Source organism: Schistocerca nitens, chromosome 7, assembly GCF_023898315.1.
Source record: "Schistocerca nitens isolate TAMUIC-IGC-003100 chromosome 7, iqSchNite1.1, whole genome shotgun sequence".
Taxonomy (NCBI): Eukaryota; Metazoa; Arthropoda; class Insecta; order Orthoptera; family Acrididae; genus Schistocerca; species Schistocerca nitens.
In genome coordinates this window covers 238,599,116-238,743,294 of record NC_064620.1, presented here as the reverse complement: position 1 = coordinate 238,743,294, position 144,179 = coordinate 238,599,116, and the positions used below count along the sequence as shown (strand labels likewise).

The following is a 144,179-nucleotide window of genomic DNA, read 5'->3' as shown; positions in this document are numbered from 1 at the left end:
GCATGTATACCAGGAATGGAAATCAATGGAAATATCAATTGAATCTTTAACATAATTCATTTTACAGGCATGGGTGTCCACAGAAATTCATCCAGCAGAGGGAAAAATTCCAAAAGTTCCATTTTTATACAACTGATTGGTTGAGTTTGAGAGTGTCTTATACCCCTAGCAGTAAATTCGATAGGAAGTACACAAAAAAACTTATTGTATCTGAAACTTTGAAACTTTTCACAGAAAAATTACTGTTTTGCCTTAAAGGTAATCACATTTCATTAGTATATCAAAGCATATCTTTTTATATTATTAATATTAACAAAGATGTACAAAGCTTCAAAGCAACCATCAAATTGGTCAGTAGAACCAGCTCTTAACAGCCAGGACTTAAGCAAAATGGCCTTTGTCTTCTTGGTTTGGCATGTTATTGTGTAGACATGGCAACTCAATTACAGAACTCATAAGCTTGTTGCTGCACCCCATGTAGTTTAAGAACAATATAAGTAGTTTAAGAAGGTCTATACATCCTTTTGACCTAGATATCTTACAATTTTATCCTCTCATTGAGTACAGCAATTTTATTTTTTTCATATTTCAGCCCACAGATGAAGTACAAGTGAATACTTCTACAGTATAACAAGACTATGTTCTTCACACACTATTACAATCATTCAACCATCTGAAACTGAAACCCTGATGGGTCAAATGCAATCTTACTATTGAGATTAAGATGTGCTCAACTGAAGGAGCTGTTCTTGTGAGAAAAGGAGGTGGCTGCTGTTCAGATATAATGAGGCCATGTTCATACTGCACTGGGTTTTGGAGCTGTCCCTTTCTGTAGTTCATTGTGGGCTGTACAAGAAAGCAATGGAGAATAGATCTTGTACTTTATTTTGGTGATGCTCTTAAAAATTTTACATCCCCTAGACTGCAAAACAATGCCAAAACTGCCGACTTTACAAGAAAAAGGTAAAACTTCCTGTGAACAACCCAATAACCAAACAATGCAGCATTTACTAAGGCCACTGTGTTAACCCTTCTCTTTATAAGAGAAAGGTAAAATTTCCTGTGAACAAACCAACAACCAAACAATGCAGCATTTACTAAGGCCACTGTCTTAACCGTTGAATGCAGTTTAGTAGAATCAGAGACAATCTTTTCTATAAATACATGAGAAATTTCAAATTAATAATAAGTCTACCACAGAGTCCAGGAGGGGGTACCGTATTTACTCAAATCTAAGCCGCACTCGAATCTAAGCCGCACCTGAAAAATGAGACTCGAAATCAAGGAAAAAAAGTTTTCCCGAATCTAAGACGCACCTGAAATTTGAGACTCGAAATTCAAGGGGAGAGAAAAGTTTTAAGCCGCACCTCCAAATCGAAACAAAGGTGGTCCATTGAAATATGAGACAATTTAGGTCGAATGAATGACGATACAGCTATAGTAGTTTGGTTTGAGTCGTAAGCTTAGCAGTTAAGCTTTACCAGGTAGCCATTGCTTTGCGTCAGGTGCTCCGTCCTTATTTATACGGGTACCCTTCCTTTTTCACGTGCTTCGTCTGGTTTGAATTGATTGCTTATTTTCTTTGATCTGATAGAAATGGAAATGTCATGTGGCTAGGGCCTCCCGTTGGGTAGACCGTTCGCCTAGTGCAGGTCTTTCGATTTGACGCCACTTCGGCGACCTGCGCGTCGATGGGGATGAAATGATGATGATGGTTAGGACAACACAACACCCGGTCCCTGAGGGGAGAAAATTTCCGACCCAGCCGGGAATCGAACCTGGGCCCTTAGGATTAACAGTCTGTCACGTTGACCACTCAGCTACCGGGGGCGGACTTTGATCTGATAAGTGCCGTTCTCTTTGTTATAGGTGTTTACTTCACTTTAAGCTGAAAATGCATTACTGTACTGTGTCATCCATTGTTTGTCGCATCTGATAAGAGCATTTACGGCCTGTCGCCGCTCGCGGCATGGCTTGCTATTGCGCACGCTACAGCCGCTTACAATAAAAACAAGAAAGAGAGAGAGAGAGAGAGAGAGTCATCTCATTAGCGAAACAATGGCAAGAGACTGCTATTTGTTGCTACTTAACACTGCTGCCTTCTTTGATAATGATCAACAAGAACCAAATAATAGACTGCGTATAATAGAAGATGTTCTGAACGAGAGTTTAGCTAAAATTTTTCGCCGTTTCAAAATCTTTGCAGATGCCTCTTTAGTACATTACATTCTGCACAGAAATTAGAGGCATCTTAGATTTAAAATCTAGTCAATTGCCGTGCTTCATTTCTTACTGTATCACTATTAGGCATAAGAATAATACGAGTTTCATGACATGATATGTATATTCTTTCGCGTTTGCTGTTGTCTCACCCTAGTTTCATAGTTTATTAGACAGACAGGATTTAAATGAGATAGCAGCAAACATGAAAGAATACGTGGCAAAATGTTTATATTCGTATTATTCTTATGGTGAAGAGAATACTGCATGTGATTCACAATTCACGGAAGTTCCTATTAGCAACCATCTCTTCTCACAGGTAGGAAAAAATTCAGAACGTAAGAGTTAGCCATATTGACAAACATCCCAAACAGTCTTGCCAGTCGGATTTTCATAGTACATTGAAATGCTGCTACATTCGAAGGTGAACAATACAGAATTTGTATCTATTTCGTTGGATAATGTATGAAAATGCAGTGGTCGAAACTCGGGGCGGAGAATAAAGCTCGTCTTTTATTTTAAAAAAAATTTTTTTTAATTTATTTACTGACGCAGAGATTTGTGCCTGCAAAGCGTGCCTGTGTAGCGCTACATATATTCGACGCAGAACTTAGTTGTAGCGGCACCTACCAATATTTTTCAGAATTTCCACTTACTTTGCACTCGATTCTAATATGCAGCCAGTTTTTTGGATTACAAAAACCGGAAAAAGGTGCAGCTTAGATTCGAGTAAATACGGTATGTGCTGCCTTTTGCCCCCCTGTTGCAGATGCTTCTGTGTAAAGCCTTGGGCAAAAGGATGATAGTATGAAGTTTTTCCTCAATTTATCTAAGGAATTCAACAAACTGCCCAGATAGCTGTGCATGTTAAAGCACCACTTCTGGGATGGAGAGATGTACAAGCCTTGGATTGAATCTGCCTATGAGGCTTGGTGTGGATGCGGTTTTCAGGTGATTTCTCACATCCCACTGGGTGAACACTGGGCTAGTAGCTACATCCTGCCTCATTTACAAGATCTGAAAACATGAAAACATTTGGTCACTTTCACATGAATAACACTACAGGCATTTGGGGTAATGTATTGCTGTCCACTGGGGAAGGGGCGGGGGGGGGGGGGGGGGGGATAACAGAAAAGTAACCATGCCAAATTTATTAATAACCATGCTGACACTGCACTGAGGAAAGACAAAGGCACAAGAAAATGATGATCCGCTGCATCTAACACAATCATGCAGTCCTCGTAAAGAAACAAAAGAATACTGGTATTCATGGGCATTGAGAGAACGAAGGAAGGCAGATTAGTGTTTAAAGTCCTGTTGACAATGAGCTCATTAGGGATGGTGCACAACTTCATCTTAGGGAAAGATGGGGAAGTAAATCAGTCATGCCCTTTCAAAGGAACCATCCCGATTCATATATCAGGTCATTCATTACTTTGGAGATTCAGACAAATAAACTCTTTGAACACACAGTTAAACCATTTGGGAAAATCATTATGAACATGCAGCAGACTGAATAATATGATATCTCTCTAGCACGAGGCAGTATGAAACCATTGAAAATGTGTACATATCAGAAGTCCTAACCTTTAAAGATCTTTAATGGGATCTATCCTGTTTAATTTATTTGTAAATAATGTACAAACATGTGAAAATAAGATACTATATGCAGATGGTATGACTGTGCTAAATGTTGCAAACAATTCTGAGGCACTTGAGAAAAACACTTTCATATCAGCCAATAATACAGCACAGTGACTCATGGAAAATGAGCTAATTATTAATCTGGAAAAATCTGTGTACATGGTTTTCAACAAAAACCAAAAAGAGGAACACATGATTGTTATTTGAATGAAAAAGGGACCCGCAGAAGTAACTCAAATTAAGTTTTTAAGGATAACAATAGACACTGAGATAAATTGGAAACAACAGATAAACACTGTTTCTAATAAGCTAAGCTCACTGCTGTATGTAATGAAACAACTGGCTCAGTATGCAAATCAGGACCTCCTGTGCAATCTCTGTTGTGGAATTCTTAAGCCACATATACAATATGGAATTGTGACGATGTTGGCCTGCTTTCTTTATTTCATTTCTTCATTTTTGGTCCTCAGTGTTGATGTACTGAGTTGTGATACTGGCTGAAAACTGGAGTGTAGAAGCACAACACTGACTACTGTAAACAATGTAGCTGACAGGTTCACATTTGTATTTCACAGATGTTTCCTTTCACTTTTGACACCGCCACCCCCCAATAATATACAGGTTTATGTATGGCCAGTGCACTATTGTTTAAACTTTCCATTAGCCTCATTAACAGGTTGCAGGCAAATAACCACATACTGCTACAATAGTTTCCTGTTGTAGAAACAGTAAAAACTTAACCACAGATTTCACAGTTCTTGAAGAATAGAAAGGTATGTATGGAGCAGACACTGTCATTGTTTTAACACATGGCCTATTGGTGTAACACTTATTTCACTGTTAAGTTGATGCATTGTTATTGTTCTAACCAACACAGGTTCCTCATCTGAAACTTGGCTGTGGACTGACTGTCTCATGACCAAAAATCAGGGCCTTATATATCCTCACAATAACAGGTACTGAAACTACACATTGTTCAAAGTTAAATTTACAGAAATTAAAATTAAAACTTAATTCATTAAATTAACTGAATTAACTGGTTCTTTTTAACAGTTTCTTCTACTACAAGAGTTGGGTCTCATTACTTGTTTTCAAATGTATTTACACAAACAATAATTTTGACAAAACTGTCAATTACTTTGAAATTAATTAAGGGCTGCCTTTGCTAATGTGTTTTATAATAAAGCCAAATAGATACTTTAAGATTACTAGCATTTTGTCTTCCAAATTTTTACAGTTATTACAGAATTTATAATTGTTTATAAGTCAACAATAGAATTTAAGTTACAAAATGGTTACTGATTTCACCCTATAACAAAAGATACTAACTAGTAATAGTCACACTAAATTAGAAAATCAATTACATACATAAAACTAAACACAAAATCAGATCTGGTGTTATATTTTTCAAAACTGAGGGCCAACCTTTCTCTATAATGAAAATACAGATTATACTCGCATATGTTAATGGTAATCAGTTAAAATATAAAAAAAAAAAAAGAATTTTAAGGAGACAGATGGCAAAATGAGACAGGAAGGAAAAGCATCCCAGCTTGCTTCATCACATCACGGCCTCATTGGATTGACAAGATAGATATTACAAACAGCTAACTGGGTAATTCAATGACCACAAGTGACACCAGAAATTGGGTTGAAAATCTACATACAAAAAATATTACATAAGAAATCTGTAGTAATTGTTTCGTAACTTAAATTTTCTTGTTGACATATAAACAAATATAAATTCTGCACTGATTATAAACATTTGGAATATGAAATGATAGTAATCTTAAAGTATCTATTTGGCTATATTCAAAAACATGTTAGCAAAACCAGTCCTGAATTAATTCCAAAGTAATTAACAATTGCGTCAAAAGTATTGTTTGCATAACTATATTTGTTAATGTCATAATTTAAGCAAATAATTCGGCCTAACTTTTGCAGTAGAAGACACCACTAAAAAGAACCAATGTTTTGATGCATTCAGTTAATTTAATGAGTTAAGTTTTAATTGTAATTTCTTAAATTTAACTTTGATCAATTTGTAGTTTTAGCACCTATTATTGTGATGATATAGAAGGGCTCGATTTTTGATCATGAGACAGTCAGTCCACAGCCAAGTTTCAGATGAGTAACCTGTGCTGGTTACAACAACAACAATGCTTAAATTTAACAGTGTAATATGTATTAAACAATTAGGTCATGTGCTAAAACAGTGATATACATGATTGTTCTTCAAGAACTGTGAACTTTGTGGTTAGGTTTTACTGCTCGTAGATCTTCAACAAGAAACTATTGTAGCAGTATGTGGAGTTTTGCCTAATAACTATTAATGAGGCTTATCAAACGTTAAACAATAGTGCACTGTGTATTATTAGGGGGTTGTGAACAGTGAAATTAAAGTACTGTAAAATGTAACTGTGCATCTGTCAGTTATATCATTTAAAGTAGTCAGTGTCGGAACCCACAAACCCCATTTTTCAGCCAGTGTAGCAACGCACTTTGAAGACACTGAGGACAATCAACAAACATCAAACAAACAAAGAAATAAAAGCAGGAGGGACTGCCACAACTGCTTGTACTTTTCACATAGACTACAGATGTTTGAAACAGGGGCTCAGTACTCTTCTAAGAGAATTACAAAACCTCAAAATTGAGAAGGTTTTCCCTGGAACTCTACAAAATTCTAGCAGAGGAAGAATTCTATACTGTGGCTGAGTATATGAGCAGACAGCTAAAGTTCACCCTGCACCACATTAACAGAGAATAGTATTAGAAAGTGAACTATAAACAGCAATAAAAAAGATCCTGTTTGAATGCTGTACAGTCCAGAACTGGGGTGAAAATCAGGCAGAAACACTGTGAGCATTGAGGCAATCATCCCATCTATGCACCAGACTGAAGATATGTGTTTGGTGAACTCCACGTCTTGCTGTGTGAAGAAGTTTGTAACTGCCTGCTACATGTCCTCATTTGACTCCATGTCCTGCTGCATGAGGAAGTCTGTAACTGGCTACTACACATTTTCATTCGACATGAATCATTTTTTATAGGACTGAAGGTATGATAATCACATGACTAGTGGGTAGGTGCTCAAGAATCTCCCACCAGCTTCCATCATCTGCAACAATGCACTCAAAGAACATCTTGTGTCATATCACCAACAGCGTGGAACTTCGCATGTCATTCCACAATGGTGGTTTTTGATAGACATGTTGCCACATACACATACTTCATTCTCTGATGGATGTGTACTGGTGTTTGTCCTTTGGTTCTGTTTGGACACATTTGGTAATAACATGACCATAGTTTATGTTTCCTCATCTACGCATGCTAGTTTGAAAGAAAAAATGGCACACTAATCCCTTACCCCCCCACATGAACCATGGACCTTGCCGTTGGTGGGGAGGAATGTGTGCCTCAACGATACAGATAGCCGTACTGTAGGTGCAACCACAACGGAGGGGTATCTGTTGAGAGGCCAGACAAACGTGTGGTTCCTGAAGAGGGGCAGTAGGCTTTTCAGTAGTTGCAGGGGCAACAGTCTGGATGATTGACTGATCTGGCCTTGTAACATTACCCAAAACGGCCTTGCTGTTGTGGTACTGCGAACGGCTGAAAGCAAGGGGAAACTACAGCCGTAATTTTTCCCGAGAGCATGCAGCTTTACTGTATGGTTAAATGATGATGGTGTCCTCTTGGGAAAAATATTCCGGAGGTAAAATAGTCCCCCATTCGGATCTCCGGGTGGGGAACTACTCAGGAGGATGTCGTTATCAGGAGAAAGAAAACTGGCATTCTACAGATCGAAGCGTGGAATGTCAGATCCCTTAATCGGGCAGGTAGGTTAGAAAATTTAAAAAGGGAAATGGATAGGTTAAAGTTAGATATAGTGGGAATTAGTGAAGTTCGGTGGCAGGAGGAACAAGACTTATGGTCAGGTGAATACAGGGTTATAAATACAAAATCAAATAGGGGTAATGCAGGAGTAGGTTTGATAATGAATAAAAAATAGGAGTGCGGGTAAGCTACTACAAACAGCATATTGAACGTATTATAGTGGCCAAGATAGGCACGAAGCCCATGCCTACTACAGTAGTACAAGTTTATATGCCAACTAGCTCTGCAGATGACGAAGAAATTGAAGAAATGTATGATAAGATAAAAGAAATTATTGAAGTACTGGGTTCAAGAATCATAAAAGAAGGTTGTATACATGGAAAAATCCTGGAGATACTGACAGGTATCAGATAGATTATGTAATGGTTAGACAGAGATTTAGGAACCAGGTGTTAAATTGTAAGACATTTCCAGGGGCAGATGTGGACTCTGACCACAATCTATTAGTTATGAACTGTAGATTAAAACTGAAGATATCTTCTGGTGAAGAAACTGCAAAAAGGTGGGAATTTGAGGAGATGGGACCTGGGTAAACTGACTAAACCAGAGGTTGTACAGAGTTTCAGGGAGAGCATAAGGGAACAATTGACAGGAATGGGGGAAAGAAATACAGTAGAAGATGAATGGGTAGCTCTGAGGGATGAAATAGTGAAGGAAGCAGAGGATCAAATAGGTAAAAACATGAGGGCTAGTAGAAGCCCTTAGGTAACAGAAGAAATATTGAATTTAATTGACGAAAGGAGAAAATATAAAAATGCAGTAAGTGAAGTAGGCAAAAAGGAATCCAAACGTCTCAATAATGTGATCGACAGGAAGTGCAAAATGGCTAAGCAGGGATGGCTAGAGGACAAATGTAAGGATGTGGAGGCTTATCTCACTAGGGGTAAGATAGATACTGCCTACAGGAAAATTAAAGAGACCTTTGGAGAAAAGAGAGCCACTTGTATGAATATCAAGAGCTCAGATGGAAACCCAGTTCTAAGCATAGAGGGAAAAGCAGAAAGGTGGAAGGAGTATATAGAGGGTCTATACAAGGGCGATGTACTTGAGGACAATATTATGGAAATGGAAGAGGATGTAGATGAAGATAAAATGGGAGATACGGTACTGCATGAAGAGTTTGACAGAGCACTGAAAGACCTGAGTCGAAACAAGGCCCCGGAAGTAGACAACATTCCATTAGAACTGCTGAGGGCCTCGGGAGAGCCAGTCCTGACAAAATTCTACCATCTGGTGAGCAAGATGTATGAGACAGGCGAAATACCCTCAGACTTCAAGAAGAATGTAATAATTCCAATCCCAAAGAAAGCAGGTGCTGACAGATGTGAAAATTACCAAACTATCAGTTTAATAAGTCACAGCTGCAAAATACTAATGTGAATAATTTACAGACATATGGAAAATCTGGTAGAAGCCGACCTCAGCGAAGATCAGTTTGGATTCCGTAGAAATGTTGGAACACGTGAGGCAATACTGACCTTACGACTTATCTTAGAAGGAAGATTAAGGAAAGCCAAACTAACGTTTCTAGCATTTGTAGACTTAGAGAAAGCTTTTGACAATGTTGACTGGAATACTCTCTTTCAAATTCTAAAGGTGGCAGGGGTAAAATACAGGGAGCGAAAAGCTATTTACAATTTGTACAGAAACCAGATGGCAGTTATAAGAGTCGAGGGACATGAAAGGGAAGCAGTGGTTGGGAAGGGAGTGAGACAGGGTTGTAGCCTCTCCCCAATGCTATTCAATCTCTATATTGAGCAAGCAGTAAAGGAAACAAAAGAAAAATTTGGAGTAGGTATTAAAATCCATGGAGAAGAAATAAAAACTTTGAGGTTCACCGATTACATTGTAATTCTGTCAGAGACAGCAAAGGACTTGGAAGAGCAGCTGAACGGAATGGACAGTGTCTTGAAAGGAGGATATAAGATGAACATCAACAAAAGCAAAACGAGGGTAATGGAATGTAGTCGAATTAAGTCGGGTGATGCTGAGGGAATTAGATTAGGAAATGAGACACTTAAAGTAGTAAAGGAGTTTTGCTATTTGGGGAGCAAAATAACTGATGATGGTCGAAGTAGAGAGGATATAAAATGTAGACTGGCAATGGCAAGGAAAGCGTTTCTGAAGAAGAGAAATTTGTTAACATTGAGTATAGATTTAAGTGTCAGGAAGTCGTTTCTGAAAGTATTTGTATGGAGTGTAGCCATGTATGGAAGTGAAACATGGACAATAAATAGTTTGGACAAGAAGAGAATAGATGATTTTGAAATGTGGTGCTACAGAAGAATGTTGAAGATTAGGTGGGTAGATCACGTAACTAATGAGGAGGTATTGAATAGAATTGGGGAGAAGAGACGTTTGTGACACAACTTGACTAGAAGAAGGGATCGGTTGGTAGGACATGTCCTGAGGTATCAAGGGATCACAAATTTAGCATTGGAGGGCAGTGTGGAGGGTAAAAATTGTAGAAGGAGACCAAGAGATGAATACACTAAGCAGATTCAGAAGGATGTAGGTTGTAGTAGGTACTGGGAGATGAAGGAGCTTGCACAGGATAGATTAGCATGGAGAGCTGCATCAAACCAGTCTCATGACTGAAGACCACAACAACAACAATCCCTTACCCACATTTTGGTGCTTATAGACCCACATTGGAGTTGAGCCATGTTGCAGGCACACTGAGGCAACATCCTCATATGGAAACTTTTTGATCACCCCTTATAGAATTAGAAACACTCAGGCACAATCAAAAATAATATTATGTCACAGAAATGTATTTTTTAAACTCTGCTATTGCAAATCATTAAGTATTGGGTAACATTATGTATTCAAAATGACTATTATTAAGCAAATACTGTCTCAGATATTTAATGTATTTACTGTGTAAGCTGTTCTGTGTATACAAACGTTAATAATGTGATGGTGACACAAACTTTCAGCGATGATGGAGAAAGATGAATGTATCAATATGAGGTAAGGTAAGATTGGAAACAACTGAGTTGAAAGTTATAAGAGAAAACTGTTCTGATACCTGTGACAGTGAGATATGTGTAGCAGTACTGTTGTTGCTAAGGCAGTAGCCTCTGACCAAAGAACTCATGTTGCTGTGTCGAATATCTGGGAGGATCCCAAGGAAATCAGTTTTTGTTTAGAACCTGGTAATGTGCAGATGTTCAGTATGTGGTAGCACTGAATAGCGAAAGCTACCACACTGATGTCCTGCGACATCTGCATAATGTGTTGGGGATATTCTTTGTTCCATGTCGCAATAATACACAGTAACAGTACAGCTATCTTGCATTGGTTACACAACATCACCAGTCCCTCGAGACTGTGCCTCAAGGATTGTGCTAGTGTTGTTCATCATCAGTGTCCCAATGTAATAACTGTCAGCCCATGGTCCAGCCTGACACAACAATGGTCACCATCGAACAAACTACTGTTAGATTTTATGTAAGATTCAGCATCTGCATAGCCAACACATAAATACTGTGGACAATAAGATTCCATGTAGGGCTAAACTTCATTTGAATGCTGCATGCACTAAACCACTCCAATACACATTGAAAGCACATGACTGTGATGTCACCACCACCAACAAGGATGACAACCTGCAGGACACATATTACCACTTTTCTAGGCAGCAATGATGAACCAAGCACCATCATCGACTCAAGGTCACTGAATTGTTGGTATCGCACATCATTTGGTGACACCGCACAGAACTTCTGGCCTCCTTGCAGCTACTGCAAACTCCCAAACTCCAAACACACACTGCAATAGGTGCACCAGCCCATGCCAACTTGACAAGCCACCAATGCCAACAATGCATGGGACAAACTTCCTCAGCATTGCTTCCACCATTTGGATGAGGGTTCTGTGTATTTGGCTGATGTATGTGCAGGTACTTCCTCATTGATATGGGGTCAGACATCATTACAGTACTGAAGGACACAAATGCAGCACTATCTGGCATGACATTCCTACAGCTGCTCACCACAAATCACTCATGCATCACTGTGCACCGTACCACCAGCAGAACCTTGGAACTAAGCTCAGATCAGCAGTTTCCACAGCTCTTCTTTGTTATAAACATGAGTGAACCAGTGGTAAGAATTGACTTCTTATGACACTTTAGGCTTTCATCACATTTAAAAGAAGGAGTGCTACTACATCATGAGACCGGATGAGTTATCCCAGGTCTCTTTTCACTTGACCAATTGAAACTGCCTCATGCCCTGTTGGGCATCAGAACAATAATGACACATACTCTAATACACTAAAGGAGTGCATTGTGACACCGTTGTTGTTGTTATGGTCTTCAATCCTGAGACTGGTTTGCTGCAGCCCTCCATGCTACTCTATCCTGTGCAAGCTTCTTCATCTCTCAGTACCTACTGCAACCTACATCCTTTTGAATCTGCTTAGTGTATTCATCTCTTGGTCTCCTTCTACAATTTTTACACTCCACGCTGCCCTCCAATACTAAATTGGTGATCCCTTGATGCCTCAGAACATGTCCTACCAACCGATCCCTTCTTCTAGTCAAGTTGTGCCACAAACTCCTCTTCTCCCCAATTCTATTCAATAACTCCTCATTAGTTATGTGATCTACCCATCTAATCTTAAGCATTCTTCTGTAGCACCACATTTCAAAAGCTTCTATTCTCTTCTTGTCCAAACTATTTATCGTCCATGTTTCACTTCCATACGTGGCTACACTAAATACAAATACATTCAGAAACAACTTCCTGACACTTAAGTCTATACTTGATGTTAACAAATTTCTCTTCTTCAGAAATGCTTGCCTTGCCATTGCCAGTCTACATTTTATATCCTCTCTACTTCGACCATCATCAGTTATTTTGCTCCCCAAATAGCAAAACTCCTTTACTACTTTAAGTGTCTCATTTCCTAATCTAATTCCTTCAGCATCACCCGACTTAATTCAACTACATTCCATTACCCTTGTTTTGCTTTTGTTGATATTCATCTTATACCCTACTTTCAAGACACTGTCCATTCCGTTCAACTGCTCTTCCAAGTCCTTTGCTGTCTCTGACAGAATTACAATGTAATCGGCGAACCTCAAAGTTTTTATTTCTTCTCCATGGATTTTAATACCTACTCCAAATTTTTCTTTTGTTTCTTTTACTGCTTGCTCAATATAGAGATTGAATAGCATCGGGGAGAGGCTACAACCCTGTTTAACTCCCTTCCCAACCACTGCTTCCCTTGACTCTTATAACTGCCATCTCGTTTCTGTACAAATTATAAATAGCTTTTCGCTCCCTGTATTTTACCCCTGCCACCTTCAGAATTTGAAAGAGAGTATTCCAGTCAACATTGTCAAAAGCTTTCTCTAAGTCTACAAATGCTAGAAACGTAGGTTTGCCTTTCCTTAATCTAGCTTCAAAGATATTGCCTCACGTGTTCCAACATTTCTACTGAATCCAAATTGATCGTCCCCGAGGTCGGCTTCTACCAGTTTTTCCATTCATCTGTAAAGAATTCGCGTTAGTATTTTGCAGCTGTGGCTTATTAAACTGATAGTTCGGTAATTTTCACATCTATCAACACCTACTTTCTTTGGGATTGGAATTATTATATTCTTCTTGAAGTCTGAGGGAATTTCACCTGTCTCATACATCTTGCTCACCAGATGGTAGAGTTTTGTCAGGACTGGCTCTCCCAAGGCTGTCACTAGTTCTAATGCAATGTTGTCTACTCCTGGGGCCTTGTTTCGACTCAGGTCTTTAAGTGCTCTGTCAAACTCTTCGTGCAGTATCATACCTCCCATTTCATCTTCATCTACATCCTCTTCCATTTCCATAATATTGTCCTCAAGTACATCGCCCTTGTATAGACCCTCTATATACTCCTTCCACCTTTCTGCTTTCCCTTCTTTGCTTAGAACTGAGTTTCCATCTGAGCTCTTGATATTCGTACAAGTGGCTCTCTTTTCTCCAAAAGTCTCTTTAATTTTCCTTTAGGCAGTATCTATCTTACCCCTAGTGAGATAAGCCTCCACATCCTTACATTTGTCCTCCAGCCATTCCTGCTTAGCCATTTTGCACTTCCTGTTGATCTCATTTTTGAGATGTTTGTATTTGTTTTTGCCTGCTTCACTTACCGCATTTTTATATTTTCTCCTTTCATCAATTAAATTCAATATTTCTTCTGTTACCTAAGGGCTTCTACTAGCCCTCGTGTTTTTACCTATTTGATCCTCTGCTTCCTTCACTATTTCATCCCTCAGAGCTACCCATTCTTCTTCTACTGTATTTCTTTCCCCCATTCCTGTCAATTGTTCCCTTATGCTCTCCCTGAAACTCTGTACAACCTCTGGTTTAGTCAGTTTATCCAGGTCCCATCTCCTTAAATTCCCACCTTTTTGCATTTTCTTCAGTTTTAATCTACAGTTCATAACCAATAGATTGTGGTCAGAGTCCACATCTGCCCCAGGAAATGTCTTACAGTTTAACACCTGGTTCCTAAATCTCTGTTTTACCATTATATAATCTATCTGATATCTTTTAGTATCTCCAGGATTTTTCCATGTATACAACCTTCTTTTATGATTTTTGAACCAAGTGTTAGCTATGATTAAGTTGTGCTCTGTGCAAAATTCTACCAGACGGCTTTCTCTGTCATTTCTTAGCCCCAATCCATATTCACCTACTATGTTTCCTTCTCTCCCTTTTCCTACTGATGAATTCCAGTCACCCATGACTATTAAATTTTCGTCTCCCTTCAGTACTTCAATAATTTCTTTTATTTCATCATACATTTCTTCAATTTCTTCATCATCTGCAGAGCTAGTCGGCATATAAACTTGTACTACTGTGGTAGGCGTGGGCTTCATATCTATCTTGGCCACAATAATGCATTCACTATGCTGTTTGTAGTAGCTTACCCGCATTCCTATTTTCCTATTCATTATTAAACCTACTCCTGCATTACCCCTATTTGATTTTGTGTTTATAACTCTGTAGTCACCTGACCAGAAGTCTTGTTCCTCCTGCCATCGAACTTCACTAATTCCCACTATATCTAACTTTAACCTATCCATTTCCCTTTTTAAATTTTCTAACCTACCTGCCCGATTAAGGGATCTGCCATTCCACGCTCCGATCCGTAGAACGCCAGTTTTCTCTCTCCTGATAATGATATCCTCTTGAGTAGTCCCCGCCCGGAGATCTGAATGGGGGACTATTTTATCTCTGGAATATTTTACCGAAGAGGACGCCATCATCATTTAACCATACAGTAAAGCTGCATGACCTTGGGAAAAATTACGGCCGTAGTTTCCCCTTGCTTTCAGCCGTTCGCAGTACCAGCACAGCAAGGCCATTTTGGTTAGTGTTACAAGGCCAGATCAGTCAATCATCCAGACCGTTGCCCCTGCAACTACTGAAAAGGCTGCTGCCCTCTTCAGGAACCACACGTTTGTCTGGCCTCTCAACAGATACCCCTCCGTTGTGGTTGCACCTACGGTACGGCTATCTGTATCGCTGAGGCACGCAAGCCTCCCCACCAACGGCAAGGTCCATGGGTCATGGGGGAGATTGTAACACCAGAGAACCTAATGATGACACAACAGTTTTATCTGGCCACCCTCAAAGCTTTGGATGCACTTTGTTCTTACAACATAGTGCTTCATCAACACATGGCATGTCAGCCCACACTTGTGCTCAAGAAATGCAAGAGCCTTCCACTCATGCATCACACAGCTGATGTTGGCACTACCAACACCACACAAAGTCTGGTTGACCATGCTTTAACATCACTACTACCCATAGCTATGCAGCCAATGTCCCTGAGCACACTATATCAGCGCAGGTCAGTACAGTGCACCCGGTCTCTTTTCTCAGCACATTGAATGAGTATACCATTCCCTCACTCAGACAGTCACAACTGAAAAGTAAACATTGTTGCATCCTTAGCAGTAGAGTGCACTGAATTGTCACAATCCTCAGTTCACCAGTCTGCCACAAAGCATGACGGCTGGCATCAGCACACTAATAGGCCACAAAAGCAGCAATCAATGAACTGTTATAATCAGGGATAGTTCATCCTTTGGACAGCCCAATAAAACTTGTAAAGAAAAAGAGTGGTTCCATGAGACTCTGTTTCTATTACAGAGCTCTCAATGATCGAATGATGCACAACCATTATCCAATTCCCAATATTCAAGACTTCACCACTATTGTCAGCATTACTGATTGCAAAAAAGCTTATCTCCAAATACCTGAGCCCATATGACATCTCTAAGACTGCAATAAACATACTGTTCAGACTTTTTGATTCCTATTCACACATTATGGGTTAAAGAACACATCTCAAACTTATCAGTGCCTCACTGACAGATTTATCTTCAAGTATTACTTTTGTTGTGATCACCTAGATGATATCCTAAAATTTTCTGGCACCCTGCACAATCTTGAATGGCATCATTAACTAATTCTTGTTCCCCTCTTGTTGCCCTATAGGTGATAAGTGAGGATAAATCATAATTTCGGAAAGCCAATGTCACATTTCTTGGACACACACTATATTTCACAGGAATCAAGCCAACCCCAGAACCAACAGAACTCATTAAATGGTTAACCCCCACCCCCTTCAAAATTACCATGACCTACGTTGCTTTGTAAGCACTCTAAATTTTTACCAGTGTCTACTGCCACAAATGGCAGCAATACAGAACCCCCTTCACTGACACTGGTCCACATTCAACTGTGAACTACCCATCATCTGCAAAGCACTCAAATATTTTAGAGAAGACATTTGCAAGGTTACAGATCCTTACTATCAGTTATTGAGATAGTTTCTAACTGGGTGGAAGCAGTCCCAATTAAAGACATTGCAGAAGAGTCAACAGTTCACAGCTTCTGTAAAGTTTGGAAGGTAGGAGACGAGGTACTTGCAGAAGTGAAGCTGTGAGGATGGGGCATGAGTCATGCTTGGGTAGCTCAGATGGTAGAGCACTTGCCCGTGAAAGGCAAAGGTCCCGAGTTCGAGTCTCGGTTTGGCACACAGTTTTAATCTACCAGGAAGTTTCATATCAGTGCACACTCTGCTGCAGAGTGAAAATCTCATTCTGGAAACAGTTCACATGTTTATCGACACTAGGACAGCTCAATTTGGCTGCCCTGAAATGATAACAACAGACCAGGAAAGACAATTTAAGTCTGCTCTGTTTGAGGCTCTCTACAACCTCTGTAGCATTATGCGTAATCATACAACTGTGTACCACCCTCAGAGTAATGGACTTGGGGAGTGATGCTACAAGCTCCAATCTTGTGCTATGGAGGACTATGGATGGGAAGTCTGCCATGGGTGCTACTAGGTATTCATATAGCATTCAAGGAAGACTTATGCCAATCACTAGCTGAAATCTTGTGTGGAGAATCACTCATGCTACCAACAGAATTTGTACTATTGACTCAACCCCTTCAACCGTCAGACGTACCACTGTGGATCCAGTGGGTGAAAGCCACATCAACCATACACAGACACTACCACTTACCTTGCATACTAGCCCAAAAGTTTTCATGCACAAGGCACTTAGTAACTGTGAATTTGTAATGCTATGAGATGATATGACCTGGCCAGTTTTACAGTCACACTACTCTGGCCTGTATAAAGTTTTAAAATGTTACACCCACACATTTGAGATTTTGCTCAACGTAAAAGCAAAGATGGTCTCATTAAACTGCCTAAAATCAGTGTGGATTCTGTGTGAATGCACAGCTGAATGTGACATGGACCTGGAAGAAATGGACAATGACCAAGTGGTCATTTACCCCTGGACATGCAGTTGGCTAATGTGGATTCTGAGGAGCCAATCATCGTCAGATTTGATGTGAGAGACTTTAATCCAGAGAAGATCCATGTAAAACTTGTAGTCAGTGAGGGAGTGACTTTATTCCAGAGAAGATCCATGTAACACTTTTAGTCAGTGACCTGACAGAGGATGCCTGCCACGACAGTTGTTTGACTGATAATGGATCCATAGCTCAACACCTCACACACACTTGTCGGTTACCCAGCAACATGAGCTATGCTGCTACATCTTTGCATTTGTCAGAAGACAGCATACTCACTACTACAGCACTGAGGGAACCACAATGACTGCTGACCACCTCAACATTTGGCACCATGTCATATATACAGCACAAGCGCTGTTGGCCAGTCCATTTTGAGAAATGGTCCAACTGTGTCCTGATTTGCAGCTAGCCACAGTTGCTCATTTGAATCACTTCAGATCAACTCTGAGAAACAGTCCACCGCCATGGTGCCTGGTTGGCTGCCGGGAACAACCAGTTATCAAGCTCATCTGTGCATGATCCATCTGCTCTCAACGAGGCCCACTGACCATTGCTCTCCCCAGTGCTCTCCATTATGGATGGGGTTGGGCACTATGTGGGGGCACCAGCTCAAGTAACATGTCTGACCAGAGAACTCATGCTGCTGAGTGGAATATCTGGGAGGACTCCAAGGAAGTGAATTTGCTTTAGAACCAGGTACTGTGCGGATATGTTGTTTGTGGTACTATGTGAATAAAACAGTATCATCACATCAATGATACAATCCCCACCTAATAGGTAAAGCTACCACACATAAAGAGATGTGTTCCACAGTAGTGAATACGAGCAAGTGTTCACACATGCGCCGACTCCATGGGGCCTGAGGGGGCCCGAGCTCCCTCAATAATTCATTTGGGGGGCAGAGCTCCCCACCCCCCAATTATTTAAGAAAATTATTTGTTATATTATGCTTTGTAAAGTCACAAAATTACGTTGGATTTTTTTATTTTCCTTGTTTGACGATATTACCTTTTAAAATAAATTCAGTAATGAGTTAAAACAAATAATTATTACAGTAGTAAGCAGGTTAACTGAAAATGAGTGGTGTGAATCATGATAGTTTTACAGTGCTGCGGGCACACTTAGAATTTGTCCCGGTGCACGAACCTTCAGGTAAAGTCTGGTGCCGGCAGACCAGCACTGCGGCCATGGTGACATCAAAAGGACTGGAGCAGAAGCACCTGGAACCCTCCGCCTCATGTCGCATTGACACTTTGAGACATTACAATGCTGCGGCTATATAAAGCCCATCCTGCTGTTGCAGTCATTCAGTGTGGATAGTTTCGTTCAGTGCATGCTGCAGAGGTGTTTAGTGTTTTGACTTTACTGTCTAGTGGACTATTTTATATGACTATATTTTATTTGTTCACTTTAGTCTCTTAGTGTATTGTGAATTAAGTTTGCAATGGATAAATTTGTTACCAAAAAGGTGCGCCTGGAAGTTGATGATACTGCAAGTCAACCTCCAACAATTATTGTGTCATCAACTGCTTCATCATCTTCAGGTGGAACCATACACAGCCGAAACCTGGACAACTCAGTAAGGGAAGATCATTTCAGAAGCCTTGGTTGATGAAATACACATGGCTAGAATATGAAGCATCTACTGAAAGAGTTTTTTGTGAAACTTGCAAAGAGGTAGATGCTAAAAATCTATTACAATTTTCTTCGAAAAAAGAAGATGCATTTACTTCTGTAGGGCTTTCTAACTGGAAAAAGGCTTTGGAAAAATTCTGTCTTCATGAAAATATGTTTACACATAAAGAAGGTGTTCTGAAACTAAATTCTATCACTAACCGAAGTGTGGCCTCCCAATTGAATGAACAGTTAGATAGTGATATGAAGAAAGGTCTTTTAACTCTTGAGACAATTTTTACTACTGTGCAATTTCTATGCTGAGAAGGACTAGCAATTAGAGGGTATGAAGATGTAAATTCAAATTTTTGTCAATTGCTGGAACTCCGAAAGAATGACCTAACTGAGTTTAATGATTTGTTAGGGCATTTGGGGTGTAAGTGGATGTCCCATGATATTCAAAATGAGATCAATGATCTACTACAAAAGTCTGTGTTGAGAAAGGTATTGCCTTCAATCAAGAAGATTTAACATTTTCTATTATGGTTGATGAAACAAGTGATTCTTCGATTCACAGAAAAGTGTCATTTTCTATTAGTACTGCTGATGATTCCTTAACCACTTTATTGGCTTATATGAGACCCCCCAACACTGAATCACAAATTCTACTTAGTATTTTCAAAGACGTTTTTGCTCATCTTGATTTGTCAATGGATAACTCAAGAGGACAGTTCTGTGATGGTGCCTCGAATATGAGAGGTAAGTTCAAAGGACTAAAAAAGTTAGTTTTGGATATACAGCCAAAAGCACGTTATGTGCACTGTACTGCTCACAGTTTAGACTTGGCAGTTGTGGACAGTTTCCGCCATCTTATGTCTATGAGGGATATTATGGCTTTAGCCAAGGACTTAATAAACACCGCAAGGGAATCCAACAAAAGGATGGGACTTTTCAGAAGCACACGCTGTGAGAGTGCCAACGACCAAGCTGGTCTACGACCCCTTTGCCTGACTCGATGGACTATGCAAGCTTCTAGTATCTTGAGAATATTGAAAAACTTTGAAGAACTTCTAGAGTTTCTTGAAACATTTTCTGCAGAGGACAAAACAGAGGCAGGTTACAAATGTGCAGGCTACCTTGAGTCAATGTTACAATTGAAGACTTATTTCTTTTTACATCTTTATTGCCATGCAATGAACCCAGTAGAGGATGCCAATGAAAAAATTCAATTCCTTCATCTAAGTGTTGCTGATCTGGAAAAATATATGAGGACCTGATTTGTATACTGAATGGAAGGCGTGATAACACTTTTGGGAATCGTGTTTAAAAGAAAAACATTCACAATTTGATGATCCTTTGCTTCCTCGGAATCAAAGTATACCAAAGAAGTATGAAAACAACGAAGCCAGTTCACCACACACTTTCAAAACCCCAAAGGAATACTACAAAGCTATTTACATTGAAGTTTGTGAAATGGTGCAATCTTGCATTACTGAGCAGTTTGCTTCAACTGGACTCACACGTCATTGCAGTTGAACAAGAGAGCTTGCTTTTAGTAAACAGAGGTGAAACAAATTTGGGAAAATTAACTGAGTTTTTCAAAAATGACCTAGACATTGACAGACTGCACTTACATTTGAATATGTTAGCCAGTATCGCTAAGAAAAAAACAACTGGTCTCGAAAAACATGCGTGATGTAAGAAAGTACATTACGCAAGGGCCTGCAGTTGGGGAAATGTTATGTGAAGTAGTGAAGTGCATTAAGCTTCTCCAAGTAGTTCCAATCATGACAGCAACAGTAGAACGGTCATTTAGCACCCTTAGATGTCTGAAGTCGTATCTCCGATCAACAATGGGACAGAAGCGATTGAACAACTTGTCTGTTCTTCATACCCAACAAGATGTTTTGGATGAATTGGATATCCGACCAGTCATCAATGACTCCATATTCAGTAATCCAGTCAGAAAGTCAACAACTGCACCTTTCTAAAGAAGATAATGGCATTTAGAGCAATATTAAAAATCTTTATAAGATAGAAAATTAAATACATATATAATGTTAAACTTTCAGTTTCGAGATAGTAGTACTAGTTTAGTACTGTATTACTATAGTACTGTATTAGTTATTTTCAAATACTGAAATATTTTTTGGGTGTAAGATGCATTTAAAACCCACTATTTAAATACTTTTTGACTGAAAATGTTAGACAAACTTTATTAACTGTATTAAAGCATTAACTTTGAGATATTGTTTTTATTTAATGAACCCTGAGCCTTATTCAAAGTAAGCTTAAATTAACTATTTCACTTATTAATCAAAGTGCTATTACTGTGTGACAGCAATATTTTATGTTTTATTCTTTTAATGATAGTTAGGAGTTATTTAAATATAATTTCAGTCTTTCAGAGCTGTATATTCACTGCTCTGTAAAAGTCTGTAAGCATGATTATTACTGTAAATTAAATTAGCTTTTTATGAAAATACCGTGCGTGTTTATGTTTTATTTCATTTTTCAAAGCCAAAAAATGTGTCAGGTTGTCGAGTTTTCCGGAGTGTCGACTTACCAAGAGCCCAGTTTTTGGGGTTCTAATATTGATCATATGACTCTAAAATGCTTATAAAAAACTTTAAAACTCACTATTTTTCATCTAAAATTTAGAAAATTTCCCGGGGCAAGACACCCCCCCCCCAAATATATTTTATAAGTCAGTGCCCCTGTGTTCACATGTTTTAAGGTATGCATTTTAGAGCCCATGTTTACTAGATTTTTTCTTGCTTTCATCCATATTACCACCTCTGAAAGTTGCCTCCCCTAAAATCTTGGCAACATAATTACTGGTACATGTATTCCACTGTCGGAGGTATCAGAACAATTTTCACTTATAACTTTCAACATTTCCAGACAAGGTCCCTGATCTCAGATTGAAATATGTACCATTTTCCATCATCCCAGTAATTTTGTTATCATCATGGAATCAACATGTATTGTGTGGAATGTAAGCATAATGATTTGTCCTACGTTTCATGCACATAGCTATACAAAAATTAATTGATAGGACTAAGAAAATTACAATCACAATCACAATGAATGCTGTAAATGCCAGAATGAGCAGTCCCATTGGATCTTGGGCTGAACTAGCATGACTTTTAATCTTCTGTGGTAGTTGAAAAATTGGTTTAACATCGTATTTCTTCAGTATCATTGTGATCTACAGACAACATGGCATTTAATCTGTTCCTCTCAGTACTCCTTAAGCTATATGAAAATGGGAGTTTTTTTCCAGACAGGCCTTGTTCTTGAAAAAGTAGTATACGCAGCTAGGTGTTACAGCAGCTGAACTTAAAGTTGACATTAATTACAGCTTACATGTCTATTACATAGCAGCTACTATTAAACAAAAAATAGGCTGAGGTGAGCAAAAACTCCGTCATATATGAATGTGGCTCCAGACACGCTATTATACGTGAGTTTCGTGGTCTCATCAAATGGATACAGAGATACCATACCAAAGCTCACTGTTATGTCACCTTCTCTATGATGAAAAATGCAAGAAATACTATCCTTCAATTAGCAAACGTTTTACAGTGTGATGTCAGTTTCCAAAAGAGGGTCTCTGCATGAATGTATAGATCTCAGTGTGTTGTATTTTATTCCCCTGTTTCAGTCAGTCGCTGCCTGATGCTCCATTTGAAACTCTCAAACACCTCTGTTTGTTTCAAACTGTTCTGGTTTACTTCTTTAATCTACTATTTTTTATTTTTCAGTTTCTTCAGTTTTAATCTGTAGTTCATAGCCAAGTCACAGTATACATCAGGTTTCTCAGTTTGTATACGAGGAATTTGTGTGTCTTGTATTGTTATTTTATAACTCACATTTTGTACAAAAATATGCCATTAAGAAATAAATATACTGAGAAATAAGTGTACAAAATTTGTTGCAAGTCACTAAGTGCTCTCATTCTCAAATACTGGATGAATAAAGTATGGACTACATTGCTTTTTCACCCCCACCCCTCACACCTTTGTATTAGCCCCACAGAGTTCATTCCACTCAGTATATGATGTGTACCAAATTTGGTTGAAATTGATCCTGTGGTTTAGGAGGAGATATGGAACATACATACATTTATTCCTATGATGTAATTTAATGCTTGTCTTTGTTGACACTAGCAGTCATTTGATTCATTTGAAATGGCATTTTGCAAGGCTTTTGTAAGATTAAGGGTAATAAATTAGCTGTTTTGTATTTTGACTATGGCTTGTAAATAAGACAAAACTTGCAGCCATTGAAGCCATTGATTCCACATTCACACGACAGTTACAATATTGCGACCAATGTAAGCAGCTATATTGGGAACTGCAGCCTCTATAGGTCACAATTTTAACACTGTCACATGTGCTGGTAGATGTTTCTCTTTCTTAAAGGAGGCAGGACATGATCTTCCCACAAACAACTAAAATTAAAATGTGATTTATGAATGATGAACTCACAGGATAAAACATTTCCTTACTTACAGAATCTGGAAGGCATACCTCCCACCTCTTTATGGGATAGTGCAGAAATGCCATGCCTACATGGGTAGTTATGAGACAGGAAACAGTGAATGTAGCAGAGGATCAAATCAAATGCAGAAATGCAGAATGAATGACTATGAGAAATATAGAGGTCATCTGTAGGAAATTTAAACAGATCTTAGGAGAAAGAGAAGCAGCTGTGTGAATATCAAGAGCTCAGATGGTATGTCAGTATTCAGCAAAGAAGGGAAGGGTGAGAAGGGTAAATAATATACTCAACGGATATACAAAAGAAACAAACTTGAAAAGAATATTATGGAAAGGGGAGAGGAACTAGATCAAGATGACATGACAAAGGGAAAAATTCGAAAGAGCACTGAAAAACCTAAGTCTAAATAAGGTTGGTTGGTTGGCTGGTTGGTTTAGAAGGGGGGAAATGGACCAAACTGAAACTTCCTGGCAGATTAAAACTGTGTGCCGGACTAAGACTCGAACTCGGGACCTTTGACTTTCGTGGGCAACTGAGATACCCAAGCATGACTGACGACCCATCCTCACAATTTTACTTCTGCCATTATCTCATCTTCTGCCTTCCAAACTTGACAGTTCTCCTGCGAAACTTACAGCACTAGCACTACTGGAAGAAAGGATATTGTGGAGACATGGCTTAGCCACAGCCTGGGGGATGTTTCCAGAATGAAATTTTCACTCTGCATCAGAGTGTGCACTGGTTTTGAAACTTCCTGGCAGATTAAAACTGTGTGCCAGATCTAGACTCAAACTTGGGACCTTTGCCTTTCGCAGGCAAGTGCTCTACCAACTGAGCTACCCAAGCACGACTGATGACCCGTCCCCACAATTTTACTTCTGCCAGTACCTCGTCTCCTATTGTGAGTACGGGTCGTCGGTCATTCTTGGGTAGCTCAGTTGGTAGAGCACCCAATAAGCAGCTGTTATTTTTCTGCTCCATTAGGAAAACTCATCAACAATTTTTAGTGGCTCATTTCCTAATATAATTCCCTCTGCATCACCTAATTTAATTCCTCTTGTTTTGATTTTGTTAATGTTCATCTTACATCCACCTTTCAAAACACTGTCCATTCAATTCAACTATTCTTCCAACCCCTTTGCTGTCTCTGACAGAATTACAAAGCATTGGCAAACCTCAAAGTTTTTATTTCTTCTCCCTGAATTTTAATTCCTTCTCCATATTTTTCTTCAGTTTACCATTATATAATAATAATGTAAAGACTTGTATAAACTGAAATCTGGGGAAATAAGTTTGGTTTCCAGAGAAATGGAAGAACATACAGACTTTATGGCTTATTTAAAGGATGTATTAAGGAATGTCAAACCTATGTTAACAGCTTTTGTGGATTTAGAGAAAAATTTTGACAATGTTGACTAGAATATATGCTTTCAAATCCTGAAGGCAGCAAGTATAAAACACAGGGAGTGAATAGTTATCTAAAGCTTTAAGAGAAACGACTGCAGCTGTATGACTTGCAGGACATACCAGGAAAACAGTAGTTGAGGAAGGAGTGTGGCAGGGTTGCAGCATATCCCCAATGTCTGTATGGATGTGAAACATGGTCAGTGAACTTTACAGACATAAATAGGATAGAAGCTTTTAAAATGTGGTGCAGCAGAAGAATGCTGAAGATCAGATGAGCAGTTCTGATAGTTAGTGAAGAGGTACTGAATAGAGATATGGAGAAAAAATTTATGCTGCAACTCGACTAAAGTAAGTGCATCAAGGAATAGCTAATTTCGTGGTGGGGTGGCGAGAAGCTTGGGTGTATACAGTGGAGAGGTAGACCGAGGCTTGGCTGCAATAAGCAGGTTCAAATGGATATAGGTTGCAGTAGTTACGCATTGGAGATACTTCTGTGAAGAACTGTATAAGACCTGTCTTCAGACTGAGGACTAAAACCACCACCACCACCACCACCACTACCACCCAACCAACTACAACAACAACAGACTATTTCTCTATATTTAGGTCAGAGTGGGGTTTTGTGCTTTCATGGCAAAATCTAACAAGGTGCCAGTGTGCAAAGAAACTCAAAGGAAAATTACAAACATATTATTAATCACTCAAAAAAATTATCTTGCTATCTAGAGTCAAGATGAAATCTGCTCAAAGCATGACAAATTATATTTAATGCAATGAGGCACTTATTCTTGCAGAATACAAGTAATGTTATTTTTTACAAATATAAATGCTGGTATAAATAAATAAATAAATAAAATGATAAACACGTTACTTACTCAACAGAGGATACAGCACTTTTTTTCATAGTAGCAGCTCTCCTTACAATTGTTTTACATTACTACTTCGTGTTAGCACAGTGAGGATATAACAATGTAGAGACAGCTATGTGCTAAACAGATTTAGTTGAGTTGCCCTCTCTTGACCAAAATACACCATAGGTCACTTGAGCAAAGAAACTATGCCCAGCAATTGGAACAAAGCACATGTAATACCTTTCTATAAGGTGGGTAGCAGATGCGATGCACAAAACTACTGTCCAACTACATTGTCACCTACTTGTTGTAGTATCTGAGAACATATTCTGAACTCCATGATGAGGTGTGTCTAACAGACTTTGTTCATGTAAAACACAACTAACACTTTTATCACATGACATCCTGGAGCTATGGATTAAAGCAATCAAGTAGATGATGCAGTATTTATGACTTATGAAAAAGCATTTGATTTAGTGTGATACTAATGATTATTAAAAACAGTATGATAATATGGAGTATAAACAAAATTTATGGCTGGCCTGAGAATTTCTCGGTAGGGAGGACGAAGCATTTGAGATCTCGGCTGGAGAGAAGTGGTGAAGTTAATAGATTAATTATGTAGGCTTACTTTTTTATGCAGGAGATCCATGTGTTGATTCTTCCTGCTAGCAAAGTCCTGTTACCCTGAAATTTCTCATAATTTGTAAGTTGTTTAACCAGGTTTCTTTTGAAACTTCCTGGCAGATTAAAACTGTGTGCCGGACCAAGACTTGAACTTGGGACCTTTGCCTTTTGCGGGCAAGTGCTCTACCAACTGAGGTACCCAAGCACGACTCACGCCCTGTCCTCACAGCTTTTAATTCCACCAGTAGGTTTGCAGGAGAGCTTCTGCAGGGTGTATACATGGCCGAGGAAAAAAAAATCCCAGATTTTTCCCAGGTTTCCCAGTTAAAAATACACTTTCTCCCGGATAAAAATACACTTTCTCCCAGATAAAAATACACTTTTTCCAGCTTAAGTAACAGTATACTTTTCCCAGGAACTGTAGAACTTATCAATCCTTTCGATGGTTGTGGTTTTATACCCCGGCGTAGAATTTTCCGGCACTTTAGAAAACGAAACTCAGGGGAAAAGATGTCTGATGTGCAGCAACATGTAAACTATGTATTTTCGTATTACAAAAGTATAAATTCGAATTCCATCAAACACCGCATGTTACTTTCTGAAGGATTGAAATCGAGATTGTGATGCGCTTTTGTAAGCCAGTCGTAGCTCATGTCAAGCAATCTCGCCAGCCGATGACAGCGGATATTCAGAGCATAGGACACATGATGTACTCAGCCAATAGCAACATCACTGTTAAGTAGTGCGAACACACAAATAGGAAAAGGTAATGGTTTAAATTAATATACATAGTGTTGCTACAAGAAAAGAAAAGCTTTCATGTATAATATTGGTCTCTAAGATTAATAAGCTGCAAGAGAAGCTAAGCTTTCACACATAATGTTGATCTTTTTTGCGCATGTTACACTTTAAGATACATCACACAAATGTGCCAGTAAAATTTTTAACAACGACATAAACGTCTGATCTTCTGGGCTCAAAAATATTCTAAATGGTCGTCCTCAAAGATCTAATTTTTAAATGAGAGTCAAACGCACTGTGATTTTAGAAATTCATCGGACATTTGTGCGCAGAGTTCATCTTGTGTAAAAAGAAATTTACTTTACTTGAAAGTAACGCTTTTCAAACAACCATTCAGAGTATTTTCCCGCGACCTGGTAGAAATAGATTAGTTTCAGCAGTTGTGCCAGATGACAGGCATCGCCGCACTTGGGCAGCTGCGATGATGCAGGAAGCCCATATGTTCGTACATTGTAAAACATTAAAAGATCTTACATTATGTCATAAAAGAAACAAGACAATAGAGGATACTCAAGAGCATGGGAATTTTGTGAACCATACTAAAATGTATAATTCGGCTTAAAGTGGACATTCGTATATCCAGATTCAGATATAAATTTTCTTGGAGTACTAGTACCGTATTATCTCATGTTTGGTTCTTTATTATGGCATAATGCCGTACGTGCTAGATGATGAAAACGTAAACTTGAAATGCAGCGAACAGTTGAAACTAGCCAATAGTGTGGAATTAAACACTTCGTTTCAAATAAATTGACTGCCTCAATAGAAAAGATTAATGAAAGTCAAATTTCTTTAACAAATCGACAAAATTAACTTCATTGTTCTGCAAGGCGATTAACGCTCGACTGTCAGAAAGGTGGCAACAAAATAAAATCTGAAACTAATAACATATTTTAGCCTTCTGTAATTATGTGAATGTATTTTAATTCACTTCATAGCTCCCGGCCACAGAAATCCATTTTGTTTTCATTTGACGTGAGAGCAATAAACGAAGAGGAAACAGCAAAATCACTTAACATAAACACGAGTCACATGGAGACTACCACCTCCCATCTACAACTCAGACTCCTCAGTGCATTAGGTCCGGATCTACGACATTTTCGAACCGGGGCAATATTAGATAGTGACGCTCCCCAGCCCTCAAGCGTTTGAGGTAGGACACCAAAAATTTAAAAGTCAACTTTAAAAAAAAATTCTTCATTTTGTAGCGTACATCTTTATGAAGAGTCTGATACATAAAACATGTATGTTCGAGGGAACGGAAGACATGTTATTTGGTCTGTGGGCCGAAGTGCAGTGCAACGCCTCTTCACACAGCATTCTTCCATCGCACGTCTCTGTATTTTGCTCTGTGGATTTCAAACGTGTGATAATTTGTAATGGGTGCCATCAAAATATACTCAGGCCAATGGAAATTAAAGTGTCCTGTGGTGCCTCTCCTGCTCTCAGTCGGCCGGTTTGACACTCGGCCCCTCTTTTAAAAAATCTCGCAATTAATACTGGATGGGTGTCTTTCGACGTCCGCCCCGAGCAGATACAACAAACGAAAACGAACAAAATGAGATTAAAAAAAAAAAAAAAAAAAAAAAAAAAAAAAAAAAAAAAAAAAAAAAAAAAAAGTTGGTAGAGCACTTGCCCGCGAAAGTCAAAGGTCCCGAGTTCGAGTCTCGGTCTGGCACACAGTTTTTATCTGCCGGGAAGTTTCATATCAGCGCACACTCCGCTGTAGAGTGAAAATTTCATTCCAGGTTTCTCTTCTATGGCAATTGTGCAGAGAGAACTTAACCTATCATTCATCATTGAATTGTGAAGGCAATTTGTAATTCCTTTAATTGTGCTTGTACTTCATTCAGAACAAGTTGTAGTGACAGAATGTAAGAATTAATTTGATGAACACTGTCATTTCATTACAAATATTTTGAATGTCATTGTACGTTATGAATTTAAGAAGGTCTGCAGGTGGTAAATATTTATGATTGTCAATGTAAATGCTTCCTAACTCATTTTCCAGTCATTTTTTATTGAAGAATTGGTAAACTATGATAAGGTCATTCAGTTTCATTGTTTGATTCGTATCAAACAAAACTATAAACTGAATATTTTGAAAATCTCAAAATGCATTTTGATTTGCACTATCATGTTATTTGATCTTATAAGATAACATCTTAAGGGACTGGAAGACATACTAACACTTATTCCACTCTAAAATGTCCTGTTATGACTTTCAATACATAAAGTCAGTTTTTTCTGAACTCATAGCCTTTAAAAAACTGATGGTCTTCTTGATTTCAGCACATGCAATTTTGTGTTTCCGAACTGCATAGAGATGATGAAAATATACTAATATTTCTTTGTAATGGCAAAGCAGGAATACAAATGAAGTTTTATTAAGAATGTTAGGGAAGCCAGAAGCACTGCTGAATGAATCTGCATCCTCAATCATCATCATCTGTGGTGATATTTTGGAAAATGTCCTTCAACTCATGGTATTTAAGATACATTGCCTGAGCAGCTCATGAACTGAAATTCTAGCGTGTAGTACATGTCTCAGGCAGTCTGCATCCTTCATTTTCCAAAATTTGTGTTTTCTTTGAGGTCTTACTAAAAGATTAATGGAATGATAGAAGACTGAGTGAAAAGCCTATCTGGTTTAACAACAAATTTAGGAAAAGAATAGATTGCTACTCACAATAAAGACAACACATTCAGTTGGTGCCATGCACAATGGAAATACTGTTACACAGCTAGCTTTTGGTCAAACCCTTCTTCAGAAAAGAAAACAAACACAAACATAAAAGCAAGCACATCTCACATACACATGACCATCATGTGCGTGAGTTGTGCTTGCTTGTGTGAATGTTCTCTTTTCTGAGGAAGGCTTTAGCCGTAAGCTAGCTAAATGTGTAACATTTTTGCCGGCTGGGGTGGCCGAGTGGTTCTAGGCACTACAGTCTGGAACTGCGTGGCCGCTACGGTCACAGGTTCGAATCCCGCCTCGGGCATGGATGTTAGTTAGGTTTAAGTAGTTCTAAGTTCTAGGGGACTGATGACCTCAGATGTTAAGTCCCATAGTGCTCAGAGCCATTTGAACCATTTTTTTGTAACATATTTTCCGTTGTTCCTGCCTGCAACTTAATGTGTCATCTTTACGGCGAGTAGCAATCTATCCTTTACCTTATGTTGTTGATATTCCAACCTGGAGCTCTCAATGTTTGATTAAGCATAATTGCTTTGATATTTTTAGAACAATATAACAGTACTAAGTTTGAGCACAACATGCAAAAATACAGCTCACAGACTTTTTGTGTAACAAAATTTTGGAGACATCCTCATTTATCTGCCATTACTGAGGCTCCATCATGTTTGGCTCATTGTCTTGTCAGTTGCTCCCCAAACCTGAAGTGCACCGAGTACAATTTCTGGTACAACATGAGCAGTTATGTCAATAGAAACATTGAGAGAACCAATAAATATTTCAATGGGAATATCTTGTGCACAAAACTTGGTAATAATACTCATTTGTGACTAACAAGGAACATCCAGCGTTTCATCTGCTTGCACTCCAATAAATTCACATGACTAACTCTTCTTCAGCGTGATCATTAATGACATTGATAACCAATTCAGTCAATTTCTTTTAAATTGTGTTTGATGTTTCATTGAAACCGGAAGTGATCATGAATAAACTGTTCCTGTCTAGATAAAAGTTCCTCAATTCAGGGTAATTACCTGTGTTGTTGGAACCTTCATATTAAAAGTGCCCTCTGAATGCAAGTTTTGCTTGCCCAAGGAACAAACGTAGATTCAAACTAAAGAAACTGCAAAAAAGGTGGGAATTTAAGGAGATGGGACCTGGATAAACTGAAAGAACCAGAGGTTGTACAGAGTTTCAGGGAGAGCATAAGGGAACAATTGACAGGAATGGGGGAAAGAAATAAGTGGAAGAAGAATGGGTAGCTTTGAGGAATGAAATAGTGAAGGCAGCAGAGGATCAAGTAGGTAAAAAGACGAGGGCTAGTAGAAATCCTTGGGTAACAGATGAGATGCTGAATTTAATTGATGAAAGGAGAAAATACAAAAAGGAATACAAACGTCTCAAAAATGAGATCGACAGGAAGTGCAAAATGGCTAAGCAGGGATGGCTAGAGGACAAATGTAAGGATGTAGAGGCTTATCTCACGAGGGGTAAGATAGACACTGGCTACAAGAAAATTAAAGAGACCTTTGGAGAAAAGAGAACCACTTGCATGAATATCAAGAGCTCAGATGGAAACTCAGTTCTAAGCAAAGAAGGGAAAGCAGAATGGTGGAAGGAGTATATAGAGGGTCTATACAGGGGCGACGTTCTTCAGGACAATATTATGGAAATGGAAGAGGTGGTAGATGAAGATGAAATGGGAGATATGATACTGCGTGTAGAGTTTGACAGAGCACTGAAAGACTTTAGTCGAAACAAGGCCCCGGGAGTAGACAACATTCCATTAGAACTACTGACAGCCTTGGGAGAGCCGGTCCTGACAAAACTCTACCATCTGGTGAGCAAGATGTATGAGACAGGCGAAATTCCCTCAGACTTCAAGAAGAATATAATAATTCCAATCCCAAAGAAAGTAGGTGTTGACAGATGTGAAAATTACCGAACTATCAGTTTAATAAGCCACAGCTGCAAAATACTAACGCGAATAATTTACAGATGAATGGAAAAACTGGTAGAAGCCGACCTCGGGGAAGATTAGTTTGGATTCCGTAGAAATGTTGGAACACGTGAGGCAATACTAACCTTACGACTTATCTTAGAAGAAAGATTAAGGAAAGGCAAACCTACGTTTCTAGCACTTGTAGACTTAGAGAAAGCTTTTGACAATGTTGACTGGAATACTCTCAAATTCTGAAGGTGGCAGGAGTAAAATACAGGGGCCGAAAAGCTATTTACAAATTGTACAGAAAGCAGATGGCAGTTATAAGAGTCGAGGGGCATGAAAGGGAAGCTGTGGTTGGGAAGGGAGTGAGACAGGGTTGTAGCCTCTCCCCGATGCTATTCAGTCTGTATATTGAGCAGGCAGTAAAGGAAACAAAAGAAAAGTTCGGAGTAGGTATTAAAATCCATGGAGAAGAAATAAAAACTTTGAGGTTTGCCGATGACATTGTAATTCTGTCAGAGACAGCAAAGGACTTGGAAGAGCAGCTGGACGGAATGGACAGTGTCTTGAAAGGAGGATATAAGATGAACATCAACAAAAGCAAAACGAGGGTAATGGAATTTAGTCGAATTAAGTCGGGTGATGCTGAGGGAATTAGATTAGGAAATGAGACACTTAAAGTAGTAAAGGAGTTTTGCTATTTGGGGAGCTAAACAACTGATGGTGGTCGTAGTAGAGAGGATATAAAATGTAGACTGGCAATGGCAAGGAAAGAATTTCTGAAGAAGAGAAATTTGTTAACATCGAGTATAGATTTAAGTGTCAGGAAGTCGTTTCTGAAAGTATTTGTATGGAGTGTAGCCATGTATGGAAGTGAAACATGGACGATAACTAGTTCGGACAAGAAGTGAATAGAAGCTTTTGAAATGTGGTGCTACAGAAGAATGCTGAAGATTAGATGGGTAGATCACATAACTAATGAGGAGTTATTGAATAGAATTGGGGAGAAGAGCAGTTTGTGGCACAACTTGACTAGAAGAAGGGATCGGTTGGTAGGACATGTTCTGAGGCATCAAGGGATCACCAATTTGGTACTGGAGGGCAGCATGGAGGATAAAAATCGTAGAGGGAGACCAAGAGTTGAATACACTAAGCAGATTCACCAGGATGTAGGCTGCAGTAGGTACTGAGAGATGAAGAAGCTTGCACAGGATAGAGTAGCATGGAGAGCTGCATCAAACCCGTCTCAGGACTGAAGACAACAACAACAACAACAACAACAACAACAACAACAACAAGGAACAAACATCAATAAGTCAATCCACAACAAATTTATTTTGTTTCACTGTCACATTATGTTTTATGGCTAGATGTTTGGCTCCTTCAGAAATTACATGTTCAGGTGTTTCTCAGCTACCCTGTCAAAATTGTGTGTCACATATTCTCCAAAAGGAGTTGACGTCCATTCTTTTTCAATCCCAGACCCATCAAATAAAATACGTGTGTAGCAATATGATTTATTTTTTAGAGAGCAACCTGTAAACGAAGAATACTTTTTATACTAAGAAAATTGATATGTTCCGATATGTTCCAATCAACTATTTGAATGGCTAAGTGTGATGTGAATCACTTGTCTTTGTAAGTGCACTTTTATTTCCCAAGTCCGGCTTGGAAATGTCTTGTCATGTAATTTGAAAAATAAAGACAAATTTTCCCTCTGCACAGCCATAGTATAATCAGTTAATCACTTGCACTCACAAAATACACTACTACAACAAGTTCTGTTAAATGAGAACTAACCATTACGTGTTATAACGTATAACTCACAGCTGAGGCAAGCCACACTGCTATGACACAAGTGACTGCCTGTTGCTGTGCCAACAGCCACGTGGAAACAGGAGGCTATTTCTAGAGGCCTCCAGGGAACTGTTTAGCTGGTGCATAACACAGTGAACTCTCAACTCACAGATGGATCAAATGAAAGTATAGTAAATTACAAAACAAACTTACATTGTCTTCAATGTATAATTATATTCTAACTCTAATTGAATGTTTTCTTCAAACTTTTGGGTAGGTTAAGCTTCAAAAGTTTTGCCAGTTCTGGAGAGTCATCAACCGAAGTAAAAGTAACTTCAGATGTGCCCCAGGGAAGTGTGTTTGGATTTTTTCTGTCCATACTGTATATTAATAACCAGGTAGACCATAATAACCTTAGGGTTGTTGCAGATAACACAGTTGTCTGTAATTAAGTACTACCTGAAAAACTGGGTAAATATCCAATCAGATCTTGTTAAGGTTTCAAAGTTATATATAGAATGGCAACTTGCGTCAAATGTTAAGAAATGTAAGAATGTGCACTGAAGAAGAAGAAGAAGAAGAAGACGAAGAAAAAGAGAGAAGAAAGAGAAAGTGTCCTATAACTACAACATCAGTCATTCACAATTGGAATCAACCAACTCTGACATATCCTGGGTGAAACAATTTGTGAGGATATTAAATGGAATCCACACATCTGCAAAAATACAGTAAATCTAAAAAGAAGACTGTTTACAAATCAATTGCACATTCAGTCTTAGAATATCGCATTAGTTTAAGGGGCTCATACCAAACAGGATTAACAGGAGTTATTCAATATTTACGAAGAGAGGTAGCATAAATGGTCATAGGTTTGTCTGACCCAAAGGGAACATTGCAGAAACACTGGAAGACCTGAACTGCCACTTGCTTGAAGATACATGACAGTTATCCTGTGAGGACCTACTTATAAATTATCAATAACTAGTATTGTGCAAAGAATCTAGAAATATACATTAGCCTCCTATGTATCTTTTTCTACATCTACACTCTGCAAACCACTGAAGTGCACAGCAATGGTTCCCCATCGCATTCGCGTATGGAGCGCACAAAAAACGATTGTTTAAATGCCTCTGTGTGCTGTAGTTCATCTAATCTTACCCTCACAAACCCTATGAGAGTTGTGAGTAGAGGGTTGTATCTGACATCTCTTCTTCCAATGTGTCACTTCACTGTGTGTGTGATTCTGTGACACTTCTCACATAAGACGTGTCACAGAATCAAAGCGCAATGAAGTGACAATGAAATAAAGAAATGACTCATGTGGCCTTTTTGCCATACATTCCCAGAGTGACAGACAGAATCAGCCATATATTGTGAAAACATGGTATAAAATCTATTTATAAACCGATGAAGAAGATCAAAGTGTGTCTCAGATCGGCAAAGGAGGAAGTGGACCCACTTGCAATGGAATGTACCGAATATCAGTTACATATGAAAAAATATATGTTGCACCAACACAAGTTTTTCATGTAGAGAAGAGCTATTACACCTGCTTGTTCATAGAAGATATAGAAATACACAAACAAGACAATAGTTTCAACAAGAAGGAAGAAAGCCTCAAGATGAATGGATTCTGGATTCCCGTGCTGCAGAGAGCAACTGTTGCAGGTAGCAAAGAGAGAACTGCAGCAGAAATGACAACAGGAAAGACCTAGGACGTGGGCATGCCAGGTACTTGTAATCTGCAGCTGTGAGTGTGACTCTGGTACACCACCAGCAACGGAGGGTGAAGCTCTGACAGAGCCAGCCACTTGTGCTGGCAAAAAGTCAGAAAAATTATTAAATAAACATTGCTCGAAAAACCCGAGACAGAAGCCAACAGTCAATTTGTCAGCAAGTTGCCACAAAAAACTTAACAGTTTCTTGGGATAGTTTATGTCTATCGTCAAGAGTTTGACCATTAAGTGCTTTCAACGTCTCTGTGACACCCAAAGACCAAACAAATCTGTGACCATTTATGCTGCCCTTCTCTCTACATGTTTAATATCACCTGCTAGTACTACCTGGTATGGGTCCCACACACTTAAGCAGTATTCTGGGATGGGTCACTCAAGTAATTTGTATGCAATCACCTTTGTAGACTGATCGTACTTCCCCAGTATACTACCAATAAACAAAAGCCTGCTACCTGCTTTATCAATAACAGCCTATGAGATCATTCCACTTCATGTCCCTACTAAGTGTTACACCGAAGTATTTGTATGAATTTACAGGCTCGAACTGTGACTCACTAATATTATATTCATAGGACACAAAGATTTTTTGTTTTGTGAAGTGCAAAATTTTACATTTTTGAACATTTAAAGCAAGTTGCCAGACATTGCACGACTCTGAAATCTTATCAAGGTCTGACTGAATACTTGTACAATTTCATTCACACTGTACTTAATTGTAGGTAATTGCATCATCTGCAATAGTGTGAGGCTACTATTAATACTGCCTGCAAGATCATTAATATACTGCATGTACAGCAACAGACCCAATGCACTTGCCTGGGGCACACCAAAGTTACTTCTACATATGTCAATGGCTCTCCATCCAAGATGGCATTCTGCGTCCTCCCTACCAAGAATTTCTCAACCCAGTCACATCACATATTTTGTCTAATACCCCATATGATTGTACTTTTGATAATAAGTATAGGCGTGGCACCAAATTCCGTACGGACTGTGAAGGCCAGATTAGAGTAATTACAGAGTACAGAGGGGCTCTTAAACTGACATTCTTCCCATGCTCCAAATATGATTGGAACAGGAAGAAATAATACTGTTATTCAATACTAAGTACACTATGCCACACACTTAATACTGGTTTGTAGAGTATGTAGGCAGACAGATACAATACAGCTATTGCTCTCCATTGATTTTCTGTCTACATATATACTCTGCTAGCCACCAAGCGGTGTGTAGCGGAGGGCACGATTCGCGCCAAAGTCATATTGCTCCCTCTCTGTTCTACTCATGGATCGCACGAGGGAAAATCAACTGTCTGAACACCTCGGTACAAGCTCTAGTTTCAGTTATCTTTGAATGGTGATCATTGCGCGATTTGAAAGTTGGTGGTAATAATATATGCTCTACATCCTCGGCGAAGATCGGATTTCAGAATTTAGTGAGCAGCCCCTTCCGTTTCACACCACGTCTATCTGCAAGTGTTTCTCACTTCAAACTTTCTATGAGATTTGTAACACTCTCGCGATGGCTAAATGTACCAGTCACAAATCTTGCTGCTCTTTTTTGGACCTTCTCAATCTCTTGAATTAGACCCAACTGGTAAGGGTCTCATACAGACAAACAATACTCTAAGACTGGAAAACTAACGTATTGTAAGCTATTTCCTTTGTTGAAGAACTGCATTGCTTCCGGATTCTACGAATAAACCACAATCTGGAGTTCGCCTTGCCTGTTACTTGTGTAATCTGATCATTCCATTTGACTCACTCAATGTCTCTTAAGAAACATTCTCACGACGACAGTTACAGAACATGATGACCTTTAACCAACCATCATTTTTTGAGTTGCTATTTTCTTTTTTGAGTATTTCCTAGTATCTAATGTTTCAGGCAATGAAATCAGATACAGATTTTGTAAATAATAAAATGTTCTGAGATCTACTCCACCTGCCTAAAACAGAGAAACAGTTCTATGGTTATAGGAGATCCAACTGAACCACAAATTTGAAGCATACCAAGGGTGGCAGGAACTGTCAAGTAAGAATAGTTAATGAGGTAATTTTGGATATTATCAGCTTCACAGGTAAATTAAACCCCTCTGTATGATCATGTGATTCTGTTGCACTGAAGAGACTGTCAGGTTATACGTACAGTAATTTGGACTTCAAGAACAAACTGAGTAGCACTGGATGTCAGGAATAACGCAAATTGAGTAGGCATAACTTTCACACATTTATTTTTCTTACATTCCACACATACTGTACATTCGCTTTTCCTTCTTCATGAGAAATTTTATCATAGATGTGATAATCATAATACAAAAATATAATGACAATATTACAAGTTGCAAAACATGAAACACTTTACTCATCTCACATAATATACAGTTTTTAAAATACCAGTATAAAGATACCACACAGACAATGGTTAAAAATTACTGAAAAAGGAAAACTCTTACTATCAAAGATAAAAATAGTCACTGTCTGCTTCTGACCAGTAGCATACTGCAACAAAAATTTTACAGACAGAAGCACACAATGACTTCTTACGAACAATTCGTTATCACTGCGAAACCACATTCAAAAACTGTTTTAAAAGTTAACCTAATATCAAGCATTTAAATGGTAATAAAGTTGCTGATATTAAAGACAATTAGCATACATTAACGGGAGCTTAAAAATTAAAGACAAAGTCTTCACACCCGTATTTCACTTTACTACTTATTAGAAAAAAGTACACTTTTATTCACTCAAAAAATCTCTCTTTTCACTCACATTAAAAAGAATCACTTCAACGGATAATATCACAGTTATCTCATATACACATGGCAACTTTCTTATTTATTTCAGGTAATTGGTGTGTGAAAAGTTTCTGAATCACTTGAAATCTACACGAAATCTAAACTGTCAGTTAAGCTTAAAGAGTTATAGGTAGTGTCAGTTATGAGATATCTCTAACTACGATTTATGAGCAATTTCATAGCCCTTTTCTAACAGAGCAATGGTGTTAACACACCTAACAGTACCGTGCATAAGGTTTCACTTCCTTTTTGAGTCGTCAGTCTTCTGACTGGTTTGATGCGACTCGCCACGAATTCCTCTCCTGTGCTGACCTTTTCATCTCAGGGCAGCACTCACAACCTATGTCCTCAATTATTTGTTGTACGTATTCCAATCTCTGTCTCTCTCTTACTGCTTTTACCCTCTACAGCTACCTGATGTCTAAACCCATGTCCTATCATCCTGTCCCTTCTGCAGGGAACCACCTCATTCCTTACCTTATCAGTGCACCTGATTTTTTTCACTTACATGGCTTAATAAAATCTGACAAATAATAGAAGGATTAAAGGTTGACTAGGCTTTGTATGTACCTGCAAAACAGAACAAGCACCACAGATAGTATGTGGCAATCTACACAGTTACTTATTGACAGTATGTTCAGATAGTGGGAGACACACAGTATTCTCGGACTACTGGCTTTGACTGGTTTGCAGCCCAGTAGTCAAATCTGTATGAATCTACATCAGTTTACTTCCCTCATGGACCAAGAACTCTTTGCCAGTGGTTGCACCAACCATGTAATCACCACAGTTTCTTAACACAACTACTATTTAGTGGGTTAAAATAGTTTTGGAAACAAAGTAAATAAATAATTAAAACGAAGAAAAAAGGGTCATAGATGTCAGCAGAAGTCAAGTGAATGTGAGAACACTAGATCACAGTACTGTAATAGAGGATGTGTCGTTAATTCCATGTTTACAAAATCTTGAGTGTGTATCAAACGTTCTGTAGTTTTGACTTGATTGATGCCCTATAAGCAATTTTCTGGTTTTATTGTTAGGCAGAACAGAATTAAATAAGAAGTATCTGAGGACATTCCAGTCTGAGCTGCCGGAGTTGGCAGTCACGTGTGCATTTGGTGTGATGGTGTGTGTGTGTGTGTGAAGAAGGCTTTTGCCGAAATCTGAAAGTGTAACAGTCTTTTCGTAGGTTAGGTTAGGTTAGGTTAGGTTGTAATCTATCCTTTTCCTTATATTGTTGACATTCCAACATGGAGTTTCCACTGTCTGAGTATTTGAGAACAGTGCTAAAAAGCAATAACCATGGTGGTCGTCTCCAATCACCTAGCATAATAACATGTCAAATGTCTTGGTAGTCTAATGTATTCTGCAAATACTGAAAAATGTGAATTTGAACATAGTCTAATCATGCAGAATTTCATTCATTAACATGACATTTAAAGAGCAAAGTATCTCTGGCCCCTGAAATTTCTATCAGTAACAAAAAGAGATCAAGGCAGTTAAGCTTACCGGAGAAAAACTGCATAATAATTTAGAAAATCTATCACAATCTCACTAAAGAATGAGTTTAACATAGTAAAAGGTGACCACTTCTCCATCTCTGTCTTTGATCTAATAAGAAGCAAAGGTACCTTGGCACCTGTGAGGACACCACTGCTCAATCTCGTTCGATACAAGAACAAACACAACGTCTGTGAGGCACAACAACACACAATCAAGCATCTCAGGGCCCAATAATGAATTTTACTGCTGCTTCTTTTTTATCACACGTCAGCCATTATAGTGAAGCCTTCGTATGTGGTAGGTCATCAACTCCCAATCAGAAAAGAAAAGTAATGCCTTGGATTGTATGATAACGTGTAGCTGAAAAGTAATTCACGTGTAGGGACTGTCATCAGAGACTTAAGTTTCATTTGAATGTCACAGCATGATTTTACCACTGCGATTCAGTAACACCTTTCCAGAAAACATATAATAAATCAATAGTGGATATCTCAATCCATTGTGCTTAATGAACTCCACCCTACTCTTCATAACAAGAAGTACTGCAACTATCAATGGAGTAAGATATTGCAAGCAGAAGCCTTACAATTGGCAACGTGTGTTGGACTGCGACTTCATCGCAATCAGAAGTGCACAGCATTCCAGCATAGCAGTGCCTTGTTTTGCTACAGACGGCATTGGAAAGGAGTGAAAATCTGAACTGTAAACTTTGAACAGGCGTGACTTTTAAAAATAATAGGCTATTCGCTAGTCTTGACAATGAATGCTAACAGTTCAGATAATGCCATGGGTATAGGAGAAAGAGTATGCTGTACCATTCAGTTCTTAACACTGATTATGAGAACTGCAGAAAGTCTAGGAAGGAATAACAAGGTTATTGAAGGGATAGAATGCTACTCACCACACAGAAAAGGCATTGGGTCACCAAAATGCACAACAAAAAAGACTGCATATTTACGCTTTCAGACAATGTTGTTGTTCTGAGGTGTGTGTGTGTGTGTGTGTGTGTGTGTGTGTGTGTGTGTGTGTATTTCCGCTCCTGGGATTGGAATGACTCCTTACCCTCTCTCTTAAAACCCACATCCTCTCGTCTTTCCCTCTCCTTCCCTCTTTCCTGATGAAGCAACCTTGGGTTGCGAAAGATTGAAATTTGTGTGTGTGTTTTTTATTGTGTATCAACATATCAACGCTTTCTCGTTTGGTAAGTTACAGCATCTTTGTTGACGCAAACACACACATACAGATATGACCACTGTCTCTGGCTACTGGGGTCTGATTGTGACTATGTCAGACTTAAAATGATGGTGATATGGAGGGGGCCTGAGGTGGGGAAGGGGAGATATGGCAGGGTAAGAGGCGGGTGTGAGAGAAGATGCTACGCTATTTGTGAGAACATGCAGGGACATGGTAGGGACAGGATAAGGCTGCTAAATGCAATGTCAAGAGGCTCTTATGGGGAAGGGGGAGGGGAGAGGATAGAAGTACAGAAAGGGAAAAGACAAATACTGTGTTGGTGGGACAGAAAGCATGTGTAGTGCTGGAATGGGAGCAGGGAAAGGCATAGGAAGGTCAAGACAGGGACTAGTGACGCCTGAAGCAGGGGGTTAGAGGTGCAATGGGGGTTATGGGAAGCAAAGGGAGAGATAGGCATATGGAAATTTTTAGCAGAATGAAATAATTTAGAGGTAAAGGAGCCCACGCACAAAATTGCAGTTGTGTAGAGCTATCCAAAGACACATGCACACACCTGTGCTCCTGCACATATGCTGGGATTGTGAAGCAGCCACTGAACTCCTGCAAGTTGTGCTCAGCAGCACGTTGTGCCACTGGGTGGTCAATTTTCTTCTTGGCCACAATTTGGGAGTGACTTTTGAATAAACAGAGGTACCGTCATTGAGCATGATGGAAAATCACACAAAGTTACAGAAGAAAATAAAGTTAGTTTGTTTGTGTGTGTGTGTGTTGTGTTTAATGCTTGCGTACATTCAGTAATTGTTACCTAGATGTATTGTAGGTTTGGAGCAAATTAGGTATCAACAGAAACTCTATTCAATGACTAAACAACCATTAACAATGGGGATCTGGGTGTCTTGAAGAGTTGGCATTGACATGGGAAGCAGAGCATTTGGTGTGAGAACTGAGCCGAGAAAGTGATTGTCTATGAAGTGTTCGCATACACCAAGGCCCATCCCCATGCTGTCCAAAATACTGAAGCCCAACCTTCTGTGATACACAATTGGTGTTCTCTCAATTCACAACCACCTTTCTGATAACAATAACTGAGGATATCTTTTTCCATGACAACTGGGTTTCACAACAGTACTGCATACAAATTTTGATGCTGTCAGGATCACTCATATGCGACTTCTATGCCAACCTGTTTGCAAATGATCTAGAGGAGTCTTCTAAAGTGATCCACAATCCTGAACAGTGCACTTTGTCTAAATTCACTAATGATAGCTCATGATTAAAAAAATAAATAAATAAAAATAAAAGGCAAAAAGTGGGTTAAAGTAACATCTTAACAATGAGAAAGTTCAGTGAAGACAGAGTGCAAGCTCACACTGGAAAAGGACGGGGAAAGAAATCAGCCACATTCTTTTCAAAGGGACCATCTGTCATTTACCTCAAATGATTTAGTAAACAAATGGAGAACTTTTGTTGCTACCAAATGCTGACAGTGTCTTCACCATTGCACCCTTTTGCTTTATTTAGGATTTGGAATCAGTAATTCACACTGTATTAACAATGAAGTACATTGTTACTAAACTGTTTAATGCAAGAAAGGTCCTTACACCCTTTCCTTCAGAATCTCCCTGTCGCCTATTACATTTCTTCTGCTGGGTTTTGCTCAGTTCCTGAATGTTGACCTCCATCTTGTTCATGACTGTTCCCATTAAATCCACCAATCACAAACAGAATCTCCATTTTGAGAGCTGTCACAAATACCTTTTCAAAACTTCTGTCATATGAATCAAATGTTCCTTTCTTGTGATAACCTTACACAATCACCTTCATAGTTCCTTTCAATTGACAGTAAGCTTTTGCTCCTTATTATTTACTACATTGTTGTATGACAGGTCAATTCCTGTTAATCACTAATGAACTTACAGGGTGCTTGCAATCTGCTACGACAGTCTAGGCCAGGGGCACGCAAACGTTGCATGTGGCTCATGAGCACACAGTGCTGCACGTATGCGGCTCGCGTGCAATCGTCGAACGGGGCAGTGGCGACAGCCGGCAGGTTGCCGCAGTGTAGTTCCAGGCTAAGCTGGGGACGTTGAAGCGAAGCGGCCACTACGTAGTGAACGTTGTATTTCAATAACCGGAAAATGCAGAGTGAATCAAGGAAACGGAGAATTGGAGATTTGCTACCTTTTAAAAAGGAATGGGAGAATCATTTTTTCTCTGTGCAAAAACGTGAAAATTGGAAATGTATAATATGTGACAGTATTCTCGCTGGTCAGCGGAAGTTTAATATTGAATGCCATTATAATAAATTTCAGTATGTTGCCGTTCTTAGTGCAACAAAAGAGGAATTTCTCAAGCGATTTGGGGATATATCTTACTTATCCCAAGGTTTTGAATAGTTCTCGAGACAATCTGCTGTTTCTGTAGACGATATTCATCCCAGTTTGCAAATGGAATTAATAGGTCTACAGCGTAATTCTCGTCTGAGAGACAGGTTCCTTTTGGCAAGACGTGTGATAGATTTTTATCACGACTTTCCACAGCAAGTTTCCTAGTTCCATCGTGAAGCCACGAAGATAATGTCAATGTTTGGCTCGACATACGTTTGTGAGAGATTTTTTTCTGTTATGAAAATTAATAAGTCTCGGTTAAGAACAAATATCAGTAATGAAAATTTACGTAACTGTTTGCATTTGTTTGTATGTAGAAATTTTGTTCCAGACATTAAACGCATTGTAAACTCCACCTGTGATAATTAAATAAAACTTATCGTAGGTAATAGGTACTCTTTCAAATGATGATTACTTTCAAGCACTCCTACAAACCTTATTCCTTCATTCAATAAAGCAGGCCAGGAAAAAAAAAAACGCATTACAGAGGAAGAAGCGGAGAGACGGTATGGTCGGGAGGGGAGAGAAGCGGGTGGCCAGCTTGCCACTATGTGCATGCAGAACACCTGTTAACTGCACACGTGCATGTGCACCGCACACGTGCAGAATTCCTGCCCGCCCCTGGTCTAGGCAATAAAATTTATTTTTCAGCGTCAAACTTATGCCATTGCTAAACAACTTGAATTATCATGTATAACCATTCTTCTTCCCCGGATTCTTTGGCAAATATTTAGAACCCATATCTATTGGTAGATTTAAAAATACATAATAAATTGAGAAGGGTTATACATTGTTATCCCAGAAATTATGTATTTCATTGTTATGTGAAAAAAACCTATTCTGTCATTTAAAGTGCTAATGAAGGTTACCACATATATGGATTACACTTTAGTCCTAGTTTAATAAATAGCAATAATTAGAGGAAAGTTCATATTTAAAACATAAGACTTTAAATTGATTTCAACGAAGCACCATGACACCATAAGTTAGTCAACAGATAAGAACTTCCCACAATATTGCCAGAAAGTACCCATAACATTAATATGAAAATGAAGAAAAGCTCATTGTGGTTTGAGGAGCATAATTTCAGACACAGACTTATCACACTGACAAGTAATCACACATTAGCACACTATAATTTATTGAACACCATTTTGAATCAGGCTGTAAAAGTTGCTCATAATAAGCAAGCAGAGTGGCAGTATATTTACCTTCACAATGTAAATTATCTATGAATTTAAACAAAATTTTGTCTACATATTCTTATTTTATGAAATAGTGTTAAAATATAAAAAGGAAGTATAATTAATTACTAATTCTGGTCATAGTAAAAGAGTCAGAAATAATTATAATTATGCTTATGACTCAAGTGCAAAGTGAATTGCTGCACAGCAGCAACAAAATGTGAAAAAAAATTAAACAAAAATTGCAAATATAAACACATGTAATGTACATCATTCCCGATATGACTGTACAACATAGTACTTACAATATAAACCAGTTAATTGTAAGCTGTTTGATAAAAAGAACGCTACAACCACTGCAATAAACAGTGGCACTCAACATACAAAATATTATAATGTAAAGGTATCACAGCTATGGCTGGCATTAAAAAATACTACTCAACAACACATAAAATGAGAGGCAAGAATGGTAGGGTAGCCAACTCCTCCCCCCTCCCACCCACCAAACAAAAGTCACACATACTGATCTCTGGCAATTTTTAGAGGAAAGCAGGAAGATTAACCTGTATAGTCTCACAGCGTGAAGTGGACTTTAATTATTCAAGCATCCAAACACCCCCCCCCCCCCCCCAAACACACACACACACACACACACACACACACACACACACACACACACACACACACACACACTCACTCACTCACTCACTCACACTCTCTCTCTCTTTCTCTATGCAATACTTAAAATATCACAAATGCTTCATAGTTACATATAACATTTCTACCTTAATCAAAGGGAAGTGCCATTTATAGCTTGCATTTTGGTTACGTTGCAACTGAGACGCAGGTACTGTGACCCATATGAGATGGCCAAAACTGCTAACAACTAGAATGCTTATATTGTTCAGATATCCTAGTAAGTGGTATGAAGTAATAAGAGCTTTTGCCTGTAATAATTTGTTGAGGTCTGTTGGTTTATGGTAAAAATGAAAGACAATCACCCAAATTTGCACTCTGGCAACACTGACGATAAATATAAATAAGCTTTTATGCAAGATGCAGCTCTCATCACATTCTGAAGCACTGGAAGGAAGCTGGCAGCGCATTTTTCTCCATTACTGAAAGAATCAGTTTGACCTTATAAAAAGCCTTTTAATCAGACAAATTAATTGGAGTTGAATAACGAGAACTCCAGTCTCTTTCAAATATTGCCTGGAGCTGCCCACGGATGCTGCTCTTTGATTCAGGTGAAGAGGCTTCTGTGGCATTGTCTCTCACAACAAGCCCGACACCACCAGTTTTTGTGAAGTAATCCCCAGACCAGTTTGATGTACCTGCAAGCATATAAAAAGTTTCAAAATTAAAAAAAAGGCAGTACTATACAATATCAGCATTATTACATTTCCTTTATTTACACTGACAAATTACTTATATTTATACTCCACAATATATACATGTTGTTGCTCCTTTTATTTAGGTTGCTCAGTAGTGTGGTCACAGTACTAATATTATTAGAATTGGCAAATAACAAACCTTAAACAGAAATCATTTCATATAGCAGCCTGTTGGCTTTTGTCTCGGGATCTTCAGCAGACATTTGTGATGGTCCCGAGACAAAAGCCAACAGGCAGCATGTCAACAAGCGACGACAAAAGAACCAAGAATCCTGTGTAAAAGATTGATCTCTGCTAATCAGTATTAAAAAGTGTGTGAACATTTTTGAATCCCGTAACTGAGATAGGATGTGGATAGCAGCACAGTACTCACCTAGGCAGCTGTCGAAACCAGCCCTCATTGGTAATTCACTATGCAGATGCAATCTGGGGCCAGCATGTCCCAGATTCCCAGAAGTGTCATGCTAACACGCACGCACACATGTCCCAGATTCCCAGAAGTGTCATGCTAACACGCACGCACACATGTCCCAGATTCCCAGAAGTGTCATGCTAACACGCACGCACGCATGTCCCACGTTCCCAGAAGTGACATGCTAACATGCACGTTCGAGTGGCAAGTTGGCCATCTGGGTGACAAGGCGGCCAAATCATTCGCTCAAACTGTCCGCAACATTCTTCAAACCAGTTGCAAACAGTTGTGGGCCAGTGACATGGCACATTGTCGTCTGTACAAATTCCACTGTTGTTTGGCTGCAAATGGTGTTTCAGTAGCCAAACATAACTGTTTCCAGTCAATGATCAGTTCACTCAGACCAGAGGACCCACTCCATTCCATGTAAACAAAGCCTACACCATTTTCGGGCCACCACCCGCTTGCACGGAGCCTTGGCAACAATTTGGGTCCATGGCTTTTTGGGATCTGCGCCACACTCAAACCTTACCATCAGCTCTCACCAACTGAAACTGGTACTCATCTGACCAGGCCACAGTTTCCCAGTTGTCCAAGGTCCAATTGATATGGTCACAAGCCCAGGAAAGGCACTACAGGCGGTGTCGTGCTGTTAACAATGGCATTCGCATCAGTCGTCCGCTGCCATAAGCTATTAAGCCCAAATTTCACCACACTGTCCTCTCATAATGGATACATCTGCTGTATATCTGACATTTATTTCTACAATAATTTCATGCTGGCTTGTCTGTTAGTAATGATAACTCTACACAAACACTGCTACTCTCGGTTGTTAAGTGAAGGCTGTTGGCCACTTTGTTGTCTGCGGTGAGGGGTAATGCCTGAAATTTGGTATGCTCAGCACACTCTTGACACTATGGATCTCAGATATTTAATTCTCAAATGATTTCTGAAATTAAAGTCCCACAATTGTAGTTCCAACTATCATTTCACATTCAAAGTCTGTTATTACCATCATGCGACCATAACAACATGTGAACCCTTTCCACATGAATCGCCTGAATAAAAATGACAGCTCTGCCAATGCCCTGCCCTTTTATAACTTGTGTATGCAATACTACCACCATCTGTGTATGTGCATATCACTATCCCATGACTTGTCACCTCAGTGTTAAGTATAACCTTGTCAGACAAGAAGAATGAGAAAGCAAAAGAACTGAGGTGCAAAGGGAGGGTGCAAAGTTGACGAATGGGAGAGAGTTTCACCAGTGAAGGGAAGGGAGCGGCATTACTATCAGGAGTGGGGGAGATGGGATAGCATGACAACTGGGGATGAAGGGGGTGAGCAAGAGAGGTGGGGGGGGGGGGATGGAGAGGGGGAGACAAGGTAGAGTGATGGTGGGGAGCTGGGTAGAGGGAGAAAACTAACTGTTGGCTCTTACCAATATAGGCTGTGTTGTCAGTCACCATATACTTATTGTGATTCACTCTTGCAAATGGTATTTTGGCTTGCTCAGCAGTGCTCGAAACCTTGAAGTGTTTCTGAAAAAAATTAAAGATTCCAAGTGTTTCATCAACATATGGCAAAACGCTATAGCAGATGTCACACAAAATGGAATGTGATGTACACAAGTACTAATAGTGCAACCACGGATCAAACATAATTCCAAAAAGAACAGTTTAAATATATTGGATAAATTTAAATTATGCTGTTACAAACATACAAAAGTATAGAAATTATCTAAACCTCTATGACGTACAAAATTCAGCAAAGACAAGAGAAAATTTTTCTCTCAATCCTGTTATATCGGAAGAATTTTTTAACATAATTGTTTGATGCGTTAAAGCTCAAATATTGTGAGTCCACTTACTGTTAAAGTAATAATGAAAACTCGTAAAGGCTCTTGACAAGGAGAATGTATCACATGTAGAATTTTGTGAAGCTACACGAAAATGTGGAAGGAGATAATCCTTTGCTACATGTAATTTTCAATGATGAAGTAAGATTCCACTGAAGTTAATAAATGCAATTTACACGACACTTGTGGACTGCAAGATTAACATGAAACACGTTAACATAAACAGTATTTACCTAAAGTGAACAAGTTTTGAGTCATGCCACTAACAAATGTTTATGGTCCTTGTTTTTATTAAAAACACAGTTATTGGCATAACATATCTAACAGGGCTGTAAAACAGGCTTAATATTCAAGTCAATATGGATTCAACGCACTTTGGTTTAAAACACAGGCAGGCTTTGCCCCATTGACAGCAAAATGTTTGTTAAATTCTGAACAAATTTCTACCTCAACATGGAATATATTAGTTTGTGTACAGGAAGCAGAGTTAGAACTTATATCCTGGTCGCCTACCTCTTCTGCTATCACACCTCACAATTAACTTGTGGGAGCTATGTATTTTTCACGTCTAGCAACAACATTGGAAAACCTAATAATCTGTTTAAAAGTTGCTGCTAACTCAGTACTATTATATACTAGCCACTGAATGTGGGATGAATCCAGCTACAATCTGGCTGTTACCAGTGCATCAAGAAGTGAGCATACTGAACATTTATAAACTTCCATGTCCCTATGATCAAATATAAGTTACAGCATTCGCATATGATGTACAGTTCATGAAATGCCAAAGCATAAAACTGAGTCCATTTTGAATTCTGTCACATACATGACAGTGTCCCACTGTCTCTCTCTCTCAAATTTCCTTCCTACATAACTTATAGAAAATTATATGCCACTTCCCTATCTCAATTTCAGTATATTTTGTTATGAGAGTTGTTCTTAAACTAAATTACAATGATGTCTGTTAGCCGGCAGTGTGGGGATAGTGGAGGGAGTTCAGCACCCTTGTGTAATTCAATTCAGTAGTTGCTGAACTACCGTTTGTGCGATAACTGTAAATGAAACTGGCCACTGTCATCAAAAATTAACCTGTTAATTACAAGCTGTAATGGATCTTTTACATGAAAAAAACATGAAAGCCGTAGGCACTCAAAGTGAACTTTGTGCAATGTGCAGACAGAACATGAAATGTGATAGTGCTGTAAGAAAATGGTGCCACTTGTTGACAACCATTTGTTGCGACATATAAACTTGTAGCAAATGTTAATGGAGATTTGGCAAAAATTGTTGAGTCAGAATTTTCAGTCATTTCCCTCAGATAGCATGGGCAGTATTGTATGAACTTGTGACTGATAAGCTTGGTTACTACAAAGTCTGTCAACAGTGGGTCCCAATGCTTCTGACTGATGTTCACAAAATAAAAAGTTGGGAATTGCATTACTGTTTCTACTGCAATACGATGCAGATGGAGACCAGTTCCTCAATCATGCTGTGACGGGGGATTAAACATGGATTACATGCATCAGTGTTGAAACAAAACACAAATCAATGGACTGGAGCTATACCAGCTTGCCACCTAAGCCTTTATAGTGCTGCCAAACTTTTGTTTTTATTCACAAAAACTGATAATTGTGTTTTAGGGCAGAAAGGGAGTACTCATTGTTAGCTTGTTAATTTTATGAAAAAGGGCAGAATAAAAAACTCAAATTTACTGCAAAACCCTAAACAAATCCTTGGTAGCCATTAAGAACAGAAAGCGTATGACGTTGAGTTCTGGCATCATTTTTGTGCACAACAACATTAGGCTGCACAAACACATATGTTGCTTAACAGTTTGAATTGGGCACTGTTTGATCATCCCTCATACATCCTTGACTTGTCAGTCAGTGATTTGCACCAGTTTCTGAAGATGGGCTTGACGACAACAACAAGTTAAAGGAAAATCTCCAAGCATAGCTTAGCTCACAAGTGTTAGAATTCTATGAGAGTATTGAGAGGTAGTTACAAAGAAATAGCTGACAGTTGTAGCTTTAAGCTGCACATAATAAAATTCATTTTAATGTACTGATACATTATTTAAGAAAACAGAATCTTGTTTCTGGATAGTCCTCATATTTACATGCTGAAAAGGAAACTGTACCCATCACTATCCTGTGCCTTTTGTTGAACTATTACAAACAATTACATACCACTCTAACAGTAACACCATGGTAAGAGCCGCTAATGGCAGCCAGAGATCGCAGGAAGTAATCCATCGACGGCTTCGTGCTGTTCCACTCACTGATCAGCAACCTTATCTCCACACGGCGGTTCACTGCAGCTTCTCTCAGAGCGTCATCGATGACTTGCCACAGCCTGTAAGACACACAGGCACTCTACTGTACTTATCTGAGATACAAAACACAAAACAGCAGCAAATCCATAATTTATTTATTTTACTTACTCTTTCATTTATTTATTTAAGCTGATAACATTTGGGCTTACCTTATATGGGACAAGTGTTTCATGCATATATCATTTCTTTTACATCACAGTCATCCACAAAATAACAATAATTTTAATATGGCAAATAGTAATGAAATGATTTGAGAGTCAGTACATATAGAGAATATGAATAGCAAGTACTGACTAAGAACTACAAAAGTTAATACTGTCAGTACTACTACTACTGTTTTTGTTGTTGCTGTTGTTGCTGCTCCTGTCACTAACAATAATAATATTGATGATGATAATTACGTTGATGATGACAACAACAATGACAGTGGCACATATAAAAAAGAAAATTGTAGGTGTACAAAATAGTATTTTCTGATAGCGCAAGCTCTGGGGAAGGAAAATTTACAGAGATAGCACTATCTAAGAACACTGGGAAATAAGGAAAATCTAGTTGGAAACAGGAATGTAAAGGACTAACGAGTGTGTACAGGAACAACGGTTGTTGTTACTGTTGCTTCAGTAGGTACATCATTAACTGCCTTTTGAAACTGGAGACATTACGCAGTTCTTGAATATAATCAGGGTGTTTCTGCCATGTTTTTCAGACAAGAGCCTTAAGATTGAGGAGAGATACGAGAGACCGTGTTCACTGATAAGGCAGTAGAGGAGACAGAGTGTATGGAAATCTCTGCATTTGTCTGCATGCAGCCAGAACTGTGCATATGATTGTGAAATGTGAGAGAGGTGCTGTGAGCTTTCCTGAGAAAGATCTGGCAGGATATCATCACTGTAATCAATAAACCAGTAATTGGTAGTGTAAGTGTTTGTGCAAGTTTATTTTTCATGTCAAAAAAGAAGAGGTTTTATATTTTTGTAGGGCATGGACAGATGTTGATGCCTTCTTGCATACTGCAGTTTAGATTTTCATCAATTATCACTCCTGGACCCTTTGTTGTGACCACAGAAACAGTAGCTGTTATGCATTTGATGCTGACTGAGTCATATAATCTCAATGAAACCATATTTAAATACCTTACTGGTTGCTGTGAAATCAAATTTAATATGTATCAGCTAGATTCATTATGGGTTATACAACCCCTAAATAGTATTCTAAACGTAGGGCTACACCATATTATCTCCACTACCACAGACTTTTACTACTACTTCCTTTGTGACTACATCTGATGTGATTGGATTAGTCTGTCATCTATAGCATTGCCAGAAGTAAGAACATTGCTGAAAACTTAAAACGCACAGCCACACAGCATACGTGAGTGAGATGGAGAGGGGAGTGTGGGGGGAGTGTGGGGAGAGGGGGGAGAGGGGTGAGAGGGGTGAGAGGGGTGAGAGGGGTGAGAGGGGTGAGAGGGGTGAGAGGGGTGAGAGGGGTGAGAGGGGTGAGAGGGGTGAGAGGGGTGAGAGGGGTGAGAGGGGTGAGAGGGGTGAGAGGGGTGAGAGGGGTGAGAGGGGTGAGAGGGGTGAGAGGGGTGAGAGGGGTGAGAGGGGTGAGAGGGGTGAGAGGGGTGAGAGGGGTGAGAGGGGTGAGAGGGGTGAGAGGGGTGAGAGGGGTGAGAGGGGTGAGAGGGGTGAGAGGGGTGAGAGGGGTGAGAGGGGTGAGAGGGGTGAGAGGGGTGAGAGGGGTGAGAGGGGTGAGAGGGGTGAGAGGGGTGAGAGGGGTGAGAGGGGTGAGAGGGGTGAGAGGGGTGAGAGGGGTGAGAGGGGGGATGGGAGAAGAGATACATTTGCTCTCCTGGAATCTGGAACACACTGCTTATTCACTGTAGTCTTCTCATGCATTTCTTGAAATGATTGGTTGTGGCTAATAAAGCACAGGTTAAATATATTCTGGATTTACATTATCGAATGTGATAAGGAATACTGAGGTGTGTGAAATCACTGCATAATTTAGGTTTGTCTGCTAGACAAATTGTTTGCGCGCACACACACACACACACACACACACACACACACACACACACACACACTATTTCCCTCTCCTTCCCCAAAAGTACAACAGAATTTTGGATGTACCCTGCCTGACAAAAAATTCAAGCATTCAGAAGAGGAAAGAAAAACTAAACTTCATAGACAGATGTGATGTTATCCAGTGATTACAAAGTCAAGTCCGATCTGTCTAAGTATAGTGTCAAAGTGCTGACACAAGCTGACCCACTACTGATGTAATTTGAACTTGATAAACTGGCACTTGTAGGGAGTTGACATCCAAGCTGGTCCCACACATCTATCTCTACATCACGCTAGATGTACTGGGTGTTCAAGCATTGGCCTGTTGAAAACTGGCATCATTATACTGTCACATGTGAAAGAACACACGAGAACAAAGGATGTCTGTGATGAACCATTGTGCTGTCAGAGTTCCCTCAATCATTATCAGCAATGGTCAGAAGCTATACCCAATGGCCGCCCACACCATGACAACAAGTGGAAAATTCTTTGACTTTCCAAAACATTAGAAGAATGGGACCTTTCTCCAGGACACCTTCATACTCACTACCGATGATCATCCAAGGTAGCACAGAGCCACGATTCTTCACTGAACACTATCCGTTTCTTTATTATGGGACCTTCAGCATATATTATGTAACAGGAGGACATTATGCAGAGAACTGGAAAACAGTATGCTGCTTGATATTTCATTCTAGCATACAAGCTTATTTCAGCTTTACTGTCTTCATCAGCACATGTTCTGATGATGTAGATGGAGATATTCCAGCTCTGAATAAACCCTTACTGCTGTCTGTACTAATTGGTTGTAATGTACATCTGCTTCAGGACATGTACAGATGAAGGCACTAAAGTCAAAATAAGCTTATATACTAAAATAAAATATCAAGCAGCATACTGTTTTCCAGTCCTCTGCACAATCGATGTCATCCATCAGCAGTCCATGCTTTCTGGTCATGGCACCACTTCAAACACAGCCATTTGTGTTGTGTTGTTAATTGCAACCTACTCATGGGACAGTAATCCCTAAGTCTGGCTGCTGCTTGTCTCTGACCAATGGTACGGAATGACAGAATGTTGCAGAAATTCCATAACCTGTTCTCAGGTGGCCAGTGCAGCTGTCCTACAAAGTGCTTGTGCACAATACAGTGATTCTTACTTGTAGTGAGACATTTGTATAGCATTGATCGACAGTCTACAGGTGTACCGTTGGTTCAATGTGTTCAACAAGTGCAATAGTTTGGCAACCAGACATGTTGCCACCAACAGGCTGGCAAATTGAGCTTCTTGGGGTGTGCAGCTGACTGTGAGTCGTTCTCTATGCTGTTGCGCGCCCGTGCCATGGAGGCGATGACATGGGCAATGTGTGGTTACTGTGTCTGCCCTGAGCACCAGACTGTTGTACTTGCAGAGTGCATCCCTAATTAAATCCAGTGTTGGTTGTCAAGCCTCGCCAAGATTATAGCCGCAGCCCCTGGAGCAAATTTTGATGGCGTCTCTAACAACACTGCCCCAGCATTTTGAAGTCTGTGCTAAAATCCTGGTACATTTGTATTCCATCGCAAATCTCAGACAAACAGGGCTCTGTGACAGCTGACATGTTGGGATATGTTAGTAGAGTGTGCTGCTGATGTTCTTGCCATAAATCACTAATGGTGCACACTGTTTGTTCAATGTCTGTCTTGCCACAGTGGCACAGATTCGGGTACACCCTGGCCTTCCGCATTCCTAGATAATCTCTGATGTTCCCGACAATGCCTATGTTTTATTGGGTGGCCAAAAGACAATTTTTACTTGCTGTTTCTTTTTTTTCAGCACACTTCTGATTTTTCCCAGCTGTGTGCCAGTGAACAGAATAAAGGCAGTGGCTACCTCTTCCTCTGACTTCTGTCTCCACAGGTTGTACTGTAGTGATGGGATGGAGAACATGCCTAATCTGCCAGTATGAGTAACTGTTTTTTTATGGGACAGTGTTCTGAAGTGTTCCAGTTCCTAGAGCAAACACACTGTGTCTGAGATGGAATCTGCCCTGTGAACTAGTGTGTTCAGTACCCCATTTCTATAGGCAGAATGGTGGCAGCTGTCTGTAGGTAAATACAGGTCAGTGTGTATTTTCTTTCCATACACACTGCTATTCTCTTGATCATGATGTTTAGGAATGGTACTTTTTATTTCTTTTTCTTCTCCTGTCTTCTTAGTGAATTTGATGTTGGGATGTATGGATTTTAGATGTGCAAGGTGTTCAAAGATTTTGTCCTGTACATGGTGCCAGATGACAAACTTGTCATCCACATAACTCAAAAAGCAAGTGGATATCCATTTTTATGACTTCAGGGCTTCCTGCTCGAAGTGGTGCATAATCAAATTTGCAAGCAAGGTGAGAGTGGGCAGCCCATTGTGACTCCCTCCATTTGTTCATCGTATTCTCTATTAAACAGAAAGTATTTGGAGGTCAGGACATGCCTGAAAATGTGGTCAAATTTCGGACCACCAAAATCAAGTGACACTCACAGAGGTACCCTGGTGAATAACAAAATGTGAAAGCTAACCAGGATATCTGAGACCTTCAGCCTAAAGTTGTTGAAGCAATTCACAAGATTCACACTGCCAATGTAATGTAGGCACTTACCCATATAAGGGCTTAGCGTATCTGTCAGGTATTTTGGAGCAAATCGGTGGGAGACTACGCTGCTAATAATGGGGGGGGGGGGGAGGAGGGGGGAGGGGGGGGGCAATGAACCACATCTTTGTGCACCTTAGCAAGTCCATAAAATCTTGGTAGTAACAATTTCTTGATGACCAACCCCCTGTAGATCTGAGTCCTTGAGAAGCTCCCTGGTCCTCTTCTCCATCTTCTTTGTGGGGTCAGTACTGATCTTCCCGTAAGAGTCACTATCTAGCAGGCTGTGAATCTCCTCAGTGGAGTCTTTGTGAGGGAGAACAATGGTTTTGTTGCCTTTGTCAGCAGGTAAGACAAAAATCTAAGAGCACTGTCTCGGGTCACAAATGGCTGCCCTCTTTATGCTGGTAATGTTGACTTCATAGGCTTAGTTCTTGTCAGAGCACAAGTTTCAAATCACACTTCTTCAGCTGCTTCAGGCAGTAGTCACACTACCACCTTTTCAACTGCCCTGAAGATGTCCATGACCGGTGTGAAATTAGGAGTGAGAGGAAAGTTCATTCCCCTCTCCAGAACTGAAACAGTGCCACCACTCAGTTGCATGACAGTCTTGCAGGGGTCCTACAATGATAGTTTGTCAGTGTGATGTAAAATTTTTGATGTTTACATCCTGTGGCTTCCAGTGTGCAGAATCGGCTGCCACCCAGGTAATACCATCAATCTAGTCCATGGTCCACAAGTTAAAATGATTGGCCAGTCATAAATGCAGTTTAAATAGTTTCTGAGTGTTGTACTTAAAACTCCAATAGGTAATGTGTACCCTCTCACCCCTCTCATGTACAAGGTAAGGTTGGCTTGCTTCTTGATTCTCCTGGCTGCTGCTGAATTGACATGATATGTGACCTTAGCAACATTCAGCACGTCTCTTCAGAAATGCAACAGCACTCCACAAACAGCATCTTCAGTTGACACAGCTTTTCTTCATGCTGTGATACATCTCTTCCCCTTAAAGATATGACATGTGGTTCTTCAGTTTCCCCCAGTGTATTTGTTGATAATACAGTCCATGAGTGTTCATGATGTCCAAAATTGTGCCCCACGCTTCAGTTATCAGACATGTCACCACTGTCAGGTGTGCTGACAAGCTGAGCCCCTTGGAGCATATGGCTGACTTATATCCCCCCCCCCCCCCTGCCCTTGCGAGTCACACTTTATGTGGTCTACACCCAGGGGCATGTGTTGGCAACTGCCAAGGTGACGGCACAAACCTCTATGATAGCCTAGGTGTAATTGCCATTCGCCCAACAAATACCCTGGGAGAAACAGAAGAATCACAGAACTGATAAATACTGTGAAGCTGAATGAAATAAGTGTTGCATACTTCTTTATTAGTCAGAAGAGTGAGAGAGATTAAAGTTCACCTTTTTTGCATGTATCTCCAAAAACGAAGTATTCAGTGACAAACAGTTCATAGACCAGATTTCTTTATAAACTGGCACTCCTTCATAAGGGAATACTAAATAAACAGAAAAAAGAAAATGTTTTTTTAACAATTAAGAGCATTACCTGGCCTAGCCATTCCAATTTGTGTTTTGCTAAATAATTTTGAGCAGTCCTGGATGATTCCCAACATTATGCTACCTGCTTCCTCCATTCCCTATCCATCATTCACAATTAACTATTTAACATGTCATATGAACACATGAATCTGCTCAGAATATGCTGTGTGTTAACCTCCACAGCTTTTTGACTTTTGTGTACTGTGCAAAGTATGATTCCTCAGCTTGAATGATTATCAGTACTATACAAATCTTTAGAATATGCCATAGGCTCTGCACTAATTTTGCCAGGTTCATATACTCATTTTCTCCAAGTGCTTTCAGTTTCTATTAACAAGTGCTTAAGACTGAAAGTTACAGTTCATAGTTGGTACATTGCACAATACAATTAACCTACATATATCATCAAAATTACACAATGATAATGCTAACATGAGAAAAGAGTTGCCCGCAGAATTATTATGGTGTGTTTGGAAGATCTTAAAGACTAACCTGAATTCAAGGAATGTGGCAAAGACATAAATCCCTGTGTTAGTTTATTCATGCGCTGTAGTCAGTGCTGGAGCAATGTTAATGCTCCAACACTAAAATAAAAAAAAGCAGAGTACAAGCTCACCAACATCAAAATTCATTATTAGTACAAGGCCACACTTAAAATGCATGTGACTGGTAGAGATCTTACACATGTCAACAACCAACATAAAAAGTCAAGTAATCAATCTGAAATATTTTTCTTTTCTAAATAAAGTTTGTCACTATCACACCATGCAGTACTCAGAAACCGACTAAGACCCACATCTGAGCCACAAACAAATTTGAAACATCAGTAGTGATAGCCAGAAATTTGACCCATAGAGGAGAAAACCTCTGCTTGGATGACAATACAGTAGTATACCTTTTGTTCATGCACAGCCCAGATCTTTGCAAGCTTGTTCAGATTACATGAGATTTTACATGACAGTTAGACTGTAGTAGATATTTGAAAATTGAACAAGAGTAGAAATTTCTAAATAAGGAAGTATACAAACACACACAAAACAATTACAGATAATTATCAGAAAAAGGAGACTGGCATTTTATCGACATATACGAAGACTGAAACTTAATCGGGAGGGGGGGGGGGGGGGGGGGGGGGGAAGAATTGAAAGGCAAACACATCTGGTTTAGGAGAGTGCATGGAGATCTAGATGAAATTGGCATGAATAAGTAAGAAATCTTAGACTGAATAAAATACAGAAACAAAAGTTAGACCTTTTGAAGACAAACAGTCCCAAGAAGGCATAGATGAAAATGGACTGTAGTAGAAAGGAAAGAAGAAAGTGAGAAGATGAAGGAATAATGGAGAACACATGATACTAACTCATCAGTTTCAACAGGGTCCTTAATTGATCTGTAACAAAAGAAGAAGGAAAAAATACAGCATTGGAAATTGTAATCCTGTAAATATCTGTACCCGAGAATGGACACCAATCACTATAGTATTAAGGTAGTTATCACCGAGTGACTTTACAAACCTGAATATAATTTGGACTATGTTTCATGCATAGTTGTAATCTAATAACATACAACATTATTAATTGCTTACTGTACTTTTGGTGCATAGATGATGAGTGGAAGATAATCCATAACAGAAATATAAATAAATTTTTCAGCTGTTCTGATGACTTCCTGAATAGTTAACAAATCTGTTGAACGACCATCTGGGCAGAAAGAGGGTGGTGAACTCTGCAAAAAATGTTCATTACTACTAATTGGAAATCAAAAATTAAATATAACAGGTTCTGTTAATTTTGCTTACTACGTAAAACATATAGAAATAAGAACCACTATAAAGTATATGCTACTTCGACAATGACTACTACAAAAAATTCAAACAATTAATTTCTCCAAATGTAAGCAACCACCTTCTTGGACATGGAGATGTCGTCAGCACAAACATGTTATATAACAAGCTATGGCAACACTAACAAAGCACTTACCCCAACATAAGTGAGGGCCTCTGTGCCATTAAATGGAACACTCATTGGATGAAAGATATTGTATGCAGTGTCAAAAATGTCAGGCCATTCACCAGGAATTTCAGACTCTGGTAAACCCAGGAACCAGTATACCTGGAACAAACATTATTAAAATATTACTGCAAAGTACTTTTATTTTACAGATTTTTAATATCTTATTTATTCCCATACGTTTCATACTTTCTCCTTCATGGAATGTCTTCCCAATATGTTGCTTCTGTTTGTTTGTTTTTTTTTTTTTTTTTTAAATCATCTACAGCCAAATACATATGTGGTGTGATCAAACAGTAATGGGAACTTTTGTTTTTCTTAAAAATCTTTATTTAATCATCAACACCAACTTTGTCCTATTTGAAGTAATCTTCCCCTCAGATATAATACATTAGTGCTAATGCTTTTTTCAATCTTGGAAACACTTCTGGAACTCAATTTTCGTTATGGCAAACACCTACTTCAAAAATTCTGTGTTTATCTCATCAGTGGTGGCAAAACTGATGTCTCTTCATGGTCCTGTCTGCACCTTGTGGTCTTGCAGTCGCGTTCTCGCTTCCTGAGCACGGAGTCCTGGGTTCGATTCCGGGTGTGATCAGGGATTTTCACCTGCCTCAAGATGACTGGGTGTTTGTGTTGTCCTTATCATTTCATCATCATTCATCAAAGCAGTGACATTGGACTGAGCAAAGGTTGGGAATTTGTACGGGTGCTGACAACCGCACAGATGGGCGCCCCACAAACCAATCATCATTATCATTATCATTATCATTATCATCATCATCATCATCATCATCATCATCATCATCATCATCATCATCCCCCATCATCATCATCATGGTCCTCTTCAGCCTCAAGAACAGAGAAAAGTCACTGGGGGTCATGTCCAGTGAATACAGTGGCTGACACAACATAATAATTTTGTATTTTTTCCAAAATATAAAACACACACACTGGGTGGTGAGCAGGACCATTATCATGATGCCATTTCCATGAGTGATTTTGCCACAGTACTGCTCTTTGGATTGCTTCACGCAGAAACAAAGCCTAACTTCCACAAAGTATTTTTTTATTGACTGTACAATGCCAAAGCGGGAACTAATGATGCAGTACCTTATTGTAATCAAATAAAACAGTGACAAGAACTTTCACATGTGAATGGACTTGTCGAACCTTTTTTGGTCTTGGCTGTTCAGGCAGTTTCCCTTGGAACTATTGGGTCTTTGTTTCGACATCATACCTGTGTACCCATGTTTTGTTGCCTGTTATAACCTTCCAAATAAGTTCTAGATCATTATGGATTTCATTTAGGAATTCCTGAGCATGTCTACATGATGTCACTTTTGGTCAGAATTCAATAATTTCAGAATAAACTTTGCTGCTACACGTTTCACGCACACAACATCTGAAAAAATTGCTTGGCATAAACCAAAGGATATGCTGACATCATTAGCACCCTCTCTGATGGTGATTCGGCAATTTTCCAGAACCATTGTCTTTACTTTTTCCACATTGTCAGTAATTGATGTGCTAGGGTATCCAGGACAGTCATCATCTTCAACGTCTTTTCGACTCTCTTTGAAACATTTATACCACTTGTAACCTCTTGTGTTACTCATAGTAGATTCACCAAAAGCCACAGTCAACATTTTGAATTTGGTGCTACACTATTCCATTCTTCAAGCAAAATTGAATTAAAATTCTTTGATACATCTTTTTTGAAAGTAAAAGTTCACCGAGCACTCTAAAGCATGTATAACATTTTCAACTGTCAACAATAAACTATATATTCAAAACAGCTGAAAATGCAATCATACATCAGGGACATGTGTACCACAAAGATAAAAATTTTTGAAAATTGGATGCACAGGATTGTCCCAAATAAAACTGATATGCCTTACCCACCAGTTAATCATCTCTAGTCAAAATACTCATGAAATGGCAGCAAACTCTTGAAATGTCTGTGGCCACATTTGCAGCATCTCTTATAAACAGGTCTCTTAATGTTACGATTTTCTTCTTTTTTGGTTGGTTCATTTTTACTTGAATCTCGGGCATGCAGCATACTGGTTTTCTTATTCTCCCATTCCCTGTAGGAGCGATATGTAGGGACTGATTGCAAGGTACCATAGTCCTGTGCTATTTATCACTTATTAATGGTTAGCAGAACTTTTTGCCTGTAGTGTCTATTCTTCTCAATTCCAAGGTAAAGTCATTACATGATAAGACACTGATTAAAGTCCTTCTTAAAAGCTTCTGCAGTCAATGTTGTTAGAGCATTCAACAGCATATTATTCAACTTGCCAAATGACCCTTAGGTCAAAGTCTCTGTCAGTGCTAATCTTCTGCTAATACTGTAAATATCTCATCTGCAGTTGGTAAAAAGACAATGAATTCATAATGGGAGAATTCAGTTGAGAGAAAATGAATCTTTTAAAAATTAAGGAGGCTTAATGGTTTGCTAGCACTTTCAAGGAACAAAATTTCAGGTACTGGCAGTAAAATCACCTATTTTCATAAAACTTTACAAGTTCCCAGAACTTTTATGTTCCTTCATCATGGAGAAAAGAGGGATTGGCCAAGGAAGTTGTAAAGTTTCCACTGTCAAGATTGAATGAACTTTCAGGTATTTTTGTCAGCAGTATAGATGTTTCATCTGCTGAAGGTAAATACTGGAGAATCGTTCTGTCTCCTTGTTATAAGAATACACTGATTAGTAACTGTCAGTTTATTTGGAGCAACCACTATAAGTGAAGGATGGATGTTCTTCCTAAATTTACTCTGAAATTTTCTTTTGTGAAATAAATTTCTGTGTTTTCAATACAGTCTTGCATGTCTCTACCTGCTGTTAGGTCAGTCCAGTAGCTACCAGAAGTATCACTGCAGTACCCAGTGATTGCAAGTCCTACCGTCTTACTGATCCTCTGCAAAAATTATACTAATTCCAAGTGTTAATAGTGTTAGCCATTTAAGGTTGCACCTCTGTTTCTACTGGAATGAGACAAAAGTCCAAGCTATAAAAACGTTTTTTAATAGTGTTAGCCATTTCAGGTTGCACCTCTGTTTCTACTGGAATGAGACAAGAGTCCAAGCTATAAAATGACTTCCATTTATATTGAGCTATTAACAGAAGTGTGGATCACAAATGAATCAATGTGCAGAAAGATTTGCGTATGAGGGAGTGCAGGGTTTGAGGAGGAAGGGGGGCACAAAGCAATTTCATAGTATCTTCTGCCCATTTATTTATTTTCATGTTGTTCATTATGTGTGTAAAGAGAATACATGAGAGAGCACAGGGGGAAAGTGTATAATCGAAGTTTAGATGTATCTGTGGAGGAAAGTTTTTACAACGCTAACAGGGAAAGTTAATGTAACACGCAACAGTTACTTCCTAGTGCGCTCCACTGGAATTTTCCCCATATCTTCCCATTTCAAAGTTTGTATTTCATCTATTTTTCTCCATAAGCTTACCAACAGGGAAATTATTTGATTATATAAATGGAAACAAAGAGACACTTGGGAGACTTTCAAACTATAGGACAACAAATACTGGGTGCACAGTTATCTTACTTAGTCCATTACATGTTTTCTGAGCTCCCATATAAATATTATGATGCAGTACGCAGCATCTGAAAAAATGTTGCACATATTCCCTAAAGCAAATACTGAAACTTCAGGTTCAAATATTAAGAAAATAGGGAAAGATAAGATTGATACACACTGCAAAGATGACAAGTTGAGTTACAAATTGGCACAACGAAAAGATAGTTACACATTAGCTTTCGGCCAAAGCCTTCTTCAGAAAACACACACACACACACACACACACACACACACACACACACACACACATTCATTCACACAAGCACACACACCTCATGCACACATGTCCGCCACTTCCAGCAGCTCAGACCAGAATGCAACTGTCGTGTAGAACAGAAACAGCAATCTGGAGGGGAAAGAGGAAGGAAGGGGACGGGATACCAGGGTATGAGTGTGTGTCTGGGGGGGGGGGGGGGGCAAACAAGAGCGGTGTCTGGCAGAGGGTGCAGAGACTAAAGTGCCAACGGGTGCAGTGTTGGGGATTGTGGGGAAAGGAGATGAGGGGGAGGAAGGAGGGGATTTGGGGGGGGGGGGGGGCAGGGAACGGTAAAGGAGAAGAGTGGGGATCCAATTGCTGCTAAATGTATTAGGCTCTTCTCAGAACCTCTCTCCTGAATCCACTCCATTAGCCTCTTCATCCCTTCTACATGCTCCCAAAATTTACAAATCCAACAATCCTGGAAATCCATTTTAGCTGGTCATTATGCCTCCTCTGAAAGAATTTCATCCCTTACTAACCCATTTTCCCATATGTAGCCTCCCACGCCAAAGATACGAACCACTTCCATCACTGACTCTCCCTCTGGAGCACTATTCATCACTGTTCATACCACTTCCCTATACACCAGCCTCTCTCATGCCCATGGTCTTGGCACTACTGAACACTAACTCTCCCAACATCTTTCAGACTCCAAACTCACTACCTCATTACTCAAACATCTTAACAGTTTTACCCTAACACACAACTACTTCTCCTTTGCAAGGTATAGAAACAAATTCGCAGCACAGCTGTGGGTGCCCTTGTGGCACCCTCCTATGCCAACCTGTTTATGGTCTAAGGTCTGGAGGAGACCTTCTTAGCCTCCCAAAACACCAAACCCTAGTCTCATTCAGATTCACTGATGATATCTTTATGATCTGGACTCAAGCCCAAGACAGCCCTATCCTCATTACTTCACAACCACAACTTCTCCTCTCCCATCTGCTTCACCTGTTCCTCCTTAACCCAGTGTGCCATCTTCATGGACATTGACCAACTCCTTTCTGATGGCTCCATCCACACCTCTGTCATTAAACACACAAACCCTACCTGCATTTTGACAGGTGTCACCCCTTCCACACCAAAAAATCTCTCCCACACGGTCTAGCCACCTGACAAGAACTCACTTGCCCAGTATGCTGAACGTCTCACAAAGGCTTTCACAGACAGGCACTATCCCCCAAATGTAGTCTGCAAACAGATTTCCTATGCTATATTTCCACACAACCCCAATTGTCCCACCAACCCCTAAAACCCCTAAAACCTGCTACAAAGGAGTGCCCCCTTCGTCACCCAGTACCAACATGGACTTGAACAATTGAACCACATCCTTTGCCAGGGCTCTGATTACCTATCATCATGCCCTGAAATGAAGGACATCTTAACCAAGATCCTTTCCACACCTCCTAAAGTGGTGCAAGTTTACTAAATAATAAGGTTGGGCAGTAAGCGCTCTGCTCTGCCATTGGCTGGCCTAGTGACGTCAGCATGGAAGCAAGCGCTCACAAGCAGACGACACTGCATGCACCTTTACGTCAAGTTTTTGGCGGAAGATTTTGTTTATAGCAGAATTGAGATGTCTAAACTGCTTTTCTGCTGCTAAAATATTACAGTTAAAACTGATGAGTTATATTCTTTCGCAGCTTATGCCTTACACATAGGTACAATATCAGATCACAACCACACTGACACACACTTGAAATTCGAAACCTCGGCTCAAATAAATCAGAAACTATTCATTTAATCATACTGAAATGGAAGAGCTCGAAGTTGCACACACTTGTTTGTAAGAACAGCATTCCTTATTTCTAATGCTGCTATAGTATTCATCAAAGTAACTTTATCTGTGTGTGGAAAAAAAAAAAAAAAAACTGTCATCTGTACATGTGCTCTTATTATAATGTTTCTGATTCGGTGACAGCTTTTCCAGAGTTTCCATAGATCTCTTATGTAGTTCTTGTTTCTTATACCGTTTGGTTCTGTCTTCTGTTGTGGGTGACACATTGACAGTCGCACTACTGCACGGCAAATTGCACGAAGGAACTGCATCTGCTTGAGCATTCTTTTTCGGGGCAAATTAAGCAATTCAAACTGTAAATCCCTTAAGTAATCTGTTTCTGCGAAATGGCGAGAGCATATTCGTGTATGCGCAACATTTACACTGTTTTTCCTACATTTCGACAATCATAGTTTTTGTAATGTTTCATTACGCGGGAAACTGATACATTACATCAGTTCCCTTTGTGCTCCGGTTGTAGGAAGAACAGCCCGTAACAGCACAGCCAGGCATTGTAAAAATTAATTTTCTCACTCACTTGCAGATTCTCCAATAAGAATTTCACAGGATGAACCATAAACTATAGAGCTGGCGAACACAATGTTGATCCCACTGTCCACTATCGCTAACTATTTCAGTTCCGAATCAAATATCAATTACAGCAAAAACCGTAACACTCCCGAATTCCAAATGTTTCCACTGTTGACTTAGTACCTCAGAAGAAATAACTCAATCAAAATACTCCTTCAAACACAACAGAACACAACAACAACAATCAAACACAATTCGAACTGTGTACTGTTTGGCACAGCTGCTTCCACCGTAACGTCATGCGCACAACTGAGAAAACACGTTGCTTTCTGCGCATCGCTTTCTGCACCCCCCTGAAGTGGTGTTTCATCACCCACCCAACCTCCACAGCATCCTAGTCCATCCCAATGCCACTCCCAATCCCAACCCCTTGCCACAGGGATCACATAGAAGTGCAAGACCTACCCAACTGTCCCAGCCAGCACTTCCTATTCACCAGATCTACTGCAATCATTGCATAGCTTTTTATATTAGTATGACTACCAACCAGCTGTCCACCAGGATGAACAACCACCAACCACAGTCAGTGCCCAACAGCAAAGTAGACCACCCTGTGTCACAACATGCAGCAGAACATAACATGCTCGATTTCAATGGTTGCTTCACTACCTCTGCTATCTGGATCCACACGTCTGCCACCAGCTTTTCTGAACTGTGCAGATGGGCGTTATCCTCACAACACATTCTGTACTCCAGAAATTATCCCTGCCTCCATCTTCGTCAACCTACTGTTTCACACATTTCACTCAACAGTTTCCACCCCCTTTGTTGTATCATTTCCTTCCTTCTCTTGTCTGCCAATGCACCCACCCATCTTTCCCCTTCCCTGCTCCTCTCCTTTTTCACTCCCCCCTCCCCACCCATCCTATAGCCTAATAAGCTGTGCCTGTTGGCAGTCTAGCCCCCATATGTTCCGCCAGATAGAGCTTTTCTCTTCCTCCAGCAGTATCCTGCTAACCTTCCCCATTCCCCGCCCCCTCCAGATTGCTGCTTCTATTCTATGTGACAGCCGTATTCCGGTCCAAGCTGCCGGAGATGGCAGTCATGTGCACATGATATGTGCTTGCTTGTGTGAATGAATGAATATGTGTGTGTGTGTTTTCGTTGTACCTGTCTGCAGGTCAGTGTGTCATCTATATGGCGAGTAGCATGTCTTTTTCCTGTATTGCTGTACATATTCCTTAAATAAATTTATGTGCCTACAAGGTAGGCATTTACTGTAGTTGAGAAAATGTAAGAAGCTCCCTGACAGCTGCAGTAAGCTAGATGTGGCAGCTTCCTGTGCCTGCCCCAACTAATCACGTAACGCGATTTTGTAAAGGTCTCTATGGCAACACCTCAGTGCTGTCACAGCTCTATAGAAGTCTACTGTTTCCACCTGCAGCCATTCACGCTTCACAGTTGAAAGCTCACAACAGCACTTTTAATTGTCAAGGATCTAATTATGCTAACTTACTATAGTTTATAATTAACTACTTATTTTTACTAAAAAATTTCTTTGTGTAGAAGAAACTGACAAGGAGGTACAACTTTAACCTGCATTTGAACATGTCACCCATGTCTGTCAGTCTTTTTATTTGTGGGTTTTTAGGATAGAGAAATCCCTTCATAGGCCTGACAAGGTGTGTTCTGAGTCCAGACAGTGTAGCATTCATCAAAGCAGATCAGAGAAAGAAAAAGTTAAAATAGTATTAGTTAGCAACGAAAAAATCCCAAAACTAGTCTTGCTTGTAAATGGCAACAATGCCCACATAGTGCTAGGGACAGAAAGCTAGCTGAAACCAGATGTCAATAGCAATGTAATTCTAAATCCCAACTGGAATGTATATCACAAAGATAGGTTGAACACTCATGGTGGAGGCATATTTATTGCAAAATGAGATTAGTAAAGATGCAGAACACAAAATAATTTGGGTGAAGATAAGTGTTAAAGATGGATAAACACGATCACAGTATGTTTTTATAAAGACCCTGTGTCTTGGCAGCAGTAGTGGTGGAACATATGAGGAGAAACTTAGAAAATATTTAGAATGAATTTCCTGGTCATATTAAAATTGTAGGTGGATCATTTAACTTACAAGCTACATACAGAGGACAAGTGTATTGGATGGGTAGTAGGAAGAGAGAACTGAGGGAAACCAGAATTACCTTGAACCGACTCACGAATACATCTTAGATCTGCTGATGACAAATGGACCCATACTTTTTGAATCAGTTAGCGAAGAACAGAGAATCAGTGATCATAAGGCTGCTACAGCAACATTGAATATGGCTATCAATAGGAATACAAAGAAAGGTAGGAAGACTTCTCTGTTTAGCAAGAGAGAGACAAAAAGAAAAAATTCTGATTACCTAGCAGGTCAACAAAAAAATTTCATCTCCAGCACTAAGCATCAATCTGCAAATTTAAGGAACATCGTACAATATGCTTTAGATAGTTATGTGGTGAGCAAAATTGTGAAGGATAGAAAAGACCCACCATGTTAGAAAGCCGCTACGAAAGCAAAGACCGCTTCACTGCAGACATAAATGTAGTCAAAGGCTCACACATGATCAAAACTAAATCAAGCTAAAATCAGCATAAGGAGATCTATGTGTGGAGCGTTGTATGATTCTGAAAGTAAAATTCTACCTACCAACTTGACAGAAAGCCCTGAGAAGTTCTGGTGGTATGTCAAATCAGTAAATAGATTGAAGCCATCTATCTAGACGCCCTTTGACCATTCCAACCGATTTCTCATACACAAACAGCAGTTGACTGGCGTTGCCTGGTGAAACATCGTCGTGATGCCTCTAGTAAGGAGGAGAAATGCATACCATCACGTTTCCGACTTTGATAAAGGTTTATCGTATTGTGACATTGCTGCTCGCGTTGGTCGAGATCCAACGACTGTTAGCAGAATATGGAATCGGTGGGTTCAGGAGGGTAATACGGTACACCGTGCTGGATCCCAATGGCCTCGTATCACTAGCAGTCGAGATGACAGGCATCTTATTTGCATGGCTGTAACGGATCGTGCAGCCAAACAGTCTGATGACATTTGCAGCAGCATGGACTATCAGCTCGGAGACCATGGCTGCGGTTACCCTTGACGCTGCTTCACAGACAGGAGTGCCTGCGATGGTGTACTTAACGATGAACCTGGGTGCACGAATGGCAAAACGTCATTTTTTTTTCGGATGAATCCAGATTCTGTTTACAGCATCATGACGGTCGCATCCGGGTTTGGCGACATCACAGAGAACGCACATTGGAAGCGTGTATTCGTCATTGCCATACTGGCTATCACCCGGTATGATTGTATGGGGTGCCATTGGTTACGCGTCTCTGTCACCTCTTGTTCGCACTGACGGCACTTTGAACAGTGGACGTTACATTTCAGATGTGTTACGACCCGTGGCTCTACCCTTCATTCGATCCCTGTGAAACCCTACATTTCAGCAGAATAATGCACAACCACACGTTGCAGGTCCTGTATGGGCCTTTCTGGATACAGAAAATGTTCGACTGCTGCCCTGGCCAGCACATTCTCCAGATCTCTCACCAATGAAAATATCTGGTCAATGGTGGCCGAGCCACTGGTTCGTCACAATACGCCAGTCACTACTCTTGATGAACTGTGGTATCGTGTTGAAGCTGCATGGGCCACTGTACCTGTACACGCCATCAAAGCTTGCTTTGACTCAATGCCCAGGTGTATCAAGGCCATTATTACGGCCAGAGGTGGTTGTTCTGGGTACTGATTTCTCAAGATCTATGCACCCAAATTGAATGAAAATGTAATAACATGTCAGTTCTAGTATAATATATTTGTCCAATGAATACCCATTTATCATCTGCATTTCTTCTTGGTGTAGCATGTAGCAATTTTAATGGCCAGTAGTGTACACACACACACACACACACACACACACACACACACACACACACTTTTCCGAAAATTGCTTCCCAGAGGAAGATCGCTTTGTAGTTCTCAAAAAGTGTTGCACGAATGACAAAGTAAAAGATATTGAAGTAAGTGACAAAGGGGTAGAAAATCAAGTGAAATTGCTCAATAGAGGAAAGATCACTGGATCTGATGAGATACCAATTCTACTCTACACAGAGTATGCGAAAGAGCTTGCCCCCTCTTCTAGCAGTAGTGTACCATAGGTCCCTAGAAGAGCAAATCATTCCTAATAACTGGGAAAAAAGCACGGATCATTCCCAGTTTCAAGAACAATCACTGAACATACATACAAAATTATAGGTTTCTATCTTTGACATTGGTAAGATGTAGAATTTTGGAATATGTTCTATGCTTGCCTATTACAACATTTCTGAAAACCAAAAATACCCTCAGCAGAAATCAACATGAGTTCCAAAAATAATCACTGTGTGAAACTCAGCTCACTCTGTTTATCCGTGACACCCAGAAAGCGGTAGATATAGATGCCCAGATACCTGCCGTATTCCTTGACTTCTGGAAGGTATTGATACTGTTATGTACTGCAGCCTAATGAGCAAATTTGAGCTTATCTAATATTAGGCCGACTGTGTCATCTGATTGAAGAGTAAATGGAACACAGCATATCATTCTCAATGGAGAGAAGTCTTCTGATGTTAAAATAACTTCAAGCGTGCCCCATGGAAGTGCTATGGAACAATTAAGTTGAACATTACGTGTAAATGACCTAGTAGATAACTTCGGAAGTTCCATTACACTTTTTGCAAATGATGATGTATACAGAGAAGTCACAATGCTAGAAAATTGTAGCAAAATGCAGGGAGTCCTGCAGAGAAACAACACTGTGTAGAGAGTGGTAACTGACCCACAACATAAACAAATTTTAACACATTGCGAATGTATTGGTAGATGATTGTAGAACAATCACTGGAAGCAGTTTCTTCCATAAAATATCTCTCAGCATGTGTACAGAGTGATCTGACGTGGAACAACTACATGAAATTAATCCTGAGTGAGGCAGTTGCCAGACAGACATCCTCAGTAAATTTAGTCCATCAACAAAAGTAGCAGCTTAAAAACACTCATTTGAGCAGTACTTAGTATTATTTGTCTACGATCCACACCACATAGGACTGATAGGGGAAAAAGAGAAGATCCAAAGAAGAGCAGCACATTTTGTTACGGGTTCATTTAGTAAGCATGGTAGCATCATGGAGGTGCTCAATTAACTCCAGTGGCAGATGCTGCTAGGGAGGCTTTCTACATCCCGATGTTATCTGCTGTTCAAGTTTATAAGGTGTACACTCCTATTGCTTCCTTCTGAGTATATCTGATGAAAAGAGCAAGAAGATATAATTAGAGAGATCTGAGCCTACACAGAGGCTTGCAGGAAATTGTTCTTCCTGCAAACTATGCGTGACTGGAACAGGACAAGGGGGAAGTGACAGTGGTACACAGGGTACCCTTTGCCACACACTGTAAGGTGGCTTTCAGGGTATAGATACAGATATAGATGCATATGATGATTATGTGTTTAAGGGATTTAACAATGGTGTCATCAGTCCCTTCGTAGCACGAGAGAAACATGTCAAAAGGTAAAAAGCAAAAGCAATGGGGACTAGGCTGGTCAAACTACATAACCAAGTCGGAGAGTTTAAAAGGGCACAACAATAGTTGTACCATAATAGGTTAAAGAAAAAGAGGGAAACTAGGCAGCATCTTGCACAAGAGGAGCTAAAAGCACAACAAGGTAAGAGCGGAAGGAAGGAATCTGCAATTGCTTGGTTGGTATCTGCCACAGGGGAAGGCTCTCATCCCCACAACCGCCCCTAACACTGGAACTGGAAGAGTATTATAGGCCAGAGTAAAATCCATCTCCCTCAGGAAATGCAACACTTTGGTAGTGGTTGTCACATCATAAACAAGCAACTGAGGCAGGCAAGCTGAGAGTGTGCTGCAGATCAGCCAGCACGGTGCACTCAACAAGAACTTGCACCATCATTGGTAGACTAAGGCAGCTGCAGTGAGGAGGATCCTCCTGACTGAGAAGGAACTCATGGGTGAGTCTCGTCTGGCTATTGCATAGTTGGCACAACACAATTACATCTTTCCGAGAGGCCTGGAAAGATGTGTGCCATACCTTAGTGGACCATTTAATTGCTCTCAACTTGTTTTGGGTAGTATTAGCCTGGATTCCAGTTTCCAGAACCTCTAAATATTGTGTCAGTGTTGTAATCTTTAGTCAGGGCCCAGTACCCTGAAGTCAAGTTGATCTTCTGTAGTTGCATCTTTAGCCAGAGAGTCGGCTAGTTCATTTTCTGGAATGCCTATGTGACTCGGTATCCAGATGAAGCTCACCATCTTTCTAGAGCTGTAGAGGTCAGCCAGTAGATCCCGGATGTTTTCAACCAAAAGATTATTGGGATAGCACAGGGCTATGGCTTTTGAGCAACTCATGGGATCACGACAGAACAGAAAGTTCGTCGTGGCCTGGGATTTGACATACCACAAAGCCTGAGAGGAGGCAATCAACTCTGCAGTGTATGGGAGGAGGCAATCAACTCTGCAGTGTATGGGAGATGGCAACCAACTCTGCAGTGGGCAGGCACTCGGCAGAGATTGCTTCTCGTGTCCCTTTGCATCTGCAAAGGTATTACCAACCAGTCGTTGAGTCGGATCCCAGCTAGTCTTCCCAGTTTTGGGTGATGCGCAAACAGTATGAACTGCTGGTTGTGGAACAGTGTTGAGGGGCATGGGTAGTGGGTAGGTAGCTGACAGATTTTAACTGCCAAACTTGCCAGAAGCTGCTGTCATCCAACCCACAGTGATGGGACACTGGCTTCTGCGAGAAGGCTGTCAACAGGGCTCTTATGGATGGACCTCGTTGCCAACAGCACAACAGTGTGGCGAATAGTGTCCAGCAGGCTCAGTATGGATGGTGCTGTCATCTGGCTTCAAGGCACCAACGAAGATGGCGGTTAACCATTCATTCAAAAAACTTACACAGCCCATCCGTGAAAGAGACTGGCCAGTGATTAGTTAAAATACAAGAGTCCTACTGAAGAACCTCCAACAGCCTCAGTTAATCTGTGTTCCTAAGAGTTCTTCTCGACATCCCCCATGGGTAGTACCATGTCCTGTGATATGGATGGACCTCCTTTGTGGCCCCAAGAAGGAAGCTGATCCTACCCCTCCCCTACTTCTGTTTCTTTCAATCCTCCACGATTATTCTAATTTGGTATGCATCTACACAGATGGATCAGAAGTCAACGCCTGGGTCGATAATACTTTTGCAGATGCAAAGGGACACGAGAAGCAATCTCTGCCGAGTGCCTGGCCACTGCAGAGTTGGTTGCCATCTCCCATACACTGCAGAGTTGATTGCCTCCTCTCAGGCTTTGTGGTATGTCAAATCCCAGGCCATGACGAACTTTCTGTTCTGTCGTGATCCCATGAGTTGCTCAAAAGCCATAGCCCTGTGCTATCCCAAAAATCTTTTGATTGCAAACATCCGGGCTCTACTGGCTGACCTCTACAGCTCTGGAAAGATAGTGAGCTTCATCTGGATACCAAGTCACATAGGCATTCCAGGAAATGAACTAGCCGACTCTCTGGCTAAAAATGCAACTACAGAAGATCAATTTGACTTTAGGATACTGGGCCCTGACTAAAGATTACAACACTGACACAATATTTTGATGTTCTAGAAACTGGAATCCAGGCTAATACTACCCAAAACAAGTTGAGAGCAATTAAATGGTCCACTAAGGTATGGCACACATCTTTCCAGGCCTCTCGGAACTGCAGCTGCCTTAGTCTACCAATGATGGTGCAAGTTCTTGTTGAGTGCACCCTGCTGGCCTATTTGCGGCACACTCTCAGCTTGCCTACCTCAGTTGCTTGTGTATGATGTGACAACCACTACCAAAGTGTTGCATTTCCTGAGGGAGACGGATTGAACTCTGGCCCATAATACTCTTCCAGTTCCAGTGTTAGGGGCGGTTGTGGGGGTGAGAGCCTCCCCCTGTGGCAGGTACTGACCAAGCAATCACAGATTCCTTTCTTCCCCTCTCACCTTGTACTTTTAGCTCCTCTTGTGCAAGATGCTGCCTAGTTTCTCTCTCTTTTCTTTTACCTATTATGGTATAACTATTGTTGCGCCCTTTTAAACTCTCCGACTTGGTTATGTAGTCTGAATAGCCTAGTCCCCATTGCTTTTGCTTTTTACCTTTTGCATGTTTCTCTCATGCTTCAAAGGGACTGATGACTCCATTGTTAAATCCCTTAAACACATAATCATCATATGCATTTGTCCTGTATCTATACTCTGAAAGCCACCTTACAGTGTGTGGCAAAGGGTACCCTGTGTACCACTGTCACTTCCCCCTTGTCCTGTTCCAGTCACGCATAGTTTGCAGGAAGAACAATTTCCTGCTAGCCTTTGTGTAGGCTCAGATCTCTCTAATTATATCTTCTTGCTCTTTTCATGAGATATACTCAGAAGGAAGCAATAGGAATGTACACTCTATAAACTTGAACAGCAGATAACATCGGGATGTATAAAGCCTCCCTAGCAGCATCTGCCACTGGAGTTAATTGAGCACCTCCATGATGCTACCATGTTTACTAAATGAATCTGTAACAAAAAGTGCTACTCTTCTTTGGATTTTCTCTTTTTCCCCTATCAGTCCTATGTAGTGTGGATCGTAGAGAAATAATACTAAATACTGCTCAAATGAGTGTTTTTTAAGCTGCTACTTTTGTTGATGGACTAAATTTACTGAGGATGTCTGTCTGGCAACTGCCTCACTCAGGATTAATTTCATGTAGTTGTTCAACTTCAGATCACTCTGTACACATGCTGAGAGATATTTTATGGAAGAAACTGCTTCCAGTGATTGTTCTACAATCATCTACCAATAGAATAGTCTCTCTGTTTATATATTCACAATGTGTTAAAATTTGTTTATGTTGTGGGACAGTTACCACTCTCTACACAAAGTATTGTTTCTCTGCGGGACTCCCTGCATTTTGCTACAATTTTCTAGCATTGTGACTTCTCTGTATACATCATCATTTGCAAAAAGTGTAATGGAACTTCCGTAGTTATCTACTAGGCCAATTACATGTATTGTTCAACTTAATTGTCCCATAGCACTTCCATGGGGCACGCTTGATGTTATTTTAACAACAGAAGACTTCTCTCCATTGAGAATGATATACTGAACTCCATTTACTACTTCTTCAAAGCTACTGGCTAAAAAGGTTGCAAATTTCCTTAATCTTTGTGTGTGTGTGTGTGTGTGTGTGTGTGTGTGTGTGTGTGTGTGTGTGTGTGTGTGCCCCCATGCACGTGCGTGTGCAGTCTGCTGCCACCTGGTGAGCAGATTTTTTTATCCCTCCAGTTACGTTATACTATGGACTTTTATATTTTGCATGAGCATGAGACACGTCTGGTTTTAAATACATAAGTGAGAACATAATTTTGAAACTGATGCCTTCATACATAGTTTAGAAGTCGAGAGATACCGTATTTACTCTAATCTAAGCCGCACTCTAATCTAAGCCGCACTCTAATCTAAGCCGCACTCTAATCTAAGCCGCACTCTAATCTAAGCCGCACTCTAATCTAAGCCGCACTCTAATCTTTGTTTGTCGCATTCTGATAATGAGTGTTTACGACCTGTCGCCGCTCACGGCATGACTTGCTTTTGTGCACGCTACCGCCGCTTACAGTTAAAAAAGAGAGAGAGAGGAATTGTCTCATTAATCGAAGCAATGGCAAGAAATTGCTATTTGTTGTTACTTGCACTGCTGCTTTATTTGATAATGATCAACAAGAACCAAATAATAGACTGCGTATGATAGAAGATGTTCTGAAACTAGAGTTTAGCGAAAACTTTTCTCCGTTTGAAAATCTTTCCAGACGCCTCTTTAGTACATTACATTCTGCACTGAAATTAGCCATCTTAGATTTAAAAATCTAGTCAATTGCCATGCTTCATTTCTGACTGTGTCACTATTAGGCATAAAAATAATACGAATATAAACATGACACGATATGTATATTCTTCTACGTTTGCTGCTGTCTCACTCTAGTTTCGTAGTTTATTAGGCAGAGAGGATTTAAATGAGTTAGCAGCAAACACAAAAGAATACATGGCAAAATGTTTATATTCGTATTATTCTTATGGTGAAGAGAATACTAACGCGATTCACAATTCATAAAAGTTCCTGTAAGGAACCATCTATTCTCACAGGTAGGAAAAAATTCAGAACGTAGAGTTGGCCATATTGACAAACATCCCAAACAGTCTTGCCAGTTGGATTTTCGTAGTACATTAAATGCTGCTACATTCGAAGATGGACAATATGGAATTTGTATTTACTTTGTTGGATAATGTATGAAAATGCAGTGGTCGAAACTCGAGGCGGAGAAAAAAAGCTCGTCTTCCACCTCTTTTTTTTTTTTTTTTTTTAAATGACGCAGCGGGTTTGGCGCCAGTATTTATCTTTGTGCCTGCAAAGCATGCTTGTGTAGCGCTACATATATTCGACTGCAGAAGTTAGTTGTGGCGGCACCTACCAACATTTTTCACAACTTCCGCTTACTTTGCACTAGATTCTAAGCCGCAGGTGGTTTTTTGGACTGCAAAAACCGGAAAAAAAGTGTGGCTTGGATTCGAGTAAATACGGTATATTCAATATAATAAGTTACAACGGTTGTCCAGAAAGTAATGCACCAGATTCTTTTCCTCAGCCAAAAACAATGCCATGAATGCCAAATGTTATGCATGCATTATTTGAAGTCTCCCGAGTGAGTGTGCCAAGTTTCTGTCACTTCCGACAGATACTGTAGCTGCAGGACAGTTTCAAAATAGCGTCCTTAAGTGATGTACGTTACAAGCAATGTGCCGTCATTGAATTTCTCAATGCAGAAAAAGAAACTGTGGGGTATATTCACAAATTTTTGTGCCAAGTCTATGGGGCATCTGCTGTCAACAGAAGTATAGTTAGGTGCTGGGCACGGAGGATGAGGTCATCAGAAGGTGGTTTGGCGGAGCTCCACGATTTCAGCCATCAGCGAGACCATCCACGGCTGTCACACCTGACATGTTGCAGTGAGTTGATGATGTCTTTCGCGAGAACAGACACATTATGAATCGGAAATTGGCACTGCATCTGTCAATCAGCAAAGGAAGTTCACACAGTGAAGTGCTGGTTCCATCACTGTGACAAGGACTGGTACCAACAGGACATACATGCCCTTGTTTCACACTGGAGGAAGGCCATAGAATGGGATGGGGATTATGTGGAAAAATAGGGTGTGTAGATAAAACACCATTCTTTCGTGTGTGTAGTTCTCATTATCTTCAATAAAGAATTGTTCAAGAAAAAAATGCAGTGAATTACTTTCTGGGCAACTCTCATAAGTTTTTTAAAATTATGAAAGACTTCTTTTTACTGATGCATCTGCATTTGGCACTATGTACTTCTCCTTTTGCCAGATAAGAACTATTCTTTACAGAGAACACTTACATCAAAGATTTTCCCAAAGTCGGCAGCTAAGCAACTGCAGTTGTAGATTGCCGCACCAAGCTCTTTCACCTGGAGGAAAATAATTAAAACATGCATAACAGTTATAAACTATCTCTGATTGTCAATTTTTTAATGGACTCCCATTATCGATCAAGTCACAACTCAGTGTTTGAGCACTCTACACTCATAATACTGACAAAGAAATGAATGGAATAAAAAAAATGGTTTAACATTTAACCCTGTAAAAATATTCAATAATCATTTCCAGATGAACAACGAAATTCAAAAGAGCCATTTCATAGTTTAAACATAAGAGCTCCTCTGTTTAGATATTAACAATAAAAAATGAGAGGAGAAAATGATATAGAAATTTACAGTGTCATCTCGATATCAGGTGTGTTACCAATGCACAAACTGTCTCCAACACATCCTATAATACAATATGACAATGGCTTCACTCAATAACTGTGTGACAGAACTAGTGATGTGCGCCAGGCAAACGCCCAGTGAGCAGGACATTTATGAATGGGAATTTGCCCAAAGCAGCTCTAATTACCCAAAATCTGGGCATTTATTAAAAAACAATACTTTTAAAAGGTTTTACTATTAGAATGTATAATTTAACAATTAAAATAAGGGATGAGACGAAACCCCAGATATTCTCTCTCTCTCTCTCTCTCTCTCTCTCTCACACACACACACACACACACACACACACACACACACACACACACACACACACACATATTCAACTGTGTAGTGATAAGCAGGTATTAAAAAATACTGTCCTTAAGCCATTGCAATGTAACACAATTTATAATTCATATCAAATCTCTGAATATTATTGAAGGATGATTACTGATAAAGTTATTACCGAAGTTATTAAACAGCTGGCAAGTGTTTCTTGACACTAAATGTATCCTTAAATTCTTATACGTTAAACTTTTTTCAGTGGGTGTAGGGTGGGAGGGGAAGGAGTGGAGGGGGTGGGAGGAAGTGTTTTGTCAGATGTAACATCATTTGAGACATACTACAGTTTTTTTTTTCTGCTACTTTCCTTATCTACTTTCATATGGCTACACTGCTGCAAATATAAAATGACAAAGAATAGCTGCCCAAGATGCTGGAATCCTTCAATTCCAATACTAATTGATTACCAGAGAATCAGCATTTCTTAGAATCATGAAATCGGAATCTGCACACGACACATCCCTAATTAAAATCAATATGGATAAACATTTTTTACTGTAATTCCGGCTATTCTAAGTAAATATCAGAGCTATTGTTGTTATTGCAAATAGTAGATCAATTTTGAGTGAGTCGTTGGTAATAACAGATAATTCATGCAATTCTGTGAGTTATTTATTTAATTGGAATTGGCAACACTGATCTGTCCATCTGACAGCCGTTAAAGTATATGTGGTTGAGTGAGTGGTAACATAACCTCACCTTTAAATAACACAAATTGTTATAGACAATATGCTACTGAATAACTCAAAAAAAATTATATATATCTTTTTGGAACTTTTTAAATTTAAAAGGGAAAGGAGTATCCTGTAAACATTGTTTCAAGAAATACAAACAGTCACATTTCAACAAAATGGAAAAACATATCAAAAAGTGTTTCAAGTGCCTTGAAAAAAGTGCTTGAGTTAGGTTCAGTGACTGAAAAACCCATCCAGAGGAAAAGCCCCATGAAATATCAGCTGAAAAAAATTCAAAGAATGGGGTTTCACTGAAGTTTCCTGGAGAGGCAAGATGGGAGAGCCATCTTTTTTGTCTTTAAAGTTTGCAGTCAAACAAAGTTGTCTTACAAACCTCAGTTGTAAATGAGAAGGTGCAGTCACATTGTCACATTTGCAGCCTGAAATAAAGAAGAGAGTTCTAGATGGTGATGTTTTCTTCTTGAGGGCTGAGAAAATGATAGAGCTTATGAGCCCAATCATTCATCTGATTACAGCTTTGGAGTTAAGAGAGCCTAAAGGTCACAAGATAGCCACAAAGTTCGATACGTTGAAAAAAGTTATCAAGAAACTAGCACCCTCTCCACTGTAATCTGCAGAAGGAAAGTCAGTTGCATCTAAATTCCAAGCTAGGAAGGAATTTGGTGTATCTTCTATCCAACTTACAGCTAATCTTCTTGTTCCAGCAGTACAAGATAGTAATCTAAAGCCTGAAACTTCCTGGCAGATCAAAACTGTGTGCCCGACCGAGACTCGAACTCGGGAACTTTGCCTTTCGCAGACAAGTGCTCTACCATCTGAGCTACCGAAGCACGACTCACGCCCGGTCCTCACAGCTTTACTTCTGCCAGTATCTCGTCTCCTACCTTCCAAACTTTACAGAAGCTCTCCTGCAAACCTTGCAGAACTAGCACTCCTGAAAGAAAGGATACTGCGGAGACATGGCTTAGCCACAGCCTGGAGGATGTTTCCAGAATGAGAATTAAAAGCTGTGAGGACGGGGCGTGAGTCGTGCTTGGGTAGCTCAGATGTTAGAGCACTTGCCCGCGAAAAGCAAAGGTCCCGAGTTCGAGTCTCGGTCGGGCACACAGTTTTAATATGCCAGGAAGTTTCATATCAGCGCACACTCCACTGCAGAATGAAAATCTCATTCTGGAAACATCCCCCAGGCTGTGGCTAAGCCATGTCTCCGCAGTATCCTTCCTTTCAGGAGTGCTGGTTCTGCAAGATTCGCAGGAGAGCTTCTGTAAAGTTTGGAAGGTAGGAGACGAGATACTGGCAGAAGTAAAGCTGTGAGGACAGGGCGTGAGTCGTGCTTCAGTAGCTCAGATGGTAGAGCACTTGCCCGCGAAAGGCAAAGGTCCCGAGTCTCGGTCGGGCACACAATTTTAATCTGCTAGGAAGTTTCATATCAGCGCACCCTCCGCTGCAGAGTGAAAATCTCATTCTGGAATCTAAAGCCTACTGAGACACTTGATGCAATAAGATTTGTTTGTGGCTCACAAAAAACATTGGACTAATTGTTATTCAAGTTAAAGAGAACTTCACTGATTCGTGAGACAAACAAGGAATCTGGTCCAGACCATTTGTGCGGGAAGAAGTACATCTTCACCCTCACACAAATCATCACGTAAATCCTTTACTGTGGTGGAAAGGTTTAAGAGGAACTTGTCATTTGGCAGAAGTTGCCATAAAAATTCTGGGTGAACCAATTGCATCTGCGGCTACAGTGTGTTCCTTCAGCAGTTTTGGAAGGATCCACAGAGGGGGGGGAAACAGGGTTGCATCAGAGATAGCTGGAGCAATATGCCTGTTGATCCCAACGAAAAACCCACACTCAACAGTCCAAGCAAAGACAAAATAGGTAGGAACCCAGTAGCCAATGAGTAATCAGATTCAGGAGAATCTGAGGCAGAGGCAGAACTTAATGGTTCTTCATCAACTTACGAAGCTCAAGAAACTGACTGAGAAAATTTTCTGTGCAGTAGTAAAGTGTAAGTAAAAATACTACACATGCTTGCTACTTACTATAATCTATACTTTATTTCAAAAAAATACTTTTAAACTTGAGTAATTTTTTTTCATTATGTACTACACAAAAACGGACCTGATTAAAGATGTAAAAAGTTACATTTACAGTCCAATTAAGTTCCTCTAATAGCTCTACTGTAAATATCACACAGCTTTTTCATCTTGGTTATCCAACCACAAAGGAAGCAGTGTTGCAAAGCACCTTTTCCAATACAAAATATCAGCTTAATTTTTTTATAAGTGCTGCTTACCAATTAATATTTAAAATGCATACATGCTCAGGCATTTATGCATTTTGGGCATTTCCCCAGGCATTTATCCTGGCCATTTGCCCAAATTCGTAAATGCCCAAGCATTTTACACCACTAGACAGAACAGGTTTCAGGAGTGTTCACTCTGAATGTAATGGAATTCTTGGTTTCTACCTAACAATGCAGTCATTTAATTTGAAATTCATTCATAGTCTCCTCAAAAGTGTCCATAGTTGCAGCCAAGCCGTATCCAAATCACCAAAATTAACAACAATAATGATAATATTTTGTCAGGTCTGCAGTAGGATCATAAAACCTTCTTGAAAATATTTCAGCGGTCCATTTAGCTGCCATCTTCAGAAGAGAACACTGTTTGCTAAATCTTGCTGGCACTGATTTTTATTGTAAACAGTGGCTCTTTTATAAAGCATGGAGAACCAACAGCACCTGTGCATGAAATCATTATTGCTGCCCCTATCACGAAATGAAGGTACAGCACCCCAGTGGTAAAAGCCGGTAGACACAAACTGCTACAGGGTCCACAGCCAGCAGAGTCAAAGACCACTGCTTTTTAAACTTCTGCATTTTTCTTACAGAATAGTACTTGTCTACCAATAGAAACATGTAGGACCAACTATCTGTGTGGTGTCATTAGGGAGCAGAAATCTTAGCATCTCTTTTTGACAAAATTCGCCCCCCCTTTTTGCAAAATTCCCGTTTATTTCTATCCACCATACAGCAGAGATGCTGAGTCGCAGATAGGCACAACAAAAATACTGTCACAAATAAAGCTTTCGGCCAGTAAGGCCTTCATAAAAAAGTGTACACTATGAGAATATTGCCATTTATGAATCATTAATGAAATTTAAGGGGTGCTTATCCTACAAACAATTTAACCCATCAAAAAGAGCAAGGTTTGGTATTAAAATTTATAAATTGTGTGAGTCAAGTTCATGATACTGCTATGATTTTAGGATATACACGGGTAGTGACAAACGTGATGCTAGAGGTAGTGCCTCTGAAAGTATAGTTCTAAAACTATCACAGTCAGTATTACACAAACAGCATACTAAGTAGATAACTGGTTTTCTTCACTGGAACTCTTCAAAACTCTCCTCATCAATAAAACTAACGTGTTTGGAACAATGCGCTCAAACAGAAAAAAATATGCCCACAGACTTCCTGAAGACAAAATTAAAGAAGGGAGAACATACAGTGAGGAATTGTAATGGAATATTGGCACTAAAATGGAAAGATAAACGAGACGCTTACATGCTTTCCACAAAACATTCAACAGCAGAAATTATTGCCACAGACACACCTCTCCACAATGCGTCATGGAAACTGAAATGGGTCGTCAAATACAATAGAGGCATGATTGGAATTGATCGCAAAGATCAGATGCTCGCATGCTTCCCTGTGATGACAAAATGCATGAAAGGATGCCGCAAGATATTCTTTTACCTATTTGATGTTGCTTTATTTAATGTGTATATTTTGTATTACAAAATACATTGCGGCGAACGACATAGCTATGCAGAATATAGGATTCACATTGCAGAATCATTGTTGAAAACTACACCTTTACCGGAATATAATCGGAAGGGACGATTAGCATCCAGCAATATACCACAAAGACTGCACGTGCAACATTGGACACATTTTGCCAAACATATTGATCCAACACCATCAAAAGTAAATCCTGCGAGAGCTTGTGTCGTGTAAAGAAAGCATAAACGACACAGCGAAACAACATGGGAATGCAAAAAGTGCAGGGTTGCATTACATGTGCATCATACAATCTAAGACCATTAAATTCGTGTACACATCATTGTGAAGACACTGCATTTGAAAATATGTTTGTCAACGTACTAACGTAACAGGTCCCAGAATGTTTTGAACAAAGTATTATACAGTCTTAGATCATTGCAGTGCTGTGAATATTATTATTAAGATGTATTTCATCAATGTATGTTTGCTTATAAAGGGAAATAAAACATTTGTGAATATATCGTTGTGTTTGAGACAATGAATGTTTCGTTTCTAATGGGCAACTAATTGTCATTATTTATGATACCTGTAGAAATGTCATGTTACTGGTATCTCACACATGTACTTACAAATCCCGAGGGCGTCTGCACAACATTGGATGCCACCAGGCGTAGTGCACCACAGCCTTAGTGTGTGTAAGCACAGGGAATCTTAAGGCGCATCTGTACCTTGTAGCCACTTATGGCCCATGCTAATGGAACTTAAATCGTAAGGCAAAGGGTTAAAAGTGTTGCATTACACCATCTTTTGAACTTTACCTAACAAACTGACATACACGCTTCTTCACTATAAAATGCTACATCCCACAGCCGAGTATTATGCTGCATTATGCAACATGTATCTGAAACAGACCATTCAATCGCCCAAAACTGGCACGGCACCAGATCATTGAGTGCACCGATACATCACTGAGTTTGTAAGCTTTTTATTTTGCAAACAAGTTTTTACGCACATTATCTTTCCTTATCATGTTTTGCCTGATGACGTACAATATCAATAAGTGAAAATTTGCTACATTTTCATTTTTTATTTGCAAAAAATAAAGCTATTTCAAACTACCTCTGATAAAATAATTCATCTGGATACAATATGCTATGAAACAGTGTCTATTAAATAATTTAGAGTTTTCACATTTTGAGGTAGAGTTCGCATCTATTTCGCATTTTTCCAGTACCTATCATCATACATCACCATTCTGTGTCCCTCACTTTAACAGTGCTCCACCACTGTAGATTTTTCAGGTAGTAGTAATCGTGTGTGAGGATGGTGCTCAGCCCATGCATTATGAATGGTGCATATCATCTGGCGAATATATGTTTTTCCACAATGCCAAGGTTTTCTGTAAGCGTTGGATTTCTTCAGCGTTATATCATCTTCAATAAATCCAAAGAAAGCTTTCATCTTGCCTGGTGGATAGCCACATTTCTTGTGTTGTTATCCAAAGAGTGAAGTCCCAAGGTGAGGTTGGTACTTCATGACGGAACCAGATGTAAATATAGCCACTGCCAGAAGCAACGACGGATGAGAGATGGTGGCATAGACATGACAAGAAGAGATTCCATATGCCACCGCATCAGCTCATTTACTTACATCTGAGTGAGTACTCCTCAGTCCACTCAGCAATTATCAACAAAGATGACAGCATTGCCTCCCTACCAAGCAAGCAGTCCGACAACTGTATTATACAATACTCTTAATAAATGTTTATCATCAATTGTACTCTGTGAGAAAAGACTAGTATCTTTCCCTGTATAAAGTAATACATAAATGTTGAGTGACAGAGTTAAGTATTTTATCTTGTTCTAGTTGTAACAAAGTGATCTGGTATTTTGTGTGTTGCTGTAACCTATCGGCCCTCTCCAGGAGTAAAGAAAGCTAAGAACCCTCCATGGTACCTAAGAGTGTTTTTTTGTCTGGTACAACACTTTTTATACTATATATTTTTATAATTCTTCCTGTCTTGCAAAATAGGCTACCAACATATGGTAGGAATCATTTCCAGAGAGTTTTAGCAAACAGTGTCCTCACCTGAAGATGGTGCCTAAATGAATTGATGAAAATCATGTAAAGGTGATTGCACAATCTGCTTGCAGAGTTGACAAGAAAGTTATCAAGTGCACACTGGGTTAAGTTTGGATAGTCATATCAGCTAACAACTAATTTCTCAACATTGCTAGGTTCACTGTTAAAATCTTTTCTATGTTGATCTGCCACAGGTAAATGTGAGGCATGTGAATAGTTTGTCTATGGAGAGAACAACACAGTTTTATTGATTGACAGATGAAATAACAACAAATGACATGGATCAAAAATAAAATGCTGTTTTTCCATTAGTAACTCTTTGGACTTACCAATAGTCTGCTGATGGTTACTGCAAATAAATGAATTTCCTGTCTTGGATAGTGCTGTTTAATAATGGTAAAAAGGCCATTTAATGCTAAGATATCTATTGTTTAAAAGGGAATTACAGTTTGCCATTCATATTGGCAACAGATATTTCCCTCTTCCATTCTAAAGAGAACAGGTTCATTACACAAATGTGAATAGATTTTCTCAAAAAATAAAATTACAACAACATACCTGTGTAAGTGATCTCCAGTCCATGTTTGCACTACCTACATACACATGTTTCCGGTCCACAATCCAAAGTTTAGTGTGCAGCACACCACCGCCCACAAGACGAGGGAAGTTAACACTTCGCACCTGAATGAGAAATGTGTAATAACTTGACTGAAAGAAATACAACTTATCAACAAATTTATTTTATGATGAATATTTTAAGATATTTTAGAAGAATTGTTAAACACTAAACAAAAAATAACATACCATAGCTCTTGACTTTTAACATCAGAACTGTAAAAAAGAGAGAATCCAACAGAATTACGTCATTTACAAATACAGTAATCCTCTCAATTTCACAAATTAGTGTAGGGGAGAATTACTAGTAAAGGAGACCATTCACCAAAAAACAAAAGCACTTAGTCACCGACAGCCACATACAAAAGACAGAGAAAACTTGCAAGCCCTCGGAATAAATCCTTTGATGAGCTAGATCACATGCTGACAGGTAGAGGCAGGATTCTGGACAAAGGGTTGTGGGTGGGTAGCTAGTGGCTAGGATGGAGGCAGCGTCTGCTGTGTAGGAATACAGTGTGACGAAGCAAGCTGGGATAATTTTAATTCCCCTCTTGTTTTTACCATCTGCCTCCTTAAATTCGTTTTGTTACTTTTAACTAATCATCATTAACATACGTGAATATAATCTGCATTTTCATAAGAGAGAAAGATTGGCGTGTTTTAAAGAATATAGCACCAGATCTAGTTTTGTGCTTAGTTTTGCATATGTAATTGATTTTCTAATTTATTTTGACTATGCCTAGTTAGTATCTTGTTATAGGATGAAATCAGTGATTGTTCTGGATCTTATATTCTATTGTTGACATATAAACAAATATAAATTCTGCACTAATTATAAATGTTTAGAAGATGAAATGCTAGTAATATTGAAGTATCTATTTAGCTCTATTCAAAAACATGTTAGCAAAACCAGCCCTTCATTAATTCCAAAGTAATTAACAGTTTTGTCAAAAGTACTATTTGTGTAACTATATTTGTTAATTTCATGATTTAAACAAGTAATTCGGCCTAAACCTTGTAGTAGGAGAAACTGTTAAAAAGACGCAATTTTTCAATGTATTCAGCTAATTGAGTTATTTAAGTTTTAATTGCAATTTCTGTAAATTTAACTTTAAGCAATGTGTAGTTTCAGCACCTATTATTGTGATGATATATAAGGGCCTGATTTTTGGTCACGAGACAGTCAGTCCATGGCCGACTTTCAGACGAGTAACCTGTGCTGGTTATAACAACAAAAATGCTTCAAATTAACTGTGGAATAAGTGTTAAACAATTAGGCCATGTGTAAAAACAGTGACAGTGTCTGCTCCATACACAGACAATTATTCTTCAAGAACTGTGAACTATGTGGTTAGGTTTTACTGTTTGTAGATGTTCAACAAGAAATTACTGCAGTAGTATGTGGAGTTTTACCTGCAAACTATTAATGAAGCTTATGGAAAGTTTAAACAATAGTGCACTGGCCATACACATAACGGTGTATTATTAGGGGGTTGCATAAAGTGAAAATTTAAGTACTGTAGAAACGTAACTGTGCATCTATCGTCTGCATCATTTAGTCAGTGTCCGAATCCGCAACCCATTTTTCAGCCAGTGCAGCAACACAGTACGAAGACACCGGGGACAGTCAACAAACAACGATCAAGGAAGATCAAAGCAGGCAGAACAGCCACAACGGGAGGGAGGGGTAGCAGATGCATGGGATAGGGATGTGATATGTCAGTGTGAGCCAGTGGTGCCTGAAGAAGGTGATGTGGAGATGTGGATTGAGAAGGAGTGACAAGACAGAGGAATAGGGGTGACAGGACAAAAGAATGAGGAACTGTTAGGTCGAGGGGGAAGGGGCAATTGGTTAGTGGACATTAAGACCAGGAGGATTATGGGAGCAAGGATGTGTGGCATTTGCAAAGTTCAGAGAAGCCAGTGGTGGACGGAGGGAAGGATCCAGATGGCCCAGGTCATGATGCATCCATTGAACTCTAGCATGTTTCCCTAAATTACCTGAGGCAAATGCCAGGATGGCTTGAACTATTAGGTAGCAGTCAATTACCTGTCTCATACCTGTCCAACTAGACCTGTAACTGTGTAGATGCCTGTGTATGTATGCATTAAACTACAACAGCATGACATACCCAGTACCCTGAATAAGTGATCTACAGATGAAGAAAACTATTACTACTACACTACTACCGCTGCTGCTGCTACTACTATGGTGTTAGGAAGATGAAAGTCAAATGTGGGTGTGTGGGTGGGTAGGTAGGTAGGTGTGTGTTTGGGGGGGGGGGGGGGGGGGGGGAGGCGGCAAGAGGGGTAGAAAAAAGTGTAATCCAGTGAAGCCTGTCAATTTAGCACAACACAAGTTCTTAACATGAATGATACCATCACAAATGATGACAGATGTGGTATCTTCTGAAACACTGTAAAATGTTAAGGTATTTTCTCTGATGGAACCAAACATTCTACTATTGTAATGGCAATTTTCCCCATACAATTTAGTTTCACACTAAGCAGAAATTATGGAAATACCTCAGCAGCTCCATGCCTTATGAGATCTTCAGTGTCCAAGTTTGGCTGTTTTGGATTTGGAAAATTTTGTGCAATCCTCAGAGTAATACTTCTATTAGCACCTGCTTCCATTAGAGCTTTGAACACATCTTCTCCCTGAAATCACAGAAACCACATTCATTAGTTACATATAATTTTTCTGTTTTAATGTAGTCAGTTATTAGCTGATACGGTACTGTTCAGACATTCATTAAGTACTTTGCTTTCTCAAAAGAAATTTGGATGCCACATTTTTCTGCTTGTTCTGTCAGTGTATTTACCTGTTGCACATCTATCCCCATGTTTCTTGGCAAGATTGCCAAGGCATTGGTGAATGCAAGGCAGCTGACTGACATCACTCTTTGAACCTCTAATGCAAACTCTGTACAGTAATCTTTCTGTGGCTACTTCCTTTTCCCATTCTAGGATTACCTCCTATAACACAGTCCATCACCAAGCTAGATCCCACATAATTAAAATTGGATGGGTATTAAATGTATTTATTTATTTACAATTGCAGTTTCAGCTATTGTGCTGTTTTCAACAAACAGCTCAAAGTGAAATATGTCAATGCATATCCAGTTCCCCTTAACAGAAAATCATCCTTTACATGTTTCCATCTCATACGCACAATGAACAGGAAAACTTGTCATGCAGCACTTCATATAACAATGTCTATCAAATTCATGTCAATGCTGCACTCTTACTGTTCCCTATGCATGCACCAGATGTGACATTTGACCAATGTTCCTATCACCTTCTGAGGAATAGCAAGTACCAATTTTTCTGCCCATTGTTTTAACAGTTTTTCCTCTTCTTTTTATGCAATAAACAGCATAACATTAAGAACATGTTACTGTACAGCAGACAACTAACTGTGGCAACAGGATGCTGCGACGAGCAACTCTATGCTACCACGTATCCATCAGATCACATAGCATAGCTATTACTTTACCTGCCATGCCGAAGGGTGTTTATAGATGTCCGATCCTCGTAACGTCCAGTAAAACGAGGCAATTTCTATTGAATTTTCAGCATTCTCTATCATTGTCATCCAAGTCTGATACGTAGAAGGGTGAGGCGTTGAACCAGGAGGGTAAGTTAGTCCTTCTGGTATACTTTCCACTAGAGTGAACCTAAAGTGATGCAAAATGTAATAATCAGATCAGCTGCAATACCATTCAAAAAGGAGATAACCCAAATTACACAATAAAAACAAAAAGTGTGTCTATCTGAAATAAATGATATATGTGATAGATCAGTTGTATTTTATTTGTGTCAATTACACTTTCAACAAACTACAATGATAAACTATAAATGAAACAGCTTTTTGCACTAGTTACTCTACTAAATACTGTATTTCAATTATAAAAAATTACATACTTTCTATTGGTTCTGACAAGCCTAAAATATTATTTACATAACTCTCTGCCTGATTATGATAGTGTGTCAAACACAAAAATTGCTAACTCAATCTGTATATCTTGTTTTCATTTGGGGGTGGGGGGAATTATAATTACATAGTCATATTTAGAGTGCAAATAGATGTACAGATTAATTTGCAATACGAGTGTAAAATGACTTGTTCCACATCATGTCAATTTATCATGCAAAAATGATCCATGGAACATGAAAGTAACTAAACAGAAAATACTTTCATTTAAGACTTAATATTTAGTCACTGTCATTACAATGCAATCTATTATGGACAAAATAAAGTTCACTGGTTCATTAGTTCCATTTTCGATTGATCATATCCACTATAAATGCTATGTCAATCAAACCACAATTAAAAGTAAATGAAATATGCCAATCTGGGAACCAACCAATTCTGGAAGTGTGAATCTACAGCTACATAAGTAATCAGCATATCACCACATAGTACAGAACAATAAAATGGTGTACAGCAATAATCACTGCTTGTTTATTTACTTATTAATCCAGGGATCATACTACAATGATATAGGACTTGTCATCACAATACATTGAAAAATAGCCCAAAAATGTGCACATGCACACAATAGACAAGTATGCTTTAATGAGGATCGCACAGTTGGGTAGTTGTGGCCTTTAAGGAAGCATGCCGCCATTTGGCTGAAATGATTTAGGAAAACCATGGCAAACCTAAATTAGGATAGCTGGACAGGGCAAACTCCATCTTTGCGAACATATGGTCGGTGTCTTAAAAATTTCATTCAACTGCCCTCTATTGCACAATATCAATTAATGTACTGCACATCCCATGCACTAATTTCAGTCCATTTGGAATGCTGACCTCAGCCCATAAAGATTCAACTATGACTGATGCTTCTTTTCTTCATGTTCTCCATTCACATCACCTGAAGAACTGAGTCTGCACCCCTTCACCTGAACACATGATTTTAGAATGTCAGAGAGAGATGCTGGTAGAAGTACAGCTGCAAGAGTGGGTTGCAAGTCACGATTGGATAGCTCTAAGGGGGTGTCCCGATACTTTTGATATGATAGTGTACATTATCTGGTGCTGAAGCCCAACCGTCAGAGAATGGTACTTAAAACATGTATCACATTAAGACTATGAGCAACTGACTCCTCAATATGCACAAAGTGTTTGTAACAGACTTTAATCAAATTCAACTGAACGACAAGCAATTTCCAAGAAACATAACCAAGCCCCCCCCCCCCTTTCATTCAATGCAATGAGTCACGGAAACACAGTTGCAATATATGGCTTTAAAAAAAAAAAAAAAAAAAAAAAAAAAAAAAAAAAAAAAAAAAAAACTGCCTTCTTCTTCTTCTTTTTCTTCTTCTTCTGTCCACAGACTAGTTTGATGCAGCTCTCCATGTTACTCCAACCTGTGCACGCTGCTTCAGCTTAAAATAACTACTACAACTTTCATCCATTTGGATGGTACTATACAAGGAGTAAACTTTCACCATTTGCATCTCTTAACCACATAAATAACTACTTTGCTTACCTACAGGAGTCTTCACAGACAGACGAGTTAGATGAGCTGCCACCTTTTCCGTGGTGACTATTCTGGTGGTCTAGAAGAGGCAGCAGCACAACCAGTACTATGAGGATAAGGATGATGGTGATAGGAATGCAGGAAGGTCTGCACCAACCGCGGGGACCCCACCTGAAACACACACATATACTTTCAATTTTGAAGATGAAAGAAAGAGTTCAATCATATAGCGAAAGGAGCAACATGGAAAACAAAATTAAAATTACTTTACTTCTTACTTAATACTAGTGTAGTCCTAATAACAATTTGTTGGGTTCTTAAAAACAATCCCTTTCAAAAAAAATTATTATACATTACTTCAGATATGACAGACTATTTATGTCTTCTCTTTCTATCCACTTGCATCTGAGAAATCTCTCTCACAATAAAATACCTTAGAAAAAGAAATGCTGCAAGAAGTTCTTGTATTCATAATTTTCAAAACTTATGACCTCAACTCTCTTGAATGGATCCTTGAACGCATTATGAGAACTTCACTTGCATGTCACAAGTCTTGTCTTCAAATTCAAGATTCTGTAATCAAGTTTCCTAGCTGCACTTCAAGTAGTTTGAAGCTTGTGTTGTTACAGTGTGTGTTAATTCTGGATCCTTCTAACATGTGATGTGATACTTCTTTGAATGGCAAGAGAGTAAAGGTTTTCACTTCATGTTTTACACCTTTCATGAGCATCATCCCACACCACTCCAACTGAACAGCTGTACCTTTTTTGTACACTACACCACCACTCACTAGCAAAAGTGTAAAGAAAACCAGACTCAAACTGCAGAGTAATACATCTGTGAATCATCATAAACACACAAACTTGAAGGTAGTATTCCCTTGGCAATGAATAACGCAGGACAATAAGGAAATTACTTGGCAGACTGCAAACAGTGATCAAGAGATGTAACAGTAATGCAAAGCAGTGTGGTAGCCTCTAAGAAGGATGTTTTGGAATAGACAGAAAATACACGTCCTAGCTTTTTAGAGTCCATATTTCACTTCTGTACAAGATGAATAAAAACATGAAATGATGGCTTAAGAATCCCTTGGGAAAACAATTTGAGAGAGTGGGAAATGAAAACAGAAATTCCACTTGATCTGTAATGATAATTCTACAGTGAGAGAGTAGCATTGTATACCTGCAATTATCACGGACAGTAAAAATTTTGAATTGTTGGCTCTATTATCACATAAAATAATAATGGAAACAATGTATGTTGAGATATATTTACATCGACATAATTAAAATTCTGGTCAGATCATTGGCATTTGCACAAGCTGATGCCATGTTGATCTGTACCCAACCAAATGGTGGAACGGATGTGGCTAGTAGGGGAGGAAAAAAGCATCTGGAAGACAGGACAGGGCTGGACCAGGTTAGCGAGTGTAAGGTGATTCAAAGACTGGAGAAGACAAAGAGGCATGTGTTCCAAACACTCTCTGCCAATGGTGGCATACTGTGCAAGGTAGTGGAGGTGGTAGTGGTGGTATTTATGATGATGGTTATTCCTTGAAAAGGGATTCAGATGGCCAATTTTTCTTCCCCTTCATTGTGTTCTCCATTTTATTACTGTACTTCCCAGCCTATTTTTTTACATATATATGCCACTAAGTATTAAACTTTTGCTACTTGTTTCATAAGTGCCTAATCACTGATGTGCATTTCTAGTTGAGTGTCACTATTCTTTACCAGATACGATTTTTTTGCTAGACTTATTTGTAGTCCCCGTTTTTCAAGTTCCTGATATAAATGTTGTATCAAACTCTGTGTCATCTTCATTTTGTGCTAGAACATAATCATCTGCAAAACTTAATGAAAACAACCATACATCATCATTCCCTGCAGCTGACCTTCGGTCTTCAGGGAGCCAATTCCATGTATAAATTTACCAAGATAGGGGATATACTGCAATATTGTCTCGGTTATTTGTGGTGCAGGAGTTTATTAGATGGGGTAGCAAGCAGATATCTTATGTGCACCCACAAATCTGCAGCTGGGGTCAGCCAAGTGAATGTGGAGTGATTAAGTGCTCCCCTAACGGCTTTCAGCTCTGCCATAAATACACTACATGTTCTCAGCACCAAATGGTGTTCCATACCAGCAGGAGATGTAAAAGCATATTCCATCAGACCCACAGTTTTTGAGCTGTTGACATAAAAGACACTAGCACCTTGGAACTCTTGAACAGGACATACAGATGATGAAAGGTCATGTAAGCAGCTGAGGCCTTAAAACCTTATAAGAACTGGTTCTAACCCATGGCATGAGCACCATCCAAGGGGGAGTGAATGGGAAAATGGGGAGCACAGTCCAGGAAGAGGAGATGGAGATCTCGGCAGAGGGAAACAAGGTGCATTCCAACTTTAAATCTTACTCAAGGGCAGGAATCAGGATGATGACATGCCTTGTATGTAAAGAGAATGGGTTAAATGGGATGATCAGGGAATTGTCAATTGGTGATTGCATGGAAGACTAAGAGCTGATACCATTGAATCTCAAGAGGGAAGACAGATGATTCAGCAAGGACATTGCCTACAGGACAAGTCAGATAGGCACCAGTGGCTGGAGAGACCCCATGATGGTGGACTTGGTATAACAGATTCAGAGCTGAAGGAGCTGTCAAGCCATAAAACTGGCAACCATAGTTGAGTCAGGATGAAACCAGTGCCCTGTAAATACAAATACGAGTAGTGTGATCCACACCCCAGGATGTGCTGGGAAGGAAGCAGATAGCATTAAGCTTCTGAATGCAGCTAGTCTTTAGGAGTTGAATATCCAACCAAATCAGCTTTTGATCAAACATGAGGCACAAGAAATAGGACTCTGCTACAATGTACAAGTTCTGGGTACCTAAGTAGAGTTCCAGGTCAGGATGGACGATGGTACGGCTGCAGAAATACGTGACTCATGTCGTTGTAGAAGAGAACTGGAAACCATGGTAAAAAGAAAATGCAGAGGCCCACTGGATGGCACCTAGTAGCCAGTCTTCAGCAGAGACTACCAAGTGAAAGTCATACCAAATGCAAAAACCATTGTCGTACAATGCAGTAGTGACCAGCAGTCCAGCAGGGTCACTAACCCTCGATGGTGATGAAGAGTTACACACAATACGGAGCTCTGTGCACCACTGTTCTCTTGGAATCATAAAGAGCTAAAAAAGTGCTGACAGAAATGCCAACAACAGTTGTGATAAAAACTGACGAATAATAATCTGTTGGGTGGGGTTCGTAACACCCAGTCGTGGAGGATGAATACAATTTGATGACACCAAGTGGTGTTGTATGCCTTATGCACATTAAAAAAGTCTGCCACAAGGTGCAGTCGTTTAGAAACAGCCTGTCAGATTGCCATTTCCAACCTAAGCGGATGATCAGTTTGGGATCGAACTCCCAGAAACGAAACAACACTGATTGGGGGGGGGGGGGGGGGGGGGAGGGGGGGGCAAAAGGTCCCGATATTCATGAACCCAGCAAGTACAATTTGTGGGCAATAACACTTTGAAGTAGCTTATAGAATATGTTGGTCAGACTAATTGGCCAGTAACTGTCAAGAGACACTGGGTTCTTGCCTGGCTTAAGGACTGGGGTGGGGAGGTGACCAACAAGACCACAAACCTTGGCCCACACCCGAGAACAATGCGTAAGTCACCAGGGAGGAGACATAGCACTCCCAACATTTCTTCTTACTGTGTTTTTTCTTTCTTTTTTTTATGGTTTTAGGGCACAAAACTGCTTTGGTCGTAAGTGCCTATTCTGTGGCTTAGGGAAGGGTAAAAAGCCGAGTGCAAAATCAGCAGCAATGGGAGCAAAACTCAAGGAGGCGTAAAACTAAAAACGGAAGGAAATCTTAGAAAACTACTACTGAACGAGGGGGGGGGGGGGAGGGGGGTTGTATTCCCCAAAAAGGAGCTTCAAATGACCAATGTCATGTCACTGACACTCAAGGACGCGATCGGCTGAATGCATGTCATCTGCTACAAGGGAAAGATATATCAATCAACAACTGTAAATGGGTGTGTAGTGGATTAAAATAGGGGCACTGAAGTAAAAGTTGTCTCACTGTCCACGGTTGAGAGCAGTGAGGACAAAGAGGGGGAGAATCACCACTTAAAAGATGTCAATGGCTAAAAAGACAATACCCTATCTGGACTCTAGTTAAAATTACTCCCTCTCGGCGAAGAGTCTGGGAGGAAGAGGTCCAAGCATAGGGAAGATGTTTTACATCCCGTAACTTATTATTGGGAAGTGTAGACCAATGTGTGTGCCATAAAAGAGTAACATGACGACAAAAAATGCTCTGTAGATCTGCAAAGGGAACCACGTGAACAGTGGGCTGAGGAAGAGAGACTGCAGCCTTGGCTGCTTTATCAGCTGCCTCGTTTCTGCGGATACCAACGTGCCCTGGGATCCAGAGGAATACCACAGAGACTCCCCCAAGAGGAGGCTGTCCTGAATCTGATGGACCAGAGGGTGGACAGGGTAAAGAGCTTGGAGGTTGAGAAGAGAGCTGAGCGAATCTGGGAATATAATATACTGTAGCCGCTTATGGCGACGGACGTATTGGACAGCCTGGAAAACAGCATAAAGCTCTGCAGTAAAAACCGAACACTGGTCGGGAAACCGAAATCTATTAGTGGTGTTGCCAACAACATAGGCACTCCAAACACCAAATGTGATCTTTGAGCCATCAGTGTAAATAAATGTGGCACCCTCCATTTGTGTGCATAAAGTACCAAATGGCCAACGATAAACTATAGGGGGGATATCATCCTTGGGAAGCTGACAAAGGGAGAAGGCAGGTCCGGGGATGAAGTTAAGGTGGCGCTGTACTCCAATTTGTCAAAAAAAGTTTTAGGAAAGTGAAAGGAAAGGGAACGTAACAGTTGACGGAAGCGGACTCCCGGTGGTAGTAGGGAGGAGGGGTGGCCTGCATACCCTAAATCCAAGGAGGCATATAAAAAAAGGGCATAGGTCGGATGGGTGGGCATGGAAGACAGATGACAAGCGTAATGACTCAATAGGACAGCTCGCCGATTGGACAACAGAGGTTCAGCAGTCTCAGCGTAAAGGCTCTCCACAGGGCTGCTATAAAAAGCTCCAGATGCTAAGCGCAATCCATGGTGGTGGACACCAGAGAATAGACGGCTATGCAGAGGAGTAAAGTGGGCTTCCATAGTCCTATTTTGAGTGCACTAAGGCACAATATAGGTGGAGGAGGACCACTCGGTCCACTCCCCAGAAGGCACCACTCAGAACACAGAGGGTGTTGAGGGATTGCGTACAGCGAGCCGAGATATATAAACATGGGAAGACCAGCACAGTTTTCTATCAAACATAAGTCCCAAGAATTTGGTGACATCGGCGAATGGAAGGTCGACAGGGCCTAGGTGTAGGGAAGGAGGAGGAAACTCTGCATGATGCCAAAAATTTACACAGACTGTCTTACTGGGAGAAAAGTGGAAGCTGGTTTCGATGCTCCATGAGTGGAGACGATCGAGACATCCTTGAAGACGTCATTCAAGACTGCTGGTCCGTTGAGAGCTGTAGTAGATTAGAAAATTGTTGACAAAGAAGGAGCCTGAGACATCGAGAAGAAGATAATCCATAACTGGATTTATGGCGATGGCAAACAGTACAACTCTCAGCACGTAGCCCTGGGGCACCCAATTTTCTTGGGTGAAAGTATGGGAGAGTGTGGTGTGCACCCACACCTGAAAGGTGCGCTCTGTCAAATTCATGAATAAAAAGGGGTAGCCGACCTCAAAAGCCCCAAGAGAACAGTGTGCGGTGGATGCCTGTCCACCAACAGGTATCATATGCTCTCTCCAGATAAAAAAATATTGCTACCATTTGCTGTTCCTGAGAAAATTGTTCATGATATAAGCGGAGAGAGGAACAATATGGTCAACTGCAGAACGATGCTTTTGGAAACCGCATTGGGCAGGTTTCAGGGCTCCAGCCTCCAGCCTAAACGGCAGTTCACTGTACACTCCAAAACCTTACATACAATACTCGTGAGAGATATGGGGCGATAGCTAGAGGGGAGATGTTTGTCCTTTCCAGGTTCCAGAATAGGAATGACGACAGCTTCCCGCCATCTTCTGGGAAAGGTACTGTTGGTCCAAATTCGATTATAAAGGCGAAGGAGATAACACAGACTACGGTATGATAAATGCAGCAACATTTGGACGTGGATGTCATCTAGTCCCAAGGCGGAAGAGCAAGAGAAAGAGAGTGCAAGTTGGAGTTCCCGCATAGAGAAAACAGTATTACAGCTTTCGCGATTTTGAGAGGAGAAAGCAAGAGGTCACACTTCCACTGCTCGTTTCATTGGGCGGGTAATTTGAAGAGCTCGAAATCTCAGCAAAGTGTTGACACAATTAGTTAGAAATTGCGACTGAGTCCACTAAGAAGGTATCATGCACGACAGTGAGCTCAGAGATCGGAGAGAAACTAGACATGCCGGATAACCGTCGAATTCAACTCCAAACTACAGGGCGAACAGAAAAGGGAAAAATCTCACCACAGTTGTCATTAACTCAATGACCGCTGAGAGCCGGCAGCCGATGGTGTGGAACAGCATTCAGCCAAAGGCAGAAGATCCTGATCCATACATTGCTCAGGGGCAGCTCCTGCCGCCAGTGATCGGCTGGTTGATCGGCCACGAACGGTGCGTCTCAGTGACACGGAAGACGGTCGAGGGCAGTTACCATTGGGTGGCGCTGGACATGAGACACGCCGTGGCGGAGAAGGAGAGGAACTTTGTTTCTTTTGAGCCTTCTTGGAAGCAGGGCAGTGAGAGGAGGGAGGAAACGACCGTTGGGAGGTGAGGGTATGTAAAAATTCTTCATGAGTAGGCTCATTTTTGGAAGTCTGGGTGTCCGATATTGGGGACCGTGATTTAGCAAGAGCTGATGAAGGGTGAGCATGAGAGTGAGCAGGCAATAGTGGCGAGGATGAACGGGCGATTTTTGCGCTGGCCAATCTGACGACCATAGGACTAAAGGTGAGATCACAAGTATGTGTGGCTACCTCCTTAGCAGGCCGAGGAGATGCAAGGACAGTGTTATATTTACCCACTGCGAGCGCAGTGGGCTTTCTACTGGTGAATAACTTACAAGCAGCATATGTGGACACCTTCTCCTTCACTCAGATTTCCTGAATAATTCATTGATCTTTGAAAATAGGGCAATCTCTAGAAGAAGCAGTGTGGTCGCCCATACAGTTGATGCAATGAGGGGATGGAGGTGGATGGTCACCCTCATGGGTATCCCTGCCACATGTAATGCATTCGGCTGGACTGGAACACAACTGGCTGGTATGATTAAACCGCTGCCACTGATAGCAACGCGTAGGGCTGGGGATGTAAGGGTGAACTGAAATGATCTCATATCCCGCTTTTCAATGGAAGATGAACTCTGCCAAACGTCAAGAAGAGAGTACGGGTCGGTACTAAGTCCTTGTCAACCCTTTTCATGACAATGTATGGCCATTATGCCCTGGTCAGACAGGTAGTGCTGAATGTCCTCATTGGATAATCTGTCGAGTGAGCATGTATAAACCACCCCGCATGTTGAGTTTCATGTACGGTATGCCTCCACCCGGACACGGAAGGTGTGTAGCGGTGTAGTGTGCAGCAGTTTTTGTGCCTGGAGGTCACTGACTGTTTCTAACAACAAGGTGCCATTTCATAATCGGGAGCAAGACTTTACAGTACCTGCAATTGCATTGACGCTATTCTGAATAATTAAAGGGATGATTGTGGAGAAGACTTGACCTTCATCAGACTGAGAAACAATTAGCAACTTTGGCATTGATGGAAGAACTGTCGGCCGGCCGAAGTGGCCGTGCGTTTAAAGGCGCTGCAGTCTGGAACCGCAAGACCACTACGGTCGCAGGTTCAAATCCTGCCTCGGGCATGGATGTTTGTGATGTCCTTAGGTTAGTTAGGTTTACCTAGTTCTACGTTCTAGGGTACTAATGACCTCAGCAGTTGAGTCCCATAGTGCTCAGAGCCATTTGAATCATTTTTTTGAAGAACTGTCAACGGCTGAGACTCATCTAGCTTTCTATTGTGGGCAGAAGTTGTAGAAGTAGAGGAAACCATTGCGAAAGTATCCCCCATGATTATCGGTGTCTCCGATGGCATGCTTCTTCCTCATGGGGGCCCTCTCTTGAGGGCACTCCCACCTTAGGTGATAGTCCACACCTTAGGTCACACCTCCCAAGAAATGGACAGAGGAACCAATTGACACGTTTGGAAGGTATCAGCTCGGGTAATCACCCTTCCCTGGGCCTGGCCTTTTACCAGGGGATACGTACATATCCTACTTGTCTACCTGGGGTGGGGAATTACGCGTTACCCCGTCACTAGCTACATGAGGGAATGCATGGGTCGGCCTTCAGACACGCACTGGAAGGAAAGAAAGAGAAAAGGAGGTACAAAGAAAAGGAAAGAAGAGAGTTATCAAATGCTGCAGCTGCGAAGAGGGTAAAGACAAAAAGCAAGGAAAATAGGACAAAAAGAGGACACAGACTTTCCACCAGAGAGAGCAAAGAAGAGGAACTATGGATTACAGTTACAGGTGTCAATTTCTGGATGTAGGCACAAAACATACTCCCAAAGAGAGGGAGAAGGGGAAGGGATGAGGTGGGGGGAGAGGGTGGGGAAGGATGGGGGACAGGGAGGGATGTGGAAAAGGAAGGTATGCAGCCCGGAAAAGAAAGAGAGCCGCATTAACTCAGGGTCCCACGTTCGGCACGCACATATCCACAAAAGAGTTGTGGACCCACTGGGAGGTTCTTACTGCGTTTGATTAGATAGCGAGTCTTAGCATGAAGTCACTTTAAAGTGATAATGCTGATTTGTGTAGCATGTCATTTGAATCATTGCAGGGCTAGTCAATGATCCTGTATAGTTATTGCAATGTCTTTGGTCCACCAGGACACCAGCTGATGGGGCGGGGGGGGGGGGGGGCGACCTGTAGAATGGGGAATACCAGTTCCAGTGATGTGAATGATTATGTCAAACATCTTGCATAAACTCATCAATACAATCTGACAGAGAGGCATATGAAGGCAAGGTGGCTCTGAAGTGCTCAATGTGGTAGTAGTTCTGTCTGGCGATGGCAAGGAAATGACACCATCAAAGGAAAGTGGTCACTGTAACACAAGTCCTCAAGTAGTGACCAATGTAGTGAAGCCACAAGATCGGGGAAGAGATCATTAGATTGACAGCTGAATAGTTGCCATGGGCGGCACTGAAGTGTGTAGGAGAATCACTGAGTAGGCACAGGTCATGGTCCGTGAGAAGCTGGTCAATTAGAAGGGCCTTACCAGAAGAAGTGATACTTCCTTACAGAGGGTGGTGTGCACTGATGTTGTCAAGCAGGAGGAAGAAAAGGGGGGAAGGAAGGGGATCCGCTGGATTAATGCAGTCAGTTCAACTTCTGTAAGTGGCCTGGATGGAGATAGGTAAACATTGTAAATAGCGAATAAAACGTTCTCGGGTTTCCAACTGCATCAAGTTATTAAAATTACATGACCTTTCAACCAAGCACACACTGGCCATTGTCAAGTGGTATAACTGTCATTAAGCTGCTGGTACATTATTATACACTGAAGAGCCAAAGAAACTGGAACACTTGCCCAATATCGTGTAAGCCCCCCGCAAGCAAACATAGACTCAACTAACGTCTGATGTAGTGCTGGAGAGAATTGACACCACGAATCCTGCAGGGCTGTCTAAAAATTCGTTAGAGTTTGGGGGGATGGAGATCTCTTCTGAACAACATGCTGCAAGGCATCCCAAATATGTTCAATAATGTTCATGTCTGGGGAATTTGGTGGCCAGAGGAAGCGTTCAAACTCAGAAGAGTATTCCTGGCACCACACTGTAGCATTTCTGGATGTGTGGGATGTCATATTGTCTTGTTGGAATAGCCCAAGTCCGTCGGATACACAATGGACATGAATGGATGCAGGTGATCAGACAGGATGCTTACATACGTGTCACATGTCAAGAGTCGTATCTAATGTATCAGGGGACCCATATCACTCCAATTGTGAATGCCCCACACCATTACAGAGCCTCCACCAGCTTGAACAGTCCCCTGCTGACATGCAGGGTCCATGGATTCATGAGGTTGTTTCCATATTCTTCCACATCCATCCACTTGATACAATTTGAAACAAAACTCATCCGACCAGGCATCAACATTCCGACCAGGCATCAACATTCCAATGTCGGTGTTGACAGGCCCAGTCAAGGCATAAGGCTTTGTGTCATGCATTCATCAAGGGTACATGAGCGGCTCTTTGGCTCCAAATGCCCATATTGATGATGTTTCGTTGAATGATTCGCACACTGACACTTGTTGATGGCCCAGCATTGAAATCTGCAGAAATTTGCAGAAGAGTTGCACTTCTGCCACGCTGAACAATTCTCTTCAGTCACTGTTGGTCCCATTCTTGCAGATCTCTTTCCGGCCACAGTGATGTTGGAGATTTGATGTTTTACCAGATTACTAATATTCACAACACACTAGTGAAATGGTCACACGATTAAATCCCTACTTCATCGCCATCTCTGAGATGCTGTGTCCCATTGCTCATGCACCGAAAATAACACCACGTTCAAACTCACTTAGATCTTAATAGGCTGCCATTGTAGCACCAGCAGCAATCGGTCTAACAACTGCACCAGCCATGTGGGAGCATATGTTGACTCTGCATTCGACATGCCCACTTCAACTATACAATCACTGGATCCCCGCCATGCTAAGCTGCAGGCCACTGTCTCTGTTTAGGGTACTGGTGAGTTTTAGTTCAAAGGCTTCTTTAATTACACAGTCCTGGATACCACTAGGGCAAGCTATGACAGAAGTTTTGTCAAACTGCATCCATTGGCCATTTTGAAGCACGCTCAGCTGAAGTCTATTTTTCGACGTAGGGCGGGCAATAAAATCTTTCATGCTCCTTCCTGCATTGTTCCACAATGTGTATTGTTTGTCTGATGTAAGACTGGCCAAACTCTCAAGGTACCTTGTACACCCCAGGTGTTCTGAGACTTGATGCATGTTTAACTGGTCTAAGCAATTGAAGGACTTTTGTCGGAGGCCCGAAGATCAATTTGATCTTGTGTCTTTCCCATCGCAAATAGCACAGATGTCTTGGCCATAGCATCTATAGAAAACCTTGACACACCAATCCGTACTTGTACGATGACAGCCACCATCTCTGAGCACAGAAGTGCGCTGTGTTACAAACATTGGTGCATTGTTCAAGAATGGTATCAAACACTGGTAATCTGTCCCACAAGCTAAGCCTCATACACAAGGTCTTCAGGAACAACTGCTACAATATTCAAGTAAATGAAATGATTTCAAGCAAAAAATACAATAAGACCACCGACAATGAGCAGGAAAAAAAACTTGCTTTTTGGTCTTTCTGTGACTCTGTGTCACGTAAGATAAGCCGGCTGCCGAAAAAGACACAAATCAATCTTCAGGCATCCGACATAAATCCCCCAACTGCTGAGACCACCTACAGACACAGCAGCTCTCAGAACAACTGGGGTCAACAAGATACCTTACGAGTGTGGCAAGTCTTACACCGGACAAACAGTTCACACTGTGGAACAATGCAGGAAGAAGCACGAGAGACTTCGTCTACACTACCCAGAGAAATCGGCTTTGGCTGAAAACGCTCTTGAAAATGGCCATCAGATACAATTTGAGGAAATTTTGTCATGGCTTGCACTAGTGGTTTCTGGGACTGTGTAATTAAAGAACCCTTTGAAATGAAAATTACCACTAACACCCTAAACAGAATTGGTGGCCTGAGCTCAGCACACCGTAGGATCCAGTGATGGCACAGATGAAGCAGGCATATCAAACGCCGAGTCAATGTATGCCCACATATGGCGATGCCGTGAGCACCAGTGACATACAGCCGGCAGCTGGTGTATATAAGGGTATACCAGCAGCCCACTTGTCAATGGCCAAGGAATGCTTGGCCAAAAGATTGTGTAACTTATCACTTGACGTGGCTGGAAACCTGATAACTTTTTCAACTTTTGTAGTCCTGTCTTCCTCAGTTGCGTGTAATATTACGGTATATTGATAATTTTTACTTATGGACCATCTGACAGCAACTGAATAAAACACAATTTTAGTGCCATACGCGTTTCGCCTTTATTTTCTGCAAGGCATCATCAGTGGCAGGTTGCGTGGACAATTTCTTACATATTACGCTCCTGTTACATTTTTGGTGTTGTTGTTCTTCTTATGAACACCAATTTGCGGTTTTTTCCACATTCCACAGCACTATGCACTGAACGCTTGCTTTAATGCAATGTTTTGGTTTCTGTTACCTTGAGAATATTTACTTAACATTTCTATTGTCTCATTGATTAACAACATGTGCCTTTACCAGATGGAAAACAGTTGAAAATTGACTTTGTTACTGAAAGCTTTGCTTGTGTCAAGTGAGCTACTCTTTGCAGTTCCATTCCCAATGCACCACTGTCAGTCCCAATTGCATTACCTGGAGTTACCAAAGGCTCCGTCCGCACTGTGCTGGTCCCCGCGGAGCATGTACCGGGAGTCCCACAGCTCAAGGTCCCCCTCCTCTGCGACAGCATCCTCGCAGCCTCCATCCAGGCCATTGGCATCCACACTCGAAGCATCTTCTATCACTGGCTGATAAGAGAAAGAAAAAAAGAAAGTGTATTTTGCTTGTGAAATGACAAAAGGTTTACTTATGGGGTGACAGACAGCAGTGAGTGTTTCAGCAGCTTGCAGCAGCTAGCTGCCCAAGCAAGGTATGTGAGGAATGGTGTTGGCTGTGTGCCAAACGCATGGTTTATTACTGGAAGTTTGCATGTGCATCAGTACTACAACTCCCCATAATTACACATAATACGAAGCAACATTAATTTCCTAGATCTTTACCTAATCATCATAATTGGAGAATACTCCAAATATAGGTACCATTCAATATGTATCTAAATTTTTAATTTTATATAATTTTTGTCACACTGCAAAATTTAACATATGCATGCTTTCAGAACTTTGTTCATAATTTGTTCATTGCTGAATTGCTTTTTAATAACAGGTGGTAAAATGATCCTCTAATTTTCTGTTTTCCAATATGTTATATGTATGTGCTATCAGCTTTAAATTTTAATAGAGGTAATTAAGTGTCCAACTTGGCTTCAGTAGTGAGTGACACCATTAAAAATATTGAAGGCCAAGTTATAGGGCGTGCAAGGACATCTGCCTTCATTGTGTCTTTTGTCTTTGTTTTTTGCTTTTAAGTCTGTCATGTGACTGTGCAGCCAAGCAGCTGCACGCGTTACATACTCTAACCACTTACTGGACTTTGAATAATTTTTTGAGTACAAGTTACAGGTTAACTTTTCACTTATGTTATTTGTGTTTTTGATGACTGAATTTCTGCTACTATACAAACATTAAATCTGTTTACAAAATTTGAGGCAGCTGTGAACTAATTATTTGCTGCACTTGATTACTATATTTCAGTGTGAAACTTGTTGCATGTTTTTCGCAATGGTTATTTAGGATAATAAACTTTATTTTATGTTGTGACTGACAGTGGCCAACTGCACTTTCAGACTTTGAATGTTTGCCATTCATTTTCATGAATTACTGTGCAGTTGCATAAAATTTGATAGCATGCATTTCTTTATTTGATGTCCTGCACACACTACTGACATACATTAATTACTGTTTAACTATTTTTTCCTTGAAATCCACAACTGATTTGAGGCCACTATTCACAAATTCATGACCATTATTCAACAAATATTTATTTGGTGTAAAATATAACTGTCTGGTTTTGTCAACATCATTAATCCTACAGGATTTACCCAGTTAATTTGCTTATAAATATTTTTGCTTACTTGTCTATTTATTATAATTTTGTATTAAATGTACAGGCTTTAAAGTGATGGTGCATGACCGACCTCTCTGAAAAGAATGAGTCAAGCCAATAAATTACGTTGCGCATTGTCCACACAGGTAGCAGCCTACAAAACAATTCATGTGTTTTTATGCTTTTGTCTTCTTTGCTTCACAAATGTAAATCCTGTAAACAAGAGTGAAACCAGGATGGAGGGAGAAGGGTGGGGGGGGGGGGGGGGAAGAGAGATAGATAGATAGAGAGAGAGAGAGAGAGAGAGAGAGAGAGAGAGAGAGGTGGGGGGAGGGGGGGGGGAGTACGGCATTTCACAGTGTTCATCATAACTTCTGATCCAGAGTAAGAGCCAGTGTCTGCAATTTCATAATTTTGGCCCCATGTGACAATGAAGCTCACTAAATGTAGTGTCAAAGTTTCTTCATGATGTGTTTGGTAATCTAATTAATTACACAATCCATTACTCATTAATATAAGGTGCTTGCACAGATTGTGCACAATAGCCTTCCTATAAAAATGTTGTGTGGGACTATGGCCTAATGTAAGTCTTTCAATGGAATGCAACCCCAGCAATTTGCATGTCCTTAAAACCAACAGCAGCCAGTTTTTCCCAAATGGTCACCCATCCAAGTACTAACTGGACACAATGTTGCTTAATTTTGGTGATCGGGCAAGATTCCTGAACCTTTTCTATTATAATTTGGTAGCTGTGTTGCATACCAGCACAGCAATTTTGGTTGGCTGGTTTGGGCTTAAAGAACTAAAAAGCAAGGTCATCAGACCCTCAGTCAAGAAGTAGTTTATCAGCAGTTTGTGACATCCTCCATAAATGTAATCTGAAGAAAGTACATAGCCGTGATAAAACTGAGGCACTGAAGGCAGTGACAATGCCAGAGCTGAGAAATAATTTATGGAGAGGTAAAACCGCATGGTTCATACAGGTACATCGGTCAGAACAGACCAGTGGTCTCCTAGGGCTCATCTACGGTAAGATCCCTTGTCAACCCAATTAAGGGCGGACACAGTTACACGGCAAAGGATGCTTTCTAGCTGGGAGATTCAGAACAGTAAAAGTGACACGGATAAAAATGTAATGGACATCGGTTGGCTCATCAATAATGAAAGAAGGTGAAAAAAAGACATGATCAAGGTAGGAGTTGGGTGACCCCTATGGCTCTGCATGCAACTGGAGCCATCCCTCCCATAGCCTTTCCCTCCCCATTCCATTCTAGACAAAGTTGAAAGAGGGGAACAGCACCTACTCTTCAACCGAGTGCTATTCCTAAAATGGAAAATATGATGAGGCAGAAAAATGAGCAAACCACATCTAAAATAAATGCAATTTAAATGTGTAAAAGAAGGATGACAGAGGCAGCCCCCAAAGAACGTTGTGTCAAAGAACCCGAAGGCCCAGCACGAGGCACTGCAACCCCAGCCAGCTTCCCTCGTCCCGAAGGCAGTTTCAAATTTTACATTTAGGAATACAAGGCACTTTCACAGAGAAAATGGAGAACCAGTTCAACTACCAATACTTAGCACAGAGAACTGGAAGGAGGCATTCCACCAGCTTTTGAGCTACTGTCTGTAAGGCTCCACAGCCACAATGTGAAGATGGGTTGTTACATAAAATAAAACTATGGATTAGTTAGGTATGACCAATGTGGAGGCAACATAAGAGGGTGGATTCCTTCTAGGAGGAACAGGAGGAGGAGTGGCATGCAGCAGTTGTCTCCTACATAGTGCAGAGTTTATTAGGGGGAGCAGTAACCCATCATATGTCATTTCATCTCTGAGTGAGGAGATGTCATTACTACCCTCAAATCCACACCTGGGATTGTTGAAGTGAATGGTTGGTGAGTAATTGCTTCTTTAGCCAAACAGTCAGCCAGTTCATTCCCTGGGATACTCACGTGACTTGGACCCACAAAAAAGACAATTGAGGAGGCAGTACGACTAAGGACAGAGAGGTCATGTATACCACAAGGTAACAAGAGTAACATCGATCAACGGCCTGGAGACTGCTCACTGAGATCACTACAAATTAAAACACTGTCGAGGGAGGTCAACTGAATAAAAAGTATGATTCTGTTACTGGCTATCAACTCCCCATAATGACACTAAACATTCCTGAGAACAAATGTTTCTGACCAGCAGGAGAAGTAAAAGCACATTCCGTCCTATTCGAGGTTTTAGAACTATCAGTGTAAACAAAGGTAGCACCCTGACACTCCTGAAGAACTAATAGAAACAGACGCTGAAAGGTCACAGGGAGACACAATTCAGCACCTACAAACAGACCAATCTTAATTTATGGTGAAGGTACTAAAAAGGGAGAATGTGTGGGGAAGCACATAGAGCATATTCTAAGGACATTAGCCGAAGGTCCCAGCAGAAGGCCTTGTGCCACAATCCAACTGGTAATCACACCCAAGGATGGGTGCCTACAGGTCAATATCCCTGTAAAAAGAATGTGATAAATGGGATGATTAAAAAACTGTCAGATGATGATTGGATAAGCGAGGAAGAGTTGGTACCATCAGAACTAGAGAGTTAAGATGCCCACTTAGCAAGAAGACTAAGGCATTAATTCAAAGGCACCAGTGGCCAGCCTTACTCCACGATGATGGACTGGCTCCAACAATTTCAAAGCTGAAGGTTCCACCAAGCCACTAACCTGGCAACCACAGTCCAGTCAAGATAAGATAAGATCAGGCCTCGGGAAATATGGATAAGAGTAGCACGATCTGTACCACCAAGAGATGTGAGTAAGAGCATTAAGCTTCCACGTGCGTATCTTTCAGAAAAAGGAAACATTTCACAGGTGTGAATTTTGGCCAAGTTTTGTTTATGTTGTTATATCCTGTAGGTTATGGGATTATTTCAATAAAGTACAGTTTGTGTTGTTAGTGTATTCTTTCATGCTATCCATCTGACTCTAGCAAGTAGGCAAAGTGAAAAGTTAGGAAATAATTGAGAGTTCATATAGTGCAGGCTCAGTTTTTTGTTTACTTCTGTTTGGTCTAGTACACAATACAGATTTAATTGTTTCTATTTCCCCAGCAGTTTTGAATTAGTATCCAAACTTTAGGCCTAAACCACCTAAGAAATTTAATACATTAATTGAGTAATATAGGAAGTTATTCTTGTTCAATTTAGACTAAAACTACAATTCATTTGCCCCAAGTCAGAAGTGTATGACTTGCCATAGAACTGTTAGTTCCAGGACGTGGTGTGCAGGTTGTTGCAGTCTCTTTAATGTGGGTGACTGTAGCAGTGTGGGAATTGAGGAAATAAGCAAAGCACATGGGTTGTACAAGATTTGCTGTAGACATTTTCTTTGTCAATGTAGATACAGGTTTGATCTGTTGTCACAGTTGGAAACTGATGAGCCACAAGCAGATGCAGGAGTAGACAGAACACAACAAACTTTCAAAAAGTGTTTGAGGAGTAAGTAGTCGAGAAAAGTTGTGAAGAATAAGAAAAAGAAGAAGACAAAGAAAGTTTTGTTGTTAGGTAGCTCACATGATAGAGGTGTTGGCCAACTGTTGCAAGATGAAGTAACGTCAGGTTACCAGGTCACAAGTTTTCTTAAACATAGTGCAACTCTGGGTCATGTGATAGAGGATGCGGGTTCACTTTGCAAAGACTTCACAAAAGAAGACACCATCCTAATGGTGGGTGGGACAGGTAACAGCCGAGACAGGGACCCTAATTATTCAATTGAGGGTGACCTGGTAAAGATATCTTCAGAAACGACACATAATATGGTTGGGATTGATTCTGTTCTCAGGCACCATGACTGGCCTCATTTAAACTCTTCTGTTAGGAGAGAGAATTTAGAGCTGGTATGGTTGCTTGGATCAGGTATGGGGATCTCGTATCAGTGTGGTTCCTGTTGACTACCAGTAAGTGGGCTTATATCATGCACGGCCTTCACCTCAAGAGGAAAGGGAAAGTACAACTGTCTGGACTAATTGCAAATAACTTAAGGGGGAGAGAGGGCACTATAACAAGTAGTAAATTACTGGTGGCTACAACTGACAGAACAGCAGCTTTTTTAGGGCAGGGAGAGCAGGTTGAAAATGGCATTCACATTGATGACAAAGTCTTCTCAGTTACCAGTAGAGCCAAAGCATCATTCTGCGGCAATGTTTCAACAAGTTACCTACTTGTCATCTTTAAACAAAATGTTGGTTTCATGTCCTGTCTGGTTCTTTATAGCCACTGGACCGCAGGCTCCTCTGCCTCATCTGTATCAATCATCTGCCTCTGGAAGGGGTGTTGTAGCCTGTGGTGATAGTGACGGTGGGGTGGAGTCGCAGCTGGGGGTCAGGGGAGGCGCCACGTTGTGTGCTGGCGGGTGTGGGAATTGCGTCCTGGTGGGACCAGTCCATTCCATCTGCTGCCTTCACTGGTTTTGCATTGGAGCATCCCTGTCGTGTACTTGTTATCATTGCATTCCATACTGTGTTAAGGTGGAAAATGGTATCTCAGATGACAAGGTTGTCATGGACTCCTGTCTCCACAGTTTCTTTAAGGCCAGAATCCCAGAACCTGTTTCCCCATCACAGCAGCTATTGTTGCATCTGGCCAATGTTCTGTTTTCCATACTCGCAGCTGATGCTTTAGACTCCAGGTGTCTATATTTCTAGTTTACCCTTCACTGGGCTCAGAATATTTTTGATTTTAGGTGATGAGTGAAAGGTGGTTTTAGTGTTGCTCACTTCTATTATACTAGTAATCTTTGCCATAGTGTCTTCTTCACCTAAGACTTCTCTCAGAATACCCATTCTCATGAAAGGTTTTTTCAAATGTTGCAGTTCAGCAGGTAGACTCTCCTTGTCACATGTGTCGTGCTCTGCGCACGGATTTGCATTGTGCTGGATGGTGGCAGGTACAGGTCAGTATATGTTTTCTTCCTGTAAACAGAATAACCTAACACGCTGTCAGTCTTCTTCTTTATCATGATGTCGAGGAAAGGCAGACATCCGTTTTCTTCCACCTCTATGGTGAATTTAATATTGTCATGTACACTGTTGAGGTGGTTAAGAAATTCTTGTTTATTTTCTTCACCATGCAACCAAATCAAGAACATGTCGTCCATGTAGTGATACAACACCTTTGGTTTCAGGCATGACATTTTGAGACCCATGTCTTCAAAGTGTTCCATGTATAGATTTGGGATACATTGCAGCAGGGGGAAGCCCATGGGTGCTCTGTCTGTCTACTGATGATCTCGCTTTCAGGGACTGTGATTGGAACCAGTGCAAAATTTAATCCTTTTGACAGCACAGATAATGTTGCCACACCCAATTCTTTTCCAGTTAAACTGATAATGGTCCTCAAAAAATTTGTATCAATGTTCTGCACTTAAGTTCCCAGCAGTCAGTAGAACTTTTCTTGTTGTTTCACAGTGGCTTTGCGATTGCATAGTTCACTGTGTTACTGTCAAATCACTCCCACAAGAAAGGCGAGAGTATGGATGCCAGTTCCAAGTGGCTTGCAAGTAGTGTGTGACCAGTTTTGTCAGTTTGACCCTCGTGATGTGTATGTGCTCACACACCAAGACTGAGCTAGCATGCTGTAAAATGTGTTTTGTGCTTGTCATGTTGGTGGATGTTACAGGTGAGCGAAATGCAGCAGTACTTCCTTGTCCCAACATCATTGCAGGAAAGTTAGTCTGCTGAGCAGGTTTGCCTTCTTGTTACAAAGTTTCTGCAGCACCTTGAAGCTATGCTGTATCTGCTCCCCATAGAGATGTGTTATATGCAAATTTAGACTTCAGATCACCAGCAGTGTTGAGCAGGCATCAGAGTGCTTTCCTCTGACACTGCCAAAGAGGTCAGAAATGAAACTTGCAGGGTTTTGGGAAAAGCTAAGACCCAAAAACCAACATCTCCACAGCTGAACACAGAGCGATATGCGACCTACAATAAGACTAAGATACTGTCATCCTAGCAGCAGACAAAGGCAGTGCGATGGTACAGCTACGATTAGTTAACTACTGGCATAAGATTGAGATCCCTTTAAAAGATCTTGCTCACAAACAAGTGAAAAAGGATCCTATATCCGCGGTGATGAGGAAGACTCAGGAATGGGTAAGTATATGGTTACAAGGCTGTACCCCAGAGCACCAATACCACCACAACTGTACGTACTTCCAAAGATACACAAGAAGGTAGTTCCACTACATCCAATATTGGGCACAATAAATTCACCAACTTATGCAATAGCCAAACACTTGTTGCAGTTATTGATGCCTCTCATGGGTCACTATCCTCACCATATCAAAAACCTGACAGAGTTTGTGAAGGTACTTCAAAGAACACATATGGACAAAGGCGACATTGTGGTTTGCTTGGATGTCATGTCCCTCATCATACAGATACCTCTCGAGGACTGTGACATTACTAAGGGGCCACTTCGACAAAAACACAGTGGAATTTTTCTGCCACACACTCGCTACCACATACTTCCAATGTGGTGGTAAATTCTACCAACAGATAGATAGATGGAGTGGCCCCAGGCACCATGTACCACAAACCTATACATGGAACACTCCTAAGAAATGGCTGTTGAAATGGCACCCCTGAAATCGAAGATGTCCTACGTGGATGACACATTCATGATTTGACCACATGGTGAAGAAAATCTACAAGAATTTCTTAACCACCTCAACGGCATACATGACAATATTAAATTCATCATGGAGGTGCAAGAAAGCGGATGTCTGCCTTTCCTTGGCATCATAATAAAGAAGGAGACTGCTGGCACATTTGGTCAATGCAAATTCATGCTCACCACCTTGGTGAGCAGAGCATGAGATACATGCACTAAGGAGAGTCTACCTGCCAAACTGCAACGCTTGAGAAAAACCTTTCATGAGATTGGTTATTCTGAAATGCAAGGAAAACCCTATGTTTGATTTCGAACAAACAAAGCTGCTGTGCAGGGCAAATGGGTTCAGGGATTCAATCTTCAAGAGGCAGTGAAGATACTAGTCCACAATAACCTTGTCAACCAAGATATCGGTTTCAAACTTGGCATCATAAAAGATGCAGTGACAACAAAAATATGACAAGAATGCTCTGACGTGAAAACAGTGAAGGCAGCTGATGGAATGGACAGACCGCAGCAAGATGTGACACCTGTACCCGTCAGCACGTTGGGAGCCCCCACGACCACTGGCCACGACAGCCCTTCTGGAGGGGGATGACTGGCACTGACGATGCAGATGAGACAGAGGAGCCTGCAGTCGAATGGCTATAAAGAACCAGACAGGACATGAAGCCAACACTTCACCTGAAGATGCCAAGTAGGAAACTTCTAGAAATGTTGCCACAGAAAGACATCTTAACTCGGCTGATAACCTGAGAAAACTACCATCGAGATTCGCTGAGAAAGGCTGAATTCGCGTATGACATTCACACTGATAAAACAGTCAGCCAGAAAGCAAATTACAATACATTCAATTCATGCAAACAGCTGTAAATTTAAACTGAAGATATTCAAAAAATGATAGAAAAATTAGATTGATCTAATTGGAATTCAGACAGTGCAAAAAATCAGTTATCCCTAGTGCATCAGAATATGGACTAAGGGGTAAGCTTAACGAGTTGCTTATTTGTACTGAAGCAAACCAGTTGATATAATCTCCCTTCTGAACATCATGTGATCACTGATATAGATATGTTAAATGTTACACGATTCAGGTTGGTTTCGTGCTTCTGTAGAGAAAATACGGAGAAAGGAGTTGTTACAATTCTCAGAAACTGTTTTAATTTCAACAATATTGATATTAACAAATTTTGCTCAGAGTAGCATACTGAGAAGCTTGTGCTACAGAAGTAGTATTTCATAATAAGTCCTTTATAGTATTAAGCATATACAGAGCACCTTCAGGAAACTGTAACGTCTTCATAGAAAATCTGGGAGCACTATTGTCTGATTTCATGGAAAACACACACACACACACACACACACACACACACACACACACACACACACGTGCGCGCGCACGCACAAAAGGAAATGCTGGTTGCTGGTGATTAATTGAAAAGATCTGTCAGTGAACAATTATTGCAATCAATAACACTGTCATTCAATTTAAATCCTGCAGTGAAATTTGCAACTACGGCCTGTAAATGCTCCAAGACTGCTATTGATAATTTCTTTGCAGAGAAATCTAGGGAAAAGTCACATCACAAAACTAATAGTAAATGGGCTATCTTGTGTTAAATGTTGAAACTTGCCAGGATAAAAAAATCTATCAAGTCTAAGCACAGGAGGGTAATAAATCAGTCAAAAATTGAGACTTTTAGGAGACTGATTAAAGACATGAATTGGATAGATGTTTACAATACTGCTGATTCAAATGAAAAAAGGAACAGCTCTGATGTTAGCACTGCAATACATTACAAAGAAGAATGCAAAATATTGGAGCAAGTAATCCAGAAATCTAAGCAGTTTTACTATGAGAAAAAGATAATTACATTAGGCAACAAAATAAAACCTATACGGAATATAGTGATGATAGGCACAGGTGGGCCCAAAAGGAAGAGGAACAGATAGTTCTAAAAATAAGTGAGGAATTGACAACTAGTGCGTGCACTGTTGCAAACCCCTCAAACAAGTTCTTTGTTTCTGTTACTGACAGCTTGGGGCTATCAGGTTCAGTAAACAGTGTAATATAATATCTGTGAACAGTCTTCACAAAAATAACTTCAGTAAAATGGAAATGACACTCAGGTCTTCCTTAGCAGTAGCATCCTTTATAAAACCCATAAAAATCAATGTGCTCCAGTGGTTATGGTAATGTATCAACAAAGTTATTCAAAGAGACCTCATGCGATTGAGTTGTATCTTAAGTTACTCATGTAATCAATCTCTCATCAGCGGAACATTTCCGGACTGGTTAAAATATACTGAAGTTAAATCTCTTCACAAGAAGGGGATAAAGAGATACCATCAAACTGTCAACCAATTTCACTTTTGATGGCTTTTTGAAGAATATTTGAAAGGTTGTGTTCAAGTATCTTCTTAAGCATCTGACTGCAATTAATATATCATCCAAGTCACAGTTTGGTTTCCTTAAGGGTTCCAATATAAAGAAAGCTATTTACAAGCACAGTGAGAATGTATTTGATTCATTAGATAGCAAACTAGAGGCTACTGGCACTTTCTGTGACCTATGAAAAGCCCTTGACTGCATTAATCGCAAAATTATCTTAAGTAAATTATAATATTATGGTTTCGCCAGCAGTGCTCCGAAATTGTTTGCATCTTACCTAATTAACAGGAAACAAAGGGTGTCACTGCAAAATACCTATGGAGTAAGCAATCAGTCTTCATCTGATTGGGAAATAATTACATGTGGTGTTCCTCTAGGTTCCATTTTTGGTCTGTTCCTTTTTCTTGTGCACATTAATAACCTCTTGTCTATTATAGTGTCACTGTTAAGTTGATTTTGATTGCAGATGATACAAACATTGCAATAAATACCAAGTCAAGAACAGATTTAGAAATGGTTGCTAAACAAATTTTCACTGACAATAATAAAATGTTTAAAGCTAATTCACTGTCATTAAACTTTGAAAAGACCCACTATACGCAATTCACAACCTGTAAGAAATTTACTTCCAGAATCTGTATAACAAATGAAGACATGCATATCAAATAGGTTGACAGTGTCAAAATTCTGGGATTACAACTTGATAACATATTCAGTTGGGAAAGGCATACCACAGAATTGCTTAAGCGCCTAACAAGTCTGTATTTGCAATGAGAATGGTGTCAAATGTAGGAGATATAATTATAAAAAAAAAACTTTCATACTTTGTTAACTTTCATTCTATTATGTCACACAGGATCATATTCTGTGATAACTCATCAAATTGAGCAAAAGTGTTTGGGGCACAAAAGCATGTGATAAGAATCATTTGTGATGTAAATTCACAATCATGTAGAAACCTGTTCAAGGAACTTTGTATTCTAACCACTGCTTCTCAGCATATTTATTTGTTAATGAAATTTGTTGCAAGTAATATATCTCTCTTTCCAACCAATAGCTCAATACATAGCATCAATACTAGGAACAAGAACAATCTACATAAAGTTCTAAAATCACTTACCTTGATCCAAAAAAGGGGTCCAATATTCAGGAACATACATTTTTAATAAATTGTCAGCAACCATTAAAAACTTGGTTTCAGATGAAGTATGGTTTAAACAGAGTTTGAAAGGCTTTTTGATAGGTGACTCTCTACTCTATAGATGAGTACCTTAACAGAGACTGTTAAGCCAGCTTAAGTAAAAATTTCTGTTACGTTTCAGCTTTGACAGCACTTGGTCACAACAGTCAAGATTAGGTGTTTTGTGTATAACAAATTTATTAATAGTGCAAAACTATGTTTCATTCTGACAGCAAGTTAATTCTATAAATATTAGCTGTTCCAGTTTGCCGCATTGTATTCAACTATTTTGACAATCTACTGACAAATGATCAGGGTAGTAAGTATTATATTCAAATGTTTTATGTTTTTATGTTATACTTTCTGACATGTTCCACACCCATGAGAATCTCATTTTTTGGGTCTATGGAATGAAAACTGAATCTAACCTAATCCTACAAAAATTCACAAAAAAATTGTAAAGAGTCTCAGAAGCTCCTGTCATGGAGGGTAAGTTAAATTTGATGGGGCCTAGCTGTGTCTTATGCCTCATGTAGGTCGAAAAAGATGATCAACTGCTTTTAGAAAAAGCAGTCCAACTGCTTTTTTCAACCTAAGCATATGGTTGGTCATGGATTGTCCCTTCCAGTAACAACACTGATAATATAACAAAAGACCCCAAGATTCAAGAGCGCAACATACTGTAATTGGCAGGTGTCCATCCTTTCAAGCAGTTTGCAGAGCATACTGGTGTAGTCAACTGTTCAATTGCTATTGATGGATGGTGGGTGTTTGCATGGCTTAAGGACTGCGATGACAATACTACCTCACCATTGTGAAGTGAAGGCCAAAGACTTTGAAGAACCTGAGGAGATGCTGGGTGAAGCAATTATGAATCTAACTGAAGCAAGGGACCTTATCGTGCAACGAGGCACGAGTCCAAAGAAATTCTCAGTCAGTGAAAGATTCGTTATATAATTTGTTGTGGTGAAGGGTGAAGAGTAAGAAGACGTCTTCAACCTATCGATTATGCATCTGAAAGGTGGCGTGGTACGATGATGATGTTGATGCTGTGGTAAAATTGGTCTTCTTCAAGAACCGACGCATTGGTACAAAGATCACGTTGAAAGAAGAAACCCGGGACAGTTGTTTATCTTTGGTGGTCCAGAGGGCGGAAATCAGTGGTCCGACCATTCCTTTTTACTGCGTTTCATTAGATTGTGACCCTTAGTGTGAAGTCCCTTAAATGTGAGGAGGATGGTCTGTGAAGGCTGTTGCTTACGATGTTGCAGAGCCATTCAGCAATCCTGAATACCTTTTGTGATGTCTTTGGTCTCCTAGGCTGTTGATACAGGGGGCCTTTAAAAATAGGAATAGTAGTTTCAGCAACGTGTATGATCACATTGGAGATATGTTCCACAACCTTGTTGACGCAGTCTGACAGAAGGGGTGAAGGTGAGAGCAGAGACATACAACTGTCAATGGTTCTTCAAAGCACCCAGCATAGTAGGTAGTCCATCAGGGAGTGACAAGTAGGTGACACCATCACTGGAAAATGGTCATTGTCATGAAGATGATCATGTAGCAACTACTGTAGTGAAGCCCAGCTGAAAAGGTGCCATGGGCAGCACTGACGTTGGTATGAGTACCAAGGAAAAGCTGGTCAATTAGAAGGCCCCTACCAGACAAAGTGGTACCTGGACCAACCTGTTGGAGCCACTGTTTGGCAGCGTGCACAAGGGAGTCATCATCTTCAAACCTTGTTCCACGATGAGAGTCTTTCAGTTTCTCAAAGAGATGGAGCTAGGTCAGGACTGTAAGGCGGGTGTTTCAGTGTTGTCCATCAGAGTTTTGTGATCGCTTCCATGGTTTTTTGACTGACGCGGCCATACATTGACATGCAACAGCAAAACATCTTGCCTTTGCCGATGTGGTCAAACACGACTCAGTCGAGCTTGAAGTTTCTTCAGTGTCGTCCCGTATGAATCAGAATTTATGGTGGTTCCACTTGGCATGATGTCCACAAGCAAGAGTCCTTCGGAATCGAAAAACACCGTAGCCATAACCTTTTCCAGCATAAGGTGTGGTTTTGATTTTTTTTTTTCCTTGGGTGAATTTTCATGATGCCACTCCATTGATTGTCTCTTCATCTCTGGTGAAAAATGATTGAGCCATGTTTCATCACCTGTCACAATTCTTCCAAGAAATACATCTCCACCATTCTCGTACTGTTCCAAAAATTCACTGCATACCATTTTTCTTGTTTCTTTGTGAGCCACTGTCAACATCCTGGGAACCCATCTGGCACAAACCTTTTTTAACGCCAACACTTTCAGTATTCTGCAAACACTTCCTTCCCCTATCCCAACGTAGCATGACAGTTCGTTCACTGTGATGCGTCTGTCAGCAGTCATCAATTCGTTAACTCTCTGCACATTGTATGGAGTGTGTGCAGTACGAGGCCTGCCACTGCGAGGACAATCCTCAATATTGCCGTGCCCGCTTTCATCACGTAACCTGCTTGCCCACCGACTAAAAGTAGTACAATCGACAGCAGCATCTCCATACACCTTTTCCAACCTCTTTTGGATGTTTCCCACTGTCTCGTTTTCACAGCACAGGAATTCTATGACAGCACATTGCTTCTGACGAACATCAAGTGTAGCAGCCATCTTGAAGACATGCTGCGATGGTGCCACTCATGGGAACAGGTTGAACTAAGTTTGAAAACAAGCATGAAGGATGTATCTACACACTGTAAAACGTTCACATGTGCAGAATGAAAACTGTATTTTTACAAAAATAGTGTGCATTTCTTTTGGAGTGACCCTCGTACAAGTCCACGTAGTCATCATGTGCAGAGGCTCTTGGCACTATTTAAGATATTCTTGCTCAGTTGTTCCACATGACAGAAAAATGTTGGAAAATTGATGATGGAATATAAATACATTCAGGGTAAAGAAGACCACTGAACAAGAAGCATAAGTGATGGTGTTGATATGCATACATAAAAAAGGAAAGAAGTAAGAATACAGCATAAGCAAGGAAGTAGGTGCTGCAACAGCTTGAGACTTGTGCTCACCACGCTATGCTCACGAAAGAGTGGTGAGTGCCCACAGAATTGCAGTAATTTTGTTGACAGCATTATAGACATGTACAAGTAAACAAATACTGAAATGATTGATGTATGCACATTTGACAGAAATGCAGAATTGTTGTACAACTGTATGCTCAAATATTTCCCAACTGAAATATTCTACCCTGTGCAGTATTTGGAGCAGTTAAGAGGAGATCAGGAAAGACTGGACAGTTTCCAATAGGTACTACATTCAGCACACAGCATATTTCCAGAATTTTAGCACATAAGTATAACAAAGCTCGTTTATCATGCCTGTAACATTTTAACATACATTAAGTGGCAGTGTGCAATATTGATCAGTTTACTGTATGCATGGTCAAGGAATGAATACTGTATCTATTATTCTGCATTTCTGTTTAGTATTTGGAGTCAAAACCATGCTCAGTTCAAGTAGCTGTCTTTGAGGACAACACTATGTGGTAGTTTGGAAAATCCCCACCAGCAATCGTCACATGGCCAAGCACCAGGGACATGCCATCTTCCTCATGAAGTGTTGCACATTGAAGTTTTTAAACAACAGCAAAAGTGTGTGCTGCTTCAATACTAACTGGCTAAACTGAAGAGGTGAGGGTGAGTATCGAGTTATGCACAGATTGCCCAGCCAGTAACAGCACTGACAGCAAGCAGCAAAGTTCCAGGTTCAAGATGAAGTGTAGAACAAAGTTTTAATCATCCAGAAAGTTTTAAAACAGTGTGTACAAGTTCATATGAATAAAAGCTGCAACTGAAATACTGAGCACACAGCCACTTGTTTCACTATGAATGTAGCCTCTCCACTGACAATACACTCTGCAAAACCATTCAAAGGCAAAATTTGGGCCCACTTTTGCAATCCACTGCATGGTAAAAGGCTCTCGTGTTTCTTAACTAATGCGAAATTCATATCCAATGCAATATCTGTACTATTCTCAAAATATGACATAACACACAGCAGAAACTATACATTTCCAGGTATGTGTCCCCACTTGAAAAAGGACCAATTTATCATACTGCACAACACATTGGGCACTGTCAGTATTTTTGCTGTCATCTGTATAACTGTGTGCAGTCACCTGCTGCTGCTGCTTCAGCTTGAAGACTGGTTTGATACAGCTCTTCACGCTACTCTGTCCTGTGCAGCCTTCTTTATCTGCAAATAGCTACTGCAACCTACATACAGTTGAACTTGCTTACTGTATTCAAGCACTGGCCTCCTCTACAGTTTTTACCCCCACCCCACTCCTACCTCTATTACCAAACTGATAATTCCTTGATGCGTGAGGATGTCTTCTATGAACCAGTCCCCTATTTTTTAGTCAAGTTGTGAGACAATCTTCTTTCTTCCCCCAATTTTATTCAGTACCTCCTCATCAGTTATCCGACTTTCACATCTAATCTTAAGCATTCTTCTGTAGCACCCCATTTCAGATACTTTTACTACATTCTTGTCTATACAATTTTGTGTCTACGTTTCACTTCTGTACAAGGGTACACTCCGCTGAATTACTTTCAGAAATGACCTAGTACTACCTAAATTTGAATTAGATGATAAAATATGGCCACCCTAACATGGATTTCTCCCAGGAAGCAACAGCAGGTCCAATTTCCACAATGAGAAAAAACAGTTATTGAATTTGGATTTGGCATGAAGCCCTGATTTGTCGCCTTTAAAGCTACATATGAACGAGAGAATAGGGAAAAATTATATACTGCCCTAAGAGAAAGGGGAATGCCTGGGAAGATGGATAGATTGGTTGGGATGATAATGAGGCATGTGACAAGCAGTCATAGTTTGAAGAGTACTGTTTGGAGCTACCAGATATTCACAAAGATGTACACCATAGACACACACTGGCATGTCTTCTTTTTAATGTAGCACTGAAACATGTGCGAAGAGATGCAAACTGTTAGTGAGCGGTACAACCTTCCTCATGTTGGTGCGAATGTTAGATTATGCCAATGATACAGACATAACCACAAGATCTTGGAGGAAAATGGATGAGTGGCTTACTGTATCAGAATAGACTGCTTAGAACATGGGACTAACAATCAATGAGTTTAAGAATAAATAAAAGGCTTGTGGACATGCTTGCTCGCGCACCCACATGTACACAGTCGGACACTAGCACCTGGAGACAGTAGAACCGTGTGTGGAGTTGCTCTTGTGTGAATGTGTGTAGTTTTCTATTTCTGAAGGATTATTTTTATCCAAATGCTTAAATGTTTAGCAGTATTTTTCATTATGCCTCTCTGCGACACAATATCTCCTCTTTGTGGTGAGTAGCAATCTATCCTTTTCAAATTATTGTTATTCCATCCTGAACTTTCCACTATTTGAAATAGTAGTTAACGAGAGTGAGGTGAGACGGGCATGTGGCACAGGTGTGTGATAAAGATGTGCCAAAAAGATACTAACAAGAAATCCCAGATGGCAAAGAGAGTGCAGCCAATGACAAACAATGTGGGTGGGCAGTGTTGAAGAAGTGGTATGGAGAATGGAATACAGGAATTAAAAACACTAGCACAGAATAGGGCATCTGGCAGAAAACTGCTGAAGAGGTATAGGATCGCAATTAACTGTAGAGTCATGAAAGAAGTTAAAATAGTTCTTTTTTCAAAAACACTTTTCTTGTTAATATATGTTTTTATCCACTCTACTTCAATTGTCATCAGTTTTTTTCTGGCCAAATAGCGAAATTCATCTACTACTTTATTATGTCTCCTTTCCTTTCCCTCCATAACTAATGTGTAACATCAAACAGCGATAAAATAAATTAAATTTATTGTTGTTCCATTAAGTAAACATTCTTGGGGAGGGGGTGGGGGGGGGGGGAGGGGTGACTGAGGGATAGTTGTTATTAAATTTATTATTCATGATCCTATTCTCTGTAAATATTTTTCATTAATAAATCAAATGTATATGAAATGAACTGCATATGCACAATTAGTGGGACTCCGTCATAAGTTCAAATGAGCATGTAAAGGGCCTGAGTTTATATTACTAATACAACACTCACTGTGAAGATGACAATGATACAACACACAAATGTCAATGAATGATAATTTAGCTCACACACCACAGGGAAAAAAACTAGGACCTGAGGTACTGGCAGAAGTAAAGCCGTGAGGACGGGCCATGTGTTGTACTTGGGTAGCTCTATAGGTAGAGCACTTGCCTGAGCAAAGGTCCCAAGTTCGAGTCCTGGCCTGGCACATAGTTTTAATCTGCCAGGAAGTTTCGCTTAATAGGGAAATTTGCAGATTCAGTTTCTCTCTAGTTCACAAAAGAAAAAAATTTCTGTGACTTGTGCATGTTTCTAACCAGCCTGCTACTGACTTAACATCTCCATCGCTGTTTATTGCATCCAGCACCTCACAAAACCTCCCCTGCCCATCCCCTTACCATAATGACGTAGAGCCTACAAATTAATTTATTCTCCTGTCATTCTGTGGTAGAACAATTGCATATAGGCATAGTCCGCATCAATTCAGGCAGCTAGGAAAAATCTTACTTTCACAGTCTCGGCTGTTATTGAATTTAGCGTGTGTTAAAATAAAGACCTAAGTAAGGAACACACATTTTTTTGTTTCTTCCAAAAGAATTTCTGCTCTGAGATACAGTCCTCCAAAGATGACACTGTGCATATCATTTTGAAGATGCAAATTTAGGAAGAAATTTTAAAATGCTGTATCCCTGGAACAGTTCTAGTTATTTTGTTGTTTCTTTTATTTGAAATATAATTGCTTTACGATTAGAAAGAAATCTTCATTTGGACTTATCTGTCAAAGTCCTTTTACTATAGTGTTCTGAACATTTTTATATTTAACATTTCACAAATGTCAAGCCATAAAATTTTGATTTTTTTCTGTTGGTTAGTACCATACAGTTCTACATTCCGTGGAAAGGAGAGCTTCCACTTTTAAGCTGAACAGGTTTTATAAACAACTGAAATTTTTGCCATACATAAAACCTGTTTTCTTACCACCTTATCACATAACAAGCTCATAAAAATCAAAACCTAGCCTTATTTAACATAATTTTAATTTTGAAAGATGAGTAAGAGACTCATTTTTCAAGCATTTTCAATGGTTGCAAAATGTATGTGAAAAGTCCAAAGACTTAAAGATTTCAATTTATACGACTTCAGACCACTCTGTTTTGTACTGAAATTAGCTCATCAATAAACTAAAAATGTTTTCCACTGGTTCAGTATCTTGCTTTGATATAGAGTGATGCCTTCCTGTTGAACCTAGAGGGCCTGGAACACTTACAATCTTCAGAACATTGTGAACAGGAAGTGAGCACTGATGGCATTGTTGCTGTCCTTCATCTGGAAACCTATATCCAGCAGCTGGTCCACGTGGTAGCATCAAGTTCACTACAATTTTGTTTAACTCATAACTGATGTATATAATCTCTGCAATCCACCAGTCGCAGTCATACACACATGCCACGTACATACTCCTTCTCAGGTTGTGAATCTGAATATTATCCTTCTGTTTCTGAGGTGTTTGCCAAACAAACAAAATTTCTTCTTTCTTGCTCTTTAGAGCACATGCAATACGAGTTTGCCCTTCATTTTGAGTCCAAAAATGTGTCTTCTGAATTCCTTTGACAGGAGCAGTTTGTTTGGGCCATTCTTCTTTTTTCTGCTCATGGAATTCTTCGAGTTCCTCTTTGGACAAAAGAGTGAGAGCTGTGGATGTGTAAGATTTCACGACTCTCTTAAAATTCTCAGCATTCTGAATCGCAGCTGTATTTGGGCTGGAAAGATTATGTTTTGTAGCATGGTGCTCTAGCAGGGCTCCCACACCATCACGAGGCCCCTCTCCATGACTAGCAGCACTGTATGGCCAGTCAGATTTTTAAAACATCTAGGGAAATACAGAAGCGTCCGATCCAGCCCGTCTGCTTTGACCCATGACGTCACAAATATGGTGGAAACAAAAACAAACACACACACTTTCCACAAGAAGCCTAATGACACTAACAGGACAAGCGCGGGAAATGGGGTGTTTTGGGTGGGGGGCAAACTAAATATAAACAACGTGTAAGTGAAGACAGCCATGCATGAATACCCACCCACCTCCCCAGGTGTTGTAACCCCTGCAACCCATAGAAGATAAAGATGCTTCAGTAGCTGATTAGTGTTTCTTGTCTTTTTAAAAAAAAAATCTCACGGGATAGAACGAACAGATCAGAAAGATAAATATAATAAACTAAAACAGAAATTGGAGGAAACAGATAATTAAAATAAGTAATAAGTGTTTTTAAATTTAAAAAAAAATCTCACGAGATAGAACGAACAGATCAGAAAAGTAAATAAAATAAGATAAAACAGAACTGGTGACAGCCACACTCAAACCAAACTCCGTGCCGTCATGACGTCACACACGACAACACCCTTATGTCATGGGTCAAAGCCGACGCGTGGGATTGGACGCTTCTGTCGACCCACATCTAAAAGAAGAATTTTGCACTTTGCCAGCAAATCATGTCCTGTGTCATCACTTTTAACTGCAACACTAGTGGTCTTGTTCTGAAAATGTCACTCCTGTAAAATTTGAAACCTGGTCATTACTCCAACGATAGCCTTGTACTTCTTGCAGGTGAATTCCAGACCAGTTCTCAGCAAAATCACAGTGAAGCAGTAAACAGTTCTTCAGCCTGTACACACCCTTTCAGTTCTGCAACGTGTTGTTGTTGCAATTTCTTCAGAGGCTTGTGTGTTACTGCTGACACTGACCATTTACCACATTCATCAAAGAAACTGTCAAAGGCAACAGTTTTCTTAATCAGTTCATTTTCTTCCAATGTCACATGTAATTTCTGCAGAGTTATCAGCTACGTCTTCCAGGCCAAGTGTCTGTAAAGACAGTCCTCCCTCTCCAGGGCAGTCACCACATTCTTGAAACAAGCAAGTGTCTCGCCTTACATCACAGACTACTAATGACTTCACGTGCCCAACCAAGGCGTCATATGTCACTTGCTCCAGTAATTTCTTCAAAGTTACCACACAAAGTTCACAATTCGCGCACTACACACATAAACAGACATCTCTAGGTGGGTGTGGAACTACCCACTTAGGTTGTATTGAACAAAATTTTGATCTTCCAATATGTGGAGTTGTATAGTTGCTCTCATAAATTGAGAAAGCTTCTTTAATACTGCGAGTCACATACCTCTTCACTTTCACAACTTTTTGACCTTTAACTGTTTGGCACTCTGGCGAGAACAGTCCCATTTATCTTCCACATAAAATGACTGCACTATTTGAATTTGAGCTGCTTCTACAAGACAACCATAATAGGGATCTGGTCTCCTTCTACAGACCTCACCATTTCTTGATTTGTCTACCATGTACTTTGATACTGATGGAATGTGATTCAAAACTGTTTTCTTTGAAAATGTCTCTGCAACAACTGTTAAAACTTGCACGTTTTCACTATAGGCTGCACAATATTCAACAGGTGAATTGATATTTGTGAAAAAAATCCTGGCAAGAGGTGCAGGAGCACTTTGGTTCATTTTCTTCTGAAGATAGAATTTCTACTTTGAACAGTGTTGTCAGTTTTGCTGTAGTGTATTCATCCATAGCTATAGTAATTTCTCTGGGCTTTCTTGATGCATAGAACTTATGACTCTACTTCACTGACTACGGTTTCATAACAGGGCTAACACCTACCTCTAGTTAACTGATTCGAGGTAATTCTTCCTCTATTGAAGCAAAATCTGCATCATCTGCACCATGGGAGGCTCACCTTGCTCAGATATTATCATTGTTGTTATTCCGTCAAAACATTTAGAACACAAAAAGTCGGCACTCGTAACATCTTCACTTTGAAACAGAGTCTTCAAATGAGAACACTTATTCCCACCCTGAATAAAGTCTTTTTTTGTCTCATATACACTCCTGGAAATTGAAATAAGAACACCGTGAATTCATTGTCCCAGGAAGGGGAAACTTTATTGACACATTCCTGGGGTCAGATACATCACATGATCACATTGACAGAACCACAGGCACCAGAGCATGCACAATGTCGGCACTAGTACAGTGTATATCCACCTTTCGCAGCAATGCAGGCTGCTATTCTCCCATGGAGACGATCGTAGAGATGCTGGATGTAGTCCTGTGGAACGGCTTGCCATGCCATTCCCACCTGGCGCCTCAGTTGCACCAGCGTTCGTGCTGGACGTGCAGACCGCGTGAGACGACGCTTCATCCAGTCCCAAACATGCTCAATGGGGGGGCAGATCCGGAGATCTTGCTGGCCACGGTAGTTGACTTACACCTTCTAGAGCACGTTGGGTGGCACGGGATACATGCGGACATGCATTGTCCTGTTGGAACAGCAAGTTCCCTTGCCGGTCTAGGAATGGTAGAACGATGGGTTCGATGACGGTTTGGATGTACCGTGCACTATTCAGTGTCCCCTCGACGATCACCAGTGGTGTACGGCCAGTGTAGGAGATCGCTCCCCACACCATGATGCCGGGTGTTGGCCCTGTGTGCCTCGGTCGTATGCAGTCCTGATTGTGGCGCTCACCTGCACAGCGCCAAACACGCATACGACCATCATTGGCACCAAGGCAGAAGCGACTCTCATCGCTGAAGACGACACGTCTCCATTCGTCCCTCCATTCACGCCTGTCGCGACACCACTGGAGGCGGGCTGCACGATGTTGGGGCGTGAGCGGAAGATGGCCTAACGGTGTGTGGGACCGTAGCCCAGCTTCATGGAGACGGTTGCGAATGGTCCTCGCCGATACCCCAGGAGCAACAGTGTCCCTAATTTGCTGGGAAGTGGCGGTGCGGTCCCCTACGGCACTGCGTAGGATCCTACGGTCTTGGCGTGCATCCGTGCGTCGCTGCGGTCCGGTCCCAGGTCGACGGGCACGTGCACCTTCCGCCGACCACTGGCGACAACATCGATGTACTGTGGAGACCTCACGCCCCACGTGTTGAGCACTTCGGCGGTACGTCCACCCGGCCTCCCGCATGCCCACTATATGCCCTCGCTCAAAGTCCGTCAACTGCACATACGGTTCACGTCCATGCTGTCGCGGCATGCTACCAGTGTTAAAGACTGTGATGGAGCTCCGTATGCCACGGCAAACTGGCTGACACTGACGGCGGCGGTGCACAAATGCTGCGCAGCTAGCGCCATTCGACGGCCAACACCGCGGTTCCTGGTGTGTCCGCTGTGCCGTGCGTGTGATCATTGCTTGTACAGCCCTCTCGCAGTGTCCGGAGCAAGTATGGTGGGTCTGACACACCGGTGTCAATGTGTTCTTTTTTCCATTTCCAGGAGTGTATAACTCTTTTATGGACATGCAAATAGTCAGCACACTTCACTCTCATCTGGCCCCAGTCAGAAGACATTTCAAACAGCCCTTTTCACAAAACACACAGCGACTGTGTCAACTGGCAAGTTCCTCACGAAAATACAGAACTCACTAGATGGTCTCAGATTTCTTAGAAGCCTCTTCAGTAAACAAATTAGCACTGAACAACTACAATACAGAAACCTGCAATGATCAATCACAACAAAGAAACTGACAAGAAACAACAACAAAGTGTAAGAATTATCTGCAACGAAGAAAGTGAAAAGAAATAACTGCAACAAGGAAACTGATAAGAAATAACTGCAAAAAAGAAAGTGATAAGAGATAACTGCAAAAAGAAAAAAAAAATGATACGAAATAACTGCAACAAAGACAATAAATATTATAATAAAGAAATTAGTAAGAAACAACTTCAGTGAAGATATACATTAGCCCTGAAAGTTTAAAAAAAATTATTTTTAAAAATATAACCTGTCCAAAAAAAAAAAAAAAAGTTTTGTAAATTATAAAAAAATTCAAAATGTGACAGTAAAAGAACTTTGGCAGATATGTCCAAATGGAGCATAACATTGTAATCATAAAGCAATTATTTTTCAAACAAAAAAAACTCGAACAAAATATCTAGAACTGTTACAAAGATACAGCATTTTAAAAAAATTTCCTAAATTCACATCTTCAGAATGGTGTTCGTAGTGTCATCTTTGGAGGCCTGTATTTGGGGGTAAGGATTTTTTTTGGAGGGGGGGGGGGAATTGTTTCTAACTTACTGCTGAATTTCAACATATGCTAAATTCAATAACATCCAAGACTATGAAGGTAAACCCCCTGCCTGAAGTGATACGGATTATGCCTACAGTATAAATCAAAACGCAAAAGGTAATGTTCCATAGCAATTTATTTATCTAAGGTGACTTACTAAACACTTTTCTTCTAGCAAGGCTATCATCAGACAAAAACTTACCATGGGAATCAGAAGAATGTAGCACACTAGTGAACAGCTTTAATAAAGAAATTATAATTTAAAGGAGTTAAGCAAAATTTCCTAGCTGAAAAGACATTGGTAATTCCATGTATAAAGTTCAGATACATATGTTTCACCATCACAACCTCTAAGATCGCATCTTCCTTCATGCATTTACATTTGTGGCCATATCACTATAAAAAAGTCCTGCTCCTGAACTGCCCTCTAGTTGTGGGGCAGAATTCTGTTTCACAAAGAAACACACAATCCCCTTAACTGATCTTAGGACTTTGAAATAAATGTCTGCAGTCAGCTGAGTCCTGTTGATTACACAACCCTTGTATTTTTTGTTATGTACGTTCAGCACTGATCAGATGTATCACATCCAGTCAACCACGTATTAGATTACTCTTCAACAATGCATTTTTGGAGTTTTTCTACCAGGTAAAGGAATCTAAATGAATGACTGGAGTAGAAAACTCTGCTAAGTTTGCACTGGACACTAGTTGAACAACAAATGACAAATAATCAAATGTGCACACTTCACAGAGCTGCAATCTGCCATTGTCCCTCTGATCATGAGCCAAGTTATGCGCTAGAATAATGAGTTATTTAACTCCATTCTTGGGGCTAGTAGCAGTATAATACACATAGAAAAATTTTGAGAGAGATGTGATATGCATCAATTGCCCAAGGAGAATATTCAGTAGGCCTCAGCAGCACAGAAGAAGTTATAGATATTGTGTCTATGAATACACTGATTTCAATTAAAAATCAGTCAACTGAAGAAGTGTGGCAAGCAGAATGAGTAGGGAGTAGTAGGTGTCACAGACTAGAAAAAATCCCACCCTCAACGTACATCTCTCATCACCATGACAATCTTTGTAATATATAGCCTGCAACCCCATAACACAGGTAGGGGTCTGGCATCTTTCCCAATATTTTTAACATTTTCATGGTTACAACTTTCACAATGGAACTACCAAGTTTTGTTTCATACAGTTAACTCATGGAAACCCTTACTTACCTTTATCTGTATTTTGCAAGTAATATTAATGACATTCATCCTATTCTCAACATGAAAGTGGGAAACATTACCTGGAGTGAAAGACACCATCTAAAGAGTGTGAATCCCTCCAGGCATGAAGGTTGTTAACTTATTGTGTTAAGGTTTTCGCAGTAATCTCACCAAATAGCTAAGATCCCACTCTTTCTTGTTGCAGTTTTCCTTCTAAGGAAGTGGAGTACATGGCTGGCACATTGTTTATAACATTTAAATGTTGAAAATTTGTTGTGATGTAATTTTTTCTACATTTCTCTTCACTGTTGGTAATCAAGAGAGTTGGAAACCGGCACACAATTTTTAAAATTATTGGCTGTGGAACTAGGACGTGTATGTGTTCATCGTCATATCTTTATAGACACCAGTCGCACAAACACCAAAATGCCACCGTTCCTCTAATGCATTGCAACAGTTAGCCATGAGTTGCGTCCTATGCGAAAGTTCATAAATCAGATGCACACTTGTTCTTACACAATAAACGATTTATTTGTGGTTCCAGTATGAAATCTGAACATATTCAATGGGTGCCAAGAAATGCAAAACCTGAAAACCACACGACCATACAGCGTGAATCAAGTTTTATTTAAATACGAAACAATTTAACATTTTCAATTAGCAACGAAAAGCACACAGTCAAAACATGTACTGTTAGGTAACTATTTCAGCTAGAATTCATACACAAATATCATGCTAACTTAGTAAATAAACATACATCTGTGAAAATAATTTCCTGTTTTACTTCAACATGCACATGCAGCACAATCAAAAGAGTCGCGGTTCTACACTGAGCTTACCTTCATTCTGTTCGTGATAGCAATGTTATTTTTATCTTTCAGCGGTGAATACGTTCCCGGACGCACCATGTTTACGGGTAAACTGACACTTCAGCACTGATAAACAAACAAATGTCAGCTCTCAGCTGCTTCCTTATCTCTACAGGCCTTGAACAACTAAAGCAACGAGACACGACCCCCACCACGCACCAAAGACACTGTAATCGATAACTGGCGACAGGAAACAGCGCATTACGGATGTATATGAATGTGCATCTTTTCTATTGTCCTCGCGAAAAGTAGAATGTAATATCAAGAAGGTTGAATGAACGGTCTCCTATACACAAAGATTTCCGTAAAAAGTAGGTACATTTTGTACTGACAGCATGTGCTGGATTTGTTTTTTACTTTATGTTTTCTTCTTACACGCAACGCAGTTTGATCCGACCCTATTTCACAGCACATAACGTCACGTTCTTATTATCTTAATGCATTATGAACCCGTTTTCGTTGTGTCCATACACTGGCCCTGAATATGAATCAGTTTTGTACGACCATAGACTCAAAATTTCGTGTAATTAAACACTACCTTATCGCAAGTTACTGAGTCGTTTGCTCTAATGATTGATTTTGATTTTTGTTGGCTCCTGAAATTACCTTTTGTACAACTACCCAGTTGTACCACAGGATACATCATTGTGATTAATACCTACAATTGATGAAATAATTGATCGTTTTCGTTAGTTTTTTCTGTGTGTTCCGCTTCTTAAAAATCCCAGTAATTCCCAGATAATCTGGTCTGATAGAAATAATTTCATTTATTTCGTAAGTGTGAAAAACAAAGTGATGAATCTGAATAACAGCCACAGCGACAACTGAAAATATGCCTATAGAGTTTTTAAGTTTAGCACACTTATAGGACCTATATAAATGACACGTAGTTGTTCGAATTCACCTTATGTATAGCTTCATCCGTATCGCTATATTTGCCATTTCTACGTAGAATTTTAAGATTAAAACAGAATAACTTCAGTTGTAGTGCTTAGATTGATCAAGTGTTAAACTAAAATTCTCAAGCACGTTATTAACGCTTTGAATTAAGTTTTCTAAATCTTTTACTTTCATTTTCAGTTAGGTCTTCACAACTACAAACTAGATGCATTTCATAGATCACTGGTATCCATTTATTTATAATCTCTGTTCGAGATGGATCAATCTTTACACATCAATTCAATTAAGAACTACTTCTTCGTCATATTTCTGGAATACGAAATATTAAATTGAGGAAACTTCGAAACGCATTGTCTACTCCAACAGCAGATTTAATTTCAACAGTGTTAGGCAGTCTAGTACCTGACATGGTTATCTGGCAAGTGATAGAAATTTTGATAGCATAAATTCAAAATTAGATGCCATTCTCATCCAGTTGTGCCAGTTTGGAGACAGCTTCATGAATTTCTTTTTAACTTGTGATCTCTGAAACACCACTCATAAATTAATCTTAAGCCATGTTCGAGATGAATCAATCTTTGGTTCTTTAACGGAATTCTTGCCCGGGAATATCTAAGACGTCTGCACTCTCCAATTAACAAAGCTCTTAGTGGAGGATACGTTTCTGGATTTGCTGCATAGTGCAGGCCTAATATTAACATAAATAAAAACAACTTTTTTGTCGTGTTTCTGGAACCTGAAGCAGATTAATCGCAAGCAGATTATTCGCACCAACAACAGATTTAATTTCAACATTGTTACAGAATCTAGTGCCAGACTTTGTTATCTGCCAAGCGATACATTTTTCGCTAGTACTAATTCAAACATACATGACTTTTCTGATTTAAAGAGACCTTTTTTTTTGTTTTCGACCTCATACAACACCTATTTTGTTCTCCGTATTTGCATTTCACCCTGGGCATGGTAGGTTACACAACGATTTACTCTCTTGAGTTGCTTTCACGTCCGAGGCGCATTTCGGCATTGATAGATTATCGTGCGTTAACACAGTCAAATGCAAAATGTTATGATTAATGATAGTAGACAGCCGCAAAGTTAGAGCATTCATAAGCGAAGCAGTAACATACCTTCTTTCCTGGGCATGACGCGAGCAGCAAAGCGCACGTACAGATGCACAGTTTGCTGATTTTTTTGCACTTGGTTGTCAACAAACCTCAGCGCGTTCTAACGAGCGCTCGAAAGACCCGCTGTTGACAGATCGAAACTCAAGTGCATTAAGGACTGTGTTTGTTTTTTGTTTACGGCCAGAATACTACCGGTGTTGTCTACTTTCCGCCTCCCACTGTCATGACACCCGTTCCAACGCGGCACGGCGCGACATCTGATAGAAGAACGAGTCCGCTGGAATTATGTATAACAACGCAGCCAAACAGACCTCGTCTGCTGAAATATCGATCGACCGCCTGCGCTGGTGCATGTTACAATGATATAACGCTGCCGGACTATCTCTCGGAAAATTACCATAGTTCGTTGCCAGAACAAAGAGTGGCCAACGAGTGTGAGAGTTCGGAAATTACCAAATTAGATTAAAAGAACTATTTTTACTTTTGATAAGATGAAACAGAGGTCAGTGCAGTCACATACAAGAAAAACAGTGAACAAGCACTCTCAGAAAATCTATAACTTGTTCAGCGCCTTTATTCAAGCATATTTTATTTATCAAATTTATTTTTATTCATAAAATAACAGCTTATAAGTTTAGCCTTCTTCAGCATAATTTTGAGCACTTGAGAAACATATTGATAGGTGATAGATAATAACAGAGTGTACTATATCTAGAACTGGATGAGTAAAAGCATAAACAGATCAGAGATTAAAGAATATGGAAGCTATTCTAACATGAGTAACATCAAACGAAACAATATTAGTACCAGAATCCAGGCACACTCCATAGGAAGTGAGATGATTCCTTACTCATGGAAATGGAGAGTTCCTCACGGAGTGGACATAGAGCATCTTTACAAGGAACCTGATTGTGTAAGGCTGGCTAAAAGAAAGCTATTTCGAGATTAATGTAGAACGTCCCTGACACGTGATTAGGAAGAATCTGAACATTGGTGGAGGGCTACACTGCATGTGAAACTCGGGACACGAAGATTATACAAGATCTACGTCTGCCCTATCCTCATTTCAGCAAATGTGGCATACAACTCTCCTAATCTCAATGTTATTCCTTGCTCCCAAATCCCTTAGCCACAAACATACCACTTGACTCCATATCCAGCATCCTAAACACCTAGTACACTTTTCCTAGCGCTACACCCCACGTAACTCAAAATTTTAATCCATCAGTCATAGGGCACTGTAACCAGCTGCTGGACATATATCACCGCACTCTGCCTTCCATCTCGTCAAATTCTTTCCCATGGTAATTTTAATCACATTTATTTTTCATGCTGTGGGTGATCTCCTAGCATTTACCCAACTCATCAAACGTAACCTATAGTTCATGCCTCATCCCAAATGCAGACTCCCAGTTTCGTTCACCTATGTCTGCGCTACCATATCCTTCTCTCATGCGGGCCATGGTATGGTGCTTCGACGACCAATCCACCTGTCATGAAATATGCTATTCAATTCCGCTTCAACCGCACGCGAGCTATGTGCTGGAGATCCATCATGTTGGAAGTACATCGCCATTCTTTCATGCAGTGAAACATCTTGTAGTAACATCGGTAGAATATTAGGTAGGAAATCGGCATACATTGCACCATTTAGATTGCCATCGATAAAATGGGGGCCAATTATCCTTCCTCCCATAATGCCGCACCATACATTAACCCGCCAAGATCGCTGATGTTCCACTTGTCGCAGCCATCGTGGATTTTCCGTTGGCCAATAGTGCATATTATGCCGGTTTACGTTACCGCCGTTGGTAAATGACGCTTCGTCGCTAAATAGAACGCGTGCAAAAAATCTGTCATGGTCCCGCAATTTCTCTTGTGCCCAGTATTGGTAGCCCTGCGCTTGCTATACGGACGTCTGTGTCACAGCTCTCGTACAAGATAATTAATTTAAGTAGTAATAAACTGTTTTTAACACTTTAAACTAATTAATTACGTTAATTATAATGCTCTTCAAGCGTACCATTAAAGGTTTTTGTGTTACTCGCGTATTTTCACAGCAATCACGTAAAGTTCGTTTTGTTTACATATCGCGGCCAGGCCGAACTTTTGAGCTTTCAGATTAAACTTCATACCGCAATTTTAAGTGCATTTACTTATCGTTTAGTGTGCTAAATACGTTTGCTGCCCCTTTATATCTGCAGAGTATAGTCATCTCTTAAGTAATTTCCTGTAAAAAACTTCTGAACCACTGTTTGCATAGTCACGAGTTGGCCTAATTTTTCGTACACGTATTTTCATTGTTTTCCGGTAACTTAATTGTCTTTCTGTCACTAAAATCGATTTGTACCATGCATGTAAAGTGCCTGACGTGCCGTAGAATCGTTAGCTCCGGGGTCTGGTGTGATGGATGTAGTAACTTTTTTCATTGGGGCGATTGTAGTGGCGTGGGAATTGGGAAAATGAGCGAGACTCATCAGTGGTTCTGTAGGCTATTCAGTAGAAATAGAAAGATTGTGGAACAGGAGGGGAAAATTGCTGCCCTTCAGGCTGAGTTAGATGAGGCTAAGCGAGAACTGGGCAGGTTAAGGGGGAGAAGGGTAAACAGGGGTTGGAAGTGGCAACAGGCATAAGGAACTGGCCAAGAAATTCTTCTGACAGCTTTGTTATTAATGTACAAAATAGGTTTGACCTGTTGCCTCAGTCAGAAACTGATGAGCCTCTTACAGAAGTAGATGTAGACAGAGCTCTACAAGCTTTCAGCAGCAAATTGAATAAGAATGTAGGGAAGTATGCAAAGAGAAAGAAAGTCTTGTTGCTAGGTAGTTCGCATGCTAGGGGTGTGGGCCAACTTCTGCAGGATGCATTAGGGTCAGAATACCAGGTCACAAGTTTTTTCAAACCTAGTGTTGGACAGGCAGGTTACAGAGGATTTAGGTTCACTATGTAGAGGCTTTACTAAGGAAGATTCCGTGGTTATTGTGGGTAGACTGGGCAACAGTATTGACAGAGATCCGGGATACAGCATAGAGTGTGACCTGGCAAAGATTGCATCAACATCGAGTCATACCAGTGTTGGGTTTGTGTCGGTTCTGGAGCGCCACGACTGACCTCATTTGAGCTCTTCTGTCAAGAGAGTTAATTTGGAGTTGGAACAGCTACTTGGATCTGGTGCAGGGTCACACATTGGTGTGGTTCCTGTTGATTCACTCTGTAGGTGGGACTATAGTAGACATGGCCTACACCTCAACAAGAAAGGGAAGGGTAAACTGGCTGGGCTGATAGCAGGAAACTTAAAGGGGGGAGGAACTACATCTCATGGTGGAAACTCTTTTTTAGTGTAAGATCAGTGTCCAGTGGGAAACTCATCCAGGCAAGTACTACAGATGTTAAAAAAGTTCAAGATACTCACAAAAGTAAAGTGAAAAATAATGTTAGTATATTTCATCAAAATACTGGGGGATTGAAGAATAAAATTGATGAGCTTCTGCTTTGTTTAGAAGATATAGAAACTGGGAATGTAATAGATGTACTATGCCTGTCTGAGCATCACATTGTCACTGATATGCAAAAGGTTAGCATCAATGGGTACAAATTAACTGCACATGTAAGAAGAGATAATATGATGAGAGGAGGAGTTGCCATATATGTCAAAAGCTTCCACAGTGTAAAAAATTTAGAAACTAAAAAATTTTGTGTAGAGCAACATATGGAAGCATGTGCCACTGAACTTAAACTGAATGATGGCACTTTCATAATTGTAACAGTGTATAGGCCCCCCTTAGGGAACTTCCAGCTATTTCTAGAAAACTTGGATGCTTTGTTGTGCTATCTGTCAGACAGGGGGAAGCAAATTATCATTTGTGGGGATTTCAATGTTGACTCCCTGAAAGAGTGTAATAGGAAGAATGATCTTGAAGTATTACTCAGTTCTTTCAATTTGAGCTTCGTCATTGATTTTCCTACTCGGATAACAAAGAACAGCAGTACATTAATAGATAACTTTTTTATAGACCAAGATAAGTTTAAGGACATAAATGCTTATCCTGTTGAGAATGGTCTTTCAGATCATGGTGCACAGATAGTTACAGTACATGACATAGCTCCATGTAGTATATCAAATCAGACTTTCAAAGCAGTGCATTCAATTAACAATATAAATATTGCAAATTTTAGGGAAAGCCTACAGCAACTAGACTGAGATGGTGTATAAGGAACCTGATGCAAACTTGAAATATAACTTATTTCACAATACATTTTTAAGGGTATTTGAAAATTGTTTTCCCAAGAAAATAGTTGAACATAATTCCAAGAAAACATATAAGAAACCATGGTTAACTAAAGAAATAAGAATATCTTGCAACCGTAAAAGAGAACTGTATCTAACAGCGAGAGGGAGTACTGACCCCAAAATTGTTCAATATTATAAAAACTATTGTGTGGTACTAAGAAAAGTTATTAAAAAGCCCAGAAGCATGTGTATCATGTCTGAGATCAGTAACTCTGATAATAAAATTAAAGCAATTTGGAATATTATTGAAAGGGAATCAGGGCAACCAAGAGCACAGGAAGACTTTAGTGCCATAAAACTGAATGACAAGTGTACTAACAAACAATCAGAAATTGAACATATTTTCAATAATCATTTTTTAAATGTTGTGGAGAAAATAGGATCTAGATCTTCACTAGAAGAGGCAAGGCTACTAATAGAAGAGGCCATACCTGTGCAGTTTGAAACAACTGTAATTCCACCAACCTCTCCCTCTGAAATCAGTAAAATAATAAACTCACTGAAAAGTAAAAGCTGTTACGGAATTGATAGCATTTCCAGCAAGGTACTTAAAGCTTGTTCCCCACAGATAAGTAGGATTCTCAGCCAAGTATGTAATAGCTCTTTGGAGCAGGGTGTTTTCCCCGATAGACTGAAATATGCCATTGTAAAACCATTGCATAAAAAGGGGGATACGTCGGATGTGAACAACTACCGCCCAATCTCTCTTCTGACAGCTCTATCAAAAATTTTTGAGAAAGTAATGTATTCAAGAGTAGCCTCCCATATTTGTAAAAATAAAGTACTAACAAAATGTCAGTTCGGATTTCAGAAAGGCTTTTCAACAGAAAATGCTATATACGCTTTCACTGATCAAATATTAAATGCTCTGAATAACCGGACATCACCCATTGGTATTTTTTGTGATCTCTAAAAAGGCCTTTGATTGTGTAAATCATGGAATTCTTTTAGATAAGCTAAATCATTATGGTTTGAGGGGGGCAGTGCACAAATGGTTTAATTCATACTTAACTGGAAGAATGCAGAAAGTTGAAATAAGTGGTTCATGTAATGATAAAACAACAGCTGATTCCTCAAACTGGGGGGCTATCAAGTACGGGGTCCCACAGGGTTCGGTCTTAGGTCCTTTACTGTTCTCGATATACATTAATGACTTACCATTCCACATTGATGAAGATGCAAAGTTAGTTCTTTTTGCTGATGATACAAGTATAGTAATAACATCAAAAACCAAGAACTAAGTGACGTAATTGTAAATGATGTTTTTCACAAAATTATTCAGTGGTTCTCAGCAAACGGACTCTCTTTAAATTTTGATAAAACACAGTATACACAGTTCCGTACAGTAAATGGCACAACTCCAGTAATAAATACAGACTGTGAACAGAAGTCTGTAGCTAAGGTAGAATTTTCAAAATTTTTAGGTGTGGCCATTGATGAGAGGTTAAATTGGAAGCAACACATTGATGGTCTGCTGAAACGTCTGAGTTCAGCTACGTATTCTATTAGGGTTATTGCAAATTTTGGTGATAAGAATCTCAGTAAATTAGCTTACTATGCCTACTTTCATTCACTGCTTTCGTATGGCATCATATCCTGGGGTAATTCATCGACTCAAAAGTATTCATTTATCAAAAACGTGTAATCAGAATAATTGCTGGAGCCCACCCATGGTCATCCTGCAGACATCTATTTAAGGATCTAGGGATCCTCACAGTAACCTCACAGTATATATATCCACTTATGAAATTTGTTGTTAATAATCCAGCCCAGTTCAAAAGTAATAGCAGTGTGCATAGCTATAACACCAGGAGAAAGGATGATCTTCACTATGCAGGGTTAAATCTGACTTTGGCACAGAAAGGGGTAAATTATGCTGCCACAAAAGTTTTTGCTCACCTACCAAACAGCTTCAAAAGCCTGACAGATAGCCAACTAACATTTAAAAATAAGTTACAAGAATTTCTAGATGACAACTCCTTCTACTCATTGGCTGAATTTTTAGATATAAATTAAGGGGGGCAAAAAAAACTCTAACATTAGTGTCATGCAATATTTTGTGTAATGTAATATCTTGTACAGACATCTTTTATTAACCGACACGTTCCACATCATTACGAAGTGTGGTATTCATGATCTATGGAACAAGTATTAATCTAATCTAGTGGCAGAACTGTACACGAAGTTCAAAGTCGTCGCCATACAATTACTGGCGCATAGAAATATGGTACGGGTGCAATCGATGTTGATGTAGTATTCTCAACACCGACGTTTTTGAGATTCCCGATTCTCGCACAATTTGTCTGCACTGATGTGCGGATTAGCCGCGACGGTAACTAAAACACCTACTTGGGCATCATAATTTGTTGCAGGTCGTGGTTGACGTTTCACATGTGGCTGAACACTTCCTGTTTCCTTACATAACGTAACTATCCGGCGAACGGTCCGGACACTTGGATGATGTCGTCCAGGATACCGAGCAGCACACGCCCGTTGGGCATTTTGATCACAATAGCCATACATCAACACGATATCAACCTTTTCCGCAATTGGTAAACGGTCCATTTCAACACGAGTAATGTATCACGAAGCAAATACAGTCCGCACTGATGGAATGTTACGTGATACTACGTACTTGTACGTTTGTGACTATTACAGCGCCATCTGTCACAAAGCGAAAAAAGTGATCCAACTAAAACATTCATATTTCTTTACGTACTACACGAATATGTAATAAAAATGGGGGTTCCTATTTAAAGAAAACGCAGTGGATATCCGTTTGACCTATGGCAGCGCCATCTAGCGGACCTACCATAGCGCCATCTGGTTTCCCCCTTCAAGCTAGACGAGTTTCGTTCGTTGTAATTTTTTCGTTTGATGCTTATTTAGTGAGATATTTGGCCTGGTCACTATCAATGGACCACCCTGTATATCGCACACCCCATTTCATGTAACATGTTCAGTCCTACCGCAATCCTATTTCTAGCCTAGTGTTACTAGGGGCCTTCCCCAACATCATGCCCAGAGGTCACAGAACTGTCTGCATCGCCGACATCAGGTAAGGAATTTTATCGCCATTGTTTTGTCTTATTCAGTATGGCCAAAATAAAGTTCGAACAGACATTGCACACCAAATACCAAAATTAATATTTTGCTTCGTATTGACGACGTTTTTCTGATGAATTATGGTGCGTGTTCTGTGAGTCCATATATCTGGGGAGACTGACCGAGATCTCATCCGAAGAAATGAAATACTGCGGATAAAAATGAGCTACAGTATAACATTTCATTTATAGGCTACTGACACAACTGAAAATGTGCAGGCTGGTCCACGAGCATGTGCAGGCTGGTCCATGAGCCTTAACTCATGCGCAACAGAAAACTGTAAGAATAAAGATGCAGGTCCTGTTTGCCAATGTTCTGACATAACGAGCGTTTAATTCTGACTTGCACCCCTAGCCAGTGTCGCGTTTTAGTGTAACTACAGGCTATCTCCCACTCGAAAATTCTTCTCTGATGTTTGTAGTCGTATTGGATTGTTTTCTAACGACCTCTTTGCTCTTTCCATTATGTTGTTACAAAACGTCGAAAATACTTTCATAGATAGTTTTGTTTTGTCGGTTAATTTAACTTAGTGCCATAGGCCTCCTCAAGGGGAAGGGGAGGGGGCAATTTCCCCCTCCTGGAATCTGGGTACAGCCTCTTTACTCATTACAGAATTAGCAATCATTTTCTGCGACTCCACTGAACTACTGAGAATGGCGAGAGATGCTGGAATTTTAGCAATCATTATGTGTGCTTTCTTAGTTGTCACTCTGTTCAAGGAAATTACGTCGATTCTTCGGTGGGGCTGCGATTTCGGCGCTGATCTGCAGCACTGTGCCGAAATAATGTGTTCAATCTTTACTCTGTACCGAGCGAGGTGGCGCAGTGGTTAGCACCCTCGACTCGCATTCGGGAGGATGACGGATGAAATTCGCGCCGACCATCCCGATTTAGGGTTTTCCTTTCAAAGGCCACGGCCAGCTTCCTTCCTCATCCATCCCTAATCCGATGGGACCGATGACCTCGCTGTTTGGTCCCCTCCCACAAACCAACCAACCAACCTTTTCTCTGTCGCTTCCTCGTTCAGCTCTCAGTACAGAAAGGAGCCCGTCTAACACCCTGCGGCACGGATTCCGTCGTCGATTTTCAGCACAATAAATATTGCAGCTGTATTCGCTCCAGTCACCAGAGCCCCTTAAGGGGAGTAGGACGTCAGACGGGCCGACTTGGAGCAGGAGAGGCACCACAGGACATTTTAATTTCCACTGTCTATACTTTTACAAATAAATTCATAAAACTTTGTCAGCATGACCAGGAAGGATTCAGAATTCACACTCATAGCAGTGGAAGTTCGAAATCAAAAAGAAGTAATTTTTTTTACATGTAAAATTTCATCATTTTTTTCACTTACTGATGGCAGCATTTCTTCATAAGTAAGAGAGATGGTTCGATGAATTTTGCACAGCATACAAACCATCGCTACGGTATGGTATGTATACTGTGCAAAATTCATCAAAGAATCTCTGTAACTTATGAAGAAAAGTGTACCTATAGCAACAAATGCAGCCATTAGTAAGTGAAAAAATGATGAAATTTCACACGTAAAAAAAAATATTTTGTTATGTTTTCGAACTTCCACTGCAATGAGTGTGAATCCTGAATCCTTCCTGGTGATGCTGAAAAAGTTTTATGAATTTATTTGTAAAATTATAGACACTGGAAATTAAAATGTCCTGTGATGCCTCTCCTGCTCCAAGTCGGCCCTTTTGACGTCCTACCCCCCTTAAGGCTCCCCTTCCCCTTGGTGCACAATAGAATCACAACAATAATTTACTGTATATCCGTGGAAAAAGAAAATCCATATTGGGTCACTAATTCTGCGTTCAGCTGTACAGGACAGAGCTGTTGTAGTACACTCGGAAGAACACAATCATATTGTACAGTGGATGTGTACACCTATAATTAACCCGAAACACATTAGTCGAAAAAAGAAAATACAATTTTCTGCGCTAGAAGAGAGAGAAAACTGTTGAATTTAGAGCTCGTAAAAATGCGCCCTCCAGGAATGGGACCTTTTCAAAGTCTGCGGATGCAACACAGCGCCACATACATTCACAAAGCTACGAATTCCGCATCCCAGTTGGCGTGCTTAACAATAGTGTGGCAAAGTGGAGTAGTGAGGTTTGCCTTGGTCAATTCCCAGGTTGCTAATGTTGATTCTAGGAGCCAATATGAGAATGCTTTGGAGGATTTTCCACGTTCATTTAGTTATATACTGGCATTGGGTTTCATTTTACCCAACCAACCTAAAAAAAGACAGCTTTCAGAACACTTTTGTTCAACTTCAGTTGCCTCTGTCGATACCAAAAATAAAAATCATGAAACTAATGCGAAAAATCCTTTTCCATGAACAGCGGTGAAGTCTTGTATGTTATAGATAGTGTCACAGTCGAATAAGCCTTTTTTATAGTTTTTCCTGTTTTCTCCACTTCTAGGAGTATTAATGTGGCATTTTTGTTCAAAAATGGTTCAAATGGCTCTCAGCACTATGGGACTTAACATCTGAGGTCATCAGTCCCCTAGAACTTAGAACTACTTAAACCTAACTAACCTAAGGACATCACACAACACCCAGCCATCACGAGGCAGAGAAAATCCCTGACCCCGCCGGGAATCGAACCCGGGAACCCGGGCGGCATCTTTGTTGATATCGAGTAGGATTTTCTCAATCATTGTCATTTTGTTCCTTGTTCAGGTTTTTAATTTTCAACCTAACATTATGGGAGTATGAAAAAGTTATTTTCTAAATACTTTCTAGTTTTGATATTCTGGATATGATCATATGAGGCTGTAATTTCAGAGCGTTGAACAAAACAAAAAAAAAAAAACAAAAAAAAAATCAAATGTGTGTGAAATCTTATGGGACTTAACTGCTAAGGTCATCAGTCCCTAAGCTTACACACTACTTAACCTAAATTATCCTAAGGACAAACACACACACACACCCATGCCCGAGGGAGGACTCGAACCTCCGCCGGGACCAGCCGCACAGTCCATGACTGCAGCGCCTTCAGACCGCTCGGCTAAACTTGCGCGGCTTGAACAAAACAGGTGGAGTCCATATACATAGGGTCTACCATTGACAAAACGATGCACTTTGCATGTACTATTTAAATATGTAGGTAGGAAAGTAATATACTTTAAAAATATTCGGTAGACAATGTTCAGACTGTTGATAAAGAATACATTTTGTAAACTTCGTTATACACTCCTGGAAATGGAAAAAAGAACACATTGACACCGGTGTGTCAAACCCACCATACTTGCTCCGGACACTGCGAGAGGGCTGTACAAGCAATGATCACACGCACGGCACAGCGGACACACCAGGACCCGCGGTGTTGGCCGTCGAATGGCGCTAGCTGCGCAGCATTTGTGCACCGCCGCCGTCAGTGTCAGCCAGTTTGCCGTGGCATACGGAGCTCCATCGCAGTCTTTAACACTGGTAGCATGCCGCGACAGCGTGGACGCGAACCGTATGTGCAGTTGACGGACTTTGAGCGAGGGCGTATAGTGGGCATGCGGGAGGCCGGGTGGACGTACCGCCGAAGTGCTCAACACGTGGGGCGTGAGGTCTCCACAGTACATCGATGTTGTCGCCAGTGGTCGGCGGAAGGTGCACGTGCCCGTCGACCTGGGACCGGACCGCAGCGACGCACGGATGCACGCCAAGACCGTAGGATCCTACGCAGTGCCGTAGGGGACCGCACCGCCACTTCCCAGCAAATTAGGGACACTGTTGCTCCTGGGGTATCGGCGAGGACCATTCGCAACCGTCTCCATGAAGCTGGGCTACGGTCCCGCACACCGTTAGGCCGTCTTCCGCTCACGCCCCAACATCGTGCAGCCCGCCTCCAGTGGTGTCGCGACAGGCGTGAATGGAGGGACGAATGGAGACGTGTCGTCTTCAGCGATGAGAGTCGCTTCTGCCTTGGTGCCAATGATGGTCGTATGCGTGTTTGGCGCCGTGCAGGTGAGCGCCACAATCAGGACTGCATACGACCAAGGCACACAGGGCCAACACCCGGCATCATGGTGTGGGGAGCGATCTCCTACACTGGCCGTACACCACTGGTGATCGTCGAGGGGACACTGAATAGTGCACGGTACATCCAAACCGTCATCGAACCCATCGTTCTACCATTCCTAGACCGGCAAGGGAACTTGCTGTTCCAACAGGACAATGCACGTCCGCATGTATCCCGTGCCACCCAACGTGCTCTAGAAGGTGTAAGTCAACTACCGTGGCCAGCAAGATCTCCGGATCTGTCCCCCATTGAGCATGTTTGGGACTGGATGAAGCGTCGTCTCACGCGGTCTGCACGTCCAGCACGAACGCTGGTCCAACTGAGGCGCCAGGTGGAAATGGCATGGCAAGCCGTTCCACAGGACTACATCCAGCATCTCTACGATCGTCTCCATGGGAGAATAGCAGCCTGCATTGCTGCGAAAGGTGGATATACACTGTACTAGTGCCGACATTGTGCATGCTCTGTTGCCTGTGTCTATTTGCCTGTGGTTCTGTCAGTGTGATCATGTGATGTATCTGACCCCAGGAATGTGTCAATAAAGTTTCCCCTTCCTGGGACAATGAATTCACGGTGTTCTTATTTCAATTTCCAGGAGTGTACATAATTTGGTAAGTTTCGAATATTGCCCCCACACTGGAAAAAAAATTCTGAAGACAACCGTGTTTAGTATGCTCCATTATGGATAAGGAGTACAATGCAGGCAGTCAGCTGCTGAAGATACCAGCGAATAAACGATTATCCTTGCAGCGGTATTCTTTTTGTTTTGTTTGTTTTTTACTGTGCTTGTGATATTGGGGGTCATATAATTCCTTTCAGGCTTCTGTTGGAGGTGTGCGGTATAACAAAAATCGGTGAAATACACTGCTCGCCATTAAAACTGCATAAGCGTGGAAATAGTATGCAATAAAAATGTCGAATTGGCACATGCTTGGATATTCAAATGATCAGCATTACAGCGTAACTATAGAAAGCAGGTAGGAGTAACAATGTCTACATATTTGTGTATAAGGGAAGATTACATAGCGTGTTTCTCATTCAGAAATCGCATTTGAATGTTGTTTATTTGTGAGGAGATATGGCTACGCCTCGGGTAAGAAAGATACATATACCACCGCGTGTCATACTTGGACAGTGGCAGAAAAAAGGCGTATTGAGACTGTGATTTGTCATTACGTGATACTGCTTCTTACACTGGTCGGAATCCCACAACTGTTACGTGAATATGGAACTGCAGAGTTCAGTAAGCCAGTACCCAACACCACATAGGATTCCAGTGGCCCCACATAACTACCCCCTGAGGGGACAGACATATTGTTTGCTTCGCCTTGTAGGATCATACTACCACATCACATACCTCTAGTCTGCAAACGGGTTGTTTACAGCAAGACATGGAACTTTTTTAGTGTGTCAGTGATAGCTCACTGCCTGACTATTATGAATGAGTTCTGTACTGGCTAGACAATAGTACTTTCCTACACCTGCTTCTACACGGCAGGTCTACATGTTATTACAAAGTTAATTAAGATACAATTGTTGTTTCCAGTTTTTCCACTTAGCCTCTCAGGGCTAATCCCAGAGAGCCGACCGCCCCTGGAAAGAGGAAGGGAATCGCTACTACCAGGTATTGCTGCCAGCTACTTCTAACTCCCACCATCCCATACAGTGTTTGTCTGAATTGGGTTGTTTACAACATTAGTGTTTTTAAATAGTGCTACTGTGTTAGTGTTTACTTTTGTCATAAGCCGGTGGGTGGATGGGTGGGAGGTAAACATCAGTGGCTATGGAACCTGACTTCCCCTTAGCTAATCTAGTCAGGGGAGCCAGCCCAGGTCTTCTTCATGCCTCCTTCACTGTTCTGAAATGGAGGCAACCAGTTCCCCACAGCAGACCAGATCATAAGGCTCTCAAGCCGTGGAGATGGACTCACCTCTCACCACAGTCTGGTAACTGTTACTCAGCTTGGCCGATGCTGGTTCAGGTTCTGAGTTGATGGCCCCTTATTAATGTCCTATGTTCTGCCTGGGTTGCATTAACTGGAGGTATTCCATCTGAGCCTGCTTCAATGCTTTACTGACTATCTTGAAAAAGATTTGAAACTGTTTCTCGTTTTCAATATCTGTCTCTTATGATTTGTCGCTAATGCTTGTCTCTCACCATGTATAACGTGTGCAAATGCTGGGCATTCAGACATGACATGTTTGTGTGCCTCATCACAGCCACATTCTGCTGA

The 144,179-nt window shown here is 40.4% G+C and overlaps 1 protein-coding gene across 2 annotated transcripts; it reads right to left on the bottom strand.

Annotated features, from left to right (window-relative positions):
* Window positions 1–45,309: 45,309 nt before the first annotated feature.
* On the bottom strand, window positions 45,310–130,662 carry LOC126194797 (5'-3' exonuclease PLD3-like). Of its 2 annotated transcripts, none has more exons than XM_049933108.1 (12): window positions 130,526–130,662; window positions 102,622–102,776; window positions 90,042–90,203; window positions 88,040–88,220; window positions 87,067–87,201; window positions 84,484–84,606; window positions 76,608–76,676; window positions 58,862–58,993; window positions 58,468–58,607; window positions 50,492–50,657; window positions 47,886–47,985; window positions 45,310–45,971 (listed from the first exon to the last, which is right to left on the bottom strand). In XM_049933108.1, exons 2-12 carry the CDS (start codon window positions 102,669–102,671, stop codon window positions 45,790–45,792), a joined length of 1,440 nt encoding a protein of 479 aa, XP_049789065.1. In that variant the 5' UTR covers window positions 102,672–102,776; window positions 130,526–130,662; the 3' UTR covers window positions 45,310–45,789. The 2 variants fall into 2 exon arrangements, with proteins under 2 accessions (XP_049789065.1, XP_049789064.1); XM_049933107.1 differs by lacking the exon at window positions 130,526–130,662 and adding an exon at window positions 128,469–128,610.
* Window positions 130,663–144,179: the final 13,517 nt, after the last annotated feature.

What these genes read in the sequence shown, in the direction of transcription:
- LOC126194797 (XM_049933107.1), bottom strand. Translation starts at nt 128,537, where the DNA reads ATGGTGCGTCCGGGAACGTATTCACCGCTGAAAGATAAAAATAACATT. An exon ending in ATGGTGTTACTGTTAGAGTG is followed by an intron (nt 47,986 to 50,491) that starts GTATGTAATTGT and finishes AATTTTTTTCAG; the next exon opens with AAACACTTCAAGGTTTCGAG. An exon ending in TGACAACACAGCCTATATTG is followed by an intron (nt 45,972 to 47,885) that starts GTAAGAGCCAAC and finishes ATATGCTTGCAG; the next exon opens with GTACATCAAACTGGTCTGGG.